The following is a 144,179-nucleotide window of genomic DNA, read 5'->3' as shown; positions in this document are numbered from 1 at the left end:
CTTTCTATTTCACATGCTTTACGTGCCTGCATTCACTCTGTCATCGCAAATGCTGCGTGAAAAGCCACCCTCCGTCACTAACTGCCGTTCACTGCATGAATATATGTGGACGGCTCATGGGGATGACTTTCTATTTTAGACTTAAAAGTTACAAGGGTTAAAGACTAATGGCAAGAAAATTCATTCAAAAAACAAAAACTAAAAATATTTTTAGTAAATTATTTTATTTCAGTTAGTCTTTCCAGCTGCTTTAATAGTTTTGTGTAGCTTTAGTTTTTCATTTCAGTTTTGGTAATCATTTTATTTCAGTTTACGAAAATGTTTTTTTAATAATAGTTTCAGTTTTGATTTTAGTTTTCACTAACTATAATAACCTTGCACCAGATTCAATGCAGCCATTTCTACTCCAGGCAGAAGCTTCTAAATCTGGACTGAGAGTAGTAGTGTCTAAGTGCATCATGGGTATAGAAGTCATTGTAGTGTACCTTAGTCATAAAGTCCCTAGAAACCAGGTATACCACAATGAAAAGGGAGGCACTGCCAATGAAGTGGACAGTATTGTGGGCCATGTATCAATTTCTAGGAATGCATTACAATTTGTTTATAGGCTATGCTGTACTAGTTTAAAATGGAGAAAGCAACCCTTGAATAACACAGTGTTTTCTGGTTCGGCAACTATATCACTACAAATACAGACGGTTCCATGGAAAGGTGAATGATATGTCCGGAATGCATAGCCTCAAGGCACAGTCTGCTCCAAGCTCCTGGTTAGAGTTTTGGGCGTGGTAGTGGAACTGGACCATTTAGCTGTGTTTCTGTAATCCATTCTTGGGCAAACCACAGGCACAGTGTCTTTCTCAGCAACTGCCACCTACGATGTGTAATTTCGCTTGACCTCAAGATCAAAATCCACGTTTGACAAATCTGTACAGTTTTGTCCTGTTTATCTATGCTCATACTGTATATTTATTAATCTTAAAGTCCTTTTTAATGTTGTCTTGCATTTTAGTTATTGTGTCACTATAGATCTTCAACACAGTCCATTCTTTGTGGACTCCTGCCTCCTCATACAATTAGAATGGTCTATATTGAACTGCAACTAAAGTAAACTTCACTCTAAATTAACCTGTGAATAAGAGAGGGTAGACAAGTTAGCGAGTGGGCCCTGAATTGGACTAGCAAACGTACCAAGATTTGTTCTTGTCCTTGGGATGATGCTGCAGAGAACCTTATGATCCTTTCCTGCATTGCTTGGGTAGAGATGGATGGATAGAAACTGAATTATATGCTGTAATTATGAGGGACATTCAAAAGTTTCCGCACTTTTTTAAACTCTATTTCTCTCTACTATACAAAAAAAATCTTGGGAGGGAGACGAGACATGATCTCCTCAGAAGACAATTTAATGTCCCACAAGAGACACTTTTAACATCATGGGAGACAAGGCAGTGTGACAACATTTAAAACAAGTTCACGGATATTTAACCTAGCAGTTGTTGGAATGCTTTTGGCAGACACACTTCATGTGCCCCCAGCTCTTAAAACAATGACAAGAGACAAGCAGAACACGCAGCTTGCCAGCAGCAGGAAGTCAGCAGATGATCCGACGGCTTTTCCTTAGTGTGCATTAAGCCCCATCCCCAACCCCATTCACAACGCGAGCATCACAGATGCGAAGTGGCAAAAGGACAGCTGCTGCACAGGCTTTGAAATGATCGACGTGCAGCACAACAAGCAGAACACGCAGCTCGCCAGCAGCAGCAGCAAGACAGCAGATGATCCGACCGCTTCTCCTTAGCGTGCGTTAAGCCCCACCCCATCCCTTCACAACACGAGCGTCAGAGATGCAAAGTGGCAAAAGGACAGCTGCTGTACAGGCCTTTAAATGAGCAACGTGCAGCATGACAAGCAGAACAAGCAGCTCACCAGCAGCAGCAAGACAGCAGATGATCCGACCGCTTCTCTTTAGCGTGCATTAAGCCAGCACATCCCCCAAACCCCACACCCCCCACTTTACAACATGAGTGGCAGAGATTCGAAGTGGCAAAAATGCAGCTGCTGTACTGGCTTTGAAATGATCGACATGCAGCACGACAAACAGAACACACAGAAAGAAAGCAGCTGATCTGACGGTATTTCCTTAGCGTGTGATCAGCCGTCCCCCCTTCACAATGTGAGCAGCGTTATACGTCCTGCGAGAAGGAGATTTAACCATCCCGGGGCCAGAAAGTATATTTTTTACAGAATTTTTAAAGTAAGAGTGAAAATAATGCATATGTAACAATTCCTATGAAAATAATGTCTTATAATTGTATAATCTTCTAATAATGTATAATTGTAAACCAAACCCGGGGGTGAGTAGGCGAAGCGAGCAGGGGGTGGAGCCCCCTAGTATTAAGAATTTCAAAAACAAATGACATCATTTTTCTACATAGTCACCTTCGTTTGCGATACAATTTTCCCAGCGTCGCACCAGCTTTTTAATGCCCAATTACTACTCACCAGTGGTGCGGAAATCCAACGTCCGACTCGTCCGACACGGGTAAAGCGTGGACAAGCGTGTTTTTCTGTTTCAGTTGTCCGCGGACAAGTGCAATTTTCTGGAGAAAAAAGAATTACATGTGCTGTGCAGGGCACATTTTTACCACTACTTTCAAATTTTAAACAGTTGGGTAACTACTTCGTACGGAAACAGTCTACTTAGGTATGTTCTTCATGTCTCAAATTGGTATTCAATATTGTTTACAAAATGACGGCTGATTTTTCAAAGGGGAACCACTCTTGTGGTCTTACATAAGTATTTTACCCTACTATTTACACACTTGGAGATGCCGTCATATTTTTCATGCCGACATTACGATGTAATTAGATTTTTCATTATAATCGATAACTTTTATATATTATTGATAAAATTCATTTTTTCTACATAAAATGCGGTCATTTCACCTACAATGCAATTGTTTTCTCCACATAAAGCTTGTTAGGCAGTTAATCTTTCCTGAAATTTGCGATTTCGCGTAGGTTGTGATATATTGAGGAGTTAAGAAATTTATTGCGTGACATCAATTTTGATGAGCTGTCTATAGATCATTTTTGATTAGAGAATTTTTCATATAAAACAAGTTGGTTTCGCGCAGTCAGTTTATTAAAAATAAAGAAGAAAACATTCTAATGGTTTCCAAATGTTATGAAATATCAATAAAAATCTTCACTTAGACGCGATTATTTTTTTCTCCAAAAACATCGGTAATATTTACTTCTTTGGAAATGTACCATCTTGCGGAATTTCGAATACGTCATTAGGAATTACCTGCATAACCCATAATGCACTGCAGTAAGCACGTTGTTCTCGCTATATGCGTGTTGCTGAAACTGAAACAAGTAGCATCGCGGATGAGAAATGGATCATTGTTTGATTAAAACTGGCACAACATGCCCTGAAAAACCTACGGGAGCTTATTAAGGCCACGGTGAAAAAAATATGGACACAGTGAAGACAAAAAAAAAAAAATGTTGAAATTAAAGTCGACATTTCCATTTTATTCTTGTAGTTTATCAGTAGAATGTCGCAAACTAAATTTCATCTTAAAATGAATGTTTCATTTACTAGATTTTCTCAAAACCCATCATAAATTAATATAGCGCATTAAATGCTTTATATTAAGTGTTCCCCGACCCAGTTGTTAATCTCTGTGCGCTTCTAAAACTGACTTCCTCTTGCACTGGGGAACCGCCGGCAGCAATCGCCGCACATTGACTTCATGATATTCCTGCTCAATAAACATTCAGAATACTAAGATAAATACTTGATATCTTTTTCATGATGAAATGCATTAAAGCATGTATTAGACATGGGTGGCGGGGGGCACGGTGGAGTGACTGTAGTGCTGCTCCCTTGCATTAAGGGGTCCTCAGGTCTGCATTCAGTGTAGGGCAGTTTATGGCAGGTGTGACGAGGCTCCAGAAAACTGGACATTTGAATGGGTATCGCACAGGTTTAACTGAAATATTGTGTAAATGTTGGGTTCGTGATCTGGAGGTCGGAGACACGAACGCAGAATTCAATGGATGTTTTTCTGAGCAGGCTTTCTTTATTGCATGTTTGCTGTGTCTACCGTACGTACTAAACCCCCAGTTCCTATTCTTTGTCTTTCTCCATATAACCAATCACCACATGATAAACGGCTTTGTGAAATTAAAACTAGTTATAAACCTAGACCTCAGAGTTTTCAGAACTTTAAAAAAAAAAAATCGTTATACATGTTTAATTATGCCATCCATTCAGAGGTCTAAGCTTATAACTAGTTTTAATTTCACAAAGACGTTTATCGTGCGGTGATTGGTTATGTGCAGAAAGAAGAAGGATAGGAACTGGGGGTTTAGTACGTCAGATAGAGACATGAGTCTAAAAGTAAGAAAAAAGTTGGTTTAATTGAAAAAGCGTTTTCTAAAGCTGAACGCTCGGAAGTTGACCGTTATGCTAGGCTGTTCAATACCGCTTCTTTGACCCACGACCAGCTGTGGAATTCTGGCTGTCATCTGGCAACAGGCACATCACTCATAAAAAACCTGAAAAGTCGTCAGCATCCACTTCTGCAGGACCATCAGTCCAGGAACCATGCAGTTCAGCTCAAGCAAAATAAACAGCATTCAGCCCATGCTGTCTGAGATGGTAAAGATTCTTGGGGGAGAAGATGTTGCAAGACAAAAGCTGAAGAACATGAATCAGGACAGTGTTCTGTTATGTAACTGTAATATATGAAAAAAGAACTAGTACAGCTATAATGAAGGCATTGTTTATTAGCCAGTTAAAATAAGGGAATCTTTTATATAATGTTCTAGAGCAAGGTGGCAAAATACTACTCCCTGAAAGAACTTTTTTCAGTTTTAAAATGGAAGGCAGTTTTGGTATCAATAAAAGAGATCAGAAAAAATAAACTATTTTTCACTTCTGTTATTTGTTTATGGGCAAGTGAATTTAACTGGCGGACAAGTGGATTTTCTAAGTTTACTTGTCCGTGGACAAGTAAAAATAAATTTGATTTCCACATCCCTGCTCACATTTTGAATGTCCCTCATATATCACTTGAGAATGCAATACATACTAAAACATTACACATTATAACTCATAAAACAACACACAAAATATTATACACTATTTGAAGGCCTAATAGCAGAAGATTTGCCCTACCACTATGAAAAGTCAGAAAAGAAGGGACAACAGGAAAACCAGCATAAGAAGAACAGAGCAAGTGAGAAAGGACAGAATCCTTAAGAATATTCAACATAGTGCAAATTATGAAGGTCTTTGCATGTAAGTAACAGAACCTTGTAAGTGTTAAACAAGCAGGCAATGAACTATGCAGATTAGGAGAAATGTCACCACCAACAGTTGGCATAATTAAGTACTGTGAACACCCTACCACATTCTGAATCAACAGAAACCAGTTTACCTGTTTGTTAGGAATATGAAACATTTTTTTGATCTTAAAATAATGAATGAACTTATATTTAAGTCAAAAAAATAAAATAAAGAGGAACGTCACTGAAAAATACTGCGATGATGGTAACAAGAAACCCAAAGTACAGAATTAACAGGAGAGTCAAAAGAGAAACCTGTCCAGGGTAACACCTAAACTCTTAACCTGTGTACAAAGTGGTGCTAGAGAACCATCGATACACTACCAGATTTTAGTACAGTGGATTTTGAACATCTAATTGTTGTGTTTAACAAGGTGACATATCGTTCAAGTTTAAATATCATGAAGACAACAAATTAGAGAAGAATGAAGCATTTCAGAAGATTTGACAGAGATGTGCAGTAAAGAATCATCTACAAAACTATGAAAACTGACTCTGTACTGATACCAAATGGACCCCAGAGGAAGAAGATACACAGTGAAATGCAAATAGCCTAAAACTGACCCTTGTGGAACACCATGAGTAAACAAGGGAGTCATTTAATCTTTAATTTTTCAAATGAAAAAACTGGATCAGAGGGGGTGGGAAATTGTTTTAAAAGCTGTGCATTGATCAAGGAGAATAAAAATGCGAATAAATCTGGCATCAGCAGCACAAAGGAGATCATTTGTGATTTTCACAAGTGATGTTTTACTACTATATTTAGCCTGATTGAACTTGACTGAAGCTGTCCAAATAGATTGTTACAGTTCAGATAAGCAATACATTAATGTTTAGCAATGGGCAATAAAATTGTAGCTAGACAAGGAAGATTTTAGATGGCAACTACTGAAATCATTGGGATCAGAATCAGGATTCTTGATAATAGGTGTAACAGCAGCAACTTTAAGGGGCTCTGAAAGAACAGAAATTGATAAGAGTGTAAATGTGGGGTTAAGTGAAGGAAGACACACTTTGATTATATTAGTAACTATCGGACCTAGTGAACAAGTGGAGGAATTTGGTTTACCAATCTTCTCAACAAATAGCCTGCCGTCTGCTAACTGAAACTCACATAAAACGGCTTCAGTATTACAGGGAATACACATCCACAATTGTAAATGAGACTTAAGAGACTTGGAGAATCAAGTTGGGGAAAATGTTGTAGTTTTTACTCTTGTTTTTCTCACTTATTATGCCTTCCAAAGTTATTCAGGTACTTACAGTAACACATGACTGTGGTACTGACCTTCATTCAGTGCTGCTGATAGTATAAAGAAGTGAGGACCACTGCATTTTCTGAATTTTAGTAGCCAAGTGGAATTACAGTTCAGTTTTTCTCTGCCTGTAGAAGGTGTTCCACAAAGTGCTTAGATTCTATTATGAATATTGGTTATTTTTTTTAACCTAAATACATTTTTTTTGTTTTACTATGAAGTGTATGATTCAGATTCTTTTCATACATTAGAATATAGGTGTATAAAGGTTCAAGTTCAAATTTAAGTTTAAGTTATTGTTACACAGTGAAATTCTTACTTGAATGCCTGACCAACCAACATGCAGCACTCTGCCACTCTCTAGCACCATGACTGAGAAGATTCAACACATGCCCGAGAAAACAAATGATCGCAACTGCAGTAACTTTTCCTTTTTCCTTTTAATTGTGTAGTCTCCAATTCTAATCACCTATTATTAATATTATTAAATTAGCATGTGCAGTTGTCAAATTGACAGTTGAACACATTTTTAACAGTGGGTACTCCACATCTAGAGTGAAAGTTTCCTTGCAGCCCAGTTAATGTCAGGGGAACATTTTCCTGGTTTGGGTTAGGTCGACTATTTACCCCAGAGGGCAAAGTACCATATGCCAATAAATACAAACAGGTCAGAATAATAACATTCATCCTAACATGAAACTTTGTTTATCCAAATGGTTATGGAATCTTCCTAGATAGCAAAGGCCTCAGCCATGGACTACAATTATTCAGTGAATGGTTAAAAAGCAAGACTAAGTAGTATTGCATATACGATACTATAGGCATCCCAGTTCTCTAAACCCAACTTATGGGAGAGCTGGGAGTGAAGAAAATATGCTCTGATTTATCATAGAAGAGCAGTATTATATTTTTTCCAATTAAGTTTTTGACACATGTGGAAGTGATGCAAATTGATTTGATCTTCTTGTGGCTTAGTCTCATATTAAGATCGTTTACAGACAGTACTGTGAAATATTTGCTTCCTTCCTGATTTCCTGAATTATTAAAAATATTTGACATTAAAAGTTTTCAGGTCGTCTAACAAAATAAAATATTACATGAAGGGTTCCTGAACAAATTGCATTTTTTTTTTAACTTATCATTAATATACAGTAGTAAAGGGAGAATAAGCAGTTGATAAGATGAGAACTCATTCTGAATATGCAAATATTAAAAAGAGGAGAAAGAAGTTTCCACCCCATAAAAGTGTTATGTAGACTCAAATTCAACACAGGAAAAAAAAAATTACACAAGTGATCTAAATTGCCTTTCAGTTTTAGGCCTTGTTCAAACGGGCGTTAAGTTTTTGGATAAACGAACTTGCTCTGAACGTCCTAGACGTTTATGTTGCATTTTGTGGTGGCGATCGATTGACTTCTACACCGGCATTCGTTTGTCTCTGTCTAACGCCAGCCTGCAGCCCAAATTGTAGTTTGTGTGTTAACCTGTGGAGGCAGTGTCGGGAACTGGATATGAAAGCCCTTGTTGTTTTATTTGAGGTGCCTCCTTTCAATATGGACCATTTTGCTATGTTAGATATTAATCTTCTTGTTTTAAAAATACTCGTAATACGGCGAAGTAGGGAGAGAAAAATTCGCCGCCGCTGCTGGGTTCATCCTCTGACTGCACAACGTCGGGTTAAAGGAAGTTTTTTTGTGCTTTATGAAGAAATGTGAAAATTTCCGCAAGTTTTTTAATTACTGTTGGATGTCGGTTTCCACTTTTGATTGTCTGCTGCAGCTGGTGCAATGCCACATTGCACGCCGATCAACCAATATGCGACTTGGTGTTAGCCCCGAAGAGAGACTACTTGTCACTTTGAGGTAAGGAAACAGTAGTCGAGTGTGCGCTTACACCGGTGTTATGCACTGAAATGCCCCCGCCATGGATTGCCCCCCCTACATAACCGTTATCAAATATTATATTAGAACATAAATTAATAGGTTCATGGTTTACAAATTAAATGAGACAATAAAATAAGCAATATGAAAATATATATGTTGTATATGAAAACATAAAAATATCCGGTCCTCCGAAGCGTAAAATAAACGCGCAGAAAACGAACTAGAAGCGGTTTCCTTGCGTTCGTTGGGTTTTGAACGCCAAGAAAAAGCTACGTGCAACGCTTTTTGATGCTGTATAAACGCGCTGCCGGACAAACGCACGTCACCAAAGCCCGTGTGAACACTCTCATTGACTCTTACGTGTAGAAAACACTCTGCACTTGATCCGCGCTCACTGGAGGCTATGAACGCAAAAAAAACGCTCGATTTTAACGCCCGTGTGAACAAGGCCTAAAGGGATGAATTATGAGGAAAGATGAAAAGACCCAAGCCTTTACAGTTTAAGCAAAGTTAGATTAAGAGGTAACATGACTGACATGTTTAAAATTATGAAGGGAATTAATACAGTGGATCGAGACTGTTATTTTAAAATGAGTTCACCAAAAACACGGGGACACAGTTGGAAGCTTGTTAAGAGTAAATATGACACAAACATTAGGATGTTTCTCTTTACACAGACAGTCATAGACAAATGGAATAAACTACCAAGTAGTGTGGTAGACAGTAAGACTTTGCGGACTTTCAAAACTGGACAATGTTATTTTAGAAGAATTAAGCAAATAAGTCTGGCAAGCTTTGTTAGGCTGAATGGCCTGTATTTATTTAGATTATTCTAATGTTCTAAAAGTTCTCGTTTAGTATTTGTGTTCATTAAAAACACAGTCTTTTACTCAGGAAAAAGCAGATATAATCATAAAAATATCAATATGATTTTATAATATAAATTATTATAGAATTCATCCATCCATTTTCCAACCCGCTGAATCTGAACACTGAGTCACAGGGGTCTGCTGGAGTCAATCCCAGCCAACACAGGGCACAAGGCAGGAACCAATCCTGGGCAGGGTGCCAACCCACCGCAGTTATTATAGAATTCTGCATTTTTTATAGTTTGTAAGGGTGTGTTAACAGAAAGAACTTAGATGCAATTCAAACCCAGTTAGAGAGAAAAACGAGTTGAAGACAGACGCAGACTAAAGTGAAGAAAACTTGAACAACACGCAGTATTCTAGACATTAAGCTATCAAGGTGTGCATAATCCATATCCTGCTAACTACAAAGGCAAACATGTCACTGAAGCAAAACTGAATGTTTAATTGCAACAAAACATGACCAACAATTATTTTTAATAATAAAATGTTTATTTTGAAAAAAAAAAAAGAAAATGGTGATTTAAACATGTTCATGTAAATTACATTTTAAAAGTGAAAGAAAAGCAAAAAGTATTGTGCTTCAGTATGCATACATAAAGGGTATTTCAGGATTACATTTTTAGTATTAATGTATGTGTATCTTATTTTGTAAGAAAAAAACTGTGATTGCATTATAAAGGCAGAGAAAACGTTTAGAGGCAATGTAAATAGTTCAGTTCTATATATAGAGGTTCAAGATAACATGCTGTACTAGTCTGAATAATACAAAAATTTATATTATGACTATAACACTGTTTTCAGAGGAAACATGATTTATGAACAGACATGATCATGTCACAAAACATTACATTGTAAGCACAACATATAATTAACAAATGCTTTAAAATAAAGGATGTCAAGACTTAACTAAATTTCCAAAAATTTAAGATAGCAAAACTCATCAAAACACTTCAATGACTCAATATAAAAATTACTGAAACATAACACATGTATTTTACAATCAGAATAATCCCAAATGTATACAGTGGTAGAATTAAAAACGTCTGTCAAATACAGCAACAGTCGGTGGGCTTGGAAACCAACATGCATGTCTGAATTTGTCTGTAATTTGTTCTCAAAGATAGAGAAGTCACTGTACTTAATTCACATTTGGATTGATCACACATCTAAATAATTATTAAAATGATCCCATTATCATTTGGATTTGTTATGTGCTTTATTTGATGAGAATTACTAACACTGGCAAAGGAAAAAAAGAGTAACAATTTAAATATAAAATCTCTGATTACATCTTCAGCATGATAATTGTTTGGTGTAAAATGAAAAAAGGGAATACTTAACAACTGGGCTATGCAATGATTTTGTTTTTTCAAGGATAGTTTTGGCAGTTATGGATAATACTAGTAACAAGATCTAACTATGGCATTTTGCAATACTTGTTGATTTTTAAAGTGTTGCATTGACTCCTAGAATAACAGATTTCCTACATTAAATATTGCAGAGGTTACAGACTGGAAAATTAAGAATCACATAAGAGAATGTCTATGGTAGCTCTCAGCATTCTTTCGTTATGCCCTTACGTAAACTGAATGGCTTACTTCAATGTCATCTGTTGTATCCTGCAAATAGTTAGATCTGTGTTTTCTGTGTATGTTGAAGATCATTTAAACTGCACAGTATGAACATACAAATAGTGAGAGTAGGAATGCAGATTAAGAATCAAAAGAGCAACTATATGCAGACGTATCCGAAAGTAAGTTTAATTAACCTGATATAATATATAATATATATAAGAATTTCAAAAGAGTGGCTTAAGGAGAACTGTAACAGACATTATATTCAAGTGAGTGGTTTTCTTTTATTCTTATTGTAAATTTCTCATTCTTTTTTCTCAGATGTTTGGGCAGAGGAAGGCTTTCTCCCCCATGTAACAACAAATGGCTTGACTGCTGAATTTATTGGCTTAGGAGGATTTCAGCATTGAGTTATGAAGAATGATATAATCAACATGGACTAGCACGTACACATGCTAAGTTTATTCAAAGAAATTGTATGTTTAGTATCTTAAAAACAAAAACTCCTTAAAAACAATACTAAAAATAAATGTTTGTGAATACTAGTATAATTTCAGTACATTTTCATTTATACAACCTCTTTAAAGGTGCTTTTGTAACAACAACCTTTTTAAATAAGGTTTTTTCAGAAGATTACTGTCTGATTGTACTTTGGTGAGATTTATGTATACATTAGTATTTATCATTTAGAAGACATTTGCTGGTTAAAACTACTTATTGAAGAGCAATAGAAAATTGACAAATCAAATAATTCAATTTTTAAATATTATAATACTCTTGATGATTCAGATTTTCCAACTTTAGGTCTACCTTTGTGAAATCAAACATGCAGATTAATCCATTATTCCACATATCCTGTAAAAATAGGTTTGTTCTGTTGTGCTCAAGATGTCTCATATAAATGATTGGAATTTGTTATTGCTTATGTGTATTAATTCAGAATCAGTCACTGAACTGGACTGACTTGAGCTGCTGTAGCTACCCCAATCCATTTCCACTTACATCAATAAAATTTGTGCTGTACATGCATTTACTACATTTGTCACATTTTAACTGTTATACTAATGGACAGCACTTTGGTTTCCAAAACCAAATTAATGACACAACTTTAGTATTTGCTGATTTGGTTCCAGCTGCAAGGTGTGCTACTTTAGCAGCATCTCAGTCAGTCAGTAAGTCATCATCCATCCCGCTATATCCTAACACAGGGTCATGGGGGTCTGTTGGAGCCAATCCCAGCCAGCACAGGGCGCAAGGCAGGAACAAACCCTGGGCAGGTCGCCAGCCCACCGCAGGACACACACACACTAGGGACAATTTAATCGGCAATGCACCTAACGTGCATGTCTTTGGACCATGGGAGGAAACCAGAGCACCTGGAGGAAACCCAAGCAGACAAGGGGAGAACATGCAAGCTCCACACAGGGAGGACCTGGGAAGCGAACCCAGGTCTCCTAACTGCGAGGCAGCAGCTACCACTGCACCACCATGCCGCCCCCAGCTAAATGTGTGTCTCTGCAATCATGTGCTTCCATTAATGTATTACATGGCATATCACTAAACAGACTTTTTTGATATACTTTATTAAAACCTGAGAGGAAATTGTCTGTGCCTTTATGAACTGAATCACATAAATGTCTCACCATTTCAAAGACAATAAATAATAAATAAATAATCTAATAAATAAATTGTATTTTCGAATGAACATATGGAGCAGTATATTTTGTCATTGTGGTAAACTAGTCAGAGGTATAAAGACATCTACTTGATTTGAATCTCAATTTTTAGCTAATTCAATTGAGACTGACATGGCCTGTGTGGTGTTTTCTCCAGGTACGCTAGTTTTCCTCCCTTTTCCAAAGACAGGCAGCTTAAATTACCAGATGACCTTCTGTGTAAGTGTGCTCAATGGAGGCACCCTGGCAAGAGCTGCTTAATACCTTTTGATGTTCTGAGGTGAGGCACCAGCTCCCCACAACCCTGAATTGAATAAGCTGGTTAGAAAATGGGCAGATGGTTGAAGGGACAACTGCTAAAATTTCCATTACAATTAAAACATAAATGCAAAGTTCATCAGGTCTATTGTTTATATATATGGTAAAGCATTAAAAGGAATTATTCTTGCTACCATTTTTAACTAATTGAAATCTGTGACACTGCAAGTTACATATGCTACAACTAACAGCCGAGTGGTCACATCACTGCATTTAAAAAGCATAAATAAAACATGTATTATTAGTTCAGAGATAATTTCAAAGCTTGGTAAAGGGGTCAATAATGAAAGTTTTTGTTCTTACTTTAAAGAACAGTGAAATTAGGGTTATGATTTCTAAACAATATGCGTAGTGCTACAATTCAAAATATCTATATACATAATTCACTAAGGCAAGATACCCATGGAAAGTATGCTGGAAGGGGCATGGTTTCACTAAGCCGCCGACAAGTAAGACACCTATGGCACACGCAGGAAGGAGCCGTGCCGGAGGTGAATCGCCATATGCAGCGTGTAAAACGGTTAGTGTTAATTATAATGCAAATCTGTGTGGAATGAACAGTTGAAGAAACTTATACATTTTGAATTTCCACAATAAATATAAAATTGCTTTGAGTATGTCAAAGATGCTTGAGGTTTTTTAATTAATCCAACATTATCATGCAGATTTCATTTCAACTTCCACCTGTACTTGACCATTTAACTGATATTCACTTGTTTTATCTGATTCTTACAAAGATGCACCTCTAGAAAATCTGTATTTGGTCCTTACCTCACTGTGAAAGTTTAAGAAATGTTTACAGAACTCCACTTCTTATATTTTCTTTCTGTCCAAAGTGTTTTATAAAGTTATAGGCGTGTCATTGTAATCTAAAAGAGAAACTGCTAATTCCAACATTTCCTGTGATCATTTAGCACAGTTAGAAATAATGGCAAAATTTTAAGGGCTAAATGAGGGAATGAATCAAATTTTGGTAAAAATAGAAAGAAGTTAATTTGATTAAAAGTGGGAAATTCACATTGATTATTAATGCTGATTATGCAAGCCTACAAGAACAAATATTAGACACCTATCAGTCTGCATTAAAGTTTGGGAGATATTAGTAAAATTCACTACATGGTACATTTTCCCATTCAACTATTTAATCAAAACTAGTTCCAAATTTTTGAAAAGAAAAATGTTGTATTGGTGCAGTAAAAAAAAAAAACAAACAAACAGGAAAATAAAAACTAGTTCAGAAGCAAAAGTATGTAGAGTTTATTAGCTAGGACAACATGGTACATATAATATAAAAGTGACCATGGTTTAGTATAACATAAGTTAACCAACCAAACAGCCAACTTCTAGGACAAAATCTCAGAGGCATTCTACTAAATTAAAGGTGAACAGTCACATTTTACTATCTTAATAGCAAAAGGTACTCTATAATGTGGGAGTGTAATTGCAGTGTGGAATCAAACAGCCAGAAAAAAAAAATCATCAGAAAAGACTGGAAAACTTGTTTATTCATTAGATTTATATAGTGCTACTACTCAAACTGCAAACACCACTAATGTGCAGCATCCACCTAGATGATGGGATGGCAACCAATATTGCGCCAGAACACTCATCATACATCAGCTATTAGGTGGTGAAAGGGTGAGAGAGATAGTGAGCCATTTAGGAACAGGGGAGCATTGAGCTGGTGGAAGAACTCTAATCCCAAAAATCATAATAGCTGAATGAACTCTGATGTGCATGTATTGTCCATCTTCTATACTGACCCTTCGAAATTGCTTTTATGAAACTGAAATTGTCTTTTATTACACAGTTAAAGTGTGTTTCCTGAAATCATAGCCAATGAAACATTAACCTTTTCAGAATTGATACAGGCAGATAAGCATGAAACCTTATTCTGTATGAGCATGATCACACCAGTACTCGGTTTAAAGGTAAGAGAAAACGTCTGAATTTGGTCCTACACAGATTTCTGTGATATACCATAAGACCAGCTAGAGAGGATTCTTGAACAGTTTTGTTAATGCTCATTAGTGTGATAGGGTTAAGAGAAATTGCAAAACATTTGTAATTTATAAGTGTACGAAAAGACAAATAGTACGCAAAACAGTGTTGCTACTTAAGATGATGAACATCATTCAAAACTACACAGGACAGCAACAAGAAAATTCACACTTGTTATTCCAAACAAAACATTTTTGATTTTTGTTCTGAAGATGTCCATAATCATAAGATTCATGCTGAATGTTAAAAGAATTCAGCAGAACAATGATCCTAAGCAATTGATTAAATCTATCTACAATGGATTATGAGAGAAAAATGATGTATTTTGGAACGACAAAGTCCAGATTACAACTTGATTGAAATATTTTGTCAAGACCTAAGGGTTGTCTTTAACCTAAAACACTCAAAACGTTCGGAGTAGTTCAAGCAAATTTGTAAGAAAGGTAGATGTAAAGAAGGAAACATTTTTGTCATAGGCTGGAATGTACTTCTTCCACATTCGCTAATTAATATGAAGTGATTTTCATTTTATTTAACATATCTATTTTTTAAACATTAAATAAATTTCAGGGTATACAGACTTTTTCTTTGAAAGGGAAGGAGTCATTTTGATTCAACAAGAAATTCATTGATAAAAAGTAACAGTTTTACAAATTCTCAAACTCTCAAGTAGGACTGTACATCTAACTACAAATCAGTTTGTTTACAACAAAAGCTGTCAATAATTTATAATAAATAAACGGTAGCACTGAAGGTATGATAATACAGTAACCAAGTTTGGCAAAAAGACTACAGTTTTAAAGGTAAAAGGTGATGGCAACAATCTGATCATTTATATTAAAAAAATTAATTGTTATTACTGGTGAATCAAATACACATTATATACACAGTTTGATTATTTCCTATACATATTCCATTCTATGCTAGACGCTACTATGTAAATAAATTACATAATTGAACACTACTCAGGTGGCCATTTAGGTGGTTGTTGATTTTTTTATACATCCAACCGCAGCTTTCAGTCTCTCTCTGTAACGTCTTGCCCTAAAAATGAAACAGGGTTAAGTATTAGGACTTTCGTTTCCAAAACTGAGGCCTTTAAGTTTCTTCAAATAAAATTAAATATTGGATTTCAGAATACTTGTAATTGTAGAAATACTAATTTCATATTGGCATCACTCTAAAGCAAACAAAGTGCAAGTATAGCTTTAAATTACTATTAAATTGCTGTTTTTAAAGTTCTCCTGCCATCAAATTAAGATATATAGATATAGATATATATATATATATATATATATATATATATATTTATTTATATATATATATTCACACACACACACATATACCACTCTCACACTCGGCAAATGCTTTTCATTTATTACTTACTGATAATTCTGCTGAAATACAAGTGTCATTTATGGGTTTCAACATCAGAATAATAAAAAAAATTAAAACTTTAATTATGAAGAACTTAATTATTTAGAGAGTTTTTCAGAATCAGTTAATGTTTAGATAAACGGAAAATGTACCTTCTGGTGGAAAATAAAATATTGAATTCGTATTCATCAGAAGTGGCTATTAACAAACTACACAATATAAAATAAGTCTTTAAAAGATGATATAAACCAATGAAAAATTACAGTTGCATAGTTCAAGAGCTTTATTATCAATCATGATAATTTATTTTAGTAAAATGCTTATTGATCGTGCATAGCTGACTACCTAAATCAAACAGTGACTGATTTGCTGTATTCATACAAATACATTATTCAGCTGCACAGATTAAAATTTTGAAATCATTAACATTTTCAGTTAGACAAATTCTAACCTATTTTGTGTGTAAATTAACTGATAGATGATCCAATGGGATTTAAAGGTTGTTCTGTAGCCCTATAACATTGATATTAAGACACACTTGATTCACTGAAGGGACTAGCAGTTCTGTCTTCTGGTCTCCAGTTGGTTCCTTGCATCCAATCTGCACACTGTGACAGTCTGTTGCAAAAAACAACCCTAGGCCAGTCTCCCATTTAAGGACACAATACCTCTGGATAGTTTTACTGTCTTCTGGAAATCATGACACATTTTTTTCCAACACCAAACTTTTTCTTAGGTGGTTTGTCTGGCGTCAGGTTCACTTTAAGAGTTTCACTGGACTTTCCTCTTTTGGTCTCCAGTGTGCAAAATATTTGTGCTTTTGTAAAGTTGGAATGCAAAAGAAGTCAAAAGGGGGATTAAAGTACTTTACATTCAATCACTTATAAATGTGCCTGTGGATTAATTGAGATAAATGTCTTTAAAAAAATATGTCCTCATCTTCCTCAAAATTATGCTCCCTGTCATTATGAATGTTGTGAGAAGCCAACTCGAACAGAGACTGGTGCATAAGTGAGCAGGGCCCTGCCCGACTCCCTACTCCTAACGTCACGCTTCCCCCCTCCCCTTGTCCTGCAACCTCTGTCTCAGATTAACGTGAGTATATCTCTTCTGCAAGTGAAATATGATTCTTAGCATGATGAGAGAAGCTGCAAAATCATCCGGAATGTTCAAGTAAATTATAGAAAAAAAACACCATTTAAATCCGTTAAGTAGTTCTCTCGTTCGCTAGCTAAGTGGAGGTAAAGTACGCCTTGAGGCTGGCTCGTGAGTTAGGAGAGCTCTGCCCCCCTCACCTCGGCCCGCTGCATCTCTCTAAGATTCGGGCAAATTAATTGGTACCGCAAGCAAACTATGATACTTGGTGCCATTAGAGAAGTTGCAAAATCAACCGTAATGTTCAAGCAAATTATAGAAAAAAAAACAGATCTAAATCCATTAAGTAGTTCTCTCGTGAAAAGTGAACATACAGACAGACATTGGATTTTATATATATGGAGATACCAAATTTAAACACATAGTAGAAGGCTAATCAAGGAGCCTATCTGATGCTATCCAGCCAGTGGTGAAGGAAAGGGGGGCACTGCTTGATAACTTCCTGGCTGCATGCCCTACAAAACAAGCACCAAGGCTCAAGCAGTAATCATTTGATATGCACTTTTGTATTGGAGGAATTCTCCTAGCCAGGCTGTTTTGTAACAAAATAACTGCAACCTTAAAGATGAGCCTATTTACACATGACATTTGAGGTGATTTATGCATTTACACTCAAAGATGAAAATGTGACCTAAATGAAAATATGTGGGTGCAAGTGAATAGATTTGTTTCAATGTCTGGATGTAAGCAATAATCATGAAAGGTTTTAAAGTTGAGAATAACTAGGACATCTTCAATCCTAAGAAACAGATACACCTCTGCCATTCAAGATTACACCATACCTTACTTTACCAAGTAACCTAATTCAATGAACGAAGAGAGGAGAAAGTAGCATATAAGGACCACGACAGCTCAACCTCCAAAAGATAAGAAACTATGTTTTAAGTAAGGGGGCCTTTCACAAAATTCACAAGTAATGTATTGATGGACAAATCCACTGATCCATTGAATTTAATCCCCTTGTCTCCTTTATAAAAATCTGTTTTTTGTATTGCATTGATTGAATATCTTTATTGTCACTGCACAACTACAACAACTTTGGATGCCATCCTATCAGTGCAAAACTACACTACAAAGCATATATCTATATATAAAGATTTATAAAAGAGATGCTAAAAGTGGAAAAACAAAACAAACATCAAATTTCACAATGAGACATTTTTCACATTCTGCTGTTATTTATTGCATAATTTGTTCTCTTTAAAATATCACCATGCGAGCATCATTTTGTGCACAGCCACAGCCTTTGGGTAAAAGCTGTTTTTTAGTTTATTGTCCATGTTTTGTTTTTAATGTCTTGAAGCATCTGCAGCAGTTCAAACAGCAAGTGACCAGGATGGGATGGATCTTTAATTATGCTCTTGACCTTTTTCAAGCAGCAGGGACTGTAAAGATCTTCCAAGGACTGAAGAGGACATCCAATGAACTTCTGGGCAATGGTGACGATCTTAGTAATGTGGAAAGCATGACACAACACAATCATCAAAAGTGAAAGAAAGGATATACATTTTTAATGGAGGAAATTCCTCATAGTTACGCATGCCAGCTGTTTTTATACTTAACACTGGCTTGCTTGATTTTAATAAATGTCAATATGTTATAAGTTAGAATGAACAAGCTAAATTATCTGAAATCTTACAAACTGACTGTATTTGATTTATGTTTTTCGTTTATCAACCATTTACCTTTGTATTGTTTCAAAAGGTTTTTCAATGTTCATTGCATATGTAATTCAGTGTTAAATGTCAATTATGTTTTGATAGCAGGATTAGGAAAAACAAGGAACCACATACATTTCAGGCTATTTTATGTAATTTTTTTTAACAAACATTGCATTAACTACATGCTTGTGTATGGGACATTTTGTACTATTATGGTTAATAAAATTCAGGCTGCATGTAAACTAGTTATTCATGAAATGTGCTAAAATACAAAGCAAGAAGTGGTTTTGAACTTACGATTCATATTGTTAGTAAGAGATTAAAAAAAAGTTTCATTACACTACAATTCCGTTACATTATGTAAACTAACCAGGAGCAGGTGCTGTCATGCGGTCATGCTTCATTGAGAAGGGACTTGTTGTGCAGTTTTTCCAGTCCTGTTTTTCCATCAGCACATACTCTTGCACATAAACTACATTTTAATGGCTATTTAAAAAAACAATTCTCATATTAGCATGACAAGGTACATCATCAATAATAAAGGGGCATGTAGACTATGTAATTATCTGTAATATGCTGACTACAAACATTTTATACCACAATGTATAGCAAATTTTATTTTGTCGCCTCCTTTTGATGGCTTGGATTATTTTCTTCTGTGTTTAATTAGTGGTAAATCCAATGAAAACTCAGGAAAGTATGTTTTTATTTAGAATCTGACTACCGAGCAACACTACAGAAGTTCTCCTTTTGTAATTTTGTAACTGGTTTGAACAATCAGAACATTGTTTACCACCTGACTACACATCTCAGAAGAAAAAAATATAGAAGTCTAAAAAGGGCACATGGAATTTATAGGAAAACTGAATATTTTAAATAAAGGGTATTATCAATCAATCAATAAACATTTATTTATATAGCACATATTCATACAAAAAAAATGTAGCTCAAAGTGCTTTACAAAATGAATAGAAAAATAGAAGACACAATAAAAATAAATAAACATAAGCCAACATTAATTAACATAGAATAAGAGTAAGGTCCGATGGCCAGGGTGGACAGAAAAAACAAAAAAAACTCCAAAAGCTGGAGAAAAAATAAAATCTGTAGGGGTTCCAGACCAAGAGACCGCCCAGTCCCCTCTGGGCATTCTACCTAACATAAATCATCATATTTTCATGGAAGGACCTGATGATGATTAGGATAACTGAGGCTGAAGAAACGTGGATCACTAGGTCACTGTCACATAAAATTTTTGTAAGAAAGATTCTGTCAGAATTGGAACACGAAATGCAAAAATAAAAGACAGAGAGCAGTATGTGTCTTGGAATGCATTATGGAAGTGGAAAAGGCTTGGTGAAGCTCATAGGACAAAAAAGTGCCCTTGTGTGCTTTTTCTGTTTAATGTTTGCCACTTCAATTAAAGTTAAATTTAAAGTATTGTACAGAAGTTGGTACTTTCAGTATAATAAGAATACTTCTGTTGAAAACTGGTCTAAAATATCTGCAGTGACATCAAAGATTTGTTATTAGACTTTGCATCACAATTTAAGCACACAGTGAAAAAGTATTTAGAAATTAACACATACAGTAGGATGCAAAAGGGCTTTCCTAGAGTCTGCGTTTTTAAAATACATCCAACAAGAGATTCAAACTGTTACTACATACAGGCTCATGTAAAATGCAGGAAAACTCAAATAATTGTGAAGAAAGCATTTAAAGGTGGCATCACATTACTTGACTTCAAGTTGGAGACAGTGTTGTACTTAATGACTGCAGATGCTGGATCTCTTTCATTTGAGGCTTTTAGATCATCAGACTAAGTATCAAGGGGAAGACAGAACACATTTTTTCTCTCACACTTTTTCAGCACACTTGAGTAACAGACTTGATTAAACTAAAAGCGGATGTAGTAAAAGTTTAATAAAGCCTGAATCCTTTTAATTACGCCTACATTTAGATATTATGTGTCAAGCCAGCAGCCACGTGAGATAGAGATACAACATGTTGGTGGAGGTAGCTAAATGTGCATTACTGTCACTAAAGAGGCTTAAATTGTCATAATAATAAAAGTATAAGCAGAATTATGATTATTTTTCGTCTGCATTAATGAGATGTATTAAACAGCACTGGATGACTATACAGGTGCCGGTCATAAAATTAGAATATCATGACAAAGTTGATTTATTTCAGTAATTCCATTCAAAAGGGAAACTTGTATATTAGATTCATTCATTACACACAGACTGATGTATTTCAAATGTTTATTTCTTTTAATTTTGAGGATTATAACTGACAACTAATGAAAGTCCCAAATTCGGTATCTCGGAAAATTAGAATATCAATTAAGACCAATGCAAAAAAAAGGATTTTTAGAAATGTTGGCCAAATGAAAGGTATGAACATGTAAAGTATGAGCATGTACAGCACTCAATATTTAGTTGGGGCTCCTTTGGCCTGGATTACTGCAGCAATGCGCCGTGGCATGGAGTCGATCAGTCTGTGGCACTGCTCAGGTGTTATGAGAGCCCATGTTGCTCTGATAGTGGCCTTCAGCTCTTCTGAATTGTTGGGTCTGGCATATTGCATCTTCCTCTTCACATAACCCCATAGATTATCTATGGGGTTAAGGTCAAGCAAGTTTGCTGGCCAATCAAGAACAGGGATACCATGGTCCTTAAACCAGGTATTGGTAGTTTTGCCACTTTGTGCAGGTGCCAGGTCCTGTTGGAAAATGAAATCTGCATCTCCATAAAGTTTGTCAGCAGCAGGAAGCATGAAGTGCTCTAAAACTTCCTGGTAGATGGCTGCGTTGACCTTGGACCTCAGAAAACACAATGGACCAACACCAGCAGATGACATGGCACCCCAAACTATCAATGACTGTGGAAACTTTACACTGGACCTCAAGTAACATGGATTCTGTGCCTCTCCTCTCTTCCTCCAGACTCTGGGACCTTGATTTCCAAAGGAAATGCAAAATTTACTTTCATCAGAGAACATAACTTTGGACCACTCAGCAGCAGTTTTGTCTTTAGCCCAGGCGAGATGCTTCTGACGCTGTCTCTTGTTCAAGAGTGGCTTGACACAAGGAATGCGACAGCTGAAACCCATGTCTTGCATACGTCTGTGTGTGGTGGTTCTTGAAGCACTGACTCCAGCTGCAGTCCACTCTTTGTGAATCTCCCCCACAGTTTTGAATGGGTTTTCTTTCACAATCCTCTCCAGGGTGCGGTTATCCCTATTGCTTGTACACTTTTTCTACCACATCTTGTCCTTCCCTTCGCCTCTCTATTAATGTGCTTGGACACAGAGCTCTGTGAACAGCCAGCCTCTTTAGCAATGACCTTTTGTGTCTCGCCCTCCTTGTGCAAGGTGTCAATGGTCGTCTTTTGGACAAATGTCAAGTCAGCAGTCTTCCCCATGATTGTGTAGCCAACAGAACTAGACTGAGAGACCATTTAAAGGCTTTTGCAGGTGTTTTGAGTTAATTAGCTGATTAGAGTGTGGCACCAGGTGTCTTCAATATTGAACCTTCTCACAATATTCTAATTTTCCGAGATACTAAATTTGGGACTTTCATTAGTTGTCAGTTATAATCATCAAAATTAAAAGAAATAAACATTTGAAATACATCAGTCTGTGTGTAATGAATGAATCTAATATACAAGTTTTACTTTTTGAATGGAATTACTGAAATAAATCAACTTTGTCATGATATTCTAATTTTATGACCGGCACCTGTAGGTTTAAGAATGAATCTGAACAGGATCAGAAGCAGAACGATACTTTTAGGTTACAGGGGTTTGGTTTAGAAAAACTGCCCTGTTAATCAAAAAGCAGATCAGTGCAATAGACAAAACTGACTCAAATTATGTTGTGGAGCTGTGTACCTGTAAGTTTTAATAAAGCATATAACACAATTCAAAATTACGAAAAGGCTGATGTGTAAAACCAGATCTGCAAAACAACACAGCTTTGCAAAGCATCTTTGGAGTAACATAACACGAAAATGAGTATGAGGTAGACTAAATAGCTGTTCTTTTACAATCAAACCTCAGCATTTTCCTTTGAATAAGACATCGTTCTAGTGATGCTCAGTCAGATAGCCCTTCTTCGTATGACAGTCATGTTCAGATTAAAGACTACATACTGTATAACTAAAAATATTATTTTGTATTGTAAAATGTTTAAATAATTTCTTCTTCTTACTGGACTGGTCAAATGTTCCATTCCAGCTTTACAAAGAAAACTAGAGGTGTGGGAATTCTCATACATAGAACAGTTTCATTTGTGGTATCAGATGTAGTATCTGATCCTGAAGGGAGATATGTGATTGTCATGGGCAATTTATTTAACTGTAAAGTGATTTTGATAAATGTTTATGCACCCAATGTCGATAATAGGGAATTCATGCAAAATGTATTTAAATCCATTCCCAATGTGAACACTCATAAAATTATAATAGCTGGGGACTTTGTGTTATAAATCCACTCTTGGATAGGACTCCTGTCACAGGGGGGATGACATCTAACACTGCAAAAACAATTACACAGTTTTTAACTGACCACAACCTATCAGACCCCTGGAGATTTCTAAACTCAAACTCAAGAACATATTTCTTCTACTCATCAGTGCATCATTGCTACTCAAGAATTGATTATTTCTTTATAGATAATAATTTCTTGTCTACTTCTTGCAAGTATGATGCTATTGTTATTTCTGACCATGCCCCTTTGATCTTGGAGGTAAAATCATTAGGCCCCACACACTCATCTCACAGATGGCGACTTAACCCACTTCTATTAGCAGACAAGAACTATACTGAATTTATATCCAGACAAATCAGTTTCTTCCTAGAAACAAATACATCCTCAGAGGTCTCTGCAGGAATACTCTGGGAAACTCTAAAGGCCTTCTTAAGGGGACAGATTATTTCATATCTTTCCCACAGAAATAAATTAGAAACCAATAAGGTATCAGATCTAACCAGCGAAATTACTAGAATAGATGAAGAACAACATATGCAGTTTTTAATATCTGGAAAACATTTGGGATTAAATTGCTTAGAGATCTTTATATAGACAACATATTTGCATCCTATCAACAATTAAATTCCAAATGTAACTTTCCAGCAACACATTTCTTTCACTATCTTCAAATTAGAAACTTTGTCAAACAGAGCCTGCCTGATTTCCCTCATCTCGTACCTTCCTCCATGCTGGAAAAAATATTGCTCAGTTTGGAGGATTCAGACAGCATTTCTGCAATATATAAAATTATTTTACAGTCCCTCCCTTTCAAAGATCCAAGAGGACAATGGGAAAAAGATCGCTCTCTCAACATATCAGAAAAGGAGTGGAAGGTAGCAATGCAGAGAACACACTTAAGCTCCATATGCGCAAAGCATACAATTATTCAACTTAAAATTATATATCGAGCACATCTGTCTCGCTTAAAACTGTCCAAATGTTTCCAGGGCAAGATCCAACCCGCGAACGCTGCAATCAAGTCCCAGACTCACTGGGTCACATGTTTTGGGCTTGCACCAAATTAACACCATTCTGGACAAAATTTTTTAAGTGCCTTTCAGACAGCCTTGATGTCACTGTCCCTCCTAACCTATTAACAGCTGTGTTTGGGGTTCTTCCAGATGGGTTTAAAGTGGAGAAGGACAAACAAACTGTGATTGTCTTCACTAAACTATTAGCACACAGAATTATTTTGCTAAACTGGAAGAATCCTAACTCTCCTCTTTTAAGTCAGTGGGTAACTGATGTTTTATACTATTTGAAATTGGGGAAAAATGAAATTCTCAGTTAGAGGATCTGTGCAGAGCATTTTCAACATCTGGCAGGATCTAATCAAATATATATATAAATATTTTAGAATAAGCTCTTAAAGCACTGAGGAAGCAGATTCTCTTCCCATTTTCCTTTTTTTTTTTTAAATTTGCATATTAAAGTCATCAATTTATGTACTTTGACCAGCTTTAAGTTTTACTCCGTTGGCCATGCTCTCTTTCTCAGGGGTGGGGGTTGGGTTGATTTGTTTTCAATCCTGTTTTCTGTAAAAAATAGATCTATCTGTATGGAATGATTCCAATAATATCAATAAAATTAAAATAAAATTATTGTACTTAAAGGAGGACTAAACGAAAGCAAAGAAAGAATATCCAAAAGTGCTTTAGAGTCCTTATGTTCAGCAATTTGCCATCTTATTATTAGCCTGAGGAACAACATTACACACTCAAATCACTCTGGAGTGCAGAGTGTTATTAAAATGTAAACAATAATTCAAAATGTTAAAACAGAAAACATTCTTCTGCAGACCTTATGTACAAAACATAAATATTCTTCCCATTCATCCACGAATTTACTGAACTCACTTTATCTAATTTCAGGATTGAGGAGACTCTGACCTTTTTCCCCGCAGCACTGCGTAAAATAAAGAAACCAAAACTCAATTGGATAACGGTCAATCTTAAGTCATAGTCATACATATGCAAACACTCTTTATTTGCGCAAATTAGAAGTCATTAGTTATCCTATTGTGCATTTTGGGACGCAGGAGTCAAATCCCAAGTAGACTGATAAAAATGTTCAGACTTTATACATATGAAAGAAGTGACTGTACATTAAGGGGGTGTGAGGCTGCAGTGCTAACCACTGTACAGCCACATATCAAACTACTGTGACTTAAAACATGTTGATAATATAAAATCAGGCTACTGTTGCCTGTGGGACTGAAAAGGTATTCAGTAATGGGGGGAAAAAAATCCCAAGATATATATATTTTTTTTAAATTATGATTTACTTGAATACTCATTAATGATGCATTTTATCAATTACTTCTCTTGGAACTTTGAGATGCGTCACTGAAAAAAGCAGTTTCTGGGGTACAGTGCAGTATTAGTATATGGGCAAGTTTCAGTTTAAAAGATTAATTAGTGGTGATGGTGCTGAATCTGATTTTGTAATCAAGTAAAATCAAACGAAAAAGAGCCGGGTTAAGGGTTGAAGAATCTATAAGAATTGCCATGTGTAAATAAATTCAGTTGCTTTAACTAATGAATTAATCAGCTGATAAAATATACCACTAATCAGTTTTAATTCTGCCACCAGAGGTAGATTGTGCCACTGCTACCTTTGCCAAGTTACTCCTTCTGGCAATGGAATAAGACATCAAAGACAGTGAAAACCTTTGGCAGCTATAACAGAACAAGCACCAGACCACTCTACAACTGCACCACTGATAACAGACACTAAAATATACCATAGCATTTCACTGACTTACTAACGTGATGTGAATTTTTGAAATTGGCACAACAAAAACCCAGGTGTCGATGGTGTTCATTAGTTTGTCTTTTGAGCAGTAATCTAGTTCTTACTACAGTATTCTTTACATTGATTGACTGATGAAATTACCTCACTTTGTGCTACTTCCATGGCACAATATGCAATTTGGAATTAATGTGACAATTTGGAAACCAACCATCTTGTAAATAGTCATATCCTCTGAATCACTCAAGGTGATCATGGGAACTTCTGCAGGCTGAATATCAAAATATGTTCTTCTAGTCCATAAGTTTCCAAACAATGAGGTAAATAAGAAATTTTTTCCATACCAAGGGGGATGCAGTGATCAGATTAGAAATGCACATTGTGACACTTTCCTCTACCCCTGCAAGGTGCCAACTGACTGGAGTTTAATTGATTCTCTTTAATAAATAGTTTATAAATGCTTTTATTGAAATTTAATTAAGAACCTTTACATATTCTTTTTTCTCATAAAAGAATTTCTTTGCATTATTGAATTATTTATTGCTACTCTTATTATTAGTATTATAAGTGCAGTCTCTTTAAGAGAGACTCCTACCGAGCAGCACCTTCATGTCAAAAGGAAAAAAACTACAATGTTGCTTGAAAATTAGTGAACCCTTCAGCATTACCCATATGCTTTGGGTCTGTTTTGCTTTGTCTTGGGCCAGGCCAGCTTTCCATTGTGGATGAGAAACTGAATTCTAAATTATACCAGCAATTCTAAAGGAAAATATCAGGACATCTGTCCGTGGACTACATCTCAAGAGAGAAACTAAGTCCTGCAGCAATACAATGACACCAAGCACAGAAGTAATTCTAGCAATGAGTGGTTGAAGAAGAATAAAACACATGTTTTGGAATGATCAAGTCAAAGTCCTGACCTTTAACCCAACAGAAATGTTGTGAAAGGACCAGAAGCATGCAGTTCATTTAAGAAAACCCTGCAACATCCCTGAGTTGAGGCAATTCTGTATGGAGGAATGAATTAACATTTCTCCAAACTGATGTGAAGGACTGATCAAGACCTACTGGAAATGTTTAGTTGCAGTTATTGCTGCAAAAGAGTGTCACACTAAATACTAAAAGCAAAGTTTCACATACTTCTGCCACTCACAGATATGTAATACTGGGTAATTTTCCTCAGTAAATTAATGGCCAAGTATGATATTTTTGTCTCATTTGTTTAGCTGGGTTTCATCATATATACAGTGCGTCCGAAAAGTATTCACAGCGCATCACTTTTTCCATATTTTGTTATGTTACAGCCTTATTCCAAAATGGATTAAATTAATTTTTTTCCTCAGAATTCTACACCCTACACCCCATAATGACAATGTGAAAAAAGTTTACTTGAGGTTTTTGCAAATTTATTAAAAATAAAAAAATTGAGAAAGCACATGTACATACAGTAAGTATTCACAGCCTTTACCATGAAGCTCAAAATTGAGCTCAGGTGCATCTTATTTCCCCTGATCATCCTTGAGATGTTTCTGCAGCTTAACTGGAGTCCACCTGTGGTAAATTCAGTTGATTGGACATGATTTGGAAAGGCAAGCACCTGTCTATATAAGGTCCCACATCAAGCTAAGCCAGAAAAATGTATATTTCATTCAATCAGTACAAGAGTGTATGGCTTCTTACAGCATAATTTATTATTAATATGGTTAAGACAGACAAGCTAAAATCATGAGTTCGAGTTGTGCCTATTGATTACATTAAGGCACTGTTAGCTTTTTGTTTTTTAAATTTCCATAAGAATGCATTTATACAGTAAATGTACAGAGTTTGCTACCACACAATAATACAACCCCAATTTCAAAAAAGTTAGAACACTGAGTAAAATGTAAATAAAAACAGAACACAATGATTGGCAAATCTCATAACCCATATTTTATTCATAACAGAACTTAGAAAACATATCAAATGTTGAAAGTGAGACATTTTACCATTTTGCAAATATTTTGAATTTGATGGCAGCAACATGTCTCAAAATCATTGGGTTGGGGGAAGCAAAAGGCTGGAAAAGTAAGTAGTACTAAAAAGAAGCAGCTGGAGGAACATTTTGCAACTAATTAGGTTAACTGTCAAAAGGTTAGTAACATGATTGGGTATATGGAATTGGGGTTGTATAATTGTACTGAACAAAACGTATTTTTATAATTTCACATGACATTCTCACATCTAGTTAATTTAATTTAAAGTCCCAGAACCTATCATGGCAGCATTGGGCATATGGCAGGAACTGGCCAACAATGCAGTGGCAACACATCATTAGGTTGCACTCAGCTAAACTAACATGCACATCTTTTAGGTGTGGAAAGAAAACCAGAGTACAAAGCAAAAATTTTACACAGACATGGGGATAATGTGGAAATCTAGGGTGCTGGATAATGATAAAGTGTTGCAGGCTAATGTGCCTCTATGGCATCCCATTTACATGTTAATTAAATTTCAATGTTTTCAAGGTTGATTGTGCATTCAATGTGCCGAGGTTTGTGATAAATAATATTAAGATAGAGTATGGATGCTAAGATCTTTAGTAACAGGGTGTTACTATTACTATTCCTTTCTGATACATTCTGTGTATTTCATACTCAGTTTCCATGTCTTACCTTATTCTTGCCAGTGCTCTCTCTCTTTCCCTCTCTTCTTCTGTCTTTTCACGCCTCCGCCAAGCAGCTGAACGGAGTGCTTGCTGCCTCTTGTACCTCCAAACAGAAAAAAAAGCTTAACACAGTAAACTCCTTTGTATCTTTAAATGACACTTTCTTGTTAATAAATGGTAAATTCTTACTCTTCATAGACCCCATTTCTTTGTAAGCTCTCTCTATACCTCCTTTGTCTCAGGGCAGCTCTAGAAACACCTTGCTCAGGATTATACTGTTCTGAAAGTGCAGTGTTCTTTGTTTTGTTAGGACAAAGGGTAAACCTGCAAATCAGATTAATTTTTATATGAACTGTAATGCTTAAACTATAATGTAACAAAATAAATGTCATTTTAAAGATGGCCAGATACATGAAAATAAGATAGGAAAATTACAAAACAAAAAATAGGGTTACTAAATGCAAAACAATTTTATTAAAATAACATGATTATACAATTACTACTATGAATAAAAATGATAATTTTATGTATATAGTACCTTTCACAGTTCATAATGAGAGGTATAAAACTTATAAAAAGCACAAATCATTTTAGAAATAAAATGCATGAAAAAAGATACAATTAAATAAAAAAAGTTTGCTAAAACACAATGTAAAATGTATTTTTGAGACGATTTTTAAACTATATTAACCTGTTACCTGAAATGATTGTAATGAAGGAGTACTAAATCTTTTCTACAAAAACAAAATGCATCCTACACACATAATTCAGTTCCCTATATTTTCTCCTTTCTTCACTAAATGAATATTACTACAAAGAAGCTTTAACAATAAAGAAACTGTGCCAAAACACCTTTAAAAATGCTACATAAACACTGGAAACCAGTTTATATAATTACAATGTTTGAACAATAAAAAGACAACCCTTAACAGACTATAATCTTCCTCATTCTCTGCCAGATGCAGGCTAAGACCCAAGACTGTCACAAATGTTACCAGGATTAGAACCAATAAGTGACAGAAGTTTTCAAACACCTGTCCCCTTGTCAACATAAGGAACATTAGAACAACTTTGATGAGAACAGGCCACTCAACCTAACAAGCTTGCTAATCCTATTCAGCTAATTTTTCAGAAATAACATCAAGTTGAGATATGAAAGTCCCTAAAATATCACTTTCTAGTTGCTCATCTCTGGACTTTCTCTATCGGGGCTATGTCATTTTTGTAACATGGAGACTAAAACTGCACACAGTATTGCAGATAAGGCCTCATTCCTATATTATGTAGCTTAAACATTAACCTCTTTCAACTTGTACTCTACACTTCGGACTCTATAACCTAACATATTATTAGCCTTATTAATGGATTCTGTAAACTGGAAATAGGAAGTGACAAGTCCACTACTCCTCCTAGATCCTTCTCATAAGGTGTACTTTCAAGCTGCAGTCCTCTCATTTTGTTTTGAAATATTACATTTTTATTTAGCACATTTAATAATTTACATTTAATTAAATATATTTAAGTTTTATCTGCCAAAAATCCAACAAAGTCTGTATTTTGTCCAGGTTCGTTTATAATGAAAGCTAATTCTATGTCATCTGCTATTCTACCTAGTGTTACTGTATATGCAAACTTAACCAACTTGTTATTTATATTATTTTCCATGCTCTCGCTATGTTATTTATTTTAACCCTACTAGACTACTATTAATACCTTAGGAGCTACCAAAGCTTATGCTTATCTTATAGCGTAACAGTGGCATTTAACAGTGGATAGAATGCTTTTGCTCAATGACCACTTTAGTGTATCAGAATCAGAAAACTTAAGTCATTTCCTTTGGGATTAATAAACTGTTTGTTACAATACTAGATTGCAGTTTTGTTTTACTCGACTGGAAAAAGTGACAATGTTTTCTCCATACTAGCTAAAGCTGAAAAATAATTAAATGTAGTGAAATGGGAACAAATAATAAATTATTATTATTATTATTAAACTGACCAGTACTCCATACACTAACAGTTGATCTGATTAAATATAAATTTTATTAAGTTTTAATTAGCTACCTGTTACTATCTTTCACACTTATCTTCGTTTAAACAAATGTTTTTAAACTATTTTTAAACAGAGGACAAATATAAACAAAAATAAACTTTTTGGAAATAGAGTAAACAGTAACTCTTAACATATGGGTAAATAAAAAAGCATGACTTAATTTGTCAGCATCCAAAGAAAAAGGGCTAGAAATGATCCTATAAAATGCTTAAAAAGTGAAAAAACATAAAATAGCTTAGAATGATCTTCATATTCTTGGGTTCAAGCTAAAAATGATGAGGTAAACTGATAAGCTTGCTCAAACATTTTTTCAGTTTTTAGAGATGGACTGTAAGTTTCAGAGTCTTGCTTGTATTTGATTAAAAAGCATTTTGTTTGACAAGCATCTGGTAAGTGGAAGTTGACCATCTACAGTATATCCTCTTACACTATAGATGCAGATGTGAGCATAACCAAATATCAACTGATTTCCATATGCTCATAAGATTACAGCAACTGAAAATATCTATACAGGGAATACAACTGGAGCAAGTATAAAACTTTGAGAAATAACCACAGTCAATATCACATACAGTTCTCTCAATGTCTGAACAACATGTTAAGGTCTGCAGTCTAAAATTCTGTACTTACTTTACAGTGCCCTATAAAAACACTGGAAAAGTGAAATCAAAAGTATAATATTTAGTGTATAAAAATTAACTAGGATTTGTAATTAAAATGTTTTTTTAATTTGAAACATTCACAATAATTTCCAATGTAGTTTGCATCTCAATGACATGGCCTTTACATTTCTACTCCCAGTGAACTGTGATGCCTTAGATTTTCAAGTAAGTTGTTGAGTTTACCAACAGTTGTTTAATATTTATAAGTTTGTCTTCTTATCTCTCATAATTTTTCCAGTATTAAAAGATGGTAAAAAAAAAATGTGCAAATATATTGTAACAAACTGCTAAGCAGACTTGTGGTTTCTACCAAGACCTTCAGTTTGTCCGTTTCGATTTGACCAATGTGAGTGGAAACACAGCTGGCAAAAGGTTGCTAAGGTCCATGGCACCTTATTGATGGTACAAGTCTCATAGGGAAAGAACTTAACTGGCAGAGAAAGAAGTTATGCTCGATACCATTGTGGAAATGTAGAGGCTACTAGGGAGCAAGACACCTTGTGTATTCATCAGGTGCCTTGGAAGGGCATTAAAAAGGGGCACACATATAAAGCAAGACAGATAATGCAGTCTGAGCAGAAGCCTACTACGTTTACCCACTATTTCCCTTCTGCTTTCTGTGCTATATAAAGTGTGTCAAAGGAAGGCATTAGATTCCAGTAACAAGTAATGGCATTTTAAGACTGTCTATAGTAAAATTACAGTAAGATATCGAATAGGAAGTACAAACCAGCAATTAGACAGAAGAAAAAAATATAATAGTTTAACCAGTAATTTCAGACTCCACTGGTTTTCCTTTTGAATTCTAAACATGCCATAAAGTATAAAATTGAGGTAAAAAAAAAGACTAAAAAGGTAGTAAAAGAATCATATAATTAATGTGTAAGGCCTCATGAAAAGCAAAGAGTTCAAGTCATGGAAAACAGATAAAGTCATTAACAATGTGGTTATTTATTGTATTTAATAAAACAACTGAGCAGTTACATCACAGGGGCAGCTCTTTCATCATCATAAAAACCTGAAACAAATATACTCTTTGGTGTATTGGAGTGGAGATATAAATCGTATTTATTTATGGAACATCCAGCACTTTTTGGTATTGTTCTTATTAGTGTTGATCAGCCAAATCGTTATTTGCAGTGAATTTGCTGCATTCGCCCTTGTTCCTCAAATTATTTAATTTGGCCGGATTACCTAATTTTTTTTTTTTAATATAAATACCAGTGCCCTATAATTCTGCATGAGGCTAGTGCAATGCCCTCCGGAGCTGTAACAGCCAACATTGACAAGACCGTCCCCAGGTATATAATGCTAATCATTTGCATTACATGTTCTGTGGGATGAGTTATTTGTGTTTGTAGCCAAATGTGCAGGACGATCTTCGAGTTCCACGTCAACTTAAGAGGACAAGGCACGTGCCCTATGCATGCATAATTATTAGCCACATGGTGTGGCGAGAGTTAAAAAACAAACCTTGAAGGAGCCTGACACCTACCCTCCAAACACATGAGACTCTATGAAATAACGACAGGTTTATTACAATTTACTACATGTTTCTATCTTTTTGATAGAAAAAAAGTACAAAGCATCAGCACAGACAGTTTGGAGAGCCTCCAGTGCGACTTTGAAGAATAGAACGAGCCAACGTCTTCAATCAAGTCACTTTAAGTTTACTGCCTTTAAAAGACAAGGACTTGCAAAAGACTCAAAGCAATTTAACACATAGAACACAACTTTTTAGTGCAGCAACATCATGTTGAAAAATCATTTCTAAGAACTTTTAAAAAGTACAAGCTAATGGATGTGAATGTGTGTAATTAACTTTCTCTATAAGTAAGTAGTCAATTAAAATCTTGATTGTGACTTTCATAATAAACACAGTGTACTTTATAAAGAAGCATTGTATACTATAACAGGAAATAAATTCTTACTACATAGCTACAGAGGATAGAAAGTATGACTATGACCAGCTTTAGCTGTCCTTCACTATACAAGTTCTGATCAACTGGCTATCTGTTCAAGCTACAATTCCATAAGCATCACCATACTTTCCGTTGTTATGGCACCTTAAGAGTGGAGGTTTAAGTGTACTGAAGAAATGCAATTTACATTAGCATTAACTTAATGGTGTATAATAGTTCAGAGAAAATATTTACATTCCATCCTAGCAAAACAGTCACTTTTTGCTTCAAAACAAAATACACTCATCATGACTAGTATTAGATAACGTGGTTAAAGTGCAGTATAGGTTAGGCAGCCTAATTAACTTACTTTTTCTTCATTTTAATTGACATGTTTTTTTACGATTCAGTCCTCTGAATTGCTTATTTTTTTCTTAAACAGCACCCAAACAGAAATGAGACGTGAAGTTAGTAAGCCAACAGATGACCAGCTAAGTCAGGACCTCTGCCTCCAACCAATTTCACTTCAAATGGTTTATTAAATTGAAGCCAATTCTTGATATTAATTAAGCCTATCATTTAACTCCATGGCTAGTTGGTGCTCTTATTCTGCCACAGCAGACATTTCCAAAACTATTGATTTTTTTATTCCAGGACCACCAAAAAAATGTTTTGTAGACCTGAGAAGATCAACATTAATAAGACGTTCACCTTTTTTATTTTCAGATATTGTGTGATGGACACAGGATGCTGGTCATATGCTGGCTTGTTTTGTGTCTTGTTAATATTTGATTTGTTAATTAAAGAAAAGAAATAATTAAGAGGGTCACAGTCTTAAAAAGCAAGTCTATTAAAATTACAGAAAGAGAGTTAATTAGCAGAAAGAACTGGGCACTAAAAAAAGTGTTAGAATGAAAGCCTGCAGCCACAGTGGTGCACCAGGCCTGGAGTTTGGGCATCCTATCCTAAAACCTATTCACTTTTAAAGAAAACTTATAATCAAAGCAAAGAGCACCCATAAAACTATAGTTAAGATGGATGTGGTTTTAAAAACATAACAGCAATTTTAGATAATATAATGTAAGTAAGTACTATTTTATTTAAAAATCTATCAAAGAATCACTTTTAATAACTTCATTGAAAACTACTTTTGTTATGGCACTTCAAAGTAAAATATTAACTCCTAAGAAGTTGAGCCAATCTATTAATTCATTTTTCTGTATTTTTTCAAAATAAACGAAAATACAAAAAATTATACCTGTTTTGATCTTTCCCTTTTTGCATCCTTCCCCTCTCAGTGCCTGCTTTAAGTCTTCCCAGGTAACAATGCTGCTTTTCTGTTGCAGACACCTTGTTCATTTTCTCTGAAATATGTCAAAAATCATGTTTAACCACGAGACAAATTAAGGAAAAAAATTGCATTTTGTGTTAAGCTTACAACAACAAAAATCAAGCACTGTTGGATATCTTTTAAGCAAAGAGCTTCATATGAAATATGTACAGTTAGATAGAAAACTCAAACAGACATAAGAGTGCATGAGTGATTCATACTTGCTAAAAATAAAATATTTTATATAAAGTCAATTTACATTTATTACCCAAACATATACAGTAACTGGAATATTGTGTTCCCTTCACTTTTGTTGTCATGTTGCAAGTCTGCAAAATGGCTATAGTTGTTTTTAATGGTGGACTGGGTATGTTCCCCACAGTAGGGAGAATAACCTGCCTGGAAAGTGTGGTAACTATTGGTGGAAGCAAAAAGATACAGAGACAGGCAGAGGCTTAAGTGTAGACACGTGATGACAATTCTCTCAATATCCATGTAGATTTTCTTCTGTGACTTGGTTTTCAAATGATTTTGGTTTTGCACATGTGATAATCACAGGAAGCAGACTGCTGTTTTCTAAGAAGTAGGTGCAATCTAGCCTGATAAGCCTCCTAACAAATGGATATTCTCTACTAAAGGACTGCACTGGATTAATTTGATATTGCATCACTCACTCAATCACTCTGAATTTCATTCTGCTGTTCATGGTTCCACAGAGCCCACCAGAAGCACCTGTACTGCAGTACAATACTTTTTGGAACAATAAAAGCTAAATCAACAGACATTATCTATTTAAATAATAGAACAAAATGTCAACTTAGTTTTTAGATAGATTTATTTTCAACATTGCTATTTTGAAAGTGCATGTGAAGAAAAGGATTCAATGCACACAGTGGATAGAATTTCTACAGCCAATGCTTCTGCCTGGTAGAGTGAAGAGGATTCTCTCAAGCTTTTCGCTTACTGTGCACTCTTAACACTTTAGATAATCCTTTTTTTTTTTTACTACTTTATTTTACTTTTACTTATTTTATTTTAAAGGAATCTTTCAACAGCTGTATTTTGAAAGCAGTTCAATAGAATTAACAAAATGTAATTAGGCAATATTTATTGCAACCATTGACTGAAGGTACACCAAACCAAATAGTTCTGTAAATAAAGAGAAAAGATTGAAGCTTTGATTGTTTAGTTTGTGTCATTTTTTTTAATTGTTAATAACGTACTATTTTTGTTAGTAACCTGTGGCCTGCACCCCTAAAATTTGAGTAGGAAAAGTGGCAATAAATTTAAACAATCAGATTAATTACCGATTATTTCCAACACTGATCTTAAAGGACTCCGGTATACTTACGTGTTACTGAGTTGTAGGAGTACATTGGTCCTTCATGTTGATAAAAATTAGTCCCACTTCCAAAATTGCCATTTTTAAATATCCAGTCTCTGCCTTCTTTTATTAAATCATAACAAAATTCTTTTGGAAGGCCCGGATGTATGTGCACAGAATTGTGTTTTAAAAGTAATTCTTTATTTAGACCTTCTTCCTGGATACAGTTTGAACTACCTCCTTTAGAAACTTCCCATGATACGTCCAGACCTTCGCAATCATTTGCCTCCTCTTTGATGATGACTGGCCGTGCATCCATGGATTCATCTTTAATAGATGTTGAATCTACTTCAAAAACATTTCGGCTATTTGAATTTGATCCTGGTTGTAACAAGCCACAGTTTTGTTCAGGTGGCACAGGTCCGTTGACCAAGGCAACTTCGAAAAAATTCCAATCAAGGGGTTCGTTTTTGACACAGGCAAGTTTCTCTCCTTGGAGTCCCTCTTCTGCACCTGTATTAGGGAGATAAAAAATAAAACGTGAACATATAATCTTAGGCATGAACAATGGGACATTTTAAGGATGAGCTATTACTGCCAGTTAAACCTCTTTAAGACAATATCCCCAGTGCCCTGTTTTTTTAACACAGATAGTTTTGAGACCTTTTGGAGATTTTTATATTGGCAAAATGTTTACATCCTTTGGACAACTGTGTCTAAAACATAACCCTTCACTAACTCTTTTTTTTGTTTTAAACTACATGCAAGTTAGAGTGTTTGCTAATATTCTCAGGGCGGATAGAGGTTTTTTTTTTTTTAAATAAGGGTCCAGAAGGAGAGACATGAGCCAAGACAAGTAAAGATTTCTAACAGGGAAATCAAATATACACTGTTGTCAAGCCAAAAATCAAAACCCTAAAAACAGTGTTGACCTCACATAGAACAGAGATCATTTTGCCAGAAAGACTATATAAACAGACATTAATCTTTTTGCTAGTTCTTCATTGACTCAGATAAAGAGGAAACACATATCGTAACCTTTTTACCTAGCACGGTAACCCAGTAACAACCGCTCCACAAAATGGCAGTACTCATTATAAACAAAACGGTGTAGAAAATGATACAAACATATTTCAACTATGTTAACTAAATTAAAAAGGAAATAAAATCAATCGGGCGGCACGGTGGCGCAGTGGTAGCGCTGCTGCCTCGCAGTTAGGGGACCCGGGTTCGCTTCCCGGGTCCTCCCTGCGTGGAGTTTGCATGTTCTCCCCGTGTCTGCGTGGGCGCTCCGGTTTCCTCCCACAATCCAAAGTCATGCAGGTTAGGTGGATTGGCGATTCTAAATTGGCCCTAGTGTGTGCTTGGTGTGTGGGTGTGTTTGTGTGTGTCCTGCGGTGGGTTGGCACCCTGCCCAGGATTGGTTCCTGCCTTGTGCCCTGTGTTGGCTGGGATTGGCTCCATCAGACCCCCGTGACCCTGTATTCGGATTCAGCGTGTTAGAAAATGGATGGATGGCTGGATGGATAAAATCAATCTTCACATTCGCAAAAGAAGCCTGGCTAAGTTTCTGAACCATCCTTATCTTGGGGTCATGAAAATATTCAGCAGGTAGGCATTTTTGGAAATGGTATGGATCCAGGAAGTTTAAGAATTTCAGTTAATAGAAGGAAAATTAGCTAATGGAGCAACATACAGTCAGGCAAGGCGATACATCTAATGAAATCTTTTTTCATTTTTAACATACATGGACACAACATTTAATCTTCATTTAAACTGGATCTATAGGTAAAGATGATATAATATCATGACACCTTTACATTTTGTAGTTCAGTTTAAATAGGCAAAGTGCAAATTTTGCAAGCGGAAAAAAGTAAGTGTATCCCTCCATTTGTTACTACCTTAAAAAACCTAAAATTAGCATCAAGTGAGGAGTAAATGAATAGAACATAATTAGAGAGGATCTTGGAAGAACCTGTCCTAACTGAACCTCAGATGTTTAATCTGGTTTGGTCTTTATGTTGAAGTGTGTGTTATCAACCATTCTCCAAAAAACTGAGAATTTCATCACAGGACCAACACGTAGCTCTTGCCACTGCTGATGTTAAACTAAATGAAACTACCATTAGAAGGAGGCTGCATAAAAAGTAGATCACTATGAGAGATACACCAGAAGGAAATCTTTGCAATCCAGATAGAACATTAGAGCATGACTAAAGTTTGCCCATAAACACCTAGGCAAAGACCAGGACTTCTGCAACAATGTGCACTGCACAGATGAGGAAAAGATATGGGTTATTTGGCCACTGTATCAAAAGACATGAGGGGCGAAAACAAAAGAAAGCATTTGACCAGAAGAATCCAAGATCAACTGTAAAGCAGGGTGGGCGAAATATTCTGGTCTGGGGATGCTTTGCTGTATCACGCTCTGGACAGTTCACCATCACAGAATCCACTGTGAAGTCTTCATTGCGTGAAGATAATATGAGACCATCTGTCAGAAGATTGAAGCTCAACTGAAAGCGGACCTTGAAACATGATAATGACTCTAAACATACCAGTAAATCCACCAAGGAATGGCTGAAAAGAAAGAAGGGGAGGTTTCCGGACTGGACAAGTGAAAGCCCAGATATGAATCCAATAGAGATGCAGAGGGCGGTTCAAATGGGTTGTGCCGGCAAAACACTTATCAAACAGCGCACAGGTAAAAGAATTCAGCATGGAAGAATGGGAAAAACTTTCTGGATGAAAGTGACCTCTTAATGACTGTTTCTACCAAAGGAGTCAATACCAGCGATTAGACACAAGGGAGGACTTAACGTTATCCACGTTGTCCAAACTTAACCATAACCCCGCCCCCCATTATTTCATTGCATGTATAAAGAGATTTAATATTTTTTATTTACCAGAGAAATCACTGTCAGCAAGCACCTCCTGCTCCGTATCACTTTCTACGGCACTGTTCTCTACGTCCGTGACTGCGGGAGACAAGCCCCCCTGCTCCGCCGGTAAACCTACAAGCTGCTTGGCTAACCGTCTCTCGCTTGCTGGATCGTCAGATCTTTTATTCTTGGTAACGGCTGCATTCTGTGCGGTCAGACGGTGAATGCGTCCAGTCAGTTCTCTCTCGGTCAGTTCCATCCGGATTTTCAGCAGCTCGTTTTCCTTCTCCTTTTCAGCGATCCTCAGCTGCAGATCGCGGATGGTGCAATCGTTCAGCCTGGTAATAACATACACAACAGTCTCGACTGCGGTTTTCACCACCCGCTCGATTGCTGACATACGCTCTTCTTTGGAAAGGAAAACGATGCTACAGTTGTCCATCTTATTTTTGCATTCAGCAAATGGCTGTAGGATGTCCTCCTCCAGTTGAAAGACCCCGTATTTACTTTTGGTATTGCCGCCAACATGCAGCCTCTCAACAGACTGGTGACCAGATAACACACATCCTGCGTTCGTGCTCATTTTTAAAGGCGATTTGTTTATAGCAAGCGATTCAGATAAACGCTTTCAGGCCATGTGGTTGATATACTCATAAATAATTGAGGTCTCGAGATGCATTAATATTCTACCAATATGCTATCTCCATGTTGAATGAAACGAACAACGGTGATAAATGGCACTGCAAACTACTTCCTGGTCTAAAGTCAAGTCACGTGGTGTGAATGTAGGTCAATGAGCGACGGAAAGTAAATACTTCCGGCCCGAAAAATAAGCATGTGTCATAATAAAAGTCGCTTTAGGTAGTAGACGCGACTTCTTGCACTTTTTAAAACAGAACTCAAATATGTGGTACTATATTTCTGTTTCTCTTTGAGACATTCTCCCCCGAATCTGCCAATTTACTATTCTAACGCTGTCCTGTGAGTAAAATCAATAAACCCCTCCATCCAGTACTGAATCCGCTTACTCCAGTTAGTATCTCAGGCACCATAGCAAATCCTTTCAGCACAGATACTGCTAACTGGAACGCCACTTTTTGCTCCTTCTACACCCTTCATGAAATTATCACTTTCTGAGTTAAAGACCATCCTTGGCTGTATTGATTTGGGTAAGACACTATTGTGCGTGAAAACCCCTGCTGAATTGATTTTATTGAAACTCGGGGACATGTAGACTGTACTTAAGACTGATCTTAAAATATCACTTCTACACACATTCTTACCTGTTCTATATACAAGACCAATCTCTGTTTAACTCTCACTGAAGGCACTAAAAACTAAATTCCGACCTTGAAAGTATTTCATTGACGCCTGCAGAACTCCCATGATGAGAATACAGTGACTGTATTTATCAAGCACCTCGGAATTTGACCTACCTATGAGAAGTGATTATGAAGAGTCTTACACCCACTCCCACGTGCGAGTTCACGTTTGAGAACGAATGACATCACGATTTATGGCTCTCCAGCGCAAGCAGAAAAGTGGCACTCATGGAAATCATGATGATATTTTATACTTTTCTTATACTAACACAGACTTTACCACACAGGTAATAATAATATGATCACATACATATAAATAAAGTACAGCAACATTTGCTTAAGTTTGATTTCACCTGCTGTAAGAGGCTGTTGGGTTTTGAAAACCAGTCATCAGTCGTCTTTTCTTAGGGTATCCCCTCATCTCTAAGAAGTTGATATCCGGGAGGGATGCAATTGCATTCAAGTAAATGGTTTATGCCACTCTCATGGGGTACTCTAGATTCATGCATTGAATTTCTGTTTTCATCGGATTGGCTGTCCAAGTGCTGTCTCAGTTGTGGTATGGCCAGTTGGGAGGTAGCTTTATGGCTGAGGTCTCCAGGACCCTAAACAAATCCAAATCATATTATGTGATATCATCTACTGTTAAATTCTGCTCTGTACTTGTAATATTTCTTATTTTACTATTATATTGTATTGAGGATTACTTGTGTTTTGATCTGTGCGTTATATTGCATTGACCCCCCCCCCATATTTTGACATGCAAAAAGACTCTTTGAACTGCCTTTCCCAAGGATTCTTCCATTTTTTCCATACAAGGGTTTTTTTGGGAGATTTTCTTTGTCTTATTAGCGAGTCAAGGCTGGGGGGCTGTCAAGAGGCTGGGCCTGTTAAAGCCCGTTGAGGCACTTCTTGTGTGATTTTGGGCTGTACAAAAATAAAGTGTATTGTATTGCATTGTAATTGGGCCACTGTGTAGCAACATCAAGAATAATAAAGTTTGCATCCATGACCACCTGTGTGTTCAAGGCCGGTGCCACCATTAAAGCGAATTAGGCATTCGCCTAGGGCGCAGATCATAAGGGGGGAAAACCTAGCTGCATGGTTTAGCTACTGAACAGTCGGTTGGTGCTCTAATAAGCTTGGCCTAGGGTGCAAAATAACCTGTGTTGATACTGTGATATGACTTGTGATTCACATTTGCTTATCCATACTTTCTCTGTGTGCCATCAATTATACCAACAACTCCAGGAAAAACAGTGATTTGCATGAATTCAGCTTGCTTTAACATTTCCTGTAAGGATGTTTAAAGTTTGGTGCAAAATTTGAGAAAAGGTTGGTTGTGACATATTCAAATCATTGCTTTTGCAAAGTTGAATTTTCCCTGTAGGCAAAAGATGCACCACTACCAGGGCTTTCATTTCACGTGCATTTTTTTCACATAAATGGATCAGTAATGATTTGTTACAAATATTATTCCATCCATGTCCAGGGTTTCCAGAACATTCTGACTTACCTGAAATGTGCATGCAAATCTCTGACTGAACACCATCTTCTGGCTGCTTTTAGTGAGTTTGGACAACTCACCAGCTCTCCTAAATCTAGGAAAACTGATAGAATGCTTTTACTCCTACTCCTAACAGTAGGATCACATTTGTGTCACTCTGAGATTTTAGAGCCAGATAGGACTGTTTTCCTCCTCTGAGATGTTTGATAAATATGGGCATAGGTCTCTAACATCTGGAACTAAAGCCATGTACACCTTTGGATTTTGTCTTACTGAATTACATGCATCCAGTCCATTGGGGAAGATGCAGAAGTTAGTGATATACTGTATCTTTTGGGCCTGTGCCTTATATTATCTAGGCAGCTGGACTTAAAGTGGACACTCGGAATATACAAATTTGTTTGTCGCTGTGTCACCAATATTTATCTGTGATCTGCTCAGATTCAAAAAGTACAAATTTAGAATATTTGTAATGTAATGGCACATTTCTTATAAAGAAGATGATGTAAATTTAAAAGCGGGACTTATATATACAGTACACTACATGGCCAAATGTTTGTGGACACCTGACCATCACACCTGCTGTAGATGAAACCATGGTCATTAATATGGAGTTCCACCCCCAACCCTTTGGAGTGTGTCGGTGGTTAATCAAGTCCATTCAGCCAAAAGAGCGTTTGTAAGGCCAGATACTGATGTTATATTAGAAGACCTGGCTCCCAATCGTTGTTCCAGTTCATTCTGAAGATGTTTAGTGGTGCTGAGGTCAGAGCTCTGTGCAGGCCACTCAGGTTCCTCCACACCACACTCATGAAATAATGTCTTTACGGACTTGGCTTTGTCCACTGTGGCAAGGCAATGCTGGAACAGAAAATAGCCTTCTATAAAATGTTGCCACAAAGTTGGAAGTACACACTTGTCTAAAATATCTTTGTATGCTGTAGAATATGGAACCAAAGGACCTTGCCCAAATCAGAATATTATCCATTCTTCACCAAATTTTACAGTAGGCACTATGCAGTCCATAGGGCAGCAAAGTCCAAAGGAGATGTGCTTTACACCATTCCAGCTGATGCTTGGCATTGCACATAGTGATTTTAGACTTGTGTGCAGCTGCTCAGACATGGAAAAAAGCTATCTCATGAAGCTTCTGATGCACAGTTTATGCTAATATTGCTTCCACGGGCAGTTTGGGGCTCTGCTGTAAAAGATGCAAAAGAGGACAGGCAATTTTTACACACTATGTGCTCTGCAAGTTTACATGGTCTGCCACTTTGTGGCTGAGCTGTTTTTGTTCCTTCACACTTTAACTTTGCAATAATTACAATTGGCCAGGGCAAATCTAGCAGAGCTCAAATTTCACATACTAACTTGTGGCAAAGGTGCCATCCTATGACAGTGCCATGTGTAAAGTCACTGAGCTCTTCAGTATGAACCTTTTTACTCCAACATACAGTATGTCAATTAAAATTGCATAGGTATGTGCTTTATTTTATGCACCTGTTAACAATGGATGTGGCTGAAAATTTCAATCTCCGGTTTTTGACGGGTGTCATCGTTTTATGGTCCCCTGATAACAAAAACATGTAGCCTATATCCCGATGATTGGTGCGTGTGTCTGTGTGCCAGTTCCTTGAGAACAGTCTAGACCCAAAATGGCTGGACAGAAAAATAGCAAACTTGAAACTTAAGCCTGTTATGAGATGACAATGTGCTAATTAGTTTTTGAGCCAAACTGCAAGAGAAACAGGCACTCTTGGAGAGCCCTCAAATACCACAATTCTGCAATTAATTATCAATTCTTCTTGTCAATTGCTATTGTAATGGCCTACTTTATGATCAGAAAGATTGACATCAGAACAGTAAATAATTACTGAAATGTTATGGAATAGTTCAGGTACCTTGTTTCCATTCACAAAGCTTACTGATGTTCAGGTCCAAATTTTTATTGTCTCTTAGACCACGGCCTTCGTTTTCCCTAGCACACTTAAATGTGCAAAGGCCTTGTGGAGGTTTTTTAACCCCATTCACCTAACATCAAGCTCTGGAATCACTTTTAATCTACAGACATAAGCCTAATGTTCTTGTACTCCTGAACCTCTAGTTGACCTCAAAAGTACTGAGTCTGAAAGGCAGGGACCCAGCTGCCTGGTATGTAACAAAAACCTAACCATCCTACATAATCCTAAATGGGACTGAGTACCAAAGTCATTCCCTCCCCGGTCTTGCTCTCTCCTTCTATAACTTTAGGGTCAAGGATGCCAGTTTTAGAATCCTTTGACACACAGAAATATTGCATGCTTCTGCCCCGTCTATTTTACTTACATTGCACTTAACATGCACACAAAGCATATGGCCTTCTATATTTCCACTTCCAGCGCATGAGGAGTTAATAAATGTTATTTTGTTGTCCTTGCCTTCGGTCCTCTTGCTTACTAGACTACTCATTAAATTTGCATAATATTGGTTTGGATTTCGTCCTACATCCATGAGATGTCCCTGTTAGGGTGGCTGGCAATACAAAATGGGTTCAGTGAGTATGGGTGCATTTCTACTCCATCATAGATTGCTTCCATGTCTAATGTTGGTTCCTGCCAAGTATCCCAAGTTGCTATAAAAGGTTCTGCCTCACTCTCCAGGTTTTAGAAAATGAATTAATAAAAATATATCTGTATATTTATGTATATGATAGATAGATAGATAGATAGATAGATAGATAGATAGATAGATAGATAGATAGATAGATAGATAGTGTGGAAGAAAAATGAGACTTAGGAGTCACATAGTCATTTAGGGGTAATATAGTCGTTGCATGTAAAGTGTTTTGGTATGCTTTCCACATTCAAATACAGCATATATCTTAGAAGTAGCATAAAAGAGTTAATAAATGCCAGAAGCTTGTTCAAGTGAAAGGTCAAGTGAACAACAAAGAATAAGAAGGTTCTGGGTGATGGTTCAATAAGTTTGTGGACTATTATGTGCCCAGTAAGAGTTGCAGATATCACATATGCAGGAACTCAAGAAATATTTGAGAGTAATGTAAAGACCAAGAATATAGTTAAATGAGACTTTTATTTTGGGGTATGTAAGCTGGTTATGGTCTTTGCTGAGAACACCTCATATATTTTAATAAATAAAATATTCAGATGGTGCAAGCCAATGAAACAATCAGAGTATGATATTTAAGTATTAATTCAGCACTGCTATGTAAATTCAATTGTTTATAAATATAGACTTCTATATTTACTCTCTGATCTTTTTCTGACAACCTCTGCCCAGGGCTCTGTCCCTTAGTAGATTGCTGTAACAGGATGCTCCCGAGAAATGCATGATGCAATAAACAAGTTTCCTCCTGCCTGGTTTCTGACTTAAAGAAGCCCTAGTTGGGGACAAATTTCTTTCTTTAACATATTTCAAATTTAATTTCTTCTACAATAGATAGATTATTTGTTCTGTAACCATAATTTTTGTTTAATTTGCATCAGTGTAGAGAGATCACTGAGAACTGATGAAGGCAATCACATTTATTGATTTTGTAAAGAAAAGCCAAGCAAAATGACACCTTTTATTGGCTAACTAAAAAGATTACAATATGCAAGCTTTCAAGGCAACTCAGGCCCCTTCTTCAGGCAAGATGTAATCAAGGGGTAATTTTTGCCTCACATTTGTAAAATAACTGTTATTGTGATAATTTATGTTTATTTTGTTATTACTGATATAATCAAAATTTAAAATGGAAAAATGTTTTATTACCATATATAGTACAAATGAATCAAGAGTTAATAGGATGATCTGTACACCCAACATAATGTTTAAATATAGAAGCATATGTATTTTTTACTAGTTGCACACATCTTGACTGGAGATTAGTTGAACTCAATGATCGTTTTAATAAGCATCGATGATGGAAAATCCATTGCAATCATTCCAAAGCGTACATTTTGGCCTTGTCTGAGTTGTAAGTATTCCAGCAAGCGAGGATTGATTTGCCTAGCAACAGCATTTGGATAGGCTGCAACTCCAGCTCCACTACTGTAGGTGAGAAATATTGTCTGCCGATTCCCCACTGCCGCCATATTTAAATGTTCCTGCACATTCTGCCATTTGCTATTGATATGCATCATGGTTGGAACTTTCCATTTATCTGCAATATTCAAAGTGTTATATTGAATGAAAATGGCATCTCCAGCATAGTCTTGAAGGATAACTAGTTTTCCTCGAGCCTGTCCCAGCAACGGAATTTTACTGTTGATCCACAAAGCATTCCAGTTGGCATACTGTTTTAAATAATTAACCACTGGAACGTGTATATTGTTGGTTTCACTAAACTCCTCTTTTACTCTCATCAAAATCGTTTCTCTTGGATGTTCAGTTAAGAATTTCATAGTCTCTCGTATTACTTTGCTAAAGTTAGCTCTTTGGTAGATTGGGCCATGATGAATTGTCAGATTATTATTAACATTACGTAAACGAATATCTAGAAAACGGATTCCACCTTTCAGTTGTTGGTCTATAGGCCATGTCTGACACTGAACAAGATTTCCACCATAAAAAGACATTGTGTTATGTGTGCCAGGAATTGAGAGATCTGAGAGAGATACACTGTCAGAAATTTCAGCCATCCAGTTAGGGATTAAAAATTGAGGGGCTGCTGTATTGTCGAAGCCATTTTCCTTTGTTGCAACTTGGCACGTGGCTGTCATTAGCCTACAGTGTAAAAGATAGTAAAATTAAGTAAACCAAAACAATACATCTGTGACTTTTTGTTATTGTAACACCTCTCATTTATTTTAACAAGGATTTTATTTGTCATGCTTTAGCCACCAACTTCCTCTTACTGATCATAATTTTTTTACTTTTATTTCACACAAAAGATTTCCAAAATACTGAATAAATATACATGTTTCAATACTGATTAAAAAAAACACTCAGAGCACACACATACAGAGCTCTGAAGACACTTTATTTTTAAGTAGTGGTTTAATATGTTTATTAGCTAAATAAATAATAATAAAACTTACTAAATCAAAAACTATTTAAATATAGTAAACGTATTAATCATAAAATGACCTTACTTTTATAGAACTATATTTCAATATATTTATTTCAATAAAAAATAGTTTTCATTTTGGTTGTTGTAAAACTGCTTTGAAATTCATACCATTATTTTTTAAATTGCTGATCCTGTGATGTTGATCACTTTAGAAGGTCAGGACACAACATGTTACACAGAGATTATATGTTGTATGTTTTAAAACTAATGCAAACATATAAAAAAGCTGCATTTTTATTACACTTGAAATATTTCACTAGAATGATAAACTTCCCAGTTTAAATCTCTGTCATCTTATCAGTCCTCGTTCGTGGATCTAATGTATCCATTTCTTTTGTAAACCTTTATGGAAAAGGGCCACATACCCTTATGTGATCATCTAGTGTACAAATGATCACAAATGAACTCAATGCTCTGCCTTCCGACTGTCCATATAGTTAACACAACCCATTAGCGTTACAAAACAGAGAGATTTGTGACATTCTATTTAATTAGCAAAAGAAGGTGTAAACAGCTATGTTCACAACTAGACAGTACATTGCAAGCCAAAAAAGATCAAGCTCATTGCCCTGCTGTAACACTACACGATAAAACAGGCTCCATAGTAAAATAAATAAAATTAAATATGGATTACATTTAAAACAGATATCCTTATGGATTTCAACACTTTTTAGTCAACCATGACTAAATACAAGAGTTGGAGAGGATGACACATTAATGAAGAGCTACAGAAGAGTATAAAATGAACAACAACTAAAAGGGCAAACACACAGAGGCATTTCATACTTACATAGTACAAATACAGATAGTGAAACAGACTCCCACTCTGATTACAAAAAAGTTCATTTTTCTGCACTGACCTTCAATATCTGTAAAGAAAAATATGAAATTAATCAAGAGAACTGCTTATATTTACTGTTTTACTAATTATATGTTTTGGTTGTACTGACGTTTTTAGACCTGCTCATGTTGACTTTCTCACTAGGTATACTGTAATACGTTTCAGTTTTATTGACTTTGTGACCACTAGGCAGTGTCACTGAGCCCTAAGCTCCTGTTGCAATTACTCCACAACAGTCCTGGGATTAAAAGTGCTTATTTTTTCTTTAACAAAAGTACCTTTTCTCTTCACAATCCACAAAGTAAAAATATTCTTTTCACTCAACCACTTCATCTCAGGCTCCTCCTCTCCTGACCATAATTTCGATCCCTTGGGGAAGGTAGAGCTGCTCCTTTTGAACCTGGACCTAGGAGCACTTCTGGTGCAGCAAGATTGCCAACTGGAAACACTTTCAGGTGAGGTGGAACCTCTCCCACATTGGCTCCTGAGGAATGCAACTGATCTGGCTACCAGAACTACAACTCTCATTCAGTCCTGTGCGTGTTCACACAAGAACCATACCAGAGGGATGCTGCCACCCAGCATACTGGGGGAACACATGGCCCTCGGGGGCTGTCTCCTTCTGGCCTTCCACTATAGCAATGTCTCAGCTGAGAAAGGTATCACTAACCAACCAGGCTGGGATGCCTGTCCATCTTCATCCTTGCATTATCCATGCTTCCTGGCACAGTAAGGAACCATCCATCCCAATCTGGATGCCAACCAATCTATGCCATTTATGACAACTTCAACACTTTCTGTCCCAAAATTATTGCAAATTGAACCAATTTTGTCAAACACAGTTGTACTGTGGCCTAGAATCCATCCTAGCAATATCATATAGAAGACATATCATATAGATCATGCAGATCTTATAGATTATATAGAAGACAATCTTAGATTAGGCACCTGCTTTTAATTTAAATGTAATTTAGAAAAAAAGAAATATTTTGCTTACACCTCAATGCTTAAGAACTTTTTTAATTTTAAAATTTGAATTTTTAATTCCATGGGGAAATTCAGAAGCATACCGCAGCAGGAATATTAAAAAAGGATATAGGCTTACAGGACAGATAATACAGCCAATCAACCAATCAATCAATAAAAATAAACTTAACAAGTTTATTTGGTAGAAGCATTGAATCAACTGATAGCAGTGGAAGGAAAAGACCCCCACAGGGGCTTCTAAGCATACCATAGTGGAATGACCATTTGGCTAAATGTGCTCTAAGAGAGTGCCTCCTGGAAGGGATTTTTCATGATGGCATCCAATTTTTCCACCATCGTCTTTTTCACCCTGTGATGAAACAGACAACCCTGATAACTTTGTTCAGGCATTGTGCTTCTTTTGAGCTCAAGTTGCTTCATCAGGAAACTGCATCGTAGAACACCACACTAGCTATTATGGACTGAGAGAACATTTCTAGCAGCTTGCTGCACACTTCCAAAGGCCTGAGTCTCCTTAGCAAGTACAGTTTGCTCCGGTCCTTCTTGTACAGTGCCACAGTGTACTCTGACCAGTCCAGTTTGTTGTTTAGAAGAACCCTCGGGTACTTGCAGCTTTGCACCACTTGCATATCCTCCCTCAAATGGTGACTGTTCTCAAAAACTCCCTTCGCACTTTTACCAGTTCCAATGAACATTGATTTGCATGTTCACTGTGCATTTGAACCATTTTGTTAGGGCTTCAATAGCATTCCTTCTCTGTTAAAAGAAAAGACTTAACACAGATGCAGAAAGCCAACCACCACCCTCCCACCTATATTTCAGAAGGACATTTAATCTAAGAACCTGAGTTGTTTGGCAGCTCAGACATTAGCCAACATTCTCTTAGCTTTCTCTTTAAATGTAACGTGGTAACCAGGTGTGTTAATCGACAATGTGCTGACTTACACTGTTATCAATAATGGTTCTTTAATGTTTTTTTTTAGTTCTTTAGTGGGTTGTATGTTTTCTTATAGAACCATTGCTTGGCACAGCACCATTTCATTCTTGGAAGGGTTCTTTGCATGTGAAGTTGGTTCTTTGTGCTTTACAAACTGCCTAATATGTAGAAAGAAATAAACTGAATTCTTTAATGTATGATAGGCTACCTAGCAGGATACTAACAGAAGACCTGCACTTAGCCTATATTATTGTATACAGCAAGATTCAATTTAAAATCAGGACTAATTAGTACTTCACAAATCTTTTAACATCTATTTGTAGTTATTTACTGTATGGAGCCTTTTACAAATCTAAATAAGTAAAAGTTCTTCCTGAAACCTTCATGGATGGGACTTTTTGGAACCAAAAATTGTTTCCCAATTGCATTGTCCTGAAGAACCACTCTGGCACCTTTATTTTTAAGAATGTATCTGTAGACTTTTGTCACACCAAGTTCTGTGACGGACACACTCGGACACCTATACCTGGAAATTCACTCAGATATTGCTGCTGAAGCACTTATGGCTCAAGCGACATTTTTGTGCTCCTTTTTAGTTAACTTGCTTGTTACAATTCTCAACCTTTGATTGCTTCGTTTAGTCTTAAACAGCTGCATTCAATATGTTTAATTTCTCCTTAATAGCAATAAGATGAAAGTGACCAAGAAACATGTAGTACAGAGTCTAAAAAAATAGAAAGACTGAGATTTACTAATCTGCTCTGTTCCAAAAACTGTCAGGATAAAATTCTCAGAAAAGAAAAATGTAAAATATAAAAATCAACTGACATACAAAAATGAAAGGCACAGAATTAAATAATAAGTTTTGTTATTAAAAAGGATTAGCATCTATTGAAACAACAAGGTTGGAACCAAAATGTGCTGCCACTTCAGCCCTCCAGGACAACTGGAGACTACTGAGAATACAATCTTAATCTTTATTCTGTAAAGCACTTTCGACAGTTTATCATCACTTAGCTATCAATTAAAATATAACATAAATAAAAATTATCACTATTTTAAATGTAATGTTACATTTTCAGTCTGCACTTGCGAATACTGTATATATATTGTGGCAGGTGGCTGGTGTCCATGCCCAGCTGGGATGCCCCTGCACACTATATTCAGGGGGAGCAGCCCTGGACACTGCAATACATCCCCCTGGATGCTAGATGGCCGTCCCCCTGGGGTGGAGCAGTGCCTCGGTTTCCCACAGGGCTCCCTGGAACTTGGAGTTGGGGGCAGCCCTGTTGGGTCCCGCAGGCACCGCCAGAGGGTGCTGTGTTTGGAACTCCTGAGCCCGTGTGGGCAGCATATGCATCACACCCGGAAGTGCAGCTGGAACTTGATGATCAAACACCTGGAGCACTTCCGGGTGAACTATAAAAGGAACCAGCAACCACCATTCAGGGGCCAGAGTCGCGTGGAAGAGGACAAGGTTGCTTGGAAGGAGTGGAGGTGCCAAGGAGGAATAGAATAGAAAGTGCGGTGTATTAGTGGTGTGCTTGTGCTTGGTACTGTGTATTGCCTGTGGGTTACGGAGAAGATGTGCGCCCACAGGGGAAGAAAATAAAAAGTATTCACTTTATTTTACACGTGCCTCCTGTGTCCAATCTGTGTCAGGTCGGGCGCTATACAGCGTCCATTCTTACAATATGTAAAAGAAGAGGTATATTTATAAAAAAAACAACTATAGTAAACATGATGGGATGTGTTACTTATTCTACCAGGACACATTCCTTTATTTGTACAGTATGGGCACCTGATTATGGACCATAGCACACCTGTTGATAGTGTCCCAGCATGGCGGACATGATTACATTTGTTATTAGCAGTAGTGTACAAATCCATCAAGGCATTTTCAGGTCTAATTCCTGTTCTATACTGCAGAAAATAGGTATTTTATTTCACACAGCTACTTTCTTTTAGTCAACAAAATCTATCACTCAATTGCCAACCTGCTTTGTGTATAAATGCAAAATTGATTTTCCCACATTTCTCTTCTTTTTTCTCTCTTTAGTTCTCAGACAGGCCTAACAATGTGTTAAACTATTACAGCTATCCTTTAAAATCACAATCTGTATGTTTTTCAAAGACTGGCATAACCTACTAAATGTTGTGCATGCCACTTATACTAAATATTCAAGCCTGTTCTTTTTGTCCATTCCTACACAACATAGGACCATACATAAGAATTTTAACATATGAGAAAACACTATTCAAACCATCAAGGTTGTTTTGTTGCAGTAGTCAATAGCTAAGATTTCCCAGTATCTCATCCTGGTACTTAAAGGTTGTCAATGTCTCTGCTTCATCTTACATGACTTGGTAGTTTGTTAAGGATTCCCACAACTCTTTGCATGAAGATGTGCTTCCTGGCTTCCAGTCTTAAATACACTTTGCATTACTTCCATTGGTGCTCTTGAATGAGTGATTTGCTATTTAGTTAAAAGAATTCTAGATCCACTTTATTGGTGGCTTTGAGAAGTTTGAAGACTTGAATTAAATCCCCAAACAGCCTCCTCTGTTTGTGACTAAAGAAGTTTAATTTGCTGATTCTGCCAGAGTAGTGTATGCTCCTTCCGTCCAGAGTGCACTTTGTTGCTCTCCTCTGTACAATCCCAAGACCTGCTTCTCTGTTTTTTTTTAGCAGGGAGGTGACCAGAACTGCACACTGTACCTCTGATAGAGTCTAACTAGTGTATTATCCATTTTGACCTTAATGTCCAATGCCTTATATTTAATGAGACAAACTTCAAAGTTGAAAAAATATAAGCAAAAGTTCTTAACCAGAAAGATCATTAGAGCAAAGGTTTAGCAAAGATTTAGATTTGAATCTGTGAACTCGGATGAGGAAATGACCTTGATTGTGAAATTTTATCCCAACATGCCATTACTGACAGTTCATGAACTCAGAGGACACGGCCCCAACACGTTGCTGCTCTAACAACAAAAGCTCAAAATGATGCAACTGGTAAATAATCAACATGGTGGCTTAAACAGCCCAAATAATATTATAAAAACAAATCTGAACAATAAGGTGAGAAACTAATGTCACCACCAGAATCTCTGAGGTGGAAAATTTAATTGAACTAAATTCCCAACAATAGAACATTCACCTTTCATTTGTATACTTTGTTTCTTGGTGGGTAATTAAAGTGACATCCAGTTTGGTAAGTTATCTCTGGTGCAGATACCTTCTTGGTTCAAAATTAATATTCAGTCTGGAACTGTAATAAATGTTTGTTTTAAAGGATAAACACACAGAAATACGTCTGATACTTTGCATTTGAGGCTAGATCTTCCTCTCATAACCCATGTTGGCTGTTATTTAGCATATTAACATTTGCAGAAAACATTCTGAATTATTTCCTATTACAGTTTCCATAATTTTGGATGGTACAGAAGTAAGTGTTTCAGGGTGTTCTTGTTCCACTGGTCCACTGTAAAATTATGAACAATTGGACACTACTTATCTAAACATATTTTGTACATCTGCAGAACCTGAGCTCCTCTTTAGTAGCATGTTATCTTCAGTAGTTATTTCATTGAGAAAGTTATTGAGAGAGTTATTAGTACAATTCCTTCTTATATCTCTTTATCATGACCCACAGTCAGAGCAAACAAGAAAGAACAAAAAGCAAGAACTGGCAACATATTCAGAGCCACTCTCTCCCCAAAATGATGGTGTTCAATAGAGATAGCATTACTACCATGACTGTTGCACATAACAGTAAGTGTTATTTGTAAACAACGAGAATAAAAGAATGCATTGTTAGTAATATTTTCTAAGAGGCAGTACACTATATACAGAATTGGTAACTTTGAGATAAGTGGCTGTTGAGAGCTCAGATGACTTTTGTAATACAACTGAAAATTCTAGTCAGAAGTGTTTATTTTGAAATTTGAACTTCTTACCAAAATCATATATTTGAATTCTTTTTGTAAGAGAATATTTCTTTTAATTTTTAAATACACACTGGAATTAAATTGACCCCCTCTAGCTATCTTGAGCGTGCTTTATGCAGGACTGAGATACAAGTGGCATGTGTTTCCTGTCACCAATTCTGCAGGCCTAAGCTGAGCAGGGAGGCTACTAATCAAAGTAGCCATGATGGTGTAAAAGGCCTTTATATGAAAAAAAATATTATTATGTGCTGGTTGTGAATTGATGACATAATATCCTAGGGGTTAAAACTATCAAGATCCTTTGCTAAGGACACAAGGCAACAGTCACATGGCGGGCTCTTACTATGAACTCTATGCATTTGTCCATTAGGATAAAGAAAGACAAATTTTTGATAATAAAGAACTGAAAGACATTATTTATAAACTTTTATTAATCATAATTCAACAATCACTTCAAATGCTAGCAGTACATGATGAGTGCAGTATTGCAAATGTGACTCCAATCTACTGTACAAGAAGGGAAAGAAAATGGATCCTGGTAATTAAAGGCCAAAAATGATGTATCTTTTGTAGAAGAATTGTATTCAGAGATGTTCCACACAGCACACATGCACTTTTGCCATTGAAAACAGTACAAGTATGTTATATCAAGTTCCTGTAAGGAATGGTAAGAGGCAAAGGCAACTAATTATACTCCACCCCATGGCTGCACTTGGGTCCTAATCTGGGATCCTGAGTTGGTTTGTCATGTGGTGGGTGAGGCAATGCGTTGTAAAGCGCTGTAAAGCGCCTAGCTCACTTCCATCCCCTTATTGGCCATATGAGTATGGACAAAACAAAACATTACCTGTTAGGGAGAGTTTATTTAGGCAAGAGTAGTAGCTGGACTGAAGATGTAGATCATGCCTCAAATGTCAGCTTACAAATACCATGAAGTCCATTCACAGCCTAGTCATTCTCAAGCCATCAGTGAAATTCCACTTAAAAATATGGCAACAAACATTAAAGAGTCATTAGACACGCAATGAGGAGGCACCAATACATACCGGTATTTGTGGACCATGCAATGTTACACCCAGGTTTCTGTCTGGATAGTCTCTGGCCCCTGTGGCCTTGAACTAAACAAAAAGGGAATCGAAAATTAATGGATTAATATTTATGTTCAGGTTTATTACTTTTAGAACAACAATTGATTTTTTCAAAATTAGGTATGAACTTCAAATGACAGATAACAATATAGGCTGTGCCTTTAATTTTCACATTTAAATGCTGCACATGTTCATGCATTAAAACTGGCCTTCAAATGCAAATAGTCAGTTTAATAAAGATGTCTGAAAGATGACATTTACAGTACATTCAACATAAAAGTGTAGTCAAAGCTTGCCCTCCTTTGGCTACCAAGAATGACCTTAGGAAGACATGAAAGGATAGTAGTGTAGATGTCCTGATGCTCCAGGTTGTTTGTTCCTTCTTTTCTCAATATGACTGACGAAGTGGAACAGTCAAATACAGAATGCTTTATTCAAATGCCTAACTATTAAATAGACCTCCAAACGGGGGTTTCAGCACTCTCCCAATTACACATAATCTCCCTTTCTCATCTGCTCTTCAAAAAAAAATGTAACTGAGACAGGACTGTTTGCAGTGTTGTTTCAGATCATCCAGGGAGTAGCTTTCTGCAGTGGGAAGCTCGTAGAACAAAGATATGCACAATATGAAGTTAGTTTAAAGTCATGACTTGAATTGTTTATGTTACAAAATCACAGCCTAGCAATAAAGATATCAATCCTCTTTGGAAAGGTGACAACCCTTCTAGCTTATTAGCATAAGGTGCAATATAGCAAAGGTAGCCTCTACAACACGGGTGTCGAACTCCGGGCCTGGAGGGCCGCAGTGGCTGCAGGTTTTCATTCTAACTCGTTTCTTAATCAGTGACCAGTTTACACTGCTAATTAACTTATTTTCCCTTCATTTTATTAGTCTTGTTTTTAAGGATTTAGTCTTCTGAATTTATTATTTTTTTCGTTAAATGACAGTCAAACAGAAATGAGATTTGAAGTGAGTCAACAAATGACAAGTTGAGTCTGGCCTCAAACTCCATTTCATTTCAACAGATGACCAGCTAAATTGGGATTTCAAACTCAACCAATTTCACTCCAACCAATCTCTTAATTAGAAGCCGATTCTTGCTGATAATTACACTCGTTATTTAATTCCATGGCTTGTTGCTGCTCTCATTCTGCCACAGCAGACATTTCCAAAACTGTTGATTTTCTGTTTTTTCCAAGAACGCCATCATGATGTCTTCGTGACCCGAGAGATCAACCATACTGAGACCTTCACCTTTCTTTATTTTCAGATATTGTGTGGTGGGCACAGATGTGGAAGCTTCTTTTGAGTCGCATTATTGTTTGGCTGCTGATTAAGGAGAAAGAAACAACTAAGGGGCTTGAGTAAAGTTAATTAAAACTAATGCAAAATAAATTAATTAGCAGCAAAAACTGGTCATTAATTAAGAAGATGGTTAGAATGAAAACCGGCAGCCACTGCGGCCCTCCAGGACTGGAGTTTGACACCCCTGCTCTACAATGAGGTTGATTTAAAATAAATGGGGTAAGGAGGGCAAATACACAATTTGCCCTGTTCTGATCATTAACACTTCACAAATTACTTGTGAATCACACAACAGACTGTAATGATTTATTAGAGGACCTCCATTAAGACTATGTTTCTCCCGAGCCTCATTATGCAGTAACACAATTTAGAGATTAAACAGCCGTAAACAGCGTTTCCAAACAACAGACCACCAAACTTGACCCAGAAAAGCGTTTGCCATTGTGACAAGAACTGTGCAACTCCTTATACACTACTTATATGCTTGCACCACAAGAAAAAGTGACTACGTATATGTATGAAGGGCAAAATCAAAACCCTGATCTCGATAACGTACTCTTGTTTACTTACTTTGCAATGAAAATAAACAAAATTCAGTTGCTTGCTTCTTAGCATCTTTTTTTTATTTGCGCACTCCTTGGCGCGACTACATGCATACGACATACTGTACATAAGCATATACAATAAATACAAATATACACTATATAAAAGCAAGGATGGCGCTTTAAATCCCCTGGTGGGCGATAGAGGGCATACGAGGAAAAGCGATTCGTTGCCCACCTACTACCTCCCCTACAGATGTGCTTCACAAGTTCACAGTGCAAAGACTGAGATACTATGATGTCTATTTGCTTGCATTATTTTGTTGGCAGCGAATAACTCCCATTATGACGCGATCTTAGCTGAGGTAATGCGGATGCTCAGCATATACCGAAAAGTAGGAGCCCTAGTTACGTACCTTCCTAAATCACAACAGAAACGCTTTCACGATTAAAAAAATCATAGACTGTTGATCACAAATAAATAATATCAAACCCTATCTGAAAGGTGAAACCTATACGATAATTCTTCTTCTTCCCTCCTATTTCCCTGTGGACCCCATTACCAGCTACATGGTGTAGCAAGACGACCTGTGAGAAAATAGGAAGATGTAACCTCTAAGGGGTAAGGTGGAGCCGCGTGTGTAGTAGTTTTTACATGTACTCTTAAAAAAGGTTTCGCATTTTAAATCCTGGACACTTGTGCAGTTATGTCTTCGAATTACTGCCCATCCGTTCAGATTCAAATAATGGCATCGTTTCTTTTACACAGGACTAGGCGGTGTGGGGTCCTGCGTAACGCAGCATATGAGAAACGCTAAGGTTTTTGGAATAAGTTGTGAAGCCTTAACAAGAAAAGTTTAACAACAAAGAATGATGCACGGTACATTATGAATCATTCAAGCTAAACAAACACTTGAAATGAATTCCGACAACTGGGCTGGCACAGGCTAAAACACTCAGGCAAGGATGAAGACGATTGGTTAGTCAACAGTGACTGACATGCGAAAATCAAATCAGATTGAGTATCAATTGTGGCTAACAGCGTAGGACACCGCTCTCGTAGATGAATGGCTATTTTACGACGCCCCTCCCATATGATTTCGTTAAAAGAGAATGACATGTCCCTCCCACGATCGAAACGGAACCACGGCGCCACAAACTAGTCATTCATTAGGCGTGACTAAATAAACTGGTGAAGAGGTTTATTGGCAGAAGAATACTATACAGAATGAAAATGTCTAATTTTGTGAATATACGAAGAAGAAATAACATAAAATAGGCTTACTTTGTAATGAAATGAAAATTTGATTAGCATGGTCACGTTTGCCGAATGAATACATATACGAGTGACACAATTGATCAATATGTAGGTAATAAAATTGCATAGTGCACGTTAAATAAATCAAAGAAATGTATTTGATTTGAGCATTGACCGCAAAATGTTGCGAATAAGAGAACAAGCAAAGGGTTACGAAAATGTCCTGAGAACATGCTTACTGAATTAACCAAAGTGTCAAACGATAGGGAATAATTTCTCGAATGGTATGTTGAAAAACAATTAAATAATACTTAAAAATTGCAAAGTAATTATACTGTTGTAGGCATTGCATGGCAGCTTGCAAAAATAGTGCAGGTTCAATTACAGGCGAGAGAACTACAAGAAATTCAGGAGCACAGCAGTGCACTCTTCCTTCAGTACAGCCATTCTCTACCCGCCTCAGCTCAGTTGTAATACTGAACATTTTCCTTTAATGCCGTTTGTAAATGTTTCACTGTATAAAACCGGTTGGTCAAACATTGGAAGGGGTTATCTGTGCGCCCGATGAAGACGATGAAGCACAAACACTGTGTTTCTTTTTTTTTTTAATATTTCCGAATGGAAACACGTTATAACCACTGTGCTAAATCATTCTGAACACTATATAATTTAATACAGGGTTTAAATAAAACCTTATGTTAGTGTTTCCTTCTTTAGAAGGTTTTTTTCTTTTTCTTTACTGTAATTCTGTTATTATACAAACATCTCAATAGTGAGTCAGTGCTTTTACTTTTAGTCCAACAAATATAAATACAAAAAAAATACTTTTTCTGCTGTAACCTTTACTCATGGTCCTGTAGGAGTGCAGCGGCTGCAGGTTTTCAATTCATCACTATTTTTTGTTTTTTTTACTAAAACTAATTTATTTGCATCTAAAGCAATTTGTTTTTACCTTAATTTTAGCTAACTCAGTGATTATGATTCAGAATCCATATTACCTATTTTATTTTAAACAGCTACATTTAGATTTGATTTGTTTTCAGTTGTGTTAACCAGCCACGATTAATAATGGACTACAAATAATAAAAAGAAAAAAACAAAAACTCTCATGCTGTGTTGATAAAATGTTTAGAAATAAATGAAAGAGTAAAGGGGAGGTTCTTGAAGTGCAAATCTGCTCTGATCCTAAGACATATGGATAATGTTCTCAGTAAAGGAAATTCTACAATGTAATTAAAACTTGTGGAAGAATGAAAGTACTAACAAGCAATATATTTAAATACCAAGCTTCTTTGTCAAAAAGAACTGTCTTATAATTAAGAAACTGGTTGAAATGAAAACCTGCAGCCACTGTGGCCCTCCAGGACAGTGAGTGAAGATCTAGTCCATTGCAAGGCACACATTTATGATACATTTTCTAAATGTTTTATTATAAAGTTTAAATGAAACCTTAAAATATTTCCCATTCACCCAAATTTTAGTCCTGCTCCAGATGCCATTTGTGTTTTGGCCTGGTGTTTTGGACATTTTTTGTCTGCACTTACAATTGGAACCAGAGGGACTCAATCATGCATATAAGAGACACCATCATCTGAGATGGTAAGGCAATACAAAAGTTGTCACATAATGCTGTTTGTGTTTTATGATTATAGAAAACTAGCCTTGGGAGAGACTTTACCAATCCCCATCTTAGTTACTTAGAATAATGATGCCAACCGTGATACTGCATGTTCATGCATGAAGTTTGTAATGCAGACATTTATACAACAGCATCCACTAACCCTCAGTAAAAGTTCAAGTACTCAGATATAATGGAGCCTCCAGACAGGAATAATAGACAAATCATTTGCATTGTAATAAATATTTGCTGACACAGTACATCGGGCAGCATAGTCATATGTTGTATTTTTCTGCCAAGTTCAGGGCATCAATGTTTAGCTATTTTGAATGAGTTATTCATAATGCAAGAAGATTTATTATAAACACAAGTTTCATTTGTACCCATTGCTGCTGGGACAGAATCTTAATACCTGTGAAACAAATGGATAGATGTTTTTTTTTAAAAAATGGAGCAGAACTGTAGCACAGTGGTTACTGCTGCAGAGTCACAGCTCGTTCACCATTATTTGGTTGCTGGCCTGTACACGGCCTGTGTAATTTGTATGATTTGAAGTGGCTGCAGTTAGGTTGTTTTTTCAGGTTCCACTTTAGCTCTGTTTATGGATGTGTGCATGAGTACATTGTAATAGACTAGCCTTCAATCCCAAAGTGGTGATGTGAACTGCAACATTGTAATGAATGAAAAAAATTAAGACTCAAATGTATTTAATCTATAATAGCAAGATATTTAATTAGTAGTTATTTGTGAATTGAAAAACCCAGAAATTCCTCCTTTAACACAATTTACTAATTAAATATGTACTGTATATTTTTTAAATGCTTCTTACTGGATTGATTGGCATGATGGAACAACAGTATGTAAAAAAACACAATGATATCATTATTTACAAGTAGCATATGCATCATTTAAAATTTTTAGATGTTGAATATTCCCAGTATTTTTAGATGTACAGTGATCCCTCGCTATATCACGCTTCGACTTTTGCGGCTTCACTCCATTGCGGATTTTAAATGTATAAGCATATTTAAATATATATCACGGATTTTTCGCTGGTTCGCAGATTTCTGCGGACAATGGGTCTTTCAATTTATGGTACATGCTTCCTCAGTTTGTTTTCCCAGTTGATTTCATACAAGGGATGCTACTGGCAGATGGCTGAGAAGCTACCCAATCAGAGCACATATTACGTATTAAATAAAACTCCTCAATGATATACGATATGCTTCCCGCGCGGTACTTCGCACATTTAAGAGCTCTAACAGCCCACATTGATTTTTGGTTGTTTGCTTTTCTCTGTCTCTCTCTCACTCTCTCTGACATTCTCTGCTCCTGACGGAGGGGTATAAGCAGAGGAGCTGTTTGCACAGAGGCTGTTTGCTTAAAAGATACGGACGCGCCTGTAAAAAATGCTGAAAGACTGCCTTCACATTGATCCCTTCATTGCGGCCGCTTTATCGCGGTGCATACTTAAAAGCGCAACAGCCCTATTGATTTTTGATTGTTTACTTTTATCTTTCTCTCTGACATTCTCTGCTCCTGACGCGCACCTTAAAGAGGAAGATATGTTTGCATTCTTTTAATTGTGAGAAAGAACTGCCATCTCTGTCTTGTCAGGGAGCACAGTTCAAACTTTTGACTAAAGGGTGTTATTTCATGTCTAGAGGGCTCTAATAATGTTAAAAAACGTATTTAGAAGGTCATAAACAGGTTTTCTATGCTCTAACTGCGGAAATATTAGATTTATAAATAAAGAATCCTACTTCGTGGAAATTCATTTATCTGTCTGGAGAGGATTATCCGCAATAAACGAGAGTTTACTGTATAACTGTGCGGAGAATATTTATAAACAGTGTGGGAGAGTTTCTAAGGGCTTAAAATATATAAAAATAACCATACAAACATATGGCATGTACTTCGCGGATTTTCATCTATCGTGGGGGGTTCTGGAACGCAACCCCCGCGATCGAGGAGGGATTACTGTATTCATTTTCATTAATGAGTAGGTGGGATGATGTCAGTGGTTTATGTTCAAGATTCCTTTCCAACGGAATTCAAAATAATTTGGCCAGGTATAATGAAATAACAGACCAGAATGTACTACTAGTTTTTAGAAACCAATTACAGTCAAAGTAGGAGAATTCTAAAGCTAATTGCAGCTAACCGAGAATACTCCTATAACACAATTGTCTTGTTGAATGGAGTGCCTAATTTGTGGAACTTCAAGTTGTATACATAGCACGATGAATGTAATATATCAGAAATTGATAAGGAATGGAAACCTATGATATGTTGTTCTTGAAAACTTTACTTACAGCCAACTAATACGTAACATAAGTACATACGTTACACTCACACTACTACAACCTTTAAAAAACAGGAAGGCCCTGCGATACCATTGCAGCTTGCTCTGAGGAAGGTTACTTCTTATTGCATTTCCTTCTTTTTCTATGTTATAGTGGAAAAGCAGTATTAGACTTAGCTAAATGAAAGAAAGAAAAAAAAAACACTTTTGTAAAAGAATTGGCTGCTCAGAATGTTTTGGAGGATTCATGCTCAGCTCACACAAACTGCCTGGTTTAGCTAAAAAAGTTGCGGTGCATGTTTTGTTGACACTCTGCAATTTTTTTTTACAATTCTGTTCTTATAAATGTATTTTACAATGGTTTTGAAATGTAAATGTGAATGACGCAATGTGTCGAAAATATTACTCAGCAAGTACATTAAAATGTTAATCTTAAAGCTTAAAGTCCCAATGTTATATTTCTTCCAATTCAGGCTGACAATAGGGTAGACTCATATACATACACAGAATTTGTCATGTATTAGTCTTTGTTTTCAATTAAATTGTTAATTTAAATTACTTTCAATCTTTTTAATTATAAATTATAAATAATGTGTATTTTTATTTCTTTGTATAATTAAGTGTGATTATTTGCATAGTTAATAAGAGTTAATAAGAGTTTTTATACATAGCTAAAATAAGCCTGAAGGAAAAATTATAGCACAGGCTATAAATATAGCTAGATAAATGAACTACAAAGTGCACAAATAATGAAACCTACATAGTGTACATTTTTAATTTTATATAGAGCAAGCAAAAAAAAAAAACTTTTCATTTTTTTTATAGGCAAATAAAGTACCTTGAAATTTCCTTGAACTTGTTGTCCAGCAGGATACCTGGTGCAAATAAATGAGTTAATGATAATGTATCAGCCCACTTAACATTAGCAAAGGTTGCTCAGCATTTTTATAGTCCAAAAAATGAAGTGTTGCGCATGCCTACAGATAATTTTGTAGAAAGAAAAAAATTGCTTTGGCTGATTAGATTGACTGATCTGATACAGGTTTCAGAATTTTTAAATGCTATTAAACATTTGGAAAAATCAAACAGCAGTGCTAGTAGTGGCATTTAGTAATGTTATAAAGATGATTCAAAGGTGATTAATTCAAAGTGATTTTGAAATTGCTACAAATGACAGCTCATGGATTTGATTAAATGCCTAGCAACAAGAAACAGTAAAGGTTTCCAGTTACCGTTACTCTCTCAAATATGCTGTCTTTAGTCATTCTGTTTCTACCATCTTATGATTAAGAGCCATTCGGTATGCACTAGAGAAAAAGTCAAGCTATGTTCGGTTTCATAATAACTTATATGTATTTTGCATAGTTTGTGTTTCTTTTCCTTTCCTCTGTAATTTTCGTATAGTGTATCCGCAAGACATGGTGCAAAAACAAGTAACACTGAGTATTGATTAGTATTGCAAACTTAGTAATAGCATACAGTCATGGCCAAAAGTTTTGAGAATGACACAAATACTGGTTTTCACAAAGTTTGCTGCTTCAGTGTTTTTAGATCTTTTTATGAGATGTTTCTATGGTATATACTGAAGTATAATTACAAGCATTTCATAAGTTTCAAAGGCTTTTATTGACAATTAAATTAAGTTTATGCAATGAGTCAGTACTTGCATTGTTGGCCCTTCTTTTTTAAGGCCTCTGCAATTCGCCCTGACATGCTGTTGATCAACTTCTGGGCCAAATCCTGACTGATGGCAGCCCATTCGTGCATAATCAATGCTTGGAGTTTGTCATAATTTGTGGGTTTTTATTTGTCCACATGCCTCTTGAGTATTGACCACATATTCTCAATAGAACTAAGGTCTGGGGAGTTTCCAATATAGTTTTATGTTTTTATTAGAAAGACCTTAGAAAAAGTACTTTAAGCTCCGTTATCATATGTATTATCAGCTGTTAAATCCTTCACCGTTGGACTAATAGTATAATGGTTCTGATAACGTTGTGCTGATTTCATAAAAGTGATGTATGTAAAAGAGCATGATAAATACCCAACTTAATTAAATCATTTGTTTTTATTGGTATAATATGCAACATGGGTTGGCTGACATCCCAACCAGGATAGATTGTTCCTTACATGGCTGGGATGCCCCTTTAATGGAAGGAAGTGGGTAGATGGGCATCCCAGTCCAGGTTGGTTAGTGGTACCTTTAAAGATTGGGAGGATGTTATAATGTTAGGACAGGGGGAGACTGCTTCCCAGGGCCAGTACACAGGGTGGTGACATCACTCAGGCATGCATCCTGTTTGGACACATTCAGAGCTGTATGGGAGTTATAGTTTTGGTGGGCAGCCCTATTGGGGAACTCAGGAGCTGTTTGGGGAAGCTGCTGGAAACAGACTCTCCTGTCATGGCGAGGTTCTGCCTTCCTCGGAAGTGCTTCTTGAATGCAGTGTGATAGCAGAGGAATTACTCCTGGGACGGTATAAAGGAATCTGCCTTGTGTCACCCAGGCATCAGGCTTAGCAACCCTGAATTGGAATAATGTTAAAGAGTGTTGGCTGTTTTAGCAGATGTATATGGTACAAGGAGAATAGGAATCCCAGCCGGATCAATAGATGTTTCATTACCCGGACAAGAGGCCAGCGTGAGAATGCAAGCTTATGGGCTGGCAGGGCAGGAAAATAATTTTGTATTCTGCTAGTATGTTTTAATGGATAGACAGAGAAAAACCGAGGATAAGGATTGGTTTCATCATACACTAGGTGGTAGTGGTCCTCATATGGTAACCCAAATGGAACACCACAGGGGTGCTTGGGACTTGGAATTCAGAAGTGCAGCCCTGTCTATGTCCCTGGGGATTGTTAGAGGGCACTGTCAAGGAGAGGCAGAGTCAAGAGGCAGCAGGCAAAATTGCGGAGGACAGAAGGAGAGAGAACTGATTATTATTATGATTGTGTGTTGTTATTATGGCTGATTATTAGAGAGAATAAGTGCCTTGTTAGAATAAAAATCCTTTATTTTATTCCAATAATGTGTGGTGTATTCCTGTGCCTTGGGTTTGGGGTTTACTGGGACTCCCTTGTGTTTAGCAAATGTTAGATGTACACTATTAGCAGGGTGTTGATGGAGAAGTATAGAGAAGGCCAGAAGGAGTTGCATTGCGTCTTTGTGGACCTGGAGAAAGTAAATGACAAGGTGCCTCGAGAGGAGATGTGGTATTGTATAAGGAAGTTGGGAGTGGCAGAGAAGTATGTAAGAGTTGTACAGGATATGTACGAGGGAAGTGTGACTGTGGTGAGGTCTGCGGTAGGAGTGATGGATGCATTCAACGTGGAGGTGGGATTACATCAGGGATTGGCTCTGAGCCCTTTCTTATTTGCAATGGTGATGGAAAGGTTGACAGACGAGATTAGTCAGGAGTCCCCTTGAACTATGATACTTGCTGATGAGCAGGTTGAGGAGACCCTAGAGAGGTGGAGATATGCTCTAGAGACGAAAGGAATGAAGGTCAGTAGGAACAAGACAGAATACATGAATGTAAATGAGAGGGAGGTCAGTAGAATGGTGAGGAAGCAAGGAGTAGTGTTGGCGAAGGTGGAAGAGTTTAAAAAATTGGGATCAACAGTACAGAGTAATGGGGATTATGGAAGAAAGGTGAAAAAGAGAGTGCAAGAGGGTGGAATGGGTGGAGAAGAGTGTCAGGAGTAATCTGTGACAGATGGGTATCAGCAAGAGTGAAAGAGAAGGTCTACAGGACAGTAGTGAGACCAGCTATTTGATATGGGTTGGAGACGGTAGCACTGACCAGAAAGCAGGAGACAGAGTTGGAGGTAGCAGAGTAAAAGATGCTAAGATTTGCATTGGGTGTGACAAGGATGGATAGGATTAGAAATGAGTACATTAGAGGGTCGGCTCAAGTTAGACGGTTGGGAGACAAATTCAGAGAGGCGAGATTGCATTGGTTTGGACATGTGCAGAGGAGAGATGCTGGGGATATTGGGAGAAGGATGCTAAGGATAGAGCTGCCAGGGAAGAGGAATAGAGGAAGGCCTAAGAGGAGGTTTATGGATGTGGTGAGAGAGGACATGCAGGTGATGTGTGTAACAGAACAAGATGCAGAGGACTGTGAGATATGGAAGAAGATGATCTGCTGTGGCAACCCCTAACGGGAGCAGCTGAAAAAGAAGAAGAAGAAGATATACACTATTAGCAGACCAATGCCCTGTCCAGGATTGGTTCCTACCTAGTACCTAGTGCTGCCATATAATTTAGTAATTTCCTTTGGCTTTAAAATGTATTCTGATTATGATTCTGATCTCTGGGCTTTGATGACTCTGAATAATAGTATGTGGGTTCCGAAAATGAGTAAATGAAAACATTACTTCTGATCTGTTCCAAATCTTTTTTTTTCCAGATCCAAGCTTCCTCAAGAGTCACTTCTGGACAGGCAGTGCTAGTAGCTTCAGTTCATCCTCCTCCCAACTGCAGGCAGTGGAATCATTCACAGGAAATCTGAATGCACTTTACAGCTCTGGGTTGACCTGGATAAGTTGTATTGGCTTATACCAGTCATCTTTACCAATTTTCATTCCATGATACAAAGGAGAATTTGCATTTTGAGTAGACTTTTTAATATTATTATTATTATTATCAACATACTGTGTATTATTTGTATTAAACATGGATGCATGCCATTCCCATTTGAAATATGGCTTTTTCCAAGTGCATGGAACAGTATAGGCTACAGTTTGAAAATTCCCATCAGATGCCAATGAGAAAGGATCCCTGCAAACATACGAAAACTCTGAAGAATTATAAAATTGTTGAAAATCTCAGAAAAGTTTTTGGCTAGTTTTATCTAAAGATACCTTTGCCATGTTGGCCTCAACATCATGGAATGTAGCTCTTTCCTTCTTACCTAAGACAAGAACAAGTCAAAGATCATTTGAAAGGCTCCAAATATGGTAGAACTGCCAACAACAGATGGGAATTGAATATACTCAGATGGGCAGCTGCATCAAAAGGCAATGCATATAGTTGGTCTAGTGTGTCTCATAAGTCCTAAGAAAAGCAGAGATTTTATTGTTTATTAATCAGACAAAAATAATCTGTCATACTATTTCTTTGAGCAAAGATGCACCTGGGCATGTGTTTAATGTTGCTAACTTTAAGGACAGCTACTGTAACCCTGAAAGTGAAATACAGTGCCTTAGGATAAACATGTTTGGTAAAATGAAAACAGTTGTGTCACTTGTGGAGTGGATGCTGTTTTTCATAAATAAATAAATAGCCATATTGTGTGTGTGTTTGTGCTTTTGGTATTGAAAAAATGGCAAGCTTTTTCAAAGAGATGAAAATTGCAGATGAGATTACTTCGTGTTGTAATTAATCAGAATAATGTAGGACCACACAGCTCTCACAGGTGGATTTGGTCTGTTGAGTATCACTGCTGTAGTACTTCCTATTACCTTCTGTCTCTCCTTCTCTTTGCATCCCCGTCTTTTCCTTTTGCCACTGAGTCTAATGACTCAAGACTAAGTTGTGGGAGAGTTTGTGTGAGTAACACCCCGTTTTGTTCTTCTTCTTGTTCTTTTGAAGTAGACTCATTCTCCCTGCAATCCTGAATTAGATGATGTGGGTTTAGGAATAGAATGATATGCTATGCTGTACAATATATAGCAGATAATGTAAAACCAGAATCTCATTTCATTTTTCAACTACATTACCTTAATAGTCTAGTTTTCATTTTCTTTCAGAGATCAGTTGTGGTTCTCTTTTATTTCTTTTATTTCAGTTGATTTTATCTCTTATTTTTTCTTCTCTTAGTTCTTCCTTTGTCACTGCTTGGGCTTGGAAGATGTTTCAAAGTCAGCTCCACCACCCACTGACCCTGTATCACATGCGTTCATTTGTTTATATATTGATAGATAACTAAGCTGACGAGGGACAGTAGGAGTACAGAGGTTACAGTGGGAGGGGGTGTTGACACCAGTCTCAGTAAGGGTCATGACGCGTCTGGTGGAAGCCAACAGATTGCAGTAAAAGAGCCAACCTGTGGACAGCTGGGGTCTTGCTGTTGACAGAAGACAGCTGGTGGATTTTGGGAGTTCCTACATCCATCCAAAGTTATTTTTTTACACTTTATATACCCCATATAATTTGTGCTGTTTGCAGAGGAAATATTTTAATCTCATGTCTTTGTGGAAAATGTAGATAAAAACATTTCTGATAGAACAGGAGCCCATGGTGACCAACACTGGACAACAGCAAATAATATAAAAAATGTCAAAGAATCTCATGCCACTTGTGTCACATACTCCAAATGTCAGCTCATCCAATTGTATGCTCACAACATGCAAAATGTATGCATTTTATTATTACATAAATACTTCTGCAAAATGAAAGTAGTCCACAGACAGGAACCCCTGCACATGCTGTAGTACTAATGGATTAAAGACTGGACTCTTCACTTGAACGAATTAAGTGGAGTGGTGGGTAGTTTTTTTTGGGCATCACCACAAACTACGTGGGGTAAGTAATATATAAAAGATATAATTTTTGGGCAGAGCATTTCCTTAAATCAGTGGTTCTTCGGTCTTTTTTTCTATCACCCAAATTTGCCCTTTTTGTGTCTTCAAGACCCAGAATTGCTGTCAACAGTCATTCACCATTTGCCCTTGGTAAATCACCATGGCGACCCATTGCAAGACACTCCACAAACCGTACCCGACCCATTCCTATCGATAACAATTATGAATCACAATTCTGTGCAACCCAAAATGAGACACACTGGCTGTGACTGAAGGTTTAAAAATCTATGCTTTAAATAAAACAGCTTGAAGTGACTCTAACTGCTACCAGGTGGCACTGTAGCCTAGCAGATCTTGGATTTGAACATTTATCACTGATCTGGAATTGATTTACTTATTATTGTGTATGTATGTGTGTTAATTTATTCAAATTGACTTATAATAGCAGAGTACACTAGAATTATTTTCATGCAATCTTTTTTTAATATTTGGAGCATAGACAGATTATGTGAAGGTCATACATGAAATCAGAACACCATACCTTGGTCATTATACCACTGGAGTTGTCTTAATTTTAACAGTGTGAAGAGGTGTTCTCAAGTGGGCAAGTTGGCAAAAACCCAACCAGTTAGAAAGTGCCCAAAACCAGCATAGTTTGAAGAAGTGGGTAACCCAAGTTTTTGTTTAGCATTGTATTTTTCTTGTTTCAGTAAATTCATTGGTTTTGATATTTTTCTTTGATCTTTTCAACGTTTTATTCTAGGTTGGGACAGTCCTTAGGAGATGATTCTGTACAAAGTATGCACTGTGTGCTACATTCAGTTATGAAATTTCTCCAATCAGTTAAAAAAAACAATATTCTCTTGTATTAATAGAATTTTTGATATAAACAGCAAAATATCTAGTCATTGAAATGACCAGAATGCATCTTGGAAATGTCTGAAATGCCAGTAAATAACCAGTAAATAAAAAAAAAAATTAACCAAGGCATTAGTCATGTAAAAAATATAAAGGAACTTAAAAGTTTTATTAAAAAGAAAAATAAATAAAAATTGGAATGTAGGAGAAAAACAGAGAATCTGACCAAGACATGGGGAGAACATAAAAACTGTTCAGTGTGACTGAGCGGGATTTGATTTCAGACCCTTGGGCCTTTATATCTCAAAAAAACTCAGGAGGCATTTGACAATGTCCACACATATTCTACGTTCTCTTTTATGTTTTTGGTGTATCACTTAACTTTGATGATTTTACTAATTATAAAAAACAGATCCTGTGATTTTTTTAGAAAAAAAAACAGTCAAAACCATTCAGCCAATTAATAAATTAGTCAATGTTTATTTTATAGAGAACTTTTGATAATGTTTTCTGTTCCAAAGCATTTTACAGTGCAATTTTTAACCACTGCTGATTAGACAGATAGATAGGTACTTTATTAATACCAAAGGGAAATTCACATACTCCAGTAGCAGCAAATTAATAAAAAACAATATTAAATTAAAGAGTGATAAAAATGCAGGTGAAACAGACAATAACTTTGTATAATGTTAACGTTTACCCCCCGGGTGGAATTGCAGAGTCGTATAGTGTAGGGGAGCAATGATCTCCTCAGTCTGTCAGAAAAAGTGTTTATTATTTTATGAGAGACAGAGGTTTAGTAATTAAGAATTTGGTGTTCTTATGTAGTATATTTCACTCAGTAACATGTGTCAATTTGTAAATCTATTATAGTTAAGCAGATGTGAGAACAGAACCCAAAATATTAACAGATGCTGCAGGTAAAATAAGCCACACTTAAAATAATAGACAAACAGAATTTATCCTTTATAGTGCTTCTAAACAATGTACCAATTGGAATAAAACCAGCAATGTACCGTATGTACAGATACTTTTTACAATACAATTATTTGAGTAATTTACCAAATGAGTAACATTTTAACTTCCAATTTAAAGTCCCAGTTGGCCACAAAAATGATAATTTCTTCATTATGAAATCTGACTGAAAAGACAAAATTTAAAGGGCATATCCTGAGCCATCACTCAGTCTTTTTGGAGGTCTTTTGAAAAACCTAATCAACGTGCTCAATACTCTTTGTAGAATAAAAACAATTAATCCAGCAGTTTACTTCTAAGGAATTTGTGTAATCTGCATTTAATGTCACTGATTAGAATTAAGAACACCATTAGCAAATGAAAGCAGGAAGCATTTCTTTCCATCGAGGGTATCTGTGGTGTTGAACTTACCTCTCCAGTCATGTATCTTTAAAGAACTGTCAAAATTAGTGATTTGGTCCAGTTAAGTATTTGTTGTCTGGTTTCTTACTGATATTATAGTCTTCTTATTTGTAAACATTCATATATTTTAACATTTACATTCATTTTTAGAGTTTCATTGTGATGAATTACAGGAAATGGGTGCATAAGATAGTTGGGTCAATAGCCAAACATGGCATAGTTTGCTATCTTCTTTTACACAGACGTTATGTACGTATCATGTTTTCAAGCAGAACACAAATACTAACATCTCAAAGCTATGTCATATTACATGACTATTCCAGCAATTTTCAATTGTAGCCTTCATTTACATAATCCTAGCGAGTCGGACAATCAATAGCGCGCTCCTGTGAAGCTGGTTGCATAATGTGACATGCTCAGTGACTCACTCCAACTAGTCCATGACTTGCTACAATAAAATAAAACACGTATGATTTTGTCTTTAATCGTAGGAATGGGCTCTGTTTGCAAGAAAGCTGACGGCAAATGGATGCTCATCTGGAAATATAACGCATGTAATGCAGCAACAAGGAATAAGGAACACACATGGTTTGGATCTTGCAAACAGAAGAGAAGCAAATCTTTCTGATTTCATGTGCTTTATGTATCAAAACAAAATGTAAAAAAGAGAAAAAGGGGTGAAATTTAGGCTGATTAACCCTTCGTACAGCACATGCTCCGTCATGACTATACTAGAAGGTCTGCACACAGTTGATAATTGTGACAGTCCTAGCAATTTTCATTGTTTTAAACTGACATGACCCAGCATCTCAGTCGGCAAACTGGACATACTCCACGGTGGCTAAGGGACAGGGAGTCTCTGGAGACAGCCCAAGAGAGAATGGAGACTGGTGGTCTAACAGAAGGGGATGAAAGACAGCAGGAAAGGAATCCAAAATCCCCAACAGTGGAGGAGAGAAAGTAATCCTGACTGAGGGTAAGGGAAACTAAGAAAGCCCCAGCAGCCCCAGGTTAGGGGAAATCTAAGCCCAACTAAGCAGTAACAGGACAACCACAGATGTACCAGGTAAAACGTGACGTCATTTTTTAAAAATATGCAAAATAACATTTTACATCCTGGTTGGATCTGTAGAATATTTTCAGTAGCAAAAGACTGCAAAAGGCAGATTTATGACACATCCTGTGGCCACAGTCAAAATCACATAAGACAAATGAAAAGCAATGGCATCACAAAGAATATTTTTTTATGTACAAAGAATAAAAGAAAATAAAATAGATCAGACAGGCCTTCCTGTTTGAAGTGAAACCCAGTGCAGGGTTCCTTTCCTCTGCTGTTTTTTTTTTATTGTCTAATTTTTTATTTTTTATACCTAAATTCAGTTATATGTACATTAAAACAGGCTATTAGAACAACCCCATAAAAAACATGAGGAACAAGGAAGTGGTACACAGAAGCCTAGCAATGAAAATGGAGTCGAAGCATAGAGAGGCAGAAGAGTATATTGCTTGCTACAAAGCCAGACACATCATATTAAATTTGCACCAAACAATAACAAAACATTTCCCCTTTTAAAAGAAAATTAAGTTGAAAGGTATGTTATGTTGAAGCTTAAATAACTTCTAAAAAAAAAATAAATTCTAAAGCAATACAGAGGTATTGCTATGATTTACTTAAATTGATAAAATGTTCCCATTGAAGGGTCATGGGCTTTCCTTGTACAAATGCTTTAACACTTGTACATTTTTCAGAATTTACTGGATTAGACTGTTCTGCCTAGAGGAATCTACATATAGTATGAAATTAATTAATATTGTAAAGAAAAAATACAAGAGCATAGTAATGACAACAGAAAATGATTTAAAATACAAACTGTACCAGTTTCTGAAGTGAAAATTTCAGGAGGCTTTTGAAGTGGCCAAAGTAGCAATAACACCTTTTCCACTACTTGCAAGAAAATAGTTAACTTAAAGTTGCTTTTAGTTGGACACAGCAGTAAGGTAGAACTGCCATGTTTCTTAATCTGAATGAATGCAAATAACACAATTTTTAAATTGTCCTGAATAGTAGTACTCTGGCTGAAAATTGTTTGATTCATAGACATCTTTATGATGGTTCACTGCATGTATCACACAGGATGGGAAACTTTCTGCGAATACTTGTGTGACTGCTAACATGTTGTTGTCCTTTTTTTGCTCCTCAATTAATTGTCGTACTTTAGATTTGTCAATAATTTTTGGTTCAACACAATAGGACACAACCACATTGACATTGTTTATGTCAAAAAACTCAAAATGACTAGAACCAATGATATTATGGTATTTTTTACCTGTTCTAAAATCTGTAAACCAACTGACTGAGTGGTAATAGACCCTGACAGACCAGCTCACCCAATAATATTTCTTATTTAAAAACTCAAGGACGTTATCAGTGAACTCCTTACTCTTAATTTCTTTGTTGCCTCGAAGAAGCTGCTCAGTGTCTTCTTGTGCCTGCTGTGCAAAATTGGTTTTGCAGTCCTCAACCACTGCCTTGATTTTCTTTTCAATGGCCTCCATTTTTTCCTGCCACTTTCTTTTAATCTCTTCGACATCTTCCATCTTCTCTTCCCACCTTTCAGGTGTTTCATCCTCTTCATTTCCTTTCAGTGCAGTATAGGCCAAGAGAGATATAATACCCATAAAGAAAAGCTTTATAAGACGGGCACAGAAATCTTCTAAGATGCGTCTGTCTCTTTTATGATACTCCATTACTATTTTCAGAATACTTTTCCCAAAGGTGTATTCTTCCATAACTGCTTGGTACAGAGTTTCTAGTCCATCCTCTCCTTTAGTGGCGTCAAAATGATCAAGGAAAACTTTTCTTTTGGCTTTCTTAAAATTTTTGCCAGCACTCAAGAATTCAATGTAATTCTCAAACTGGTTTCTGAGATCTTCTTCAATAGTGAAGCATTCTTCTTCCATTCGAGTTTTATCAAGTTCATTGCTGATATTTCTGAGTTCATCTGAAATTTCACCCAATTCGTCCTCAATTTTCTGAAATTGTTCTTTCATAAACCTTGCCTCTTTGCTCTCCATGTTATCCAGAGCAAGTTTAACAACAGGAGCTACAACCTGAAATATTGGAAACAACTCCCCAACTACTTCCACAATGACTTCAGTTCCTTTTTCAAATATATCCATAACTGCTTCAATTTCATCCTTTTTGCCCGCCACAAACTGAAGAGGTGAATGCGTCATCTTTTCTGAATGTAAACTTTTTCCTTGTTGTTCCTACATAGGAAACAGAAAAATCATCAGGTATTTTATTTTAAAATGCAGAACACTTCAAAGGAATACAATACCTTCATTGTATAATGTGTAAGCACAAACTTTATAAACTTGGCACATCTCTATATTTTAATTTTATTCCTTTAGCCTTTTTAAAGCTTACTAATGATCCCAAGACACACTGTAATTGTGCTGTGGAGAGTCAGTTCTCATTTGGCTGAGGTGTTCCTTTCAGTCAAACCTGGTTTCTTCTATAGTAAAGTTCCTATTCACTTTTTAATTAAAATATGGGTGAACTGCAAACACACATTATCTGTGATTTTAAATCTGGTGCATCGTGCAAAAAATCTCTGCATGTGAAATTAACTAAAGACAGCTTTCCATATTAACTTGCAAAATAGTCTACTGCCACAAACCCATTTTCAAAATTTAACATAGCTGTACTATTTTAACCACCAGAGGGCAGAATTGTGTTCAAGTGATATGAACATCTCAAACAAAATGGCTTCTGAGAATTTTATATTTGATCATAGAATAGAATATACTATGCATTATTTTTGTCTTTTTTTTTCTTATTTTATTGAAGATTTTCAATAATTTAATCACAGTAAAAGTAAATTTCATGTCAGTAGCTCTTTTGAGCATGTTTATGGTGTACATTTTTGCATTTGTCACTGTTACAACGAGTTTATGCCAGAACTTATTGACTTCTTTTAATAAAATTCATTAGAACTTTATTGTGAAAGAGTGTGTCATACTGTAAGCTTTATCAAGTCAAAACTCAGATTCTGTGCTAATAACATCTATGAGCTAGAGTCAGTTGAGCATCTGCGCATGGCCTAAATGAGATGGTGAACAAACTGGAACTGTGGCGTGTTTAGAGAACGGCTTAATTTTAGTAAGGCAGAAATGTGATGGGAGGGTACACATGATCAGGTAAATGGAGAGTAGGATGAAGATAGTCTAACTCATAGAAAAACACAATGCAAAATCAGTAGCCAATAAGGCACAGAAAGGCCAAAAGTCGGGAAATCAACAAAACATCAGAACAGTGGCTACTAAAGAAAAATAATTTAAATAAAATGAATACAAGTAAAATGTAAGACACTGTTTAAATATCAAGGATGGCAGCCAACTAGCTTTAGTGAAGTGTGTCTAAGTTTCTTCTGCTTCAGACAGACAGGGTAAATGATATGGATGTTTAAGAGACTGTTATGATTCTGCTCCCAATCAGCAGGTGACTGAGTTAGTTTTGTTTAAGAGAAATGACCAAGAAATGAAAAATCCTGATTAGAGAAGGCATACACTTATACAGGGCAGGCAGAGGTCAAAATTCATAGTGAAAGAAAGGAATAATTGTCAAAACACAACGCAAAGGTTAAATAAAGAAACAAAGTGGCAAGCCCTCTCAAAGTCTTCATGGAGGTGCCTTAGAACTTCCTCTGCATTAACAAGGATATGAAAAAATAAGATCCACAGCTTGGATGCTAACAGCTGTATTTTGTAGAGCATGATGGTAATGCATAATGTGACTTCCAATATGGTCACTGCCATGCACGACAAAAAATGGCCATAACCATATTAAAATAAAGAAAAAAGCAGTAAAAATTAAAAAAATATGTTCAGAAGACTTTAAACAAAAATGATTTTTCATGAATCCAAAACCCACATTCCTGGCAGAGGCCTGATAGAACAGGTGTTGGTAAACCAGGTCCCTCGCAAGTATTTTCACTAGTTTGACATGAGCACTGCTATAATCAGTTGATTCTCCAGAGTTTGTTACTCCTCAATTTTAATGGTAATATATCTACAGTACAAGTTTTCATTCCAATCAATTTAGGATTTTTTGCTGTTAATGTAACCTGTTATTTAATTCTTGGCTTATTAAGGGAATGTTGCATCCCTAGGCAGACTCAGTTGCAAGCACCCAAAAAGACATATCCAAAATAGAAATGTGTAACTGAAATTGGCGAAGGAGGAAGGGGTTCCCCCTTAGAGATAGCATCCCTTGCAATCGCACATTAAAACAACACTCAGTTCCGTCATGGAGACTGGCGCCCTTGGGACACAGAGCCAACACTGTGTAGCAGATTAGTGTTTCTCAGACCTCTTGGCTTTTTTCTTTCTCATTTCTTTAGAAATATTTTATTAAAAATATACTTGTTGATGAAAACAAAAGGGTCGAAGTTAGTCAGGGAGCTATTGGTTCCTTTGTTATTTGTATTGCATTGTTAACTATCATGTTGTTGAAAAATGAGCCTGAGAGCCCTTGACAAAGGCAGTAAGAGTACACCCACAGTATAAATACAGATTTAATTCTTGATCACTGGCGTAAAGTTTTTAAAACATACTATAGGAAGAATGTGGTAGTAGGTGAGGTTTGCTGTTTAATAGGGAGTGCTGAGGTCATATACTGAAGATAATAAATATTATCTACTCATAAACATGCTATGATATGGAAGAGGAGATCAAGAGAACCATCACTGGATTGAAAGTCTGCTTTACTGCTGCTTTTGTGGCCCATACTACAAGTTTTGAAGCAAAATTGTAGTAAGTAAATTTAATCAGAGTTAATTTTAAGTGCAGTACATGCATTATGTTGTAACTAGAAAGGGATAATTCTTTAGTCATTCATTGAAGATGTTGCAATGATCAGCCATTAGCAAACACATGAGAATTAGACTACACCACCATTTTTTAATTATAAGCATGCTCTGTTATGGAACATTGCCCTCTCTAGTGTTTCATTCCAGCCATGTGGTCAATGCTGCCAGGATAGACTTTTTATTTATTTGACCATTTATTGCAAAAAACAGGTTCACAAACTGAATTAATAATTTAAAATTGTCATAAAGGTTTTTAAAAAACAGGTTTGCTTGAACTGTTTTCAAATGTTACTTAATTACAAATGACACATTCATGTATACATCTTGCCCTGATACCTATTTTCATTGCAAGTTCTCATGATCAAAAATAAAGGTACAATTATTTGTCAGAAATAAAGTCAAAAATGTAGATATTTTGCTTGAATAATGACAGTATTCAGACTTTGTACTTTGGCAGCACTAACCACCCTAATAGGGACACAGTTTCTTCTTTATTGGAATTTGTCTACGTAAAATTTAAATCATTTTTTAAATTAATAATTGTTATTGTCCACAGGGTAAAGTTTACAGAAATCAGAGGTAAAAAAAAAAGTATAATTAGGAATCAGGTTAAAATCAATTTCAGATTGTTTGAATCTCGCTGAGTAGTGTAGGTTTTGATAAAAAAGAAGTAGAAGCTTCATTACAAAGAACAGATACTTAGGAGTAAAGCCTCAAAAATGGCAAGAATTACCTAAAATAAATTCTACTCCCTTTAAGAGTAGTAAATGGGGTGAATATGTACCAGTCGGATATGTGACTCACTCAGAATAACACTGGTTTGTATGGGTGCTTTTAATCAAGAAGAACCATTTTGAAGTTCGCTTTAAGCTTTTGAGAAAGCATGGGAATGATCCAGCTATGTTCTGAGGAAAGGTCTAGGTTCAGCTTTTAGGCTTGCATTCTAAATCCTATGTATGGCAGAAAACCAATACTGCTCATGCCCCAAGAAATGTTTCCCCCATAGTGAAGTTTGATGGTTACAGCATTTGTTGTGGTTTCTCACACTCAAACAGCATACTGTGTGCAGGTACAGGCCTCATAATAATTAAAGGCCAAGCTAGTGCTCCACCAGGTCTTGACCCTCAAGGAAAGCCTCACCCAAGACAGGCTGGCCCCAATCTCATAAAGGTAGGCTTCCTGCCTGTACAAGTCAAAAAGTTAAGACTTAAAAGTTCACAAAAAAAAAAACAAAAGTGCACACAAAAGGAGAGATTAACTGTAAACCTCTGGCCTAAGAACGTTTTTTTTAAATAACTAAGAATGAAAAAGTCAGAAAAATGCAAGGCGTTAAAAAATGAGAACAAAAAATGGACAAAAACGGATTTCCTAAAATCTTAACCCAAAGCAAATAAAACCAGTCTGTATTCCAAATGTCAAATCCACAGAAACAGAACAAAAAATTTCAAAAATCAAAAAATCCAAACAATATTCACAATGAAGAAGTTAATTCCACAAATCTCAGTGATACTTTGAAGTAGCATAACCTTCAGCTAGAATATACAGGCTGACGGTGGTCCTTTGTCAGCAACATGATAGTGGATCAGCCTCCTTTAGTTCCACCCAGATATATAACAAAATGTATTTACATAATGTATAAATGCAGAATAATAAACAAACAATACAGTTAAGAAAGTAAAGAATTATATAAATTAAAAAAACATAATTAACAATGTGAAAAGGCAAATAACATTTGAAAAAGGTCAGGGCAACAACCCTGGATGAACCATAACAAGATTGTGCTGTGAAGAGGTTTGTCATCAGCAGGGAATGGGCAAATTGTTCAAGATAAGAAAAACTGGATGAACTACGGTACTGAGCAAATTGTCAGAAAGTTTGTTTAGTTGATATTAAGTACTGTACAACAATAATTTCAAACCCAGAGTTAAGAAGCAGCACTGGAGTAACTTAAAAGAAAAGAGTGAAAAATTTCGAGATACCCAGTTGAACTCCAGACAAAACATTTAAAATTGCAGTTCACAAATACAGTATAAAAACCAGTGTACAAATGTGACAGACACCAACAGATCTTTAAGTTATCGTTGTGTGCAAATGTTGGAGTAACTAAATATTAATGTGTGTAAATACATAACATGGAAGCAGCATATTAAAGTTTTCAGCTTTAGATGGGTTGATGTACTGTACTTTCATCCATCCATCCACTTTTCTAATCAGCTTATCTAGGGCAGATTCTTTGGGATGGTGGATGTACTTTGTTCTCTTTAATGTGATTCTTCTTACGCTTATGGGTTTACAAATAATATATAGACTGGCTGAAGATTTCGATGTATAATTTGTAGTCCAGGAATATTTGTAAGCTTTTACAGAATCTGAACATTTTTCCAAGTCTTTAAATGTAGAGTTGGATGGAAGTAGGCTGTCCCAGAGCAAATGATGTTACATATGTTACATCAACATTTACAATGTTTAGATAGATAAGATAGATATAGCTTTACTGATCTAAACATGAATTCATACTGTTACAACATCCAACTCACAAAAACCACACAGAGTACACTCAGAATTAAATAGCTGAATAAATTAATGCGCTTTCTATTCCAAGTCTGTAAATATCCTACCAAGTATTAAGCTATTAACGTTGTATAAGTTATAATGGTTTCTCATTCTATTGCTCTAACCAGGTTATAGTCTTATTTTAGATTTCAAAATAAACTTGAAAGCACATCCCATTCAGGGATGGTATATCTGCCTATGTTGAGGACATACTGCCTAAATGGCAAATACTAATGGTCCTAGTGCAATGTGGGCATGTGTGTGGTAGTTTTTACTGTTGGGGATTGCCTAGTGTTTTACACAGATTAACAACTGAGGAAATATTGAATATCCACATGGATGAAATAAAAAGTACCTTTTCAGTTCAGCTGCCTACTACATGTTAATCTATACTGATACAGTGCATGTGCGGTTTACAGTAAGGTGATCTTTCAATATATTCCATTCAATACATGTTATTCTCATGTGACACACTTCTCTGAGCAAATGGAAAGCACAAAAGAAATGTAAACCTTACATGTATATGCAAAACTATAAAGTACAGTAATAAATGCATTTACATTTAAAGTGTTTTTATTGACTCCTACCAAAGGAGAAATTTGATATATATCAGTCATTTTCATAAAAAGGTATCTAACAGACAACATGGGTATAATAAAATACAGTGTGGCCATTTGGACAATGAAGGAGAAGATAACAAAATCTTCAATTAATGTTCCTGTAGAAAACAAACCTCTGTGGAATAAGCACAGTCAGGCCTAACCGGCCTAACTTGGACACCAGTATATCCATTTTCACTTGCTATATTCTGGTTCACAGTCTTTTTGCCTATACAGTACAGATATTGATGGAACTGTTTCCATACAAATTGCCATTTCACATCCTCACAGCCGAATTATGTCAGAACACTAAAGACGTTGCTGTTGTTAAACCATATGCAGGCCTAAGGAAATCAAAACATCCACCACATGTAAAGCCTTATAGATGAAAAAAAAATAAATAAAAATGTAAGTCTAAATCAGTCTCTGACTCTTTTCTAATTTTTATGCAGGGACAGGTACTGTATGAGAGTTTAAATATTTTCATTGTACATTCATTCACATACATATATTGCAATACATACATACACACTGTATTAAATTACTCTTGGGAATGAATATTGGGGTTCTGCCATTTCAAAGAGATTTTGGAATTATTTTCTCCTGCCCATATACATATTTATTTATGCCTTAGGATAATGCAACTAACCTTTTCTATTAGTGACACATCTTGACAGAGCCCAGAAGAGACTGACTTGTATTGTAGCTGTATGATTTTGGACGTGTCACCTTTTCCAACACTAGTTTAAATAAACATCAGCAGTTTTCAGTGAGCTGTTTAGCCTCTGAATAGTTATACTGAAGCAGCTCCTCGGTAACAGGGATGTATTGTGACTGATATTGAAAAGGAGACATTTTAATTAAATGCAAATGCTAGCAAGAGCTGTGCAAAGCAGAATCCAGGAAGTAACCACTAACCATCAGTTGTAAGTCCTTTCATATGTGAAAGTTTAAGAATGTTGAATTCTGAATAAATAATATTTCTCAACAAAACAAATAGACCTTACCTTTAAAAGATCTGATCACAGTTCTTAAGAGCAGCGTTGCCACAAGACAGCATGGAGGCGTCTGAATTCTGTCAGGTTATTCTGCCTGAACGAAGACACACCCTTGTTTATTGGTGTTTTTTTTTTTAACTAATCCCCATCTATCATTTAAACAGCAGGAGAAGCTTCTTAGTTGACATCTTGCTATTAATCTGTTACTGTGTATAGTTTGCTGTGCTATGTATTTTTAACTTGTTACAGAAAAAAAGCATTTTTCAGGAGGGATTACTGCTGTACTTACCTCTGCTGCAGTAAAAAGAATTCTGTTCTGTCGTCTTTGAGTTCCCACACGCATGCACACTGGCCTGTCTGCTGCAGCAGTAAGATCAATGAGCAAATAAAGACATGGTGGGGGGAGGGAGGAAGCCAGGAAATGGCTTAAAGCAATGCACTAAATGGATGACTTCAACTGAAAGAACTAACATTAGAGTTAGGTAAAATGAATTAACTCTTTGCAAACTTTAATGAGTTATGTTACTCACGTATTCTGCAGTAAACACTGTAGTAGATAAAGCCTGTTAATAGTGAAACAGAGAAGATGCAGTTAACAGGTAGCAGGATACTTTAAGTCTGTTCATCCATTTTTGTAACCCAGTTTTTCCAGTACAAGTTAGGAGGTGGCAGTAGCTTATTCTCTTAGCATATAGGGAAAGGCTGGAACCAACACTGGGGCTCCAGCGACACTTATTGTTTCCTCTTACTCTTACTTATACTGGCAGTATGTCTTTAGACTGGATCAAACTTGGAAATTACATACATTTGGCACCATAGCTAAGAATGGGTTACAAATACTATGAGTTTGCAGTACTGCTCATTGGGTAAGTTGGGGGACACGTTAAATGAAACAGCAGAAAATAAGAATTTTAATATCAAACCAGTAAGAAAGCACTGTTTCCATTTAAGAAAATGTAAAAATGTATTATTATTCATATTAATTACACATTACTCTGTAATAAGACTAACATGCAGTTTTACAATACAAAAACTCCAGAATACACAGAGGGAGAGAGGTTGGGAACATGCACTGATACAGCACGTTTGCCGCACCCACCACACAACAAACCACCCAGATTGGGACCCGAGTGCAATTGTGCAACGGGTGACACCTCAGCACCACACTGGAACATTGTGAGGTTTTTTGCGGTGGCCGGATTTGCACTAAAACCAGCCATAGAGCCGGTAATAGCAGCACTTGTTGAATAATCTACTGCACAACAAAAACATTCAATAAGCTAAGTGGACAAATTCAATTGTGTCAAGGGAGGTTTAATTAATGATACTCAAAAAGCATTGCTGATATTAAACTGGTATAGTGTCAACTTGCATCACCCAACAATGGTAAGTGCATGTCTACAAAATTTTCTTCCTCCATTCTAAATGTGTTCATTTATCTATTCTAATGTATATACAGAATGCTGAGGGTTGTCTGTTTGTCACACAAAAACTTGCAAACCACTGGGCGTTGAACTTGATCTTGGTCTTAATTAAGAGATTATGATGTAATTTGACCCAAAAAATGTCAGTGTGGGCTACCTTGACCATGTAATTGGGCTTTGGGTTCTTCTCATGGCATGCAACGACATAGCAATGTGCTCTGGCTGACAGGAAACAAAACCGCAGTGACCTCTGCTTACGGTGAAGCACACTGCACAGGCCAACTGATCATTTTCATTGTAATTGAGTCATACACTCCCAGTGCAACAGAAAGCTGTACACGACAAAAGAGTTGGAGGTGTTGTCTTCCTCCACATGTTCGCTCACAGCAAGCGGCAGGCAATGTTGCTACATGACATGGCTGACAGTGGCAACATCTGATGCTTGTGAAGCACATTGCACAGGCAGACTTGTCAGCATGACAAAGATGGCAGCACTCTTGGTAGAGTGACCTGGAGTGCTGTGTTTTGTGAGAAGTGCATAAATCACCTTTCTTTAAGGACCAGAGGTCCAGTTGTTTCTTAGTGTTGTCATAAAACCACAGTGTAAAGATTCATAACATAAAGCAAATCATAATAAGCATATCAAGTATACAAGGGAAATTCTACTATGCAAAAAATCGTAATCGTAAAATCTTTCATAAAAGGCTGTCATCTAATGCGGAAAAAGTAAGAACCACAGAAAAATAAGCCTCAGAAAATATGTTTTGCCTAGATTGTAAGGGATACACAATCACTGCCATGGGTACTCAAGACAACATCAACTACTGGGATTTACTCTACCAATGGGTTACAGCCTAAAACTAGATCATATATGACTTCAGCAAAGACAAAAACAAATTCACAAATCAGCACTTTTATTTTTACATTCAAAGTGAGAGAGATTTTCACATTTTGCATACTTATAGTATATTTAGCATTTCATCTTTTATTATACTTAATTTATTTAATCTAGTTTAAACACTTTTTGGATGTTCAAGTTATAGGTTGATGTAAAACTTTAAACAGGAAATCTTACAGTGAAAGAAGTCCCTTTCATAGAAGCAGGTTATCCAAGAAACCCATAAATAAGTAAGATGGTCAAGGTCACATGTGAAGAAAAGCCAGAGGCTACATCCTGGGAAATGTCAGTTGGCCATTGACTAAGGTCGTGACCTAAGCTGATTCCTGGCAAGCTTCCACCTCTGTTTAAGGTATACATGAATAAAATGGTAAGAATTTGGAATCACATACCACATACAACACACTGACGGTAATACAAGTGTATCGATCATGACAGACTTCAATGATAATGTACTGTGCATAAGTCAGTAAGCAGCATAAGAGCAAAAACAAAAAAAAAAAATCCAAGTTGGTTTATTTTGTAAGTTGAAGTTTCTTTTTTGGTATTTGGTTTATTTTGTAAGTTTACATATTTATAGATTATAAATATAGATTTATAGATAAAAATTTGTGGACATTGGAAAGCCACTGAAATATGGAAGCATAAAACATAATATACAAACAAATTACAAACCATCTCAAGTAAAGTTTTTGCATAACTAAGTTTTATACAGTTAAGATCTTAACTGAGTATGACACTTCTTTGAGACTAAGAACACAACATAATGATGATTTACCAGAAACTGAATAAATAATAAAACATGTATCCTGCTAATGGCCCTTATTATCAATAGCATACTAAAAGGAACTGGATGGTTGCCATTAGCATTAGAGTTAAGAAATACAGAAACTGCAAAAAACACTCGTACTTACATTTAGGCTGACAGAATATTTAAATATATTCCCCTATTTGAAACTTGAAACTGCTGCCTGCACTTAAAAGAATGAGACAAAAAGGAAACTCTTGATGTTTTATTACAGGAGTTCTAATGAAACTCAGTTATTAATTTTCCAAACTCTCCTATGCCAGAAGTCAGTCCATTGCATTGTACACTCAGTTGCTGGTTTAATTCAGAATCATCAATCAATCTAACTTACATGGAAACTCCTCACAGACAACAGCCAGGCTGCGATTTGAACCCAGATTCTGAAGCTATAAGGAATTTGCCACTTCACCATCTACTTAAGAAATTTCTATATAACAAAAATATGTCAATAACAATTACTTAACATGGAAAAATCAAAGCTTAAAATCAATTTCATTTTAATATTGGTTGCTGTTTTGTTTTTCTTTGTTTATTATTAAATGCAATTTTGAACTGTAAGCCTTTAGATGCACAGATTTAGACACATAAGTTTAAATTGCTCTTTCATAGCACAGGGTCATTTTTAAATGAAGTGGTGTGGAGGAAAGTAAGTTTTCTGATTTTAGTGAGATTGCAAACTTATGGCAATAACTTCATAGAGCACCTTTCTATGGTAAACTACTTAAAACAACACCCAAAGCATAATGTTTTTACAACAATATTAGATTCTCAAATTTAAAAATGTCACTACATTATTTTAATGTCCATATCATTAATTTAATTACTTGGCAATTTAAGCAAAGTTGTGGTAAAATTTGGAACAGAAAAAAAAAATCTGACAGAATCGGATTCTGTATGTACCCCCTGATGCTTCCTAGACATCATTAAAAGGATCTAGTAAAATAACAACATTCTCAAGTCCTCATAAAGCAGTTCAGGGTCACAGTGACTGGATCATATTTTAGAAAGACCTGCAACAAGTCAGGAATGGGAGTAGAATGCCAGTTAATCGTAGAGCCCACTTACACACACACACACACATAGGACCAGTTGAGATTCATCAATGTCTTTGAGATTTGGGAGGAAAATAGGAGCACACAGAGTACTTTTTCTTGCATTAAAAATGTTAAACAAAATGAAAGCAAACCTTTATTGAAAGTTCACCCAAATATAGGGTATCTACATGTGTGGCTTTCTGAAATGGACAGGTTGTCCTTTCTTTTTTGATGCAGTTTATGCCCTACATTACAATACACTAAAACGAATAAATCCCATATATGTTCTGTGTGTGTAGTGACTCATACACAGCTGACTCATGCTAGTAATAGATATTAGGCATTAATCAGGTTGAAAAAAGTAAAAACAGTCTAATGAGCTAAAAGTAACAATTCAAAACCAGTTTGTTGTAGCCCAGTGAATCCATGACGCTAACCAGGAAAATCAAGAACAGGAAATAGGGAAATGGAAAGAAATTGAAATAACTCTTCCTATTCATTAGGACTTGATGCGTAACTTGTGAGTGATTCTTTGTGGTAAAAGCCCAACTAGTCACTTGAACCTAATAAGGGAGAGAATTTAAATAAGTGAAAGGCTTTATCCTCTGGAAATGTTGTGCCTGTCACAGAGGCTTTAAGACAGAAATCTGTAGTGCTGCTGCCTCGTAGTTAGGAAAGCTGGGTTCACTTCCTGGGTCCTCCTTGCGTGGAGTTTGCATGTTCTGCTTGTGTCTGCATGGGTTTCCTCCCACAGTCCAAAGACATGCATGTTTGGTTCATTGGCGATCCTAAATTGTCCCTAGTGTGTGCTTGGTGTGTGTGTGTGTGTGTGTGTGTGTGTGTGTGCGCACCCTACGGTGGGTTGGAGCCCACCTGCCTTGTGCCCTGTGTTGGCTGGGATTGGCTTCAGCAGACCAACGTGACCCTGTAGTTAGGATATAGCGGGTTGGATAATGGATGGATAATCTACACTGGTAGGAATTTCTGAGAAAAAGATGGAAAATAGGATACACAGGTAAGTGATACATTCTGATATTAGCAAGACTTGAGTTTTAATTAAGAAATGGATTGGAAAGAATACTTGCAGCTACAGAAACATGGATGGAAAGTGGGACTCCCTGGTCTAAGTGGCCAGTAGTTTTTTTACAGAGTCTTTCAAGTTTAAAAACATATTAAAGTTTAAAAGAAAATTCAGCACATTATTTACTAGTATATTTTAAGTTGAACAGTGTTGATTGATGAGTTATTATTCTCACTCCACTGAAATGCACTTTTGCGTGAAGTTCATTTTATTGTAATGTAATATAACATTCTCAAACCTGCTTAATTCAATTCTGGATTGTGCAGGGCAGAAGTTTATTTTAGGTTAATCCACAAAATAGCCTTGGACAGGACAGCAGTCCATTGTAGGGCCCACTCTTTCATACAGGCCAATGTGGAATTGCCAATTAACCTGACATGCAGGTCTTTGGGAATGTGAAATGGAGTACATGTGGTGCTAACCTCCACAGAGACCATGCAGGCTCCACACAAACAAAAACCAAGCACAGCAACCAAACACAGGATATTTGATAACTGAGGCAGTGGTGCTAACCATAGTACTATACCACTTTCTTATGTTAACACTGCAAAATGCAAAAAGCTCTAGAATATGAAAATTATCTTCCATGCTACAGTATACAATTTCAGTTCCTCAAGACTAATATCATTCCATTACTCAACTCAGAAAATTAAAGAACTTTTTTTAATGAATAACCGCCATTTAGTATAAACTGCATTTAGTATAAAGACATATCTTATTCAAAATTATGCTTTATAATGCCATAAAATAGTAGGTATTATACATTGAAATGCATGAATCAGAAATGAATATCTTCACAAATAAAACTTATTTCAAGCTAAGCAGCTTAATTCTACTGGGGCTTCAACTTTATTAGGATAACTTTATATAATCAATTCTACCTACCAGGCAAAATAACAAATTATAATGTGATTGTGCCAAACAAGGTGCATAACAGAAATTTGATTATTAAGGTTAAAAAAAAACATAATCCTACCTTACATAGAGGGCCTTCTTCTTCTTCTTCTTCTCTATTCTCCTCTTCACTGTCTTTCTCACCGTTAAGGTGTGTTATTCTCATACAGTAAATCACTGCCATTCCTTGCGATTGTGGTCCTTAATCATTGTCAGCTTTTTCAGTCTTCTTCTATTGATACACCCAGCCTTGATGAATGAATCACACGGAGAGTGCATATAAAGTGACAAAGCTCTCAGTTTTTCATTTTTAATTGAATGTTTTTGATTGCAAAATTATTTAATTCTGTAATCTTTCATCGTGTTATGTGATGAGAGGTTATGCAATCTATGTGATGGTACATAAATCCTTCATGATTTCTCAGTTGTTTCTGGAACAGTGCAAATACACATCAAGAATCGGTTCACTAAATAGTTTGCGTTTTCCTATTACTCCTTCTTACAGAGTGTTCATATTTTGGTAACCTTTTTCAGAAATGATTTTTTTTCTCAAACTGCTAATTCTTTTCCTCTCTCCTTTTTGGGTCAGCCTCAACTAAGGCCAGGAGGGCTCAGTACTGAACTATAATTGCTCTCTCAGGTATGAAGAATTGGCTGTCTGTTGCTCCTTTCTTTATATCCATAGCAATATTTTTGGTCTCTGCGGAGATCCTGGTTAATTATTCATAATTCTTCATTTTAAAGCTTCCTCAAACATTTATGTAAATAATCATGGTTTAAGGAAAGCTATTAAAAAACTGACAACGGTTTAACAAACCATTTAACAAAAGACAATCTAATTTAAATAGCCATTTTATTTATATTTTTAAATCATTTAAAACAGTATAATTTACACCCACATGTTTACATGTATGTTATTATAATAGTTGTCATGGTTAAAATGCTATTTCTAATGATGCATTAAGATATTTGGAAAAGATGTTTAACCCAAAAACATATTTTTGAATTCATTATTAAGCATGTACAACAGTGTTTGAATTACTCTGAAGGCACAACAAATAAAAAGTAGAATTAAATAATCATCCTTTCTCCCTGTATATATTTTATAGCATATGTTGTATGTAGGAATGTTTGTTATTTCTTTTACTAACATTTTAGCCATATTACCTGCAGTAAGCTATTTAAAATATCATAATATGCATGACTGGTCTTCTTTATCTGCAATATGTTGATTTCTGTTTCCTAATATGTACTATTAAGTCAAAATTGCAACACAGTTTGCAACAAACGCACACATGTATGCACATAATTATAACAGTGGCTATAAAATGTTTTCAGCTTTCCTTGGACATTTTCACATTCTGTTATATGGAATCTTAATGTATTTAATTGGCATTGTCAGAATTAAAATAAAATTCTATGGACCTATTTAAAGGAATTCTCTGACATATCTAAACAGGCTTTGTGGATTTGAGAAGTCAGATGATAATATAAATGTAGTCACCAGTGTTATTTAAATTTAGGTAAAACACATTATGTATCTGGAAAGTTAAGAATTTAGTCAGCGCAACTCATAACCAAACCTACGCCATGATGAAAAAAGCTGCATTTAAAGGAAATCCAGGATTAGTACGAGAAGTCCACCATAAAGAAACAGGAAAAATATGGATCTGGATAGACCGGGTCATTCTCTAAAACTGAACAATCTCTGGCAATTAAAAGATCTGCATTTTCTAACCTAAACAGGTTTCTAAAAAGAGTTGAATACTTTAGATAATCAAGTATTTTCTGTTTAAGTTCATACATTTTTTTGTTTTAAATTTAAAATATTTTTGCGCTGATGAATAGCAAAAAATACAAATACATAAAGATTCCATGGTCTAGCACAATGCAATGCAGATACTTTTTATGATCACATTATTTCAGCTTACATTTAACTCTTGTATACTTGATAATAATGAAAATTTAAGTCAATTTTTACACTAACACGGAAAACCTAAACATGTAATTCAGAAAATGTAAGATGCCAAAATCATAATTCCTTATACAGTCTGCTATCACGCTGCAGCAGTAATTCTAACTGTAGCTGCAACTATATAATCATTTCAGTATAAGTATAAAAAATTGCACATTATTGTCACAGAAACGTCCATATATTAAAGTCAATACAAATGTAAATGTTGTAAAGCTGCAAGAGCTTAGGAGTCTCACTGTGTTGCACTCTATGCAGGTTGAATACTACAATACATTTGAATTACTGTAATAAACAGAGAAGTTTGGTTTTACAGGAGCGAGTAATGCACGGTATATTGTAAGACCTCACAAACTAAGAAGTGCCTATGCAAGTGGTACATTCTGCATTTTCTTTTAACAATGACTAATCTATCATTGTCATCTTTTTCATTCTTATTCTACTGGCATTGGTGCACAGCCTCTTTCATTCTTTTCTCAACTTCTTCCATTCTTTTAGTCCACTTTTCTTTTAGCCCTTCCTCATCATCGCCAATGCTGGCTGCATAAGCCATAGTGCTGATCAGACCAATACAGAATAGACGGGTAAGGCTGGTACATAAACCCTCCATGATCTCTTTGTTGTTTCTGGAATACTGCAAATATACATCGAGAATGGGTTCACTAAATAGTTTGCGTTTTCCTATTACCCCTTCATACAGAGTGTTCATATTTTGGTAACCTTTTTCAGCCATGAATTTTTTCTCAAACTGCTCTTTCTTTTCATCTCTCCTTTTTGGGTCAGCCTCAATTAAGGCAAGGAGGGCTCTGTATTGAGCTATAATTGCTTTCTCAATTTTGAAGTATTGGCTGTCTGTGGCTCCTTTCTTTATATCCATAGTAATATTCTTGGTCTCTGCAGAGACTCTTTCTAGACCAGCATGAATTTTGTTAAAGTCACTTCTTAACTGGTTGATTTCCTCATTATCAGTACTGCGCAAAAAAATGCCGATGACAGATCCTGCTAAGCCAAATACAGGATTGATAACTGCAGCAGCTGAAGAAATGGTGGCCACGCACTGGAGAGCAGTTATAACAAGTTTCTTTATGTCCTCTTTAGAAATGTCAGACATGGCTTGAGTCTTTCTTGGATGGCTGTCCTGACCAAGTTTACAGCTCTCTGAAAAATACAAATGTTAATGAGAAAGAATTTAATATGAATATCTTATGATGATAAATCGATCATTCTTAGCAACTGTTTAAAAACAGATTTTACATCAGCAGTAAAGTTGTAGTTTATATGTAGTATTCTGTATGAATGACCATTTGGTTACACAAGATTGTGCTCAAATTTTAGTTCCCATAAGTAACCTGTTCAATTAAATTCTAACTGTTTGCTCTCCCAAGAAAAAAATCTAAATAAATAAAGTAAATATTAAATAAACAAAAAAGAAGACACATAAGGGTGACACAAAGGCACAGTTGTCAAGGACTTGTCTTGGAATTTGAGTGTCCTCCATGTGTCTGCATGGTGTTTTTACCAGCTGCTCTGTTTTTCAGTTTTTGGTGGCCTCAAACTGACCCAACATACGTTGGTGTGTGTGCCTTGTGATGTACTGGTATTCAGGGTTGGTTCCTGCTTTTTGTCAGATACTAACTACCAAGATAGGTTTGGACTCTCCAAAATCGTGCAATGGAAAAAAGAAGGTTAACAACTCTGGATGCTTTGAAGCTTATTGTGTTTTTTACCAGAAAGTTACCAGATGTGTGCACTTGGGGACACACCCAGCAGAGTCATGCAAAAGACAAGCAGCCGGGAGTGCCAGCAGTCATGGCAGGGATTTGACAGACCACACCTTCTACTTACCTCATCCTCCTAGGGATTTAGAAGAGATCACTAGTTATGAAAACTGCCATATTAGGCAGGGGATATTTATGACAGTTGCTAAACAACATAAATGTATGACCAGCATGTCTAGAATGAAAGGTAATCTTCGGTGTGCCATATTATGGACAGGAAAGCACCCTCTAGATTATAGAGAAAAGCGATCCATCATGCAACACAAATGTGCAAGGTGTAGACACAGCCTTACTGTTCTTCCTATAAGAAGCTAGAATGAACTACAAGATGTGGTCATGTTCAGACTTCTAGCATCCATAATCCTGATTTTATCTATTTTCTGTTAATATCTACTGTACATGATTTCGCTATTCACCAAAAGAAAGGGCTTCTCCCTAAGTAGTATTGGGACACATTAACAATGCCAAAAAGGTAAGATGTATTACTTCATAAAGTAGTACTAGGGTGTTGTACCGTATTAGACATTATGAAAAGCCAAGCAAAATGACACCTTTTATTGGCTAACTAAAAAAATTACAATATGCAAGCTTTCGAGGCAACTCACATCACATTACATCTTGCCTGAATAAGGGGCCTGAGTTGCCTCGAAAGCTTGCATATTGTAATTTTTTTAGTTAGCCAATAAAAGGTGTCATTTTGCTTGGCTTTTCTTTACTTCATAAAGAAAGGCAAATAAATATTTAAACAGCTGTGTTTTTAGGATCTTTTCATTGACTGTTACATACATAACAATTGTATTTTCCCAAGAGAAAATTCCAAATGGATGTAATGTGACAACATTAATTGTTATAGTATGTTTTCTTTAAAAAGATGTTGTATAGCACCAGAAAAGAGGAACTGGAGTGGAAATTGGAAGAAGAATAGAAGATTGAAGATAAATAGAAATAAGACAGAATATAGGATGTTAATGATGATCAGAAATTAGCCTGCGGAGACAGCTATTGGGAAGAGTGGATACATTTAAATATCTAGGATCAGCGGAAGCCCAATATGGAAAATTAGATGCAGAGGTAAACCATGGAGTTCAGTTTGGAACAATTGGAAGAAGGTATCAGAAGTATCGTTTGATTAAAGAATTAAGGTGAATTGTAAAGGTAAGTGTTTTAAGACAGTGTTGAGTGCAGCAATGGTGTTTGGAGCTGAGAAATGGGCAGTAAAGGGAGCACAGGAAAAGAAGTTACAACTGGAAGAAATGAGACTGTTGAGATGGATGTGTGCAATTACAAAAAAAAAAGGACAGAATTAGAAATGAGGCAATCAGAGGTACAACAAAAGTGGTTAAGATGTCAAATAAAGTACAGGAAAGTAGGTTGAAGTAGTATAGACATATGATGAGAAGAGACAATGAATATGTGGGCACAAGTGTGATGGGAATGGAAGTACACGGGAAGAGAAACCAAGGGAGGCCAAAGTGTAGGTGGATGAATAAAGTAAAAGAAGATCTGAAGGACAAGGGTTTGACTGAGGAAGAGGTGCAGGACCAAGCTCTATGAAGAGGGTTGATCAAGCACATCAAACCCACATAGAAATGGCAAGTGAGCCCAAATTTTGTCTTGGTTATCTGTCTGTGTGGTGTCCGCATGTTCTCTCAGTGTCTGCATGGGTTTTTCTCTGAATACTCAAGCTTTCCAGCAATAAATTATAAAGCTGTTCAGACTCTAAACTGGTCTGAGTGAGTGTGGGTGTGTGTGTTAGTGAACCCAGTGATATACAGGGCTGGTTCCTGGAATAAATGTCATCTCCCATGACCTTGAACTGGATTAAGCGCTCTTGAAAATGTTATATTATGTTATCTCTCTATTATGGCATCTTGCAAGAGACACTTTAATGTCACGCGAGACAAGGCAGTGAGACAAAAAGACAGCTGCTGCATAGGCTTTTAAATGATCGACCTGCAGCGCAACAAGCAGAACACACAGCTTGATAACAGCAACATAAAGACAACAGCTAATCAGTCTGCATCTCCTTAGCATGCGTTCAGACCCCAACTCCCCCCCTTCACAATGCGAGCGGCAGAGACATGAAGTGGCTGGAGTGTAATGCCCCCAGGGGGGTGGGTGATGGGAGGGGGTGGGCGAGTGAAGCAAGCAGGGGGCATATAGCATTACAAATTTCATGGTCATTTGTTCAAAAGTACTTGCAGGACTATCCTGTCTTTCACCTGTTTGGGTGATATCATTAGAATAATGTTGGTTATTTTGAGTTTTCCTTAAAATATTAAACTCAGTTGTATTAAAATCTATTATACTCTGAATATTAATTAAAAAGCAAACAAGAAAAATATTAGTTAAATATTGCAAATAATTATATGACTTAGCATCATTTATTACAAGGCATCATCAGCTTTCCATTTTTTCTGATTGTTCCAGTTCCAGTTCAATGACTGACCTATTCCTCCCATTTCCGCTCTGAGCTCTGCTTTCTAATGTAAAAGCCACACCCCCATTGCTGGATTTGAAAAGTGGATACGCCTGAATTTGTTAAATCCACATCTCTGAGCTACTTGCATTTCTACCTTGGCTATTTGTTTGGCAGCAGGCAGTTGACATATTGAACTACAGCTTCAAATGTTTTCCGGCTTTTTTTGGCTCTAGTTTTTTATGCAGGCATTTACTTTACCAAGGGTGAGTTTTCCTGCCAGTAAATTTTACATTAGCATGCTTGGGTGATTGTTTTTTCAGAGATAAATATACATGACAGTGCAGCTAAATCAATAGTGAAACTGAAACCATCATTTAAAAATTCTTATGATGTAATGGATGGTGCAATTCTGGATTTAGCACTAATCAATCAGTACAAATATATTTGCAGGTGCAAGAAGATAATTCTGTTTTTTGTTTTTTTAAGTATTGTTTCAATTTCATAATACCCATTTTGTCTATCTCTTTTAAATTTTAGCTTTATATACAATAATAGACAAATCTTCATTTGAAAAAATGAGCAAGTATGGTTTCCAATAATATTGCATGCATTGTAATATTCTACATCTTCTGACTTTGTGTTTATTAGTTGTTTTTTTTACATGACAGGATCACACTATTGCACCAGTTGTTAATATTACTACTTCAGGAGCAGCATAAAAGTATAGTGGTTAGAGTCACATCCTCACTGATCCTGCATTCTGAGTTTGAATGAAATGTCTTGTTGTTATTGTGTGAGTTTTTTACTGAAGTTGTCTTGCCACATCCCCAAATGCATGAACAAGAAGTTATTTTGCAGTTCTAGATTGCACATTTTGAAGGTGAATGTGGGAATGTGTGTGAATGGGCCTTGCAATGATTGGGTTCTCTATTCACAGTTGGTGTTTGTCTGACCATGGTCCATAGTGACCTTTATTTCATTTAGGCTCAACATTGTAATATTATGTTGTTTAACTTTCCTCCCACCTCCCAAAAATACATAGATTGGGTTTTTAACAGTTCTAAAACTGGCCGTGTTTAAGTGAATGTGCTCTGTAATAGACTGGTGTCTTCTCTAAGGTTTGTTCCTGTCTTTCTTCCAGATACACTGTGCTTTAAAATGGGTCTATTAAATAATGGAATTTATATAAGGAGTAATTATGCTTTGTTTTAAGCTTCAAGGCTTAGCTCGATCTGCATTGTGTCACCTAAGGAATATTCCATGGATACTTCATATACAGTACATTGTGACTGAAGACATTTTTAAACAATTGCTTATAGAACAAATATGTTTAAAAATAATTAATTTATAGACTGGCTTAATTAGGAAGCATTAGTGAAATTAGATTACATACAGGCTCTGTTACAGCATTCCATTATATATTATTATAATGTTATATATGCTCACTTTGCTTAAGCCCCGCCTGTGCTTGGTGCCAACCACTTCACGTCTCTGCCACTTGCATTGTGAAGAGGGGGGCTGAACGCACTCCAAAAAGATGGGAAATGGGAAACACATACAGTTTTTTTTTACTTCCTTTGCTTGATCAGCTGCTGGCTTACTGCTACTGCCGTGCTGCGTGATCTGCATCTCGCGCAGCGCACTTCTGTCATATCAACTATATCCATATACATAATTTGGTCTCTTTTCGCTTTTACCTTTTCATCAATATTGCATTGAATTTTGATTCCGTGTTTGGAAATACATTGTGGCAACACAACGTATAACTGCCTGTGAGTGAATATTGTTTCTTTCTCTCTACAAGAAATGTGTCTGACATAACCACGCAGGACTTTTCCAAATCTCTTTGCATAAACTCTTGTCGTCTTGCAAAAGTGTCTCTGAGACAATCACATCTCGTCTCTTTCCAAGATAATTTTTATAATATATATATATATATATATATATATATATATATATATATACTAATAAAAGACAAAACCCTCACTGACTGACTGACTGACTCACCGACTCATCACTAATTCTCCAAGTTCCCGTGTAGGTAGAAGGCTGAAATTTGGCAGGCTCATTCCTTACAGCTTACTTACAAAAGTTGGGCAGGTTTCATTTTGAAATTCTACACGTAATGGTCATAACTGGAACCTACTTTCGACCATATATACGGCCATAGCCTGCAGCTTGGTCGCCGTGTGAGGCGGAGTTGCGTCCCACATCATCACGCCTCCCACGTAATTGAGTGCCTGTCCATATAAGGTAAATATTCGCGGGTGAAGGACTGTGCTTATGCAAACGAAGATGAGATGGTCAGGGGTAGACTAGTGTTTGGCACAAACTCAACAAAAGTGCGAGAGAAACTTTTAAGTGCTGTGTCTTAGCTAACATTAAATAAAGCCATGGACATCGCAAGATCACACAAGAGAGTACGTAGAGAACAAGGAAGAGCTCCAAAGAACGCTGAAAAAAAAATGCATTACACAATTGAGAAGACAGCAAAAAAATATGAAGCGAGTGACGCATACAAGCATACAGTATTCATAAGTGCAGCAACTGCGGAAACAAAGCACAGTGTAAACCGTAAGTTTAAATTAGGTTTATAGACACGCTGCTGCTGGCGTTGGTCATGCCTATGACGAATACGATATTCGCGAGATACAAGTTTAATGAGAAGACACGAGGTATAAACGAGACTTTGGATCACTTTGTAACGGAGTTAAACTTGCGGGTGAAGGACTGTGCTTATGCAAACGAATAGGAAAGAAAGGTGTAAAGCTTAAGTTTAAATTAAGTTCATAGACACACTGCCGCTGGCGTTTGTCATGCCTAAGACGAATACGATATTCGCGAGATACAAGTTTAATGAGAGGACGCGGGGTATAAACGAAACTTTTGATCACTTTGTAACTGAGTTAAAATAGCTGTAACGGAGTTAAAATTGCTGGTGAAGGACTGTGCTTATGCAAACGAAAATGAGATGGTCAGGGATAGAATAGTGTTTGGCACAAACTCAGCAAAAGTGTGACAAAAACTTTTAAGTGCCTGGTCTGAGCTAACATTAAATAATTGCTGGTGAAGGACTGTGCTTATGCAAACGAATAGAAAGCAAATGTTACATTATTTTTAAAATGTTTCCTTTTCTTTTTCATAACTTCTTTAACACACTTCTTCTCCGCTGCGAAGCTCGGGTATTTTGCTAGTATATATATATATATATATATATATATATATATATATATATATATATATATATATTATTTTATGGAAAATTATAAATTTTTTTTCTACTGTTATTTATGTTTCTGTAACACTTGAAAATCCACTCCACCCTCGTCTGCGTCAGAACATTGAAAACTCTCATTGTCTCTTTGAAGGCAAAGTGAGGAGCATAGAAAGTTCCATCAACAGTAATTCTATCTGAAAAGGAAATTACATTGTCAAAGGAAACATGAGTAGAAAAAAGATTTTACTTGATTTTTGTGGAATCACTGTAAACTTACACATTATTCATTTGACTGTGATAGTGACACGTATCCACTTGCCATGAAAAACAAGTTATTGGATATTTTATGGGTGGATATGCTTCATAATATGTTGATTTGAAATCTATTATAGAATAAAACATATTAGGAGTTTGTATAATTTTTAAAAATGTGTATGCATGACCATTCTAAAACCTAGTAAATCCAATTCAGGGTCACAGGGAGCCACTTTATGACTGAAAAAGGTGTCCCCCAATAAAGTGGCAGGTTTTGTTAAAAAACCAGTATAGATTTGGAAATTGGACCAAAATGACAATTGATTAGTACAGAAATTACCTCCATCTAGAGGTCATTATTTATACATTTATTCTCTAAAACAGTGTTTTGCGTGGTCAAAAGTCTGGATTGGCAGGAACTGATTGTAGAGAGCACAGACACCCTAATTTCGGGACAGTTGTGAGGTGGACGTTTGAGTATAGCAAGCATAACCTAACAAAACATACTCAGGGTCACAGGGTCGCAAGAGCCTTACCCAGCAGCACTGGGCACAAGGTGGAAAGCAGCAGTGGGCAGAGCACACATTTATCACAGAGCTCACTAACGCACGTAACTTCACTTGAATTGAGACAAGGCCAATTTGGAATCACCAATTTACCTAATCTGCACATATCTGAGGATGTGGGAGAACCACACTACCTGGAAGAAAACCCTCTAAGACATAAGAAGAATGAACAAACAAAGATGGCTAACAGGAATGCAATCTGAGATGCTTGAGCTGCTGCTACAGCAACAAAATTGTTAACCATTGTAATGCCTTAACACCTTGCACCAAGAAACATATAGAAATTCCACAAAACAATAATCTACAAGCAGTGGCGCAGCAACATAAATACATAGCCATGTCTGTGGGGGTAATTAGTATCAGGTAAAACGGCCATGACTGGCAATATAAGCAGCTATTTTTTTCATCATTGTATCAGAATCATATTCTGTGATGCAGTCGTTTACTTGAAATGGTTGTAATGCTCTATAAACTGTATTTAAAATTACAGAGTGTATAATATCACAAATTCTCTATCACAGACATATCCAGGGATATGGTGAGCCAGGGATATGTCATGGAGACTGCAACAGTTATGACAAGAGAAAAAGCAGCTGTTAAGTAGTGAAAAATGAGACCAGGCAGATCTCCCGCAAAAGGTCATATGATGGGTGGCAAGAATTTGCTTTCTAACATCAAAACATCTGCTGTTCTGGCAATATGCCCTTTGTAAATGATTTTCAAAATGCAACATAATCTTTAATGGATAAATCTAGTGGTTATCAACGTCAAAGGAGATACTGTCCTCCCATTACTAGTATAAATACTATTGATTATGGGATACAGTGAATGGTAGATGCCACAGTTCCTTTCTAAATATTGGCCCATGTTCTGAACTATTAGCCACTGATCTTTGGATGAAGCTAAAACATTTATATATTGTAGGTGCTATAAAGTGCAGACACAGGTGTTGTGATGGGTTGTGGTGCAATGTACTGTATGTGTATGATCCAATGTATTTATATACCTGTAGCACTAACATGTACCACCCTTGGCTAGGCTATCTACATGGCAAGCAGCATTCTTAATGTGCTGCAACAGAAGATTAAGCATCTCCAGGACACCATGACACAGAACTGACTTTTTACAGTGAAGCTAATGCAAGGCAAGGCACTCTTATGGCATATATTATTGTAATTGTTTGCAATGGACATCGACATCTAATCACTCTGATCTTACTACTAATTAATCTTCTTTTTTCAGATTCAACCTTTTTCTGATAATGTAATCTATACATCCTATGTGTGTACACTATTTACATAATGTTTTGTAGTATGGTTACTTTATATACAGTACATGTGTGTATAATCCATCCATCCATTATCCAACCTGCTATATCCTAAATACAGGGTCATGGGGATCTGCTGGAGCCAATCCCAGCCAACACAGGGCACAAGGTAGGAAACAAACCCCACAGGGCGTGCACACACACACACACACACACACACCAAGCACACACTAGGGACAATTTAGGATTGCCAATACACCTAGCCTGCATGTCTTTGGACTGTAGGAGGAAACCAGAGTACCCAGAAGAAACCCACACAGACACGGGGAGAACATGCAAACTCCACGCAGGGAGGGCCTGGGAAGTGAACCCGGGTCTCCTGACTGCAAGGCAGCAGCACTACCATGTATAATTATATATTGTATTAACAGTTACTTATCTTTTTCCTAAGCAGATGGATTGGATCTCACGAAGCTGCAAGTAACTGACTTACTGAGCATCCCTGAGAGATTCTCTTAACCTGTCTGCATGCCAAATGTATGAATACATTTCACTGGTAAAAAGCAGCGCCATGTTACACTGGACATTCATTTCAAATAATCAGGTAAACAAACATTCTAAAATCAAGGACAACAGGGAGTGCCTTTTTAATATTAATATCTATTTTTACAGGCTATAGTGCAGAATGCAATGAAAGAAAATGCAACATGAAATTAGTTCTTCAATTGGAAGATAAGAAAAGCATCATTGCAAAGGTAAAGGTTGTCAGGAGACTGTCAGCCAAGAAAGAAAATCAATGTTTTAACTGTAACTATACTTTATAGTAATTTATCAGTTTCTTGCTATTGCTTAATCTCTGTAGAATATTGAAGCCTGATTGTAAAGACTGTATAATGATGGTTCAAATAAAGAAAAAGCACTGAATTTGTGTAACTTAATGGACAATGAAACAAAAATGAGGTTTTTGGAGAAGAGGCTCCACATTTCTACTTTCTACGTCATCAATCTAAATACTGCGCACATTATAGTGTTCCTCCATCTGTGTAATACAATAGAACATAAAAACTGCTACGAAATGTATCCAAAATATAACAGATTATTCCACAAATAACTGTGCTCTATATGCTGTTTCTTTACATTTTAACTTTGTACATTACATTTTTATATTAGTTTAATGACCTCAGATAGTAACTGCAGTGACATAAACATCAGATTCAATTCTGTACACTTTTTCTTAAAGACCCTCTTTCCCCCTGCTGTTAAGTGTCATTCACTTACATATAATGAGGACATTTACAGCGTCTTCTTACATAACAGCATCTTGAAAATGTACAGTGTTAATTGCAGTTAGAGAGTGACCACTAGGGGAGCTAAAATGATCATTTCAACTTTAAAGGGACAAATAAACTCTAAATTTAAAATAAACATAAAAAAGACAAATATTAGCCAAAAAAAACTTTTTTCAAGTGTTATCCAAGGCAAAGTAAATTTATATATATATACATGTTACCTAGCAAGAGTAAAATCTGAAGAATGTTCTTTAAATAACTAGTATATTTAAATCAATTACAAGAAAATAATTAATTTTAAATGTCTCAAAGTTATAAAGACATAATTTTGATTTTATAAATAGTGGCAATAATATTTACTCTTATTTTATTTATATGTAGGTTTTTTGCTTATTTTCTGTCTTGTATATGCAATAAGTCAGAAGTTCTTTGCCTTGACACCCATCAAAGGCTGCATGAATAGCAACCTTTACACATTCCTTACAGATTAAAGATTGAATCTGGTTGGAAATGACTGCAATGATAAAGAAATAAGCCTTCAAAAAATTTAAAGGGAGCTTGCCATTCCCCCAGCATGTTTCTTCCCATCATGGCTGACAACAAAGAGCTTTGCCACAACCTCTGCTACAAATGTCCAACAATATATAAATTGTCTTTTTCAAGAAATAACATCTTAGTTACAAAAAGAAAACAACATTAAAGACTTATTAGAATAATATTAGAACAAAATTTTCCAAGATGGATGGTAAAATAGTAGACTTTGATCCAATGCATAGGCTTATTAGCATAAATCTCAGACTTACCCTAGTTCATATATATTCCAGAAAATACAGTGTGAAAAACTTCTTTACAGTCTAAACAGCCACTGTGTCCTCTTCTTTTTTTAAATCTCAGATGAAGTTCCTTTTGATAGATGGTGCAAGATGTTCCCACAGTTCTATAAGGCCACCCCAATCCCTTTAACTCTCCTCTGTCTGTCTCTCCTCTCCTTCTCTGTCTGTCTAATGTCTGCAAGTTTAAATATTATTTAAAAAAGGTGTTGCCAGAGGTGGGACATTTCCATGAATCTTCCTCTGATTGGTTCATTTAAATTTCTGTGGGTGTGACCATTTTTAGGGGGGGGAAATCAGAGATGGAATAGCCTTTGTGTAGGTTTGTAAACTGCTGCTGCAGACCTAACAGTTACACTGCACTGAGATTGCTGATCTTTAAAGCTGAGTTTCCCTTAAAATTGGATTTTGAACAGAATAAGCAATATTTTACCTACTTTTTTCTATAATCGGAGAATTCTGTGCTATTTAAGATCAAATTCTGCAACTTAGAAACAATAATTCTGCAAGGAAAAGTTCAAATTCTGCAAACATTCTGCAAGCATTCTGCAACATGCTACTTTATGCCTTTTTATATGTTTTATGTTTAATTTGCTAATTTTATATATATAAAGTAATAATTCCATAACATAATATTAATTAAACTGTCATATTAATATTTGAAAGTCTTTAGAAAACATCGGTGTTCTTTTCTAAGGCAGACACTGGTCTAATAGCAACACAATCTCAGTCAGGCAAAGAGTCCAATATTATTTAAAACAAAAAGGTTTATAAGCTTGAAAGTTTTTGCAGTATGTGGATAAAAATGTGCCTTTGAACCAGCTAAAGTGATCTGGTAGATTTCACTTCTTCTATTTTATTTTGGGAAGTAGAATACACAACACAGAAAAGTTACTAATTTAGATGTACAGTTCCTCTTTTAAAGAACTGACTCTACCTACATTTGTCCTTGAACATTTATGATTTAATATTATTGAAGATGTTGTGATAGTGCCTGTGTTTTCACAATGTGAAGTGCTGCTTTTCTTTAACGTTTAGATCTTTAGAAATGACGATGGCAATGCTGCCATCACTTTCAATAGTTTTACACTGCATACAGTAGAAGTCATATGCCACACTTTCAAATTGGGCAATGTTTGAAAGTGGCTAAGACATTGAACTTTAAATCCCCATTCAATTACCACCTCTGAAGCTCTGTGTGACCCTGAGGAAGTCACTTAGCTTTTCTGTACTTCAATAGTAAAAAACAGTGAATAATCAAATCCTGATTTTCTAAGTTACCCTGGATGAAAGTGTCACAGACTTATTCAGTAATAGTAATAAAACATGGCAGTCATTTCATCAACTGTTATAATGATTGAATATCTAATAGGTGAGTGATTGTTGACTTATGATATGCTGTAAACTATAAATGGATAGCCAGCAATTCCATATTGAGCTTTATTTGGTCAGATAATGCTGCTTTATGTGTAATCAAAGATTCATACTATTAAGAAATAAAGTTCTCCTTCAATTTAAAATAAGCACATTTCCATTTATTTCCAAGAGTGTCGATCCTGCCTTTGACTTTTAGACTTAATTTATGAGTATAAATGTAGCCAGGAAGATATACTGTTTAAATGATAATCACATTTTGTTTTCATATGAGTCCGTACTTTTGTGCTACTATTTAAAAAAATGATATCCTTTGTACCAACAATATCAAGCATTAGGAATACACATAACATGAAAATTAAACATAATTGTTAATATATTTTTTCCAGCAGCATTCTAAAGACATGAAGTTACTTTATATATAAAGTTATGTAGATGAGTGTATCATTAAAGTGATTTATAATGGTCTAATTGAGTAACTTTACCACTTCAGTATTGCATGCTATAATTTCATCATGCTTGGATGTTCTTTATTGAGAGATACTGAAAATTTTAAACTCACCATCTTCTCTTTCTTAACCACCCTTCTTGTTCTCTTCAGCGAATCCTCTGTGCCTTCCTGATGATAACCAGCTTTTTGCTCAAGGCTCAATATCCTCGAGATACTGCAGAACACTTAGTAATGACATAGTCAGGGCATCATGCTGTTTCCCCCTCCCTGCTTTTATTTAATGGGAGTGTACGATTATGTTTATAGGACTATCGTGTATTGTCCTGCAACATACATACAAATGCTGACAGTATGTATTTGTGCATTAAAATGTTTCTATCATACTTGTAAAAAAAGGACTATTGTGTGTGGAAGCAGACATCAAGTTTTTGTAGGTTTATGCTGTAAATTATAAATTAAAAAAAAATTATGTATTATAATTAAATTTAGCAAAAATAAGTAATATTTTTGTTAATATGTTTGTTCTTTGTTGCATACAACTAACCTGAAAGACCTTTTATTATGACCAGGACAATCAACTAACGGTTAAATAAGCACTAAAGCACTGTGTGGTCATCTTAAATAAAAGATAGCTTTTAAAATAATCTCAACCGATTGCTTTCAGATAGCCGCAATGTTTTCTAGAAGACCTTCTATTGATTTTGTGGGCACATTAGCTTTGATATAAGCATCTTAATCTTCAATCTTAATGGAAGTCCTTTTGGTTTTGCTTTCAGGGATCATCACTCTATAAAACCTTCAATTATCAATATGGGGTGGAAAATGGTTGAAAAGGCATATTACTCTAACGTTTTGCTTTATGTTTTGTAGCTGGTCTTCAGGTTGATTTATTCTCCAGTAGAAAAGAATTCCATTTGGGTGTGCAGGGTGTATTTGTCTAAAAGTAATTTTATAAGGATTACCATTGCTATGATAATGCATTTTTAAAATAATTAATATTTAAAAAATAAATTTACTCTAGGACTGTGTTCTTGGTGTCATTGTTTTTGTGCCTGAATGATCCTTAGAATAATGTTCTCAGCAGATTTGTTCTTCAGTTAGGTTTACCCAAGTGAATTTAGGCTAAGTTGAGGGGAAGAACAAAGAACAATCCAGGACTGTTCCTTGCAATTATTCTCATTATATTAAGGGGAATCTCACCTGGACCAAAGCTACCAGGACCCACTCCCGAAATCAGATCAGGGATTAGTGTAAACTGACGAACACCCAATTTTCAGCTGAGCCATATAGGTTGGATTGGCTCAGCCTGAAACAACTGTGTGAATCCACCATGTGGACACCCTCATGACAATGAGAAATATTGAGGTGCAGTGCTGGTAGGGTGGCAGACAATAGAACGGCAGGCCTCAACAAACCAGACATTGGTAAAATAAACTGGCCCAATGATTGAAAATGAGCCAGAGAAAGAGGTTAAAAATACAAGCTAGATATAGTCAGAATAACCATCATGCACAGAACTGGTTCTGGAACCAAATCTGTCTATCAAAGGTAGACTCTCCTACTTTCCATTTGTAATTTAAAAATACACTCACTGAGGAAATTAGAATCATTATACTAATAATGGGTAGAGCCGCCTTTCATTCTCAAAACAGCCTCAGTTCTTCATGGCTTGCATTCCACAAGTTCTTATACCTTATGCAGATTTGTCAGTGGCACATCCTGTAAATCTCCTATTCTACCATATCCCAAAGGTATTCTATTGGATTCAGATCTCTGACTGGGAAGCCCACAGATGGACACTAAACTCATTGCCATGTTAATGAAACTACTTAGAGATGTCTTTTGCTTTGCGACGTGGTGTTTTATCATGCTGGAGGTAGCCATTAGAAGATGGATAAATTGTGGCTGGCAAGAGATGCATTTAGTCAGCAACAATACTCAGATAGGTCATGTAATTCAACTGATGATTGATTGATATTATCGAAACCCAATGTGTGCCATGATAACATTCCTCACACTACTATATCATCATTGTCAGCCTAGACTGTTGACATAGGGCAGATTGGTTGCATGGATTCATGCTGCTGGTATCAAATTCTGACCATACCATCTGTCCCTCAGTAGAAATCAAAACATTGAAATATGTCAGAACAACCTACGTTGTTCCAATCTTCAACTGTCCACTTTTGATGAGCTTGTGTCCACTGCAGTCTCATCTTTCTGTTCTTGGCTTACAGGAGTGGAACCCAAAGTTGACTTCTACTGTTGTAACCCATCCACCTCAAGGTTTGATGTGTTGTGCATTCTTGAGATACTTTTCTACAAATCACTGTTATTACCATAGCCTTTCTTTAAGCTGAGATCAATCTGACCATTCTTCTTTGACCTCTTTCATCAACAAGGCATTTCTGTCCTCAGAACTGATACTCACTGAATAGTTTTGTTTTTTTGCACCATTCTTAGTAAACTCTAGATTTTGTGTGTGAAAATCCCAAGAGGTCAGCAGTTACAGAAATCCTCAAACCAGCTCCTCTGGTATCAATAAACAGACCAAACTGTAACATCAGATATTTGTTACACACTAAACAGCAAAATTACTATACATAATGCCATTGTTGTCCCATTGTTAACTCCATTAAAACCACTAGCTTTAACGTAGCAGCAATTGATGTAACAATAGTTAGCTTACTGGAATTTGGACAAATTTAGATTTCTAAACACACCTGCAAATGCAGCAGAAGCTGCTTCTTCATGCTTTTGCTTTATCGTTTTCTGTGCTCCTGTCTGGTGTTGACTTGAACCCGTCTCTCTTGTTGAGGGAAAAAGATCTCAACTGATGACTGTTAACAATGTTAATTTTGACGTTAATTGATGAAACAACTATTACACCATTAGGTGGGACCCTCCCCCATTGTAGTGCTGGTTGAAACCCATATGGAACCCCAGCTGGTGTTCAGAGTGTGAAAACCTCTAGCACCTCTCTGTGTCTCTCTATTAACACCAATACGATTTCCTTACTAACTCATGTAGTAGATGGTCCACTTATAGATGTATAGCTTTTTGTCTTCACTCCTTTCTACCATACTTTCTACCATCATTCCACAAGCAATCTGCCTTTCCTTTGACCTACCAGCTGTACCCTTGTCTTTTGTCTTCCCAACTCTCCAAATACCAATGTGTCATAACTAAAGGCTCCTTTTAGGCCTCAGGTGATAAGTAATGCCTGGTTCACCTCTGATCCCCTCAGAAACTCTTCTAGGCAAAGGGCTAGCCAGCTCCTTAGTGAGACACACCAGGGCACCCATCCTCCTACCAGAACCTACTGTACCTACAACACAGCAGGGTTTATTCAACACACATAAGAGGATCCAGTGAGTAATATAAATGTCCTTGTCATGCTCAGTTGGCTGGATTTCACAACAGAAAAAAGACAAAATACACCTACAGTAGGGACTGACAAGAAGCAGTAGGCCTATTAGCTCAGTAGTCAATACTTTAAGCTGCTAGTGGTGTGGTGATTTTGGAAAATTCTTTTATGATATAAAATACAGAATCTGATGAGAATAGACAAAAGTGGAAATGGAACAGCATACTTTACAGAAGTATCATTGCTGATAAGGTGCATTTTCATGGTGATAATGTATGCACAACAAACGTCAAATCACCTTTGAAATGTATTGATTGTTGAAGAATATTATTAGAAATATACAGTAGTTCTGTTCTTGTCTGATTTACATCTTCTGAGAATGGCTTTCATGCTTGACTCTCATGTTTTCACTGCAAAGAAGTGAAGATCTCTATATTCACACAGGACAATCTATTTAGGAAAGTAGAAGTGGAGCACCACAAAGACATTGCCACTAGACAATCACGCAAAGGTGGCAAAATACGAAATGTAAATGAACTGCACTGGACAAATAAATAAAAACTGTTCTTCTTAAAACTTCCAGTGTAAGTAGTTCTTAAACTCACTTCAAATGGCTACTTTTGTCTTTCAAATATATTTAGTAATTTATTACGTAAAAATGGCTATTACATGCACACTACAAGAGTGCCTCTTAGACATGCAGTTCCTCTAATAGCTATGCCTGCTTGCTAAGACTGATGCAGCACGCACAAGTTTCTTTTGTTTCTGTGCTTGCTCCATGTGTTGGTGGCTATATAGAAAGTGGAATATTTGTCAGCAATAAAATTTTGTCAAATTTGAAAATAAATAAATATATTACTGCACTCTGAACCTTATCTAGGAAGAACTGAGTTCTCATGCTTCTTGTAGGAACTGCTGCCTTCTGGAACATCAGGTGCTTCAGAGAGAATATTGTTTTAGGTGCAGCAGCAGCCACTTGAGTGGCAGTAGATTATTGGAAGAAAAATATATTATTTTGGAAACAACTAAAATCTTGACGTTTAGTGAAAACTCAAAACTACCTACCACCAAAATAAACATATTTACTAACTTTATTCATATGGCACTCAAATTTATTTCTATTTTAAAATGAGTCAATGTTTGGTATTATTATCTCCCTCATTCCTTGTACTCGAGCTGTAATCATATCAGTTTATAATGTAAGGACAAAAAAGAGAATCAGAAACTGCCTTGTTAATTTCTGCAAGAAATAATTTCTTCATACTCATTAATTCCTCAACAATTTATAAAAACTGTTGTGAAATTATGAGGTGTTTTAATAATGCACATTGATTAACAAAACAATATCATCCATCCATCCATTATCCAACCCACTATATCCTAACCACAGGGTCACGCATTTATAAATTAATCTTTCAAACAAATGTGATGTCTGGGGCTCTTTTCCCCAGGCCCGACCACTTCAAAGAATTACTTGAATGCCTTTTTAAAAAAGGGAAAAAATATTTGATTGAGCGCGTGAACACTATATGCAGCCTCTAGTGACAGAGTGTACTAATAAAGGGTTTTGTAAATATTAACATAGGACACAGAGAGAAATAGTTTGTTTCTCATTGTAAACTTACACTTTGGCTGAGGTACAGATATTTATTTAGAATGCTGTAGGTCGCTAATAACGGCTTAATATCTATTTTTTGTGAAATTAATTATATATCTGTATTTCTTTTTTGGGATAACTGTTGAAACTGTAAAAAAACTGTCATGCAAGCAGCACACTAGAAGCCATCTAGATATAAAGGTTTAAATTGTTAATAAAATGTATTAAAATAAATATGTTTTAAGTGAAACAGTCAATAAAAGTAGAAATTCACAGTTTTCTTGTAATATGCAAGTGTTTTGCAGACAGGGACTTTTCATTCATAGGATACATTTAAAACAGCACATTGTTAGGTATATAGCTGGCACTCAGATGACCAGTAATTAAACAGGGAATGTCCCTTTTCACTTTATATTGTTTAGTAATAAGTGAACAATGCACAAACATGCATCAATTCAGAAGTGTAGGTATCTATACAGCACCATCTGCTGACTTACAGTGGAACTGCCACTGCCTGAGATCAGAAACCACTGCGTCTCTAAGCAGGAGGTTAATGTTCTTTGAACTAGCTTTGACAGAATGCATATTTTATTTTTGGCTCAAACATTAAACATTTAAACATTCTGGAAAATAAAGAATAAAAAGAGAGAAAGCGTAAAACCTATTCTGTTTGACTGGGAAATATAAGCTAGAAATGTTATCTTGGCAGGAACCAAGAGGCAAATTGAATATACATCTTTGATGAATATGCAAAGAAGTAGTCAATAATAACAGACAAATGTCTGGTGCTAGAAAAGACAAAAGCTCAATCATTAAAATAAAAAAGGACTTCTAAAAAATCTAACTGAAAATTCTAAAGTAGAAGGTCCTAAATTTAACTAAACATGGCTTGCTCTAACTACAATAAGTCTTTGAAGAGCATTGTGACAAAGTCTTTGTTTATCCAAACATCTTATATAGGTGAGAAAACATGACTTATGTAAGTGCAGGAGTGGGTGGACTGCTGTTCTAACTGGGTTTGAGGAAAACTTGCCATCTGGCCAGCAGGCCATAATGGAAAGAGTGCAAGAATGGTGACACAAACTAGATGGGAAGATCCTATGTTTCTATCCCATTTTTTGGAGGAACAATTAAAGAACTGGCAATTCCTCCTCCAGAATGAATGGTGGCAGTGCTCCTCTGACTGGGTCCCAGTCTGGAGACCCTCAGGGCTCCTAGGGATTTATACTATGGAAGCACAACCCTGTCGGGGTCCTTGGGTTCTACCAAATGGCACAATCGAGAGATGACCTTTCAGTTATAGGCAGCATTTGTGTGACCCGGAAGTGCTTCCATCATGCATTGCTGTGGAACCAGAAGTGCTCCTGGGTCCAAGAATAAGAGTTAGAGGACAAGGCTTGCCTGGTGGAGATTTTAGGAAATACTGCATTGGATTGTGCTTGTGATTACTAGCATTGGAGAAAGAACCTGTGAATATATTTAGTGTAATAGAATACACTTTATTTGTTCCCTTGACTGTGTCTGGGGCTCTGGGGAGACCCCTTTTGGTCATACTTACTATATAACATGAGCATCAATAGGCACAGTGACAGTAAAAAATAGGGCCACACAAAACTGAAAAAAATTATGATATTTGAGGCAAAACCACATTGCTCATTGCAATTACACCCAAGAAGGCTCACCAGCAACAATGATAAAATGCAAAGCAAAAGGGTCACATCCTATCAGAATCCAGAAAAGAGAACAAGAACAAAAAGAACTAAAACTATCACAAAGGGTACAATTTAAAAAGGATAAGAAAGAAACTGATTTGTCATCCCTTGAAACTCATTTCCAGTATACTGGCAGAGGTAGATGAATGTGTCTCAGCATTATGATAAATTGTAGCATGCTATTTCTCCCAGAATCCACCCTTAGATTCAATGATGGTTACAAATACTGTGCAACATTATATGCACAATTACACTTTTTTAGGGTTCTGAAACATGAAGAAGACTTTTCTTTCTGATAGAAATAGTGTTTATGTGCCAGAAGAAGAATTTTTCCAACAAACAAAAACAGAATAAAGGGAACACATGCAGTAGAGGAACTGAACAAATCAGACAAACCTCAGAATACAAATTACAGATTCTGTGCCTCTTGTCAGAACACTGAGAGCAGAAAGTGCAGCTCAAATCATGTTCAGCCCAAACTGGTAAGAAAATAAATTGAAGGTACTTCCTTTTGGTCATAATCCAAAACTGATGGACAAATGGCACCATACAGTGGTGCTTGAAAGTTTGTGAACCTTTCAGAATTTTCTATATTTCTGCATAAATATGACCTAAAACATCATTAGATTTTCACTCAAGTCCTAAAAGTAGATAAAGAGAAATCAGTTAAACAAATGAGACAAAAATACCATACTTGGTCATTTATTTATTGAGGAAAATGATCAAATATTACATATTTGTGAGTGGCAAAAGTATGTGAACCTTTGCTTTCAGTATCTGGTTGACCCCCTTTTGCAGCAATATCTGCAACTAAACGTTTCCGGTAACTTTTGATCATTCCTGCACACCGGTTTGGAGGAATTTTAGCCCATTCCTCCTTACAGGACAGCTTCAACTGTGGGATGTTGGTGGGTTTCCTCACATTAACTACTCGCTTCAGGTCCTTCCACAACATTTCAATTGGATTAAGGTCAGGACTTTGACTTGGCCATTCCAAAACATTAACTTTATTCTTCTTTAACCATTCTTTGGTAGAACGACTTGTGTGCTTAGGGTCGTTGTCTTGCTGCATGACCCACCTTCTCTTGAGATTCAGTTCATGGACAGATGTCCTGACATTTTCCTTTAGAATTCTCTGATATAATTCAGAATTCATTGTTCCATCGATGAAGGCAAGCCGTCCTGGCCCAGATGCAGCAAAACAGGCCCAAACCATGAAACTACCACCACCATGTTTCACAGATGGGATAAGGTTCTTATGCTGGTATGCAATGTTTTCCTTTCTCCAAACATAACGCTTTTCATTTAAACCAAAAAGTTCTATTTTGGTCTCATCCGTCTATAAAACATTCTTCCAATAGCCTTCTGGTTTGTCCACGTGATCTTTAGCAAACTGCAGACGAGCAGCAATGTTTTTTTGGAGAGCAGTGGCTTTCTCCTTGCAACCCTGCCATGCACACCATTGTTGCTCAGTGTTCTCCTGATGGTGGACTCATGAACAGGAACATTAGCCAATGTGAGAGAGGCCTTCAGTTGCTTAGAAGTTACCCTGGGGTCCTATGTGACCTCAACGACTATTACACGCCTTGCTCTTGGAGTGATCTTTGTTGGTCGACCACTCCTGGGAAGGGTAACAATGGCCTTGAATTTCCTCCATTTGTACACAGTCTGTCTGACTGTGGATTGGTGGAGTCCAAACTCTTTAGAGATGGTTTTGTAACCTTTTCCAGCCTGATGAGCATCAACAACTCTTTTTCTGAGGTCCTCAGAAGTCTCCTTTGTTCGTGCCATGATACACTTCCACAAACGTGTTGTGTAGAGCAGACTTTGATAGATCCCTGTTCTTTAAATAACACAGGGTGCCCACTCACACCTGATTGTCATCCCATTGATTGAAAACACCTGAGTCTCTGAAACTAACAGCTAATCCTAGAGGTTCACATACTTTTACACTCACAAATATGTAATATTCAATCATTTTCCTCAATAAATAAATGAACAAGTATAATATTTTTGTCTCATTTGTTTAACTGGTTTCTCTTTATCTACTTTTAGGAATTGAGTGAAAATCTGATGATGTTTTAGGTCATATTTATGCAGAAATATAGAAAATTCTAAAGGGTTCACAAACTTTCAAGCACCACTGACTGTAGAAAGAAAATACCAGGTAATAGCTTAGGCCCACCACAGTGTAATTTTGAAATTCCTAAAATGATAGCTTGTTCCAGTGTTGGTTCCATCTTTTTCCTACAGTTCTAGGTATATTAAGCATGTGACATGTTTTACTTTGTAATACCTTTGCATTTCATTACCTACTTGTCTTTGATAATCCATGCAGTGCTCTTATCCAACCTAATATGAATGATAACATTTTCAGTTATGTAACATTTTCTAATCCAGTGTTTTTCAACCTTTTCGCTGGAGTGGAACCCTGCGCGAATGGTTACCTTGCTTCTAGTTTGCCTCTCCTAAGCCTATACTTCTCCAATACACTGGAGAGCAGCATTCTTATGTTACTTCCCCTGAATTTCAACCCACCAGCATGCTGGGAAGTGAAGTCCAATGCCATAGCCTTGTGGTATACCATGCCTACCACCAGGGGGAGTTGCAGGGAGGAAGTCTCCCTCCCTTCTGGAGACTTCTTCCTGACCCAGAAGTACTTCCATTGGATTGTGGGCAGACACCAGAAGTACTCCCGGGAACCAGTTTAAGGAGGACTGCCACACTTCTGGAGAATCTGAGTCGGAAGGCAGAGGAAAACAAATGTAAGCGGAAGAAGAGTCGGGAGAAGAAGATGATAAAGAAAGGGTTCACCATCTATTTACATTCTATATTGTTTGGAAGGTATTTGGAAGAATAAAATCTGTTATTTGAACCTGTGACTGTATGCATGTCACTTGTGGGGTTTGGGGCTCGATAGCGCCCCCTGTCTTTCACACTCTCTAGCTATCTAACTCAAACATCCAGTACAGAACAACACCTATCACCAGGTCTGAATGCAACAGAAAACACAACTAGAGAGTTGAGGTCCAAAATCCTTATCACTGTAGCTGGGTTCAACTTCCAAGATTCAGTTGGTTTAGTTTCATGAAGGATTCCCTGATCTTTAAGATCTTTAAGGGCCTGGCAGACCTGTATGAGAATAAATGTTTGATTCAGCATCATGTCAGCATTAAACACAAGGCAGAAATCAATTCTGAACAAGATGCCTGTCCATCTTAGGGCCCACTCACTCAAACTCTCATGCAAGCACTCACATATGACCAGTTAAGAATAAAAAAGTGTATTAACATCTTTGGGGATGTGAGTAGAAAACCAAGTTGACAGATTAATTAGAAGGATAAGCTCGGTTATGGTACTCATTCTGGACCCCCAGGAAGTTGTAGCATAATAAGTACCATTATGAACAATGCTACACATCCTCTCTGACACTTTGACTCTATGAGGACTTTCAGCTAATGAATTATTCAGTAGACGTGTAAAGAAATGTTACTGAGGCTCATTTATACCAACAGCAATACATCTGCATAATGCCTCACTGTGAGTGTGACCTCCAAGTCAAAAGTTTTCTTTTTAATTTTTTTTTGCTTTATAGTAATTCCAGTGTGTGTTAAGACCAAAATGTGCATGTACATTTGTTTATTTTTATTTATCTATGTATTTATACACTTATTTATTTAAAGAGCTTCTGTAAAAAGCCAAATTTCCCGCTGTGGACAATTAAAATTTCTATCTTTCTATTGTCACACACGTTTGATTAGGGAGCAGTCGACTGGCCCAATGGAGCGCAATAATACACTGAAAATGGGCTTGGAACAGAGTACTAACATCACTCTCTTTTATTTAGCAGAAAATGGACGAATAAACAAGCCTTTTTGATGACCCAGTGATGAATACACTTCCGTATGTATGACAACCGCTACCTTCCTCCTGTCCTGTTCTGATGACATCATTTCCAAGTCCACACTACTATATCATCTCTGGCACTTCCTGGATTTTCCCATCATGCCCATTGTACATAATTTCCTGTCCGTCCCTTATATAAATCTGTCTATTTCACCAATACTGTTGTCCTTGTTGTGATTCAATTTGCTTTTAAATGTACCAGTCTGAGAAAGACTACTGGACCCTTCACTATATGAGGAAGGTAAAGCCCCCCAAAACGTTTTAAGAGTGTTGTATCTATCTATCTATCTATCTATCTATCTATCTATCTATCTATCTATCTATCTATCTATCTATCTATCTATCTATCTATCTATCTATCTATCTATCTATCTATCTATCTATCTATCTATCTATCTATCTATCTATCTATCTATCTATCTATCTATCTATAAAACTCAGACAAGGGGACAGTATACAGCCTTCACATAAACAGTAACCTGAAGCGGGAGTGAGGGAAAAGCACTGACTACTGTTATAAAAATTTTTACAGCATTAAATACATAGCCATTACAGCTAGAGTAAATTAGTTTGAGGGCTGCAGATGTCAGCTATATTCGTATTATTAAGTGACCTTCTGCACACAAAAAGTACAGTATAAGTGACATTTGAAATGGTTAGATTTGGTGTTCAGAGTTAATATCCTTAGTCTCCCCATAAAGCCATTTCTCTTTTGTTGTAATAAGTAAAATCATAGCTCAAATAAATCATCCAAAACCAGTTGTCAGACTTATAAAAGTAACACACAGAGTAAAAAAAAAGTTTAAAGAAGGAAGGTTACAGGAATATTTGTTACATTTCTTTATGAATCAGCCTTTCTGTGCGATTTGTAATGTTTTGGCAATACAGAATGTATTGTCAATAAAGCACAACAGAATTGAAAAAGGGACAGAGAGAAGAAGAGAGAGAGCGATGGAAAACCAGAGGTAAAACAAACTTCCGGTTAAAAAACATGAAAGGTTATTTGTTAAGAGAAATTCAGCTTGTCAAATGGAGTACTGAATGAGAAAAAAGAAAATGGAGAATGAAGCAGCTGAAATGGGAGGAGGACATGTGGTAGGAGGAGGAGGAGGAGGAGGAGGAGGAGGAGGAGGAGGAGTGATTCATGTCAAGATGGAAAGGAGCCAATGAACGTTAGCTGGGAGGTAGGGAGGGAATGTGTGTGTGTGTGTGTGCGTGTGTGTGTGTGTGAGAGAGAGAAAGAGAAACAGTCACATGTTTGTTTCTCCTCTCTGCTTCATTAGATTTTGATTTTTATAATTATTATTATTAGTGCTGATCAACATGTTACAAACTACTAAATAATTTTCAAAATAGCACTTTCCATTTAGACAAAGAGAAAGAAGGACATAATTAGGAATAGTGCGATTAAATAACCATAAGGCAATTTATTGCATTTTTCTAAGTTTACTTTTATTTTTCTGTGATGTATGGACTTTTGCTAGGCTTGTGTATGCAGGTCTGCTGTAACTTATCTGATATGTAAATAAAGAGGCAGAGTGAGAGACCAAAAACTGCAAATCTAAACTGAGACATATTCTTCTGTGCAGTTTACTTGCTAGCATTTGACTCCTTGAATCAAAGTGAGGAGTATTTTTCATATGTATACAATAAAGTGGCACATTTCCAAAGTCGAGACGCCAGGGCTTGAATACCAGCACTGCTGAAGTGGTGAATTTATCAATGCAGGAGGAAATAGGCTAACTACTTTAAAAAGTCTTTTGTAAGACATAATGACAGGCTAAAAGAAAGACTGCTAGTGTTGCTTTGCAAGTGTAAACAGGTTTGCCTATTATTAGCCTGTTAATAGCAGGATATTCCCAGGGTACATGTATTGGAAGAGTGTTACATACTATGCCATTGCAAATATGTACACAGTGCAATATAGTCTAGCTGCGGACCTCCAGAACTCTACTCCATTAAGGAGGTTGTTGCTTTATATAATATGTCAGTATAACACCTGGTTAAACTATGGATAAGATTGGGGTTTGTGTGGTAGGGGTGGGGGTTATCTGACTCAAGTCAAGAGAACCAGGTGACAAAAACCTGCAATCCAATTGGCTGCTTAGCGGAGCTACTGACTCACAGAGCTGCAGAGGTCTGCAGCTGGACCCGTCTCACACAGTGTCACTTATTCAATTTATATTTCAAAAGCAGCCCCCTCAAGCAGCTAATTGTCTTATGATTATTATTATATTAAATCGTTACTGATTTCCAGTGTTCCAGTAGCTTGAAACATTCACAAAAACGGACATTACAAAACACTGAAGAATGACATCATCCATCCAGCCATCCTTTTCTAGCCCACTTATGTAATTCAAGGTCACATGTGCCGGGGTAGTATTATAGGGTGCCAACTGTGGTTATGAAGCCATGGCAGGGTACAGTTACACATGCATGCACCCACACACACTTAGAGTGAGCCAATTTAGAGTAGCACACTAACCCCAAGAATGGATAATGTGCTAAACACTTTTCCAGCTAAATATTTCCAAATTGAAAAACAAAGTTTCATTTTTGCAGTCTATAACCTAAGCCATCGACCAGATGGCTAATACGAATAAAATACATTACAATTTTATAATACACGGAGATTGAAAACCATATTAACGGAAAATAATCAGGCTGCTCAGCTCTGTAACCCAACATGCTTGTGTCAGCCGTAGCCTGATGGATGAGGTTGGACCCTGCAAACACAACACATCATCAGACACTTAGGGATAACAAAGTTACTCAGAGGAATTTTTAACTTTTTACATTTATCCAATGTATATTCATGTGTATTCAATATTAGCAGGATTAATTAATTATTAATCCACTGGTAATTCATTTTTTCTCATGTATGTCAGTTTGAGTCTGAATTTGAATTTGAGACCATAAAAACACCCATTAGAAATGCTGTAAATTCAGAGGACCATACCAGCATATTTGAAGGTCATATTCAGCTGAGTGGAATAAAATTGAATCAGCACAAAGCAGGTGTAAGAGAAAAAAAGGAATAATCTGAAATTAAAATGGATGTAAGAAAATAATATATGCATCACGTGAAGGCCAAAGAAAAAGGGAACAATACAAAAAAATATTTCAATACCAAACTGATACAATGATACATTGGCCTCTCAGATGGAACTTTACAATTTTTAAAGGTCTTGGGTGAACTTCCATTCTGTTCTCCCCATCTTGAAAGCCTCACCCCATCTTACCGGCCCATTTATAAGAGCCAGACACTAAAGCAAGGCTGTGTGCTACCTGACCCCCAATCACACTAGTAGAATATCAAGCTTATCTAATGACTACAAACAAAACTACGCTCTAGTGTCCTGTGTGTACCTGATAAGCCCCCAGACATGCTCGTGTTTGATTTGGACCTCTGTAAACTCAGCTCTAAGAGATCAAATTGATATATTTGCTGCTTTCCAGGTCTTCTGTACAGACTCTCTGACTATTCTGGCACATCCCATTATATGATTCCTTACAGATACTCACCCTGTCTTTTTAGTTTATTTTTTCATTTTGTTCCTGAAGAACTCAACTGGCTCTAAACTTTTGGACTCTGTCCTATAAAACTTAATAGAAATGTCTCAAGTTTTAAAATAAACAATATATAAAAATATACATGGGAAAGAACAAACCTAAATTTAACCTAGGAAAAAAAAGGTATTTGTTGAGGCCTTAGTTTATGCTGCTTCAATGCTGCGGGTGATTAATGAGTCCTCTGTTGTCGTGAGCAGGTAAGCACCAATAACTCTACACAAACCTGCTTGGAGTCCTCCTGAACAAAGTAACCTATTAATTGTTTTTTGCCTCAGTTTTGAAGCCCACCAGTAGTAGGAACAAGGAGGACAACATGGGGAACCTCCTCACAGTTACAATAATGGAAGGCTTGAACAAACTGTCTGGTTAAACTACTGGATAGGATACTTGGACATCTTTGGAACATCCTGAATGTCTGCAAAAGAGACACATTAAATAGTCTGAACAAGCTTTCTTTGTTTATAAACTTTCTTATGTTCTTTGTGTTTCAGCTATTGTATGAGGGTATTGAGAACACTTAAGAAACATACAGCTTAAGAACATTCCTCCACTGACAGTGAGCTTAATGTAACTAGCATCCTGTTCACTGTTTGTTTTATTCTAGTTATGCAACTGTGATTTTTGAAAGTTTCAAAAGGTTTAAAAACATTCCATGAGCAATTTGAAATACAGAGGGACTGTAGCTTGAACCTGTTACAGTTGCAGAACAGTCAACTCCTAAAGAAAGGAAGGAAAGAAAGTTAACAAGCTACGAATGACACTTCTCATCCTGGAAGTGATGCGTAGTTTAAATTATTCACAATTTTAAAATATTAAAAAGCAAATTTTTCTCATTACTGTAGGTATGACACCGATACACACATTGATTGACCTTTTTCTTCCATGTTTTTCCTTTGAAAAATTTTTTGGATGTCTAATATTAAGTGTAAAATGCTGACTTCATAAAAATGGGTCATTTTTCAAATGTTCAAAGTAAATAAATATGTATTTATACTGACATTTAATTATATTACATCCCAGAACTGTAACTGGTTTAAATCAGTTATGGGGAATCTGCATTTTATGGAAGTAACAATGTAAAATGGTGGTGCAGTAGCTAGCATAGTACTGGTATCAAATGGAACAGAACTCAGATCTTTGTTGGGTACTTTGGTTTCATCCTGCATCTCCAAATATGTGCATTTTAGCTAAGCTGGCAATTCTAAACTGAGCTGGTGTTAATGCGTCAATATGTTTGTGCCTGATCCAGGGTTAATTTATGCATTATATGCAGTGCTGCCAGGAGAAGACTCTAACCCACACAACCCTTAATTGACTGAATTTGTTTCAGAATAGTATGCAATTTTATGAAATAACCCATCTACAGCAACTACTAATCTCAGGTTTTGGTATTATATCAGGTGGTCTCTTCCTAAAACACCATGCCATGATCGGCCATGTTCTTGGTCCTTTCTCCACTAGTTCATGAGCAAGAGTCTTTGGAGAGCCCACTACAGTCTGCACCAGGTCATTTGTCCTCTGGAGGAACAGCAACACAAGGCTTCGTTAAATGTGTCATATGAGACTGCTATCTCCATGACCCTATGCTACAATGCATAGAAACTTGTATGACCTTTGAAATGAAAATTAATTAATAGATGAAAACAAATCAGTATCAAAAGAGGTCTGATGCTATATTAATTAATGTTTGTAATTATAAAATAAAACATCTGTCACAAAGAAAAAACTTGCTTGGGTGGCACCCCTCTAGGTTACATGTCCTTATTTGGGACTGCCCCTCCCCACCTGAGCGAATCCCGAATGAACTGTCACCAGCACGACATTTCCTCAGGTAGTGCCTCTCTTCCGTTGCACAACCTCCCTTGGAGCTGCAGGATTCAGAGTGCATCGTACAGTCATTTTGGGCAGTGAAGCTTTCACTAAAGTGGTCGTTCTCAAATCCCAAAGCCCTGAGCTTGAGACCTGAAGTATTTGGGGAGAAATAAAGTCAGAGATGGTGGTGTCATCCTGAATGGTTCCCTCACTGGTTATATAATCCATAAATTGCTGATTTCACTGAATCCAGCTGAGACTTTTCCATGCAGTATTGGCTAGCAGTTCATCACAGGGTATAGTCGCACATATCCACACTCATTCACACTGAGCCAAGTTAGAGCGATCAACTAATCTAACACACAGATGGAGTTAGTGGCCAACTCGAAAGAGACTGCGGTGAGTCCTGGAACTGGAACTCCATCTCTTGTTGACATGAAGTAGGAAATTTACAATTTGCTCTTTATAGATTCTGTAAGTTTGTCTTTTAAGTATAACATACTAGTAGACTGTTGGGTTGCTTGTGAACATAATCTGAACCCAAAAACAGACACAGGAGACCACAGGGTCAAACAAAATGGAGTTTAATAATGTATCAAATACAACAAGAATTGACAAAAATACAAAGATGGGGTAAAATAAACACCTAATGCCACATTGGTCTACCTACATAGAACTGGCTGCGGGCTACACACAAGTAAAATTACACCTTCCTCTCCACCACTCTAACCTTCCTCTCCATCTCTTCCTAGCGGAGCCCTTGTGACCAGCTACCTACTAACTTCAAGATTACCAGTCCAAAGGAGAATCAGGAATTTTAACTGGTGGTCCACAATTACTTCTGGGCATTCTGAAGTAAATAGTCCCGGAGTCTTGAGTGGCAGCATGTTCTCCTCAACGTAGAGAATCACTGCTGAGAACTGGTTATTGTGGTTATTCTCCCAAGCTGAGGCTAGTACACTTGGGAGCTATAAAATATTGCCCTCTAGTGACTTGTAGAAGTGTAAACACATTAATAGGATTTCTCCAATTAAAATTTGGACGTTTGTGAGAAAACTTTGTGACCATATTTCCCACAGCTGGTCACATAAAGTATTGTTACCCAGAGTTCCTCACACCTGTGTAAGAATCAATTAAATTGAATTCTGTAAATTCAGTCTATTGCCATGAAGAATCCCTAGTCTTAAACCTTATGTATGCAATGGATGTTCAAATGGCATATTGTGTGTTGAATTTTTATCACAATTTTTGACATCTTTCTGAATCCATTATTTTTAGTTTTCTTAGTATCCTGGGTGCCTGGGCATCTATTTCACCTTTAGAAATATGGAACCACACATGACTCAGGTGTCAGAAGGCAGTCAGTTACAACATGAAACCAATTTGGAACTTTAGCTTAAATGATTACACAACTCAGACTGTACATGGCCTGTTGTTCAGAAAGGAGCTGAGCCACAAGCTGGCCTCCAACCGACTTTGAAGTTTCTATATAGTGTGAAAGCCCAGGGTGCGTACAGCCACCCTATCACTAACAGAAACAGGCAGGACACCAATTGCCACACAGCAGACAGTTTATTTACAGTTAGTCATAGTGCACAAATCACCACAGCCCAACACAGTCCCTTTTGCCATCAGTCCTTCCGCCTTCACTCTTCCTCAGTCTTTGTCCACTACAACGCAGGGTACTGACCGCTATATGATCATGGACCCTTTTTTAGAGCACCCGGAAGGGCTCCAGGTGTCTAACGAGCTTCTTCCAGCTGCAGTTCTAGCCGTGACGAAAGTGCTGCCAAATAGGGCCTTGAAAACCTCCATGCGTCCTCTGCTCATGACCCGTGGCCCCACTGGAAACCAAGGGGGCTGGCCCTCTATCAGTCTGGAGGAGAAACTGTCCTGGAAGTACTCCCCCCCCATGGCCTCCCATAATTAGGGCCCCACAATAGACAATTGGTCCTCTAAAATTTTTCCTTTTCCTCTGCTCTGTTCAAAATGCATTGTAAAAGTATGAATTTTATGATACATAATGCTATATAGTGTTTTTGTGCTTCATAATTTATGTCCCCCTGGATATGAAAGAGCCTATATAATTTTTTAAATTATTCTGAAAATGTATGCAGCTGGCTCAGAAAAAGCTCTATATAAATACAGGTATAGAATAAATTCAGTTACTCACAGGTAGTACAGTGGTTTGCATTTCTTTCTTTCTTGGGGTTTGAAGCAACTTGCCATCTTTCACAAAGTGAAATATACAGTCCCTTGTGAAAGTATTCACCCCCCTTGGCGTTTGTCCTGTTTTGTCACATTACAACCTGCAATTAAAATGGATTTTAGGGGTGTCTAGCAACATCTGATTTACACAACATACCTACTATTTTGAAGGTGCAAAATATTTTTAAATTGACAAGAACAATAATTAAGAGTGTGCATAGGTGTTCACACTCCAAAGTCAATACTTTGCAGAGCCACCATTTGCTGCAATTCCAGCTGCAAGTCTCTTGAGGAATGTCTCTATTAGTTTAGCACATCAATCAACTAGGAGTTTCACCCATTCCTCAAGGCAGAACTGCTCCGACTCCTTCAAGTTAGATCAGTAGTGTAGCTAGATTTTTTGTCACCTTGAGTGGTCTTTGACTTTGCTACCCCCCCAACCTTCAAAGTTAAACATAATATATATCATGCAAAAAATGAAAATACAAAAAATGTAACTGCATTTTAATTTATTAATTACAATTACAATTTAATTACGATCTATAATCTACAATGTACAACTATTCAAACAATAAATCTACAATACTACATTTCTTGCTTTTATGTTGGCAAAACCATCAATGGCATTATTGAAGTTGATTTCATTTGTCTGTTGCCGCTTTGTGGAAAGTATGGCAAGGTTTCTTAAATGTAAAGTACTCATTGACAATCTTAAATAATTTTTATAAGTTTCAGTCTGGAGAAATTTCTCTTTCAGCTAATAACACTACCACCACCTTACTTCATTGCTGGACTGGTGTTTTCTAGGTGATGGGAAGTGTGGGGTTTATGCCTCACATGGTGTTTCCTATGGTGTCCAAAAAGTTCAATATTATCCTAATCCTGTGGTCCTATGGACAGATACTGCCATCTCCTTGTGTCATTGGTGCATCTCGGATTAATGCTGTCATTGTCTGTGAGGTTTGGTGAGCGTTCCTCTCTTGTTAGATTTGTGGAGGTGCCATATTCTTTCCATTTTGTTATAATGGATTTAATGGTGCTCTGTGGAATATTTAAAGTTTGGGATATATTTTCATAACCCAACCCTGATCTATACTTCTCCACAACTTTATCTGTGACCTGCTTGAAGTGCTACTTGGTCTTAATGTTGCTTGCTTAGTGGTATTGCAGAATCAGGGGCCTTTCAGAATGTCTATTTATACAGACTAAATGTGACAGATCATGTGGCACTTTGATTGCACATTGGTTATCCCTAATCAATTAATTATTTGACTTGTGAAGTTAATTGGTAGGGCCAGATCTTATTTAGGGGTTTCATAGCAAATGGGGTGAGTAAACATGCAGTCACAACTTTCAGTTTTCACTTGTTTTTTTTTTCTATATATACAAGGTATTTTATCTTCATACAGTTTTAACAATTTGGACCATATTGTTAGGTCCATTACATCAAATCTAAATTAAAATCTATTTTAATTCTAAGTTGTCATGCGTATAAACAGGACAAACTCCAAGAGGGAATACTTTCACAATGCACAGTAAGTGTGTGTGTTTTTAAGAGCAGTCTGATTAGTTCACATTTAAATGTTTTAGCCCCTCTTGACACCATCTAATGGTTGGCAGGAGGTAGAGGGGTTCAGTAAAGACAGCAAATTTGTAGGCAAAAAATTAGATGTTATTTCGAATGAGAACACAACAGTCTTAATGTTTATAGTGGAAAAGAAAAACTGTTTCTTCTTTGACTGTCACCCTTCTAGTGGATTTGTGCCCAATCTTCATCCTTTTCTAGTTGGTGAGCCCACATTTCTTTGTTTGTTATTAAGCTGACTAGGCATTTTGGTTTACTTGACCAAGCAGGCACTTGCTGGCCAATACCAGTTCTCAGGCTGGCTGCAGAAGTGAGTCCTGAGGTTCTGGGTGATGACGTTTTGGGCTTTCTGCTATATCTGATAGGGATAAGTCAGCTGAAGAGGGTTGGACATTTAGTTAAGTGATTACACAGGAGGTGGACCAGGCATGACCCACTGGTGGGATCATATACTCCTTAAGTGACCTGTGGAATTTCAAGGAAATCTGAGGGTGAAGGTTGGCTGGAAGGTCCAGCTCAGTGTGTTGCCACAATGACCCTCTCTAGTAAAAACAGGATGGAAATGATGATTATGAAAAAAATGTGTGGTTAGGTAAATAGTATGAGCTCTACTCTGTTTCTCAATCTTAATGAATCTGAGAGAAAAATATTCATGAATATTTATTATAAGTACTCTATAATTTCACAATGCAAAATCTGTTGTCATTCTAAAAAAACAGTTTTGAAATCCACTTCAAAAGAGAGACTGCCTTACTATGTAAAGGCAGAAAAATACCTGTTTGGGAGAAAAAGTAGAAAATGGAGTAGGAAGAAAAAAGAAAATGAAGAATAAATCAGCTGAAAGCAGAGAAAGAGGAGACAAGGGAGGAGGAGGAGGAGGAGGAAATAATGCTATACTGGAAATGAGGCGATTGAGATAAAGATGGAGGGAGACAGAAATAGATGGATTGAGAAAGAGAAGCAAGCAAGTAAACAAGGCATTGTCCTTCTCCGTTTTGTGGAATTTTCATGCTTACTGCTACAAAAATTGACCTGAATGTTTTCTCACATGCACATTCCTTCAATAATCTGAAGGACATCAACTTAAACTGAAAATAGATTAAAGTGAAGCAGTTTAGACTGTGAATGAGTGACTGTGCAAGTGACTGAGACTGTGCTCTGCTGTAAGGTGGCACCTATCCAGGGTTGGTCCCTGCTTCGGCTCTCCCTCTACAGCAATAGACAAGTTAAATGATGGATGGATCGACTGAGACAGATAGCACACAGTCTACATTTCTGATTTGTTTTTTAAATTTTTTTCTTGCATCCAATGAGAGAGAGAAAGAAGGTAAAACACACATCAAACACTGCAGGGTAATAAAGAGACTCAGCTAAGTAAGACAGTTTGGGAACGAGCCAAGACAAAGAGAGGGCAAACAAATTAATCTGATTTAAAATCTGTCAGAACACAACAAAAAACACTTGGTCATCAGGACACAAAGGAGTAATTGCCTAACTGCTTGTTTGTGAAAGGAAAGAATTTTTTACATTTAAAATAAAATCAGTGCCAGTTTTACTATCACTTCCTCAGAATAATCCAACTCTCAGATTTCCAAGGAATTTATCTCATGTAGAAGTTCCAGGGAGCTGCTGAGCTCATTGTGAAACCATCAGAGAGAAAGAGAGAGGGTGGTGTTGTTATAGGAAAATAAAGCTTAGCTAACTTGCCTTGGCTAAGACCTGGGAATGTTTTACATGGAAATCACTGAATTAAATTAAAGGTTTTTGTTCAGCAAAAACAAACACTTTTCAATAAAGACACACTCAACTCAAATGTGATTTATGGTAGTAATGGTTCAATTACTGTTGTAACAAAAGGCGCTATATAGAGGCCTGACCCGACACAGATGGACACGGAGGCACATATAAAATAAATAAAGTTTTATTTTCTTCACCTGTGGTTCACGTCTTCCCCGTAATCCCCACAGACACAACACAGTCTCAAGTGTAACACAAACACACCAAATCACCACTCTCCTCTCTTTCTTCCACCACCACTCCTCCTAGGCAACCTTGTCCTCCTCCACCCGACTCTGGCCCCTGAGTGGTGGTTGCTGGCTCCTTTTATTGGGCACCCGGAAGTGCTCCACGTGCTTGATCGCCGACATCCGGCTGCACTTCTGGGTGTGGCGAATATGCTGCCCAGATGGGCTCAGGAGTCCTAGCCGCAGCACACCCTGGCGGTGCCTGCGGGACCCTACAGGGCTGCACTCAACTCCAATTCCCATTTAGCCCTGCAGGAAACTGAGGCACCGCTCCAACCCAGGGGGGCGGCCATACAGCATCCATGGGGTGTTATTGCACTGTCCAGGGCTGCTCTCCCTGAATATACAGTGAAGGGGCGTCCCGGCCGGGCATGAACCCCAGCCATCCGCCACACTGTATATGGCAGTGAAGAGTTGATCTGTTATTTCAGTTTCAACATAAAAATCGAGACCCCACCCAAATAAAACAAACAGTATTATAGAATCGTTCTGTAGTTACACAGAAATGCTGGGAGCACTGCCCACTGAGACACACTGGACTCACTTCCACTAATTTCTCTACATGCAAAGGAGAGCTCTGAAGTATTGAGTCCAAGTACAGGTGATGACGATGCATTTTTAGCAGTTTTAAATTTTAAAAGTATAAGATGAGGCACACACACATGTACATTTATTTGCTTAACAGACACTTTTATCCAAAGCAACTTACAAAGGAAACAAATAATAGACAAATACCCTGAGTTATCCTCTCTGTTTTTCAAATTTTCTTCTGTGTTTAATGTTTCAGATTCTATGTGTTGAGCCAGAAACACACAGCTACGTAATAAACTGTGACCCTGGAGTCTAACAAGCACAGAAGACTTTCAAAATTTGCCCTCTGTGGGGAGGTCTGGTTGGAATACTATCCAAACCCTGACTAGAATTAAAAAGGGCCTTGATTAATTTTTATACAATAAAAGATTTGGTTTAACAAAAATTCCTCTTGTTCCAAAAAGCTCCTACAAGCTCAATAGGAATTGCCTGAAAAGGCAAGGCAATCCATGTCAAACAAAATCCAAATACAGAATCCAGAAAATAACAAAGCAAAAGCAGACTTAAATATAAGAAACACTCCACTCCCTAGCACATTTAAAATGAACCACCAGGAACTATGGAAGGCCCTCCAGTATATATGGTGGAGGACAGTTCAGTGATTGGCAGGTGGCTCTGCCCCTTGGGGAACCACACACAAAACACATGGGTCATAATCAAATAAACATAAAGAATAATGTACATAATAAGCAGAAGAAAAATGAATACAAATAAATGGCACAATATTTCACAAAACAGACAAAAACATAACTTTGAACCAGAGCCAGGGCTGAAACATGATAATATGTAAAGAATTATGTTACAGGGGATCTGCTCTAAGGCTTAAGGTTGATGTCGATGGCTGTTATTCATGGAGCACAGTAATGCTAGCTGCGTTGTTTTCATTTGATTGAGTTGTGCTTTATAATTGTGTCTTCTTTTTAAATTAAGAGAAAAACATTGTACAAACCTTTGCATGATTTCTGTTCCATGTATGATACACTAGCATTGCTAATGGAACTAGCTATTGTCCCTTAGCTACCAGGGAATATAAGGAAATGAAGCATAAATTATTCCATTTTTAAAATTGCCTGATTAGTTGTATTTCATTCTGTGTCTTATGTAGCCTACGCTACTGTACTGGTTTGAAGTTCTCTTTGTCTAGGTATTTGGAATCTGCATTGTGCAAACCATGTAAGTTCTGCAGAAAAAAGAATTGTCCCTATCGTGTGTGAACTTGTGATCACTCACAAAGCCATATGACGGTGCTGTGTGTGTGAGCAGGAGCGTCTCTGGGCTGTCAGCTCTGTTGTTATTTAAATAATGAACTGATTTGATTGTTTCCTCCTGTTTAATTATGTTTGAAGAAATGGAAAGGTAACTTACAGCAAAATGTGTGAAAATGTGCAGGACTATCTCATAAAAATGAGAACATTTTAAACATCATAACTAAATAACATTTTAAGATTATTTCAATAATATATACCATTCTATAGCCAAGATGCTATTTTTTCTGATGAGATATAATATAAAGGTAAATGTATTAAGCTGAATGTTAATGAAAATAAATAGAATTTAAAAATGTAACATTTAAAGAACTTTTTCATTTTATTGAAGAAATTACTTCACGATGACTTTCTATGCACAGTGATTTTAAAACATTAGTCAGGGTCAAGGTTGTACTCAGTTTAACTTATAATTAAAACAAGAGTTTTGAGGGAAATTAAGCAAACCAAATGATATCTGCCTCTTTAAATATTTTTTACAGAACTAGTTTGGTCAGTGTTTAAAGAGCATGAAGAAGGAATGTAGGGTGTGTCTTTTGCTTGAAGACATTTTCAGAGTTCGTTGAGATTTTTTTTTTTTAAAGGCCCTCCACTGCATTGTTATGAAAGAGGAATAAATATTTACTATTTCAATTTCTTGGATATTTGTTGCGCAATAATAACTTTTAGCCAAGCTGTCCTAGTATTGTTTGCAAAAGTTCAGAACAGCAAAATAAGACCAGCACCTTCTTCTGTCTGTGGATTGTAGGGGGTACTTATTGGGTTGACCTAAAACCATTAAAAAAAGACCAATGAAGGCCAAAAATACAACCAATTTACAGTTTATTAAGAGAAATTTCCACATAATGAAGAGAACTGAAAGCATAACAAAGGGCTAGAACAGAACAGACGTAACCCCTCTAAAGGGCCTACTTACACAAGAAATGAAGCCACTCTACCATGTGGCATGGCTGGTCTACTTACCCATCAGTCTTATCTAACATTCCTTGCTTTCATTTCAGGAATTATTATTATTCTCCGTAGTCTGGTATTCTTTTCTTATTTAATGGAACTCCTGTCTGTTGTGATCTATGGAGCTTTTAATCCCTGATCCATTACTACTTCCAGGGTCCCCACCAGTGGTGGTTTTCAACTATGGGTGCTTGGACAGTGCACAACTTGTTTTTACCAGCAGCAAATATCATAAACATGTATTTTTGTTATATAAATACTTTTTGATTGTTCATTCTTTTTTTTTTGTTCTTCCATGTATCTCAAAAAACTATTAAACTCCCATGGCTCAAGTAGAACCATTTTTCAGAGGATATGCTTGCTTAGATTCTTAGTATTTGACTTGTCTGCATTCTATTGTATATTGAATTATTATAAAGGATTTTTGCTAAAAGAATTCAAATTTATAAATTACTGACATAGTCCAACTATCTGTGCTGCTGGACATTTTCATAACAGCCTGTGCAGATAGTTTTTGAGTCTTTAGCTTAGACTTAATGCTATTTCATTACACAATCACAAGCAAAGAAAGACAGGTTAGATTTGTCAAATTGAATTGAAATGTGACCTAAAATCTCAAACTCCATTTGAGAAGGGAATGCTTGCCAAAAAGTTAAATGTTAACAACAACAACAACATTTATTTACAGTATATAGCTCATTTCATACAAATTATGCAGCTCAAAGTGCTTTACATGATGAAGAAAAAGAAAAAAGACAAAATAAATAAGAAAATTAGAATAAGGAACACTAGGCGACACGGTGGTGCAGTGGGTAGCGCTGCTGCCTTGCAGTTAGGAGACCCGGGTTCACTTCCCGGGTCCTCCCTGCGTGGAGTTGCATGTTCTCCCCATGTCTGCGTGGGTTTCCTCCGGGTGCTCCGGTTTCCTCCCACAGTCCAAAGACATGCAGGTTAGGTGCATTGGCGATTCTAAATTGTGCTTGGTGTGTGGGCGATTGCGCCCTGCGGTGGGCTGGCGCCCTTTCCGGGGTTTGTTTCATACCTTGCGCCCTGTGTTGGCTGGGATTGGCTCCAGCAGACCCCCGTGACCCTGTAGTTCAGATATAGTGGGTGGAATAATGGATGGATGGATAAGGGAACACTAATTAACATAGAGAAAAGTGAGGTCCGATGGCCAGGGAGGACAGAAAAAACAAAAAACAAAAAAAACTCCAGACGGCTGGAGAAAAAAATTAGGCCATGAGACCACCCAGCCCCTCTAGGCATTCTACTTAACATAAATGACCTCAATCAGTCCTCATGGTATTCAGGGTTCTCATGGAAGAACTTGATGATGATGGTCATGTGGTCTTCTGGCCTTTAATCCATCATGCAGATCGCCACCACAGAAAATCGGAAAAAGAACAGAAGAGAAAGTAGGGGTTAGTACAGATTTTGGAGCCACCATGAATAATCATAATAATTAATTGAATATACAGAGTATCAGGATTAAACTAAGATGAAGCTATGAGAAAGCCATGTTAAGGTAATATGTGTTTTCAGCAGTGTTTTAAAGTGCTCCACTGTATTAGCCTGGCGAATTCCTATTGGCAAGCTATTCCAGATTTTAAGTGCATAACAGCAGAAGGACACCTCACCGCTTCTTTTAAGTTAACCTACTGGGACCAGATAAACAAGATATCCTCATAAAGCAGCAATTGAGTGACCAAGTAGCCATGTTTATTTGAGGGTGTCCTTTTGGTGTGAGGAAAAAGTTTCTTACTTTAATGAACACATGGCGGAATTATAAATAGGAGTCACTTATCAGGAATGAGCTAGAGTGCATAGAGGGTCAAAGGTAGGAATCACATAAATAGAAATTCAGAGTTCAGTCAGTCAGTCAATCATTTTCCAACCGCTATATCCTAACACCAGCAGGAGGAAATGATTAGCACAGAGATACAATGGTCTTCCATACACGACGTCTAAATGTTCTCCATCTATGCTGGTCAGAAGTACAAGGTGCACATCTGCATATAATGTGATTTGTCTACTATAGATAGATAGATAGATAGATAGATAGATAGATAGGATATACATGGGGAGATTTGGCTTTTTACAGAATCTCTTTAAATAAATACATATAAAGGATTTACATATTGGACGTTGTAGCATTCTCTATTGCTGATTTATGTGATATTCTATAGTGCCAAAGTTAGACTTCAATGTTTATCCAACACCAAGCAGTAGCAGGACCCAAATTACTAGGGAGTGTTTCTCAAACTGCTTCTCCACATATGTTATTACTGGGATGGCCGACTACAGTGCAAACTCAACCTCTTAGCCCCCACCAAGTGGAAACCATGTTGCTGGTACTCAATGCTCTGTAAAAGCCTGCAGCCTTCAAGAAGGCTTTCCAACAAGCAGCACCAGGTACTGCTGCACTTCCAGGTTAGGGCTACCATGGATATACCATGGTGAGGTTCAAGTAGGCTGTCCTAGAAGAAACCATCCATACTGTAACAAGGCTCAATGTTCTCATCTTGCTGTCTCCTAATATGCCCAGCACTATTTAGCCTAGAGCTTTATAAAGCCCAATGATTATCTGGTAGCACACCTTCTTCTTCATAAACAGGACAACTACCTATTTTTATTGCTGTCTTAATACTTTTGCAATAACCTTTAATGAACCCCTAGATGGTGTTTAAGAAGGGTTGATTCTTTGTTATTAACTCAGAAACAAAATGAGAATGAACTGAGTAATCCTGATAATCAAAGCAAATCGGATATACATGTTAGTATTTTAGGTTTACTTGGTTTCATGTGTTAATTAATTGTAGTGTTCAATTAAACACAGAAATTGTAAATGGTTGACTAAAATGTTCCAACTGCATTCCCAACCTCCAGCCTCCATGATGTCACCAGTCAAGATCAAACAAACACAGTTTTAAGAAACATAGCTTAATTCAACACTCATGAGTGTATAATTAGAACATAACATTTATTTTAACCTGGCCAGTTGGTTTTAGTACTCTCACAAGGCAATTGGAGAGTCAGACCCTGGTTTTCATTGTTATACCCACGGCATCCTACATGTGTTTAGTTTATGTTAAGGGAAACGATGATTAGCAAGATGGCTTTGCCACATTGTGTGTGTCAGAGACTTGCCAATGAGGTTTGTATATCTGTGAAATCCATCATCAAGCTGGAATGTAGCTGAGTCCAGAAATGTTGTCACCTAAATGGGCTGTACCCACAAAAATTCAAGCTTGTTGGGGTGGGTGTTGGTCCTCAAATACACCAATTTGTGTAACTTTATGTTGGGAGATTTCACTCAGTTAGCTGAATCATGTACCTTCATTATCTTTCTTTGTTGTCGTAACTCAAGCCTGAGCTACTGCAGGTGGAGTGACAACTTGTTTAGAATGAAGGCAACTTAAATAAGTTTGTTCCCTGCCAATCATAAGGTAGGACACTCCTTTGGAAGCCTGGAGATGTAGCAATTTAAGATGAAGAGTGGTATCAAAAGTTTCTCCTTTAAGCAGACAAGCTTGAATATTTCTTCAGAGCTCAATTTTGGCACTTCTGTCCACTTCAGGGTAATAGGATAAGTTCAGTAGTTTCAAATCAAAGTTAGTTCTTTCCAAACATGGTATATATGTATTTGCCACACAAAATTGTGGCTTGAAGTTAAGCATTTGCTATACTTTTTATAACTTACATAGCTTGTCGTTGCGTTTAATAATGGAAGTCATTGGGCACAGGGCCAAACCGGAAAATAAAAGTCTAAAAACTTACAGAAAACATCCGTCTTTCAAGCCAAGAAAGTTACTGAGCATTGATCCTTGTCCTTTGATTACTCACACCTTGTTAAGTAGCTTATACATGACTTTTTAAACCAAAAAGACACCAATATTATGAGATTCAGCCATTTTATAAGCAGATCAGCTGTGCATTCTACCTCAGAACTTCCTCTGCAACACCCTTTCACTCTCAGAGGTGTGGATTCCTCTGAAAAGACAAAAGCACACTAAACTGTTCCTGTCATATGCTTGATATCACATTGATGTACTTCATATTTATGTAAGAACTCTTCCCATGAAGGCCACTACTATCACACAAGCAAATAGGAACTATATATCCTTACCTCAAGAAAAATAGTACCTGGAATATGAGATGATACCTTTTGTTGTTACAAACATGCGTCAGAAATTTGCAAGATATATTTTCTTGTATAAACCTTTTTCTGCTTTAAAGTGGACATATTCAGTCATTTTTTAAGGCTTTTGTTTTCTGCTCCAGCCTTATGCCCCATGACTTAAATTATAAAATGCCAGGACAGGCTTAGCAATTTTTAATATTTATAGAAAATGCCTAACATAAGAACATAATTTCATGTGGCAAATGCATATATGTCATGTTTTTAAAAAATGACTTTAACTTGAAAAAATACCAAACCTATCCTTTAATGGGTTATTGCACAAGGAAAACAGAGAATTCTGAAGATATGAATTATAGTCATTACATTAGGCTGTTCCTGCTGACAAACCAGCTTGTTCAAGATGTGAAAGATTCTCTGGGTGGTGGTCGACAAAGGCGGAATGGCTTCCATCTACTGCTATTGACGGTCATGAACAACCAGTATGTAACGCAGAGTGCTGGTAACCTGTGGAGTTCACTGCAGAGGTCTACTTCTATGTGTTCTTAAAGACCAGTCCAGAGGTTTTACTGGTGCAACAGTACAATTAGTTGACTTCTCAGTGTTTTACTAAAAAATAAAGTTTTTACCAAAAAAATTGTTTCTGGGTTTTATAAATTAAGGAATCTGGTTGTCATGTTGGTTTTTGAAACAGATACACTTTTAATGGTGTTAAAAATGAATCATATTCTCCTGTGGCACCATTTTGTTTTTTATTATTGGCTGCATAGTAAATTTGTGTTTGCTTGGTTACCAGGAGGTTGCTAATCAGGAATGTGCATCTTTATACACTCACCTAAAGGATTATTGGGCACACCTGTTCAATTTCTCATTAATGCAATTATCTAATCAACCAATCACATGGCAGTTGCTTCAATGCATTTAGGGGTGTGGTCCTGGTCAAGAAAAATCTCCTGAACTCCAAACTGAATGTCAGAATGGGAAAGAAAGGTGATTTAAGCAATTTTGAGGGTGGCATGGTTGTTGTTGCCAGACGGGCCGGTCTGAGTATTTCACAATCTGCTCAGTTACTGGGATTTTCACACACAACCATTTCTTGGGTTTACAAAGAATGGTGTGAAAAGGGAAAAACATCCAGTATGCGGCAGTCCTGTGGGCGAAACTGCCTTGTTGATGCTAGAGGTCAGAGGAGAATGGGCCGACTGATTCAAGCTGATAGAAGAGCAACTTTGACTGAAATAACCACTCGTTACAACCGAGGTATGCAGCAAAGCATTTGTGAAGCTACAACACGCACAACCTTGAGGCGGATGGGCTACAACAGCAGAAGACCCCACCGGGTACCACTCATCTCCACTACAAATAGGAAAAAGAGGCTACAATTTGCACGAGCTCACCAAAATTGGACAGTTGAAGACTGGAAAAATGATGCCTGGTCTGATGAGTCTTGATTTCTGTTGAGACATTCAAATGGTAGAGTCAGAATTTGGCATAAACAGAATGAGAACATGGATCCATCATGCCTTGTTACCACTGTGCAGGCTGGTGGTGGTGGTGTAATGGTGTCGGGGATATTTTCTTGACACACTTTAGGCCCCTTAGTGCCAATTGGGCATCGTTTAAATGCCATGGGCTACCTGAGCATTGTTTCTGACCATGTCCATCCCTTCATGACCACCATGTACCCATCCTCTGATGGCTACTTCCAGCAGGATAATGCACCATGTCACAAAGCTCGAATCATTTGAAATTGGTTTCTTGAACATGACAATGAGTTTGCTGTACTAAAATGGCCCCCACAGTCACCAGATCTCAACCCAATAGAGCATCTTTGGGATGTGGTGGAACGGGAGCTTCGTGCCCTGGATGTGCATCCCACAAATCTCCATCAACTGCAAGATGCTATCCTATCAATATGGGCCAACATTTCTAAAGAATGCTTTCAGCACCTTATTGAATCAATGCCACGTAGAATTAAGGCAGTCCTGAAGGCGAAAGGGGGTCACACACCGTATTAGTATGGTGTTCCTAATAATCCTTTAGGTGAGTGTATAAGATCATCAGTGTATGTTTACCGGTTGTTCAAGTTTGTGGACCTAACGTTATTGATTAAGCATTTAATAAAAAAAGCACATCTGTTTTTTCAACTCTTTTTCACCCCTCATCGACGATTTACATGTAATGTTTTTTCTTAGGCTTTAGTCACTATTTTGGTTTCTGACACTTTTGTTATGTTTCTCTACTTGATTCTTGTCTTACATCCTGGACTATGGTTACTACATCTTGTCTTACCGGTTTTCGCCTTGTCTAATTATTATTTATGATCCCTCTTTTGAGTCCATCTCTATTCAAACTGTACTGACTGCACAGAGCACAGATTTCAGCTGAGAAAAGAGGCAGGTGGCTTACGAAGAAGGAAAATGGCGAAAAATATCTCATGGATATCTGTTCTACAACAATGCTTTGGCTCCAGTGTCAATCTGCAGTGAGAGGTTTAATATCGTTGATGTTACATTCACAGCATTTACAATTCAATGAGCCCTGCTACACTGAATTGAATGTGACAGGAGTTTTTTACTTTGTGTACAGGTTACTTTTTCACAGTAGGCTTTAACTAGCAACAATGACCAAAGTGATTCATTACAGTGCCTGCAGTGCCAGCATTCTGAAGGGCAAAAAGGCATTCTAGTCATATATCATTGTGCACTGTTGTTGGTACATCATACCTCATTTGTCTCTTGTTGAAGATTTTGTACAGTAGTAGTGTTAGTAAAGTCTGCATGCATTTCCTTACTGCCACTTATAGCTTCTGTAATTAAATGAGTATGACTGCCATTTGCCAAAGTCTTTTCAACTGTTCAGAGTCCAGTGTTTATGTGTTTGAATGCACTGGTAATATGAAAGTGTGTCACCATGCAAGTAAGGAAATCTGGACACTACTGGGGGCAATATGTTCAGTAGAAAAATGTTGTCCTTCTAACAGTACAAGCAGCTAAAAGGTTGCCTGGAAGGCCTGGATGTTTGAAGCGGAATAGAAGCCTGAGGAGAGTAGGACATTGTGAGCTGCTGTGCAGTTATTAAGCTGCCTCTAAATCCAAAAGAACTTTGGGAAGGGATTTAATTCCAGGTCAGGCTCAAAAGGGATTTCAGTGTGAAGTTGAAGGAAACAGGAAGAACTGATGAGGGTACAATGGAGGGTTTTGATATTCCCACTTTTTAATCAGGGTTCAAAACTTTTTGAAATGTGCCAGGACAAGTAATACAGATTTAGTTTGTACTTTGGTTGGCCCATGTGTTTATTCTCCCATTGTGTGTTTACTTTATTTAATAAATATACATTTCTGTTATATTTTGGTCTTCTTCTCATCAGGGAAATGTCTGCAGTCCGGGTCTGCTACAAGAGCACCCTCTGTCTTTCACAATGCACAATACAAATTGTGCCACAAGTTGGCATCTTGGGACCTCAAACCCTTGACACAATTGCTTGAACTTTGAATTCAGGTTCATAAAATAACCTTTTATTTATAACAGTATCTTTACAGGTTTTCAGCAAATGCAATACAGGCAGTCCCCAGGTTACATACGAGATAGGGACTGTAGGTTTTTACTTAAGTTGAATTTGTATGTAAGTCGGAATAGGTACATAAATTTAATAAATGCTATTGTTGACTGACTGTAACCAAGTGCTCTGCCAATGAATGATGGAGTTTCACCTCTCTCTGACGTTTTTATTATTTCTACTTTATTTTCAGTGATGATGGTGTTTCTCTTCTTTACTGTATCACCAGCACTTGCATCAGATTTGTGTTTCAGAGACATTCTTGAAGGGTGAAGAAAAAAGATTAAGATGAGCTCTTCTGCACAGCACTGTGCATGCTATCACAGCAGAAAGGCACCCGTCAACACGTCTGATGTACTGACAAGAGACAACTTCCTGATATGTATGTAACAGTACAAGCAGGATTGCTATTGACAATGAATGGGGTATCATTGAGGTGCGGTTCATCACCAGCCCACCTCACAGTCACCTCCACTACAGTATGCTGCCTGCTGCGTCCGCCCACCAAGAATGAATACGGTGTGGCCAAAGGTGGGTAGTGAATCACCCCCATTCAATAGGCAGCCATCAGAGGCACGCTACAATGCTACCCCTCGCCGCCCCGGTCCTTCTCAATGGCCCCTGTTCAGCCACAACCAGGTCACCGCTTGCAGCATTACCAGCCGCCCACCGACAACGAAATGGGCAGCCGTGTGTGGTGGGCGGGCAGTGAAACCGCTTGCTGCTGGGAGCTGCCCCAGGGACACTACACTGCGCGAGCAGTGAAATTGCCCCCCTCCAGCCTCTGTCCAGCCACCGATTGCAGCGTCCCCATGCCGAAGATGATGGAGCGGCAGTTACTGAGGCGCATGCATTGCAGCTGCGGCCTGTTCGTAAGTCATAGGTCGGATGTCCGTAACCTGGGGACTACCTGTACTCTCTCTCTTTCCTTCCTTTCCTCCATTCTCCTCTATGCAACCTTTGTCCACCACCTTCCTACTTCTTATTCTAGAGACAGATGAGGGAGCACCTTATATGCCAGACCCAGGAGTATTTCTGGTGCTAGGACTTTGTATGTAGAAAGCAATTCCAGGTCAGACTGAAGCCTCCCAATGTAGGGATAGTCCTTCCCTGCAGCTCCCTCCTGGCAGCACCCATGTAAACCAGCATGGCTGCCCAACTGGTCTACAGTTCCAAGTATATGGGTATGTGCAAGGATACACTGGTCCAGGAACGCTGCCACCTAGCGTATCGGGAGAGCATACTGTCTTGGAAGGCTGCCTCCACAGGTCCATCCATTTTATAGTCCCATCTAACCACTGCAGGTTGCAGTGTCCTCACCCCTTGTATAAAGGAGAGAAAGAAGACGTCAAGCAGTGTCTATTTGAACGTTTTAAATCGCTGTAGTTGTGCGAATTGGAAGAAAGTTCTGGGGCTGCAATGACCCATACTGCACCCATATTTGCAGTTCTTCCAGAGTTGTCCCTCTACTTGACATTCATAATATTTCAAAAGTATATAATTTACTTTAAAGGGATTTCTTTGTAAATGTTGAGCAAGCATGGCTTTTTAGTCTGGTCCCCCACTTTACTCTGGGGCATAGTGGTGGTCTGAAAACCTTTATGTGTGTGAAAGATACTTTGTTCTGCCTGTATTGCCTTATTACAATAATATGGCTTTTTCACTTCCTTTGTGGGAGTTAGCTTTACCTGGACACCAGTACTATTATCAGGGACCTTTCACTCAAAACTTTAACCCTTACTTTGTGTCTTCTAATCTCAGTCTGAAATTCTACTTCTCAGACTTGTTGCATCAAACTGGCCGTACGTTGTAATCTTTTTCTAATAACCAGTACTATTTGGTTAGTCTTAACTTACGTCTGGGACCCCTTTGCTCTGCATTCATCTATAATGTATGGCATGTGAACAGCTTACCTGCACTGCCACATTACCTTTCAGTAATTTTCAGCTGCTTTAAGTAGGTTTCAACAGTTTAATTGGCACCTTCACTGTGGATTCCATTACTTACAACATCAGCTTTATAGTCTCCACCAATTGTAGCAACTTGTATAGGTACTGAAGGAGTGCTACTAATTCTTCCAAGGTGTTCCTTTGCCATGATTGTTGGGCAAGTGGGGTTCGGGTTTTCCCTTCATATTCTTTCTCATTGTGGAGTATGTTCGCCATCTGAGTATGCTCAGTGGGATGAAGAGCAATATCCTTGGATTCTGAGTCCGAGAAGTCATCGATGCAGCCAGTCAGGATCAACAATAATGTTTTAGTGTCAAATATTAGAAGCAATTCTCATCCCAAATTACTAGAATCATCTGAAAGTGCAGAGTCATTCAACCCACCTGTTTCGTTTTGCTTTGTCTTACTCCTGATGCTTTGGATTGTTTGTCATGCTTGTTTTCTCCTAATCCACCACTGGCTAATGAATGAGTGTTGAGCGACAAGCATGCTAGTCTCTTCCATTGCTGTATCGACACCATCTTGCCTAGTTATAGAAACAAACTGGAGCTTTTCTACTTTCAGGGTAAGAAATGTACATTTTATTGTCATAGATGCCTGACATCTCAATCTCTGTAATGGGACCTACTTCTTCCTCAGTATTGTCGTGTTAAGTAGTATCGGGCAGTCATTATCTGCAGCTTCTAGTTCCCCTATCCATAGCTGAGTTACTGCAAAGCCACTCCTACTTAACAAATTCCAGGAATTCTGGAAGACGGCTGATATGAAGGTTTTGTTTGTTCCCTGGGGATATTTTTATTCTCTTTGCTGTTTTTTCTTCCTACTTTTTCAGGTAGCATGTATGGTCTGCATGTATCTGTAAGCATCCATCCATCATCCAACCCACTATATCCTAGCTACAGGGTCACGGGGGTCTACTGGAGCCAATTCCAACCAACACAGGGCGCAAGGCAGGAAACAAACTCCAGGCAGGGCGCCAGCCCACCGCAGGGCGTGCACACACACACACACGCACACACACCAAGCACACACCAGAGACAATTTAGAATTGCCAATGCACCTAACCTGCATGTCTTTGGACTGTGGGAGGAAACTGGAGCACCCGGAGGAAACCCACGCAGGGAGGACCAGGGCAATGAACCCAGGTCTCCTAACTGTGAGGCAGCAGCACTACCCACTGTGCCACCGTGCCACCCCTATCTGTAAGCAGTGGTATTATTTTAGAGTTTTTCCAATATAAATACTATAATAATTTCAAGTTGCTGCTACACAAATGGCCAGGAATCCTGTTGACTGCAGAAGTTTGTGGCTATTGGGAGTGTCTTGGGACCCCAAACCCTTGACACAAATGCATGAACACCAGTTACAAGTTCAAATAACCTTTTATTCATAACAGTATCTTTACAGGTTTTCAACAAACATAATTATCTCTATCCCTCTCTTTAATTAATTGAGGAACATGAAAAGCACATAGTATCCCATTACGAAAATTCCTTTTTTTATTTATTGTTTTTATTTTTACTGTGTTCTCCTTTGCATCAAAATACCCACGGACTTCTTTCTGGGCACTGGCATTTTGTAGAATATGGTTGTTAACGACCGTATGTGTTGCTGAGCATTTTATATGCTGCATGATGCGTGACATCATATGGGTAACATTTTAAAAGATGGCGGCATTTACCATTTGTGCATGAATGCTTCACAATAGTGGTAAGACCTTTTATGAAACCACTGTTTTTGAGAACTTTTGTGCTTTGAGTATTTAGCTTGCAATTTTAGATTTGTTAATTTTGAGATCTCAAAACACTTTTACAAATGATTTCTTGTCTTATAGTGCATTGACATAAGCTACATCTTTGTTCCCTTCTGTAACATCCTCAAAATCTGTACCTGTAAATTAATTAAATCTATTATGTTTAGACTCTTATGAAGATCCACTGAACAGAGCGCTACACACATACAGTATTAAAATGTGGTTAAACCCATTTATTCCTTATTTTACTAACCGAAGGATGGGCTTAAAGAAGAGAGCTCATAGACTTTGACAAAGGACTGATTATTCAGACATACTTAGCAGACACGTCAGTGATGAAGACTGTTGTCTGTTGTTGTTTCACAAAGAAAAGGGGCTGGTGTTATGTAGGCATGCAAGCTGGTGTGAAACTATAAGCAAAAAAGCTGTTTTTTGCTGTAATGTCTGTTTATTCATTCAGGGAAAGGAAAAATGGGCAAGCAACTTACAATGGTCACTCTAAGGGAAGAGAAGTAATTTTTAACAAGAAAGTTCTATGGAGAACTTTATAGAGAGGAATGCTCTGAGTGAATCTCTTTGCATAAAAAAGATGTTATATCTTGTGATAGACAGCCGGCAGTTCAATCTGGCCGTGACATCCCAGAACAAGAAGAATGGAGGAAGACAGGCTTTTCTGGATACTGCCTCCCCTGGGACGCTAGGTGGCAGCTCTCCTGGACGGCAACGGTTCCCTGGATTCCCTCAGGGAATTCTGGGACATGGAGTCTGTTTCCTCAGTCCTGTTGGGGGGCGTGGGTGCCACCAGGGGGAGCTCACAAAGAACCTAGGGACTTGTATAGGGTGGTCCAGATCTAATTATGCAATTTTCATTACGCTATAACTTATCAAGTTTATTACATAGAAAATCACCTGAAAAATCCCAGACCATCAAGAAGTGTGCGAACCAACGATATGAAGAATCGTCTCTGTGCCAAACTGGAATCGTCCCCACATAAATCGAAGTCATGCAGAAAATCTGGATCTGCATAATTAGATCTGGACCACACTGTATTGTTACTACAACCCGGAAGTACTTCAGAGTTATGAGGACAGAAGCCCGCAGTACTTCTGGGCTATTTAAGAACTGAGGATGTGGCATTTACCCGGAAGTAGAGAAGGAGTACTTCCGGGTCACAAACTATTTAAAAGACTATGGGAAACCAAGCAGGGAGAGCCGGAGTTGGGAGGTTAGGTGATGAAGCTGCTGGGAGTGGAGGATTGTTTATTGTTATTGTATTATTGATTATTATTGGAGAATTGTGGAGTGTGCGGTGCTTTGTGCATTTTATTTGAAGAAAAATATTAAAGAAATCTTCTTGGTGCATTTACACGTGTGTCCTGGACATCTGTCTGGTGGGTTTAATGGGGCAACAGCCCCTCTAGCATCTGCAGTCTATATATGCAGTTTTACAGTTGTTCCAAAAACACAGGCAGTTGTCTACTGAACATGACCAGAAGTGACCCCAGGACAGGATTTAAAGAAACGTCTTTGTCAGTGCCTGATTGAGTGTAGCATCAATAGTTGGTGGATGTGTTCAGCTGCTTGGAGAAAGTAAGAGGCCTTTTGAGAAAGAAAGAGAGATAGAAAGAGAAGAGATATTTAGTAGATGTGAGTTTACTTATACAGTAGAAGAGCTGATGTAGCATTGATGCTAAAGGATGGCAGCATTTTGCCACACCAGGAAGTGCTGCAGGAAGTTTATCAGGGCGCACATGGAGCACATCCTGGTGCAACATAAAAGGGGTCGTCTCACTCCATTCAGGGAGCTGGAGTCGGTTGGAAGAGGACGGAGCTTGTGAGAGAGAAGTGGAGGAGGCAGAAGGAAAGTAAAGAACTGAGTAATTGTGAATTGTTTATGGTGCATTGTGCTGTGTGCAGTGAAGAATTAATAAATGTGTGTGTTCTGGACTTCTGGCTGTCTCAGTGTCTGTTTGTGTCTGTGGTTCTTTTACACAGGTTACATCTTCTTTTTATATATATAAAATGGTTCTAGTAAATGTTCCATTTTACTTAATGCCAAGAGGTCAGGATGTATAAAATACAGACATTATATCTCTTAATAATTGAAGGTCTCCCAGAAGAAATTCTAGGGACATAAGTATAATGAAAGAACATTAAATTAGGAACCCACCCACTGCAATATTTAGCATTATGGAATTAATTTAGACTTTTAGAATTCAGAGCCCCCTGCTATGCATTATATTGCCTTCTTTAGGGTTGCTTAATTCTTTATCGGTAGTATGGGATGGGAAAGCCTAAGGGAGTTTTAGAGGGATGGCCCAAGAGTTCCAGAGAAGTAATAGTCTAGGATTTCATCCTAGAAATGATTCCAGGAGGAGGGTTAAAAGCTCCTGCCAGGTGGGTTAGTACAGGCAAGCTTGAAGTTTAGACAATAAGTGTTGGCATGTGTTCAGCTGGAGGGAGGAGGATTGGGAGGAGGGGAGGAAGAAAAATCAGAGCCAGAGAAAAGGTGTGGGAGGTGTTGGGAGGTGTGTTTTGTACTTGGATGCATGGTGAGCAAGTGTGTTAATTATTCCATAGGTTTCTCAAGTAAAATAACCTGTTCAGGAAGTCCTACCTGGCCTAGGATATTTATTTGTGTCTTCTTTGTTTACTGTATCATTTACCTATCCACTGTATGCTAGCACATTTTTCGCAGGAAGCAAACGGTAGTTGGTTGCCCTCTGCATTGAAACTAATAAAAAAAATGACTGGCAGATGTCAGACTTCCCTTTAGCTTTGCAGTCTTTTGCTCTCCTTTTTTATGGCTGTTTCCAGTGCTGTGAAAGTAAGGCTGTCTCCGGGGTCTGCAAACTTGGAGAAGACTATGCACAAGGCAGTATATGCATGCCTTCTAACTGCATCACAAGCAATTGCATTGGGTCCTGTGACTCCCGCTGTAATCCTGCTGGAATAAAAGCCTCTAAATGGAGTCTCTTTCTTGGTAAGGGATCTTGGTTTTCCTGATGTTGAGGGACAGTCCCTGTTTTTTGTAATCCTCAGTGAAAAGGTTCAGAGTAATCTAGAATTCTTCTGTGGAGTGGTTAGAAAATCATACAGCTGTTTGTATATTGTATGTCAATGATTATCATCTTAGTCACTTTTGTCATAGCTTTAAAGTGATGTAGTTTCAAGAGCTTTCAGTTAAATGGGTATTTGATTTCAGTGCCACAGTCAGAGTGGTCAGTGATCAGAAGCAGAGCAGTGTAGAGTTAAATAGAGAAAAGGGTTGGGTTATAGAGTTGTAAAGAACAATTGTAGTCAGAATGTTCAGTACAGGCTGGCGCCCTGCCCAGGGTTTGTTCCCTACCTTGTGCCCTGTGTTGGCTGGATTGGCTCCAGCAGACCCCTGTGACCCTGTAGTTGGGATATAGCAGGTTGGATAATGGATGGATGGATGTTCAGTACAGTGATATATTTGATAGGCTCTTCAAGGGGCTTGTTATTGATTGAGTTAAATGCCTTCAGGAGATCAATGGAAGCTTGCAATATTGGGTCTCAAGGTGACAGAATTTGACACAGCTGTATTGGGCACAAGACAGAAATCCTCACTGCACTTGGCACCAGTCTATCACACTGTCCACTTACACAAACACAGACACAAAACTAATTAGTACTTCAATTTGTCTAATCAACATGTGTTTGGGAATGTAGGAGGAACACTGGGGCACCTGGAAGAAAACCCATGCAAACTCCACAAAGGCATCAACACAGAATTTTAACCAAAGATGTTACTTCCATAAGGTAGCAGCAGCAGTAAATATTACACTCCATGTTACCCTATCTGTGAAGGAAACACAATAAAATGTTTCTGAATTAATATTTGTGCTTAAAATGTGGTACTACTGCTTGTGATATCTATATTAGTATATTGCCAACAAAACTGCCTCAGCAACTCACTATGAGCTCCTTGGAATGCCCAGAACTGTTTACTGGTATAAGATGAAGAATCAAGGGAAGACATTATGGATTTTTTTTAACCTAATTCACATTCCCTTTACGTTTCATTACCTGTTTCACTTTAACAAAGCACAGAAGTCACATTACATTCGAACATTTTGATAAGAACAGGGCATTCTGCTCAATAAGCTTGGCAGCCCTATTCTCCATGATTCTCCAAAAAGCATCAGGTTGACATTTGAAGGTCCTAAAGGTCCTGCCACACTATCTGGTTATGTATTCCATATGTAAGTAATTCTTTGGGTTAATAAAAAAACTTCCTAATATTTGTGTTACATTTACCCTTCACAAGTTTCCAACTGTGTTCTTGATAAAAAATGTATTTTAAAATAACAGCTGGGATTAAATGTTCTAATTCCTTTGATAATATTAAACACTTCATACATGTCGACTTCTAATCTCCATTACCAAAAACAGAAAAGGATGAACCGCTTCGATCTTTCCGGATAACTCATATATCTCAGTCCTGGACTGAGCTTAGTTGATCTCCTCTGTACTTTTTTAGTGTTGCTGTTATTTGTAATATTAAGACAAAACCTGCATGCAATCCATGTAAGGTTTCACCAGTGCATTATATAACTTTATAATAACCCTTCCTATATTGTGCTATATGACCTAACATCCAAATAGCTATTTAATAGCTTCTGTACACTGTCTAAACGTACATAGCAAAGAGTCCATTATGATTCCTAGTTCCTTCTAATAAGGGGTACATTCTCATGGTGTATTGAACTCTAACAATTTTTCTCCCTATTTTTAATATCTTAAATTGACTTTGGCAAAGCCCTCTTATTCTTTTGGCTTTTACTGAGGGTGCTGGCCCAAGTTTGTTTTAATATAATTAGTCTAACTTGTTCTTAACCCCTTTTAATTCCTTCTTTCCCTTTTTTCCTCTAGAATTAGTAGTAAAATGCTTTAAACACATCTACTGACACTTTAGCAAAGCACTAATGCTCCACTGTCCCCTTATATCTTTACCCAGTTAATATAAAAAGCACACAATTACTCAATTGACCAGTTTACATGTATGAACTAGGATTCTGAAATGTATATATATTTATATATACCTACATACCACAATGTCACGCACACGCGAATAGGGGACAGTCAAAGGGCTTGATAGGGCACAAAAGAACGCAGAATGGGAGTCTGGAACAGAGCTCTAATGCTCTCTCAGTTTCTTCAGCAGAAAAACTGAAGAATAAAAAATACCAGAAAAAACCACCACGTCCTTACTGAAGATTCTCCTTCCGACTCCATGAGCTCGCCTCATTTCCGTCTCATTCCGATATCTTCACTGCCGTCCACCTGCTTCTGACATCATATCTGGCTCCTTCAATGAACCTCACATTCATTTGATTTCATTTCCTGTCAATTGTATTTCCTCTTATGCCTCCATAAAAGCTCCGGGAACCCATCGTGTGACTGCTAAATGTCTGTTGTGATTTATTTTGACTGTTATTTGGAAACTGGGAATTACAACCAGTGGGGGAAGCTCCCCAAATCTTTACCTGATTATTTGTGTTCTTCTTTTATCACAACAATTATATATATATCAATGACAGATACAAATGTAACTTGGAAATATTAAAGTTCTTGAGGTAGATTAAACGTGACCCAAAAGTTCTTTGCATATTTCATGACAAAATGGTCGTGTTTGAAAGCAACATTAAATAAATAGGTAAATAAATCCCACTTTCTAAAATGCTTGAAAAAAGAAAATTGAAGTGAAAATGGTAGTGAGTAGTGCAGCCAAAACAAGCATCCCTGCTCCTTCACCCCTGTAGAGCATACTTCTCCCCACAGCCCAGAGCGGGGATGAGATGATCCTTATGGTCGAAGGCGTGTTAAAGATTTGCTAAGCTCCAGTTGACTGTCAGCTGCAGGTAAGTCTGACACATCTCCGAACTCCAGCTTTAG

The 144,179-nt window shown here is 37.0% G+C and overlaps 4 protein-coding genes and 1 long non-coding RNA gene across 10 annotated transcripts; 1 reads left to right on the top strand and 4 right to left on the bottom strand.

Annotated features, from left to right (window-relative positions):
* Positions 1 to 15,536: 15,536 nt before the first annotated feature.
* On the bottom strand, positions 15,537 to 39,971 carry LOC120529024. Of its 2 annotated transcripts, XM_039753087.1 has the most exons (6): positions 39,237 to 39,971; positions 36,358 to 36,843; positions 34,935 to 35,040; positions 29,251 to 29,385; positions 29,069 to 29,164; positions 15,537 to 15,985 (listed from the first exon to the last, which is right to left on the bottom strand). In XM_039753087.1, exons 1-6 carry the CDS (start codon positions 39,793 to 39,795, stop codon positions 15,919 to 15,921), a joined length of 1,449 nt encoding a protein of 482 aa, XP_039609021.1. In that variant the 5' UTR covers positions 39,796 to 39,971; the 3' UTR covers positions 15,537 to 15,918. The 2 variants fall into 2 exon arrangements, with proteins under 2 accessions (XP_039609021.1, XP_039609028.1); XM_039753094.1 differs by lacking the exon at positions 29,251 to 29,385.
* Positions 39,972 to 45,907: 5,936 nt separating this feature from the next.
* On the bottom strand, positions 45,908 to 68,656 carry si:dkey-266f7.9 (uncharacterized protein LOC100006223 homolog). The gene is made up of 4 exons (XM_039748210.1): positions 68,590 to 68,656; positions 54,854 to 54,925; positions 47,885 to 47,963; positions 45,908 to 46,748 (listed from the first exon to the last, which is right to left on the bottom strand). The coding sequence occupies exons 1-4, from the start codon at positions 68,654 to 68,656 to the stop codon at positions 45,908 to 45,910; spliced, it is 1,059 nt and encodes a 352-aa protein (XP_039604144.1).
* Positions 68,657 to 69,765: 1,109 nt separating this feature from the next.
* LOC120528976 lies at positions 69,766 to 87,590 on the bottom strand. Of its 3 annotated transcripts, XM_039753058.1 has the most exons (3): positions 80,999 to 81,108; positions 80,719 to 80,803; positions 69,766 to 73,956 (listed from the first exon to the last, which is right to left on the bottom strand). In XM_039753058.1, the coding sequence occupies exon 3, from the start codon at positions 73,921 to 73,923 to the stop codon at positions 72,703 to 72,705; it is 1,221 nt and encodes a 406-aa protein (XP_039608992.1). In that variant the 5' UTR covers positions 73,924 to 73,956; positions 80,719 to 80,803; positions 80,999 to 81,108; the 3' UTR covers positions 69,766 to 72,702. The 3 variants fall into 3 exon arrangements, with proteins under 3 accessions (XP_039608992.1, XP_039608988.1, XP_039608980.1); XM_039753054.1 differs by lacking the exon at positions 80,719 to 80,803 and having other exon boundaries at positions 80,999 to 81,194; XM_039753046.1 differs by lacking the exons at positions 80,719 to 80,803; positions 80,999 to 81,108 and adding an exon at positions 86,931 to 87,590 and having other exon boundaries at positions 69,767 to 73,956.
* A 94-nt stretch (positions 87,591 to 87,684) lies between these two features.
* On the bottom strand, positions 87,685 to 100,617 carry LOC120528999 (protein rapunzel-like). Its single transcript, XM_039753065.1, has 2 exons — positions 100,418 to 100,617; positions 87,685 to 89,978 (listed from the first exon to the last, which is right to left on the bottom strand). The coding sequence occupies exon 2, from the start codon at positions 89,929 to 89,931 to the stop codon at positions 89,260 to 89,262; it is 672 nt and encodes a 223-aa protein (XP_039608999.1). The 5' UTR covers positions 89,932 to 89,978; positions 100,418 to 100,617; the 3' UTR covers positions 87,685 to 89,259.
* On the top strand, positions 93,084 to 113,008 carry LOC120529010. Of its 3 annotated transcripts, none has more exons than XR_005633600.1 (3): positions 93,084 to 93,283; positions 98,777 to 98,929; positions 112,793 to 113,008. It is a non-coding gene; the product is annotated as an uncharacterized LOC120529010 (long non-coding RNA). The 3 variants fall into 3 exon arrangements; XR_005633599.1 differs by having other exon boundaries at positions 93,086 to 93,283; positions 98,780 to 98,929; positions 112,796 to 113,008; XR_005633598.1 differs by having other exon boundaries at positions 93,086 to 93,283; positions 112,796 to 113,008.
* The last annotated feature ends 31,171 nt before the right edge of the window (positions 113,009 to 144,179 follow it).

This window comes from Polypterus senegalus, chromosome 1, assembly GCF_016835505.1.
Source record: "Polypterus senegalus isolate Bchr_013 chromosome 1, ASM1683550v1, whole genome shotgun sequence".
In the NCBI taxonomy this organism is placed as follows: domain Eukaryota; kingdom Metazoa; phylum Chordata; class Cladistia; order Polypteriformes; family Polypteridae; genus Polypterus; species Polypterus senegalus.
The sequence above is the reverse complement of the archived record's forward strand: the minus strand, read 5'-3'. Positions and strand labels throughout refer to the sequence as shown.

Coding starts and splice junctions, on each gene's coding strand:
- si:dkey-266f7.9 (XM_039748210.1), bottom strand. CDS start 68,656: ATGGGTCGGGTACGGTTTGTGGAGTGTCTTGCAATGGGTCGCCATGGT. Junction 54,926..68,589: donor TGATTTACCAAGGGCAAATG/GTGAATGACTGT, acceptor CTTTTTGTTTAG/TTCAAGGCCACAGGGGCCAG. Junction 46,749..47,884: donor ACTATCTGTATTTGTACTAT/GTAAGTATGAAA, acceptor TTTACACTGTAG/GCTAATGACAGCCACGTGCC.
- LOC120528976 (XM_039753046.1), bottom strand. CDS start 87,032: ATGGCAGTGATTTACTGTATGAGAATAACACACCTTAACGGTGAGAAA. Junction 73,957..86,930: donor AAGAAGGCCCTCTATGTAAG/GTAGGATTATGT, acceptor TTTCCTATGTAG/GAACAACAAGGAAAAAGTTT.
- LOC120528999 (XM_039753065.1), bottom strand. CDS start 89,931: ATGTCTGACATTTCTAAAGAGGACATAAAGAAACTTGTTATAACTGCT.
- LOC120529024 (XM_039753087.1), bottom strand. CDS start 39,795: ATGAGCACGAACGCAGGATGTGTGTTATCTGGTCACCAGTCTGTTGAG. Junction 35,041..36,357: donor CTCCTACAACTCAGTAACAC/GTAAGTATACCG, acceptor GACATATTTCAG/AGAAAATGAACAAGGTGTCT. Junction 29,165..29,250: donor AGAAATGGGGTCTATGAAGA/GTAAGAATTTAC, acceptor TTCTGTTTGGAG/GTACAAGAGGCAGCAAGCAC.